The sequence below is a fragment of the Patella vulgata genome, chromosome 4, assembly GCF_932274485.2.
Source record: "Patella vulgata chromosome 4, xgPatVulg1.2, whole genome shotgun sequence".
NCBI classification, from domain to species: domain Eukaryota; kingdom Metazoa; phylum Mollusca; class Gastropoda; family Patellidae; genus Patella; species Patella vulgata.
In genome coordinates, this window is record NC_065882.2 from 73,228,893 (window position 1) to 73,373,071 (window position 144,179).

At 35.6% G+C, this 144,179-nt stretch overlaps 1 protein-coding gene across 5 annotated transcripts; it reads right to left on the minus strand.

The window, feature by feature from the left end:
- Window positions 1-436: 436 nt before the first annotated feature.
- Window positions 437-71,496, minus strand: LOC126819771 (erbin). 5 transcript variants are annotated; one of them, XM_050547986.2, is made up of 23 exons: window positions 71,381-71,496; window positions 45,656-45,722; window positions 31,394-31,575; window positions 27,457-27,574; window positions 23,566-23,644; window positions 20,510-20,599; window positions 19,811-19,931; window positions 19,008-19,082; window positions 18,221-18,365; window positions 17,584-17,656; window positions 16,513-16,642; window positions 15,231-15,416; window positions 14,890-14,989; window positions 13,915-14,021; window positions 12,614-12,754; window positions 10,013-10,102; window positions 7,923-8,043; window positions 5,768-6,669; window positions 4,773-5,289; window positions 4,183-4,349; window positions 3,126-3,218; window positions 2,187-2,261; window positions 437-1,557 (listed from the first exon to the last, which is right to left on the minus strand). In XM_050547986.2, exons 3-23 carry the CDS (start codon window positions 31,565-31,567, stop codon window positions 1,444-1,446), a joined length of 3,618 nt encoding a protein of 1,205 aa, XP_050403943.2. In that variant the 5' UTR covers window positions 31,568-31,575; window positions 45,656-45,722; window positions 71,381-71,496; the 3' UTR covers window positions 437-1,443. The 5 variants fall into 5 exon arrangements, with proteins under 5 accessions (XP_050403943.2, XP_050403944.2, XP_050403946.2 ...); XM_050547987.2 differs by lacking the exon at window positions 71,381-71,496 and adding an exon at window positions 53,334-53,475; XM_050547989.2 differs by lacking the exon at window positions 12,614-12,754.
- Between the last annotated feature and the right edge of the window lie 72,683 nt (window positions 71,497-144,179).

The window sequence follows — 144,179 nt, forward strand, 5'->3', positions numbered from 1 at the left end:
GCACTACGGCCTATTATTACATCGAATTCCAATTTTACGTGCAAGCCAATGTGTACACAGGACCTCGGTTTTATATCCCATCCGATTGACTAGACAGTGTTTGTTGTCAGGCCCGAATCTCAAAAAGGAATATTGGTCCAATTCCAATCAATATTTACACAGATATGAATTGAAAAATCCCAAATGTCCGTCTTGGGTAAAATCTAATTGATTGGCCAGCTATCTTTAATCCAAGTGAATCCAACCAGGGAGATTATCTACCGTTCATATTTTTGTTTTGTTTTCTTAATTAAATGTTAAATAATCAATCTGAGTACATATTAGCATGGATTAGATATTATTCGAAAAATGCACAATCACGATCTAAATGATATTACTTCGACATTTTCAGGTATAATTACAGTGGTTTAAAATATAAGAGCAATAAAACAATAAGGAATGACTTCAAAATTTATTCTCCAATCTCAATTCAACAACAATTTCATTTGAAAACACACAGAACAGATTGAAAAATAGTAAAGATAACTTCATTATTGATTGCAACTAGAATATGTTGAAAAACTTCATAAAAAGCATAAACTTAAAATAAGGCCAAATGTAAAAAAAAAATCTGGTTCACACAATCCTGCCCCCCACACAAATAAATACGCCATGATTCCCAAAATGTCATTACACATACTGTTTTTTGTGAATAGGTAACTTAACACAAACATTACATTTCTTTATAGGTTACCTTAACATTCGGTTCAATTTTATAGGTTACCTTAACCACACGGTTCAATTTTAATTCAATAAGTTGCTTTAGCGTAAGGTTCTTTAGTAGCGGAAGAAAATCAGAGGACCTAAAAAAAAAACCCATGATGTCACGTACAGGCTTGGGCACGAAACCACGCCACTTGACTCAATGACAGCTTTTATGATCTACAGTGCATGCATTAGATCGCTCGACCATCCAACCTTCCCTGCCCGCAGTATCTGAGAACCATAATATTTTTTTATGTGGCCTAGGATAAACATCCACCCAATCTCTCACTGTTTTTATTATAATTATGGCACATGCTATATCAATCTTTAGACAAATCATTGATGAGAAGTTATTAAAGTTGTCTCCCTTGTGACAGCCTTGAAATGATCAACTGACTAGCCTGTGATAATATTTTAAAATGAAAGTAGAAGCCAGACCTGTGATAGCCACAGCACAGAAAATCAGTAAAGTATGAATTAATAAATATATTTCTGTATGATTCTGTTTTATAATGATCTATTTGTTATGCACGAGTGGTTTTACAGGATCAACAGTTTTAGATGGTTGCTTGATGTACACTTTAACTCTATGACCAACACAGAAATATTTGGTCGATTCCAAGAAGAGGTGGGGAAATATCGGTGGACTCCTGCGTAAATCGACAGTTATCACAGGTCTGTAGAAGCACATGATATTAATTAAACTAAATTAACTTTCTGTATTCTCTCCACTAATAAACAGACAGTTGTATTATTTTTAAGGTATGAAACAGCTCTATTATGATCTATACTCGTAAAATCTGTTCCATTCACCTGAAAGTACAGATAAAAATACAGGTGAATATGGATGTAATACAGGTTAAAAACCAGGCGAAAATAGAGATGACAATACAGGTAAAATATATGTGAAATACATATTAAAATAGGGATACAATACAGGTAAAATACAAGTTAAAAACCAGGCAAAAATACAGGTAACAATCCAGGTGAAAATACAAGTCAAGGAACATAATTCAACCAAATGAAATCAATTCAACACACTTGGGAGTGAATACAATAAAGGGAGCAAAAGAGGTGAAGGTTGCAAAGGGTAAACAAACTCAAGACCTTGCTCCAAAAGGGCTTGATGAAAGGGGATCTGATCATTGTTACAGGATAAATATATGTGTCTACTTTTTCAATATTTAGGATTTCCTGCATCGGACAATATGTAATTCATGGTTTAATCAAGCTGGTGAACTGTCCCAGCCATGGAGGAGAGAGAGGAAAATGGGCTTGAACGTCCACTCAACACAAACTAGATCATTTCAGGACTAACACATGGTTAATTTTATTACAACAATTTGCTTGCAAGTGGGGATTTTTAGCAGTGGTAGGAAGCTGGAGAACCCTGAGAAAACCCACCAGGTGAGCTATGGTAGAACTAAATCATTAAACCTTACCTTTAATATTTTATCACCTCTGCGTAACGTATGTTTTGCGGGACCATTAGATTGAACTTTAGTAACAAAAATACCCTGTAAAATACAGTAATTAATTACAGCACAACAAAACATCTAATCTATTAAAGTATCTAAACATCATTTTGAGGAATAACAGGATCCCTTGCACACTATAATATAGTAAAAGTTGAATCTCTAAAAGTATTTGTGTTCTCCATTCTATACTAATACCATATCCCCAGCACCAAAAAGACAAACAAAAGAAATGGACGGTGTACAATGTAATTTATAAATGACTAGTAAGATGAAATATGAATTTAGCAATATATCTATTGAAATATATACATTTAAGAATAAAAAAGAATATTTCTTATCTGGAAAGCGATTGCTGCTAAAAAAGCTTATATCATTTGAATTTATTTTCCCATTCCATTCATCTTTTGTCAGAGAGAGAGAGAGAGAGAGAGAGAGAGAGAGAGAGAGAAAGTTCCCATTCCATTCATCTTTTGTCAAGGAGAGAGAGAGAGAGATGGAGTTTAACCTCCACTTGACACAAACTAGGTCATTTCAGGACTAACACATGGTTCAATTTTATTTCAGTAATTCGCTTGTGCGTAGGTTTTTTTTTTATCAGTGGGAGGAAACCGGAGGACCCTGAGATACCCACGAGGTTGGACAGACGATCCTACTCCTTGTCACGTACAACCAGGGAATCGAAACCACACCAGTTGACTCAATGACAGACCTTATGCTACAGCGTGCACATGCTAACCATTCGGCCATCCAACCCAAGTCTAATATAAAACGTAGATAAATAGAGTAATGGGTTAAATATTATCGGCACATCTAATTTCCATCTAAGCATTTGCTATACATCTATACATCATCTGAATTTGTAGAAGTATTAGGATAATACACCATGTGCCAAAGGCTACTTACCATATCATCTGGACGGAATGGGTTACCATGGGAATCACTACCTCCAGCAATACTAAATCCTAAACCAGGGTTTTTACTAATTTGTACCTGAAACTGGAAAATAAAAATCGACATTTAAGTTTTAAGTTTTAAGTTTTTCATACCTGGTTTTATGACAAAATTACAACTTGAAAACTAATCAATCTGGCAATATTAATGTTGCCTGCCCCTAAATCCTAAGAAGATTTAAACCAATTAATCAATGATACTGATCCTCTTTGGAAACAAGATTACAAATTAGATGACTTTTGGTGATTTAAACGATTTTTACAAATTTTTAAACAAAGATTTGATACTGAATAAATGTGAAAGAAATCCTTGATATTTTGATTTTGTTGACTTAATTAAATGATCAATTTATATCTTAGCTTCTATTAAAGATACATTCCCGCGTACAAACTGGACTATATTTGGACTAAAAACATATTCAAACTAATTAATTTATCATAATTTTGCTTCAAAACCTTCTCAAAATATTGCAATTGCCAAGGAATACCCTTACTATAAAAAAATCGACCAAAAGAGGTCATGTTTGTGTCACGTGACTTACTTCTCTCGGTACTTAGCAACGGGGGCGAAGTCAGAGGAGAATTCATTGCATTCACAAGACAATGTTGTCTTTAATCGCTGACTATTTATTACAAATATCGAAGCCTAATTAAATTCTCGGATTATCCACTGCCCAAGTTTTTTTTCCGTGGTTTTTAACTCAAAAAACTGTTGTAAATCTAACTATTCATAAAGTTTATCAACATGTACATCAAGCGCTCAATCTCCGCGTGCGACCTTTGACGTCACACGTGCAGACAATCCTAATCATCGGGCTGTCGATTAAGGAAACCCTTACAGTTTTGTCCTGTATGCGCTCCATGAGTGTTTTTCAGGGCATCCTGTATTTTTCTAGTAAGATTGGATATTTCTACTTTCCATATATATCAAAATTGCCATACTTTTCTGGGAACCTATCTTTAAGCTGTGAGACTTTATTTGATTTTATGAAATGCTAAAAACAACATACCACATCTTTTGTATCGATACTCGAGTCATCAACATACATAATCTTGTTATATGAAGCACCTGTTGATTCAGTGGGAGTTGTTTCCCTTGAATGAAGATATTCTCTAGATGAAGAACTATTTCTACTAACTGTAGCATGTGACTGGGGTGATGGGGAACTGTTTAAACCTGAAATATTTAAAATATATTAATACAAAAGCAATACACAAATTTCTTAACCATGTGAATAACTCACATTGGAAAGGGAATTGTGTTTAAAGTCTTCTTCTTCACAAACCAGCCTATGGCGAAAAATATAGTGCTCAGGGGGCTAAGAGAAGGTGTTGCAGTGACACACTTTGCATCACTTTTTTAGTGTTTTTGAGTCCCTGTTGAGTTTCAACGCGGTTTTGAATTCTATTGGCAGATAATCATATTGCTCAATCAGTGTCGAGCATATACCGTGGGTAAAATATATACAAATTGATTCTACCAAGTTGCACAAAGCCCCATGTCTCCCTTGGACCACCTTAAAGATAAAAATATAGCGTTTCTGTGCCCCACGGGATCTTGTTCCGTGGTCACATCACCCCTAATAGAGCCAGTAATTACCTGAGTATTTATTCGAAAATTCACCAACTCTTTCGTACGTATGATGTCCGTGGCCGTAACCACTATCAGTTGAACTTGATACCTGGGAGGACGGATCACTTTTAAACATGGCTATATCGTCATAACGACTCATCACCGATCCGATTGCCGACCCATTCTGATCATAAACACCGGAGAACGGATGACTATCACTAGTTTCTAGAGTTTGTGATCGCGATCTTTCTCTAGGTGACGGCTGTAAATCACGGTCTATCATTTCTCTCGATCCGCTACGCCTCGTCCGTGGAAGAGTTGATATGCCCAGTTCTCCAACGCCACATCTTGGATCAACACTGGGATCCGACAGTCTTTTCTGTAAACTGTGATCTGAAACTCGATCAGAGCTGCCAGCTCTCGAAGAGCTTTGACTTCTCGGTGAATCCAGATGATCTCTTTCACTAACAGATGGTGATCTATAGTATGGCGGAGCTGGCTGGTATGCTGGAGGATGTGAAGCACTTTCTATGCTCTGACTAGACTGAAATACACAAAACATTGGATAAATAATCAAATATCCCTGTTGAGATTACACAACAAGTTGGGTCTCATATATTTCTGCTGTATTGGGGGGTGGGGGGTTGAATGATTAGCATGTGCGCGCTGTATCATAAAGTCTGTAATTGAGTCAACTGGTGTGGTTTCAATTCCCCGGTTGTATGTGAGAAGGGGTCTTTAGCAGTGGGAGAAAAAAACGGAGGAACAGGCGACCCTACTCCTTCTCACATACAACCAGGGAAGTAAGTATTTGGCCTGCATGTGTTTTGAGGTAAGATACACAATGTCTATGCAATCCTGAGCTCCTTATCCAATTGCATGCACAAAATCGCGTATTCTGCCAGGAATTTTTGAATATTTTCTGATGGAAACACACCTAACAATCCCATGTCTGGAAAATCCTGGTAATGCAACTGCCTATTTCAAACTGATATTGGATTATATTACTTATATACACTTACATAATTTAATTTAGGATTAGATGCTGCCCTGGCCATATTCTCTTCCAGCACAGTATAAAGTTCTCTCTTCCAATCTTTAGCATTATTATTTTCTTCGCTGCTAGATATAGAGAGGCGGCCATCTTGTGCTGGATCTGCACAAACAGGCGTGCTCTGATCAATGAATCGACTTCGTTGAAATAAACTTGGGGAGGGACTAGGCAAAACGGTAATTGAGTTCACTTCGCGACTTACTGATAGATCACCTTTTGACAGAGACACATTGCGATTCGGATCGGAAATACTCTCGGTTCGTGGATTTTCCTGATACTGATTCCCATGGTTGCCAAGATTTTGAATATATTCATAGTTTTTGGCACTACCATAATCAGATCTTCGTTGGGTATTACTAGCACTACTTGGGAAATCACTGCGAAGTTCTTGTGATCGTTCGTGAAGATCATACGGCACACTATGAGCTCCAAACTGTTGCGATAGCGAGATATGTTTGTAGGCTGCGTTACGAGTTTGACTGACATAAGCATCTAAATCACTTGTGTAACCATTATCTCTTTTAGCTTTCTGTTGATTGGACGAATGATGCGTAGAATGAGGTAAAGTTTTGGTATTCATGTCGTACACATTGGCCCTATCGTCGTTTAAATACTGTTTACGGAATCTCACAACATCCTGATCACTACGGTAACCGGTATCAGAATCGTACTCGCGCATCCTACGATTGTGATGACCTTTATGATGATGATGGAACACCAATTGTTTATAGTTCAAGGCATCAACCTTCCATTTAGCGGAATCGTAATCTGGTTTAGTGCCAGCAACATTGTTCGTTTCTATCACAGATGTGGGTATATCAGGATTAGAACCTGGACGTCTACTTCTGTTAGATGGATGTTCACCCAGACCTGTAAGAAAATATCGAAACTAAACAAATGGCAGCCATGTTAATACTGGGTATTAGGATGTAACATGCTATTTCTCTGCACCTGATGGGCTAACGAAGACGGTAAACCGAAAGAAAGAGGAGAGAGAGAGAGAAATGGGGTTTAACGTCTACTCGACACAAAGTAAGTCATTTTGGGACTAACATATGGTTCAATTTTATTTCAATAATTTGCTTGCGCGTAGGGGTCTTTAGCAGTGGGAGGAAACCAGAAGACCCGGAAAAAACCATGAGGTTGGACAGGCGACCCTACTAATTGTCACGTACAACCGGCAAAAGAAAGAGAGATTATCGTTCTTGTCAGTACAATACTTTGAGACTTACATATGCTATATGCACCAAATCAGGGTTCCTGCGGCTTCGTCAAACATTTTTTCAAGGATATTCAAGGATAAATATACGTCAAATTCAAGGATTTTCAAGGACATTTTTTAGCCTAAAGTTACAATTTTTCATCTTAAAAATAACCAAAACATTACCAACTATCGTTATAATCTCATTTAAAAGGAATTGAAGACATTTGGAACAAAATTAAGGATCTCAACTGAAATTCAGGGATATTTTCCTATTTCCGCGAAATTCAAGGATATTCAAGACCTTGAAAATGAAATTTAAAATTTAAGGATATTCAAGGATTTTCAAGGACCGCGGGAACCCTGCAAATTTTAGACTGAGAATTTTGCCCCGACAGCCGTGTTTCCCGCTATATATGGTACGTTGTAGTCGCATGGTAAGGCTACTGGACTCTTGACATAGGATTTGTCGAGTCTGGGTCCACACATTGGTGTGTTGTGTTGTATATAAACAGACCCATGACAGTTGAAAATGGATGAAGACTAGTTGGAGACAACCATGTCCCGGCAATATTATGCTCGTATGTGACCATAGAAACACAAATAACTGTATGATAGTCTTTCATTTCTAAAGGATTTTTTACTTGGACTACAGTCTTTTACGTGAAAGCCAAAGCGTACACAAGATCACAGATTACATCCAAATAATTAAAAAAGCCATTTCATCATATTGTGCATTGAACACAAGACCTCAGATCATATCTAAAAAATTAAAGTAGTTAAAAGCCATTTCTTCATATTAATATATACCCTACCTTTCTTGTGTATTCTACCCTCATTGTGCATTGTACACAAGACCTCAGATCACATCTAAATAATTAAAATAGTAAAAGTCATTTCATCATATTAATATATAGTGTACCTTTCTTATGCATTCTACCCTCTAAACCATGGCGCTTTGGTTTTGGTGATTTTAAAACACTTTCCTCCGCTTCATTTTTTTCATGATAATGTATCCTAGCTTTGTCTTTCATAAACTTCTCCTAAAAATAAAAACAATTTTAAAAACACTACTACCGAAACGGGAGTTAATTTTAGCTTTTGATTTAAACAGTATTTATTTAACATATGATTACATACTATATACAATACATAATTATTTATTTGGATTGTGAAACAAGCTTAAAAGCTTATATTAATCCGTCGCCAATTTTAACTTTTAACACAGTCCTGTTCAGATTGTTGCTTGTGAATTATTACATGAGCAAACAGACAGTGTGGTATATATATATAGTTCTATACAAATGTTCACATTATTATTGTTATCTATTATTATCAGAATATTGATTCCTTGATGCCACAACTGTATCACTGGGATCCAAATCTTGCCAGCACTGTTCCGGATTCCTCCCTCAATCATTCGTTCGTTCGTTCCTGGAATTTTACGCCCACTTCCACCCAGGGTGATATCGTAGACAGTGTTTTCTAAGAAACTTACCAGATATCGTAGGGTGATATCGTAGACAAGTGTTTCCTAAGAAATTTGCCAGAGGAAGCCACAAAATAGGCTTGATCCAGTTTATTTGGAATTGACACAATGTCTTTGCAAGGAAGTGCCCAAGGTATATTTCATCGAAAGGAGAGACTCCCGGAGAGATTCCTCCATCCATTTACTGTACTTATATAGTAAGGAGTTTTAACTTTTTCTCAGACTTGGAGTTCATTAATATACCCAAATCTTAATACTATTGTTGTAATTGAAATGAAATGGAGTTTAACGTCCTACTGTTCTGCTGCGACTGGGCTAATGAAGACGGTCATACAGTGTGCGATGAGCGAAATTTTGCATGGACAGTGGCGCTACGGCCTACTCTTATATGGAATTCCAACTGCCAAGAGATCTTTAATGTGCAGTCGTGCACGCCAATGCGTACATGGGATCTCGGTTTTCCATCCCATCCAAACAACTAGACAGCTGTCCTTGTCAGGCTCTCCGTCCTTCACCACTGACAAGGGGATATCACGACTGAAAATACCAACCCCAGACCTCCAGGCTAGCAAGCCAGCGTCTTACTTAGTTAGCCATCATGGCTCCCTGTGGTCATTGTCATGAGTTTATATGCACTATTACAAATATTACAAACCATTACTGTATGAGAGAGAGAGAGAGAGAGAAATGGGGTTTAACGTCCACTCGACACAAACTAGGTCATTTCGGGACTAACACATGGTTCAATTTTATTTCAATAATTCACTTGCACATAGGGGTCTTTAGCAGTGGGAGGGATCCAGAGAAAACCCATGAGGTTGGACAGGCGACCCTACTCCTTGTCACGTACAACCGGGGAATCGAAACCACGCCAGTTGACTCAATGACAGGCTTTATGGTACAACGCGCACATGCTAACCATTCAGCCATCCAAACCCCCTCATTACTGTATGATTTTGGATAATAACTAGCCAAGAGGCCTAGGGGGTTAAACCCGGTGTTGACTGGGAAAGTGTCTACCTTTGAAAGAGAAAAGGACAAAAAAAACAAAAAAAACACTAATGCATGCATCTTTTTCGACAACTGAATCAAAATAAAAACCTTCATCCTCTTCATGATTAGAGATATAATTTAATTAAAGTTACAATTTCATATTTTCTAAGAAAGTCAAAACATAATTATTTCTATGTCTTTTATGTATTATACGATCATGGGTGTCATTCTCACACTTAAAACTCATTTACACAGGAAATAATAACACAATTACCTCCCTCGTTTTATATTCTCCACCATGGAGTAGTTATCTTCAAACGTTGGAATTTGAAGATGAAAATGATATTTTTGCCAATTACTCAACTGGCAATAGTGAATTTTAGGATTAATAGGATTATTCTTTAACAAGGTAGGACTGTTTATAGATACCATCTTTTTTCAGGCTTTATTTTAATAAATTTTAAAAATATAACTTAAAAATATGAAATTGCAACTTTAATTTACAATACTGGTTCTCTAAATGAGCCTACCTTATCATATCGATACAATCTATGAGTTTCACGGAGAGATGGTGAAACAGGTTTATTTTCTCGGCCAAGAATCGGTGAATTAGTAGAACCCTGCCAACAAATTACATTAATTCAACATGTTAGAACATAAAAACAAAACAAAACAATTTTTTTTAACTTGTCAGCTTTATGTATTCCTACGCAAATATATCTATTCGGAATCGTCGCAAAACTGTGCTGTACTTACATGTGGGCCGTTCAGACAATTATTATCAAATCGGGGAAGTATTCTATACACCGACAAGTTTAACTATATTGAACTCATTGGTTAAAGGATATCACTTTGCCAGGTAAATAACTTACTATATCCATCCCCAAAGCTAGCCGAAGTCAGGTATTTTTAAAGATGACCTGTTCAGAATCGTAAATATTTATTTTCATAAAATGAATGGATTGATGTCAGAATTTTCAATGAATGGTTAAATTTGAACTTCTGGATCAACGTCTAGTTGGCCTTCTTTCTTTTTTTTATCAACCTAATATCATTCTTAAATTTTTACGTATGGTTTAATTTTAATATTTTAGACAAAATTTAAAATTTCAAAACCCAACAAACTCTCAATTAGTATGTCTTAAGGCATTACATGCAAATAAGTCAGTAGTCTTAATTGGTCCAGACTATACTGTCTGCACTTTAACTACAACAAAAAACAGTCTGGACAAAATTTAGTTTACTGTGTAAGGGTCATATGGAGATTCCAGTATAGCTTACCACGAATATTTGTATCAGACAGGAATGGTCGAAGCAAATGTATCCGTAATTCATGCATTGTATTTTTTTTTAATGATTGGCGGAAAACAATAAATAGAAATGCATGATGCATAGGTTATTAGATTTGAATTTTAATAAATTATTGGAAAACAAAAAAGCTGACAACTTAATAAAAATTAATTAACAAGTCAATCATGTTAGTTCCAAACCCACAACAAAAACAAAACACCCTCCAGTGGCTCCACCCACCCTCCAGTGACTCCTCCCATCTGTTTACCCTAGACCACTCCCTCTTTCCACATCTATAAATAGCCCCGTTATACACCGGCCATTTCCATACAAAAATTTCATCTATTGAAAGTTTGGGTTAGGGTTATACTAGAATCCTCCACAGAAAGCACAGGCTGTGAGTTTATTTTACTTGCACTCATTGGGAATGGAACTCATGACGGCGCATCCAATTGGCGATTCTAGCCTCTACCCCTGAGCTTTTGCATAAATCCTGGTTACCAACCTCTACCCCTTACAGTGTCTAACACGACCTCCCCTGGAAATAACTTTGACATACACAACAAGGATTAAATTAGTATAAAACAAACTAATATCTGTCAACATCCATCCGTTAATAAACCCAATCAGCTATGTTTTAGTCTTCAATATGCATAGATTTCACAATTCACACCACGGGTCTCGACATTTTACGAATCAAACCTTGCCCGGTGCTAATCAATTTGCTACAAGGTAGCCAACTTGATTCGCACAAATGCTAATCAAAGATTACTTTTTTAACTGTAAAATGTTGTTGACAGTTTTTATAATTCATACACAGCTAATCAAAACTGGACATTGCTAATGAATTTCGAAAAACTATCGAGACCCCTGATTCACACACACAAAAAGCTTGTTGTGTTATTAAATGATGATAAACGAATGATGCCACCACCGTTTACTAAATACGAAGAGCAGTCCTCTTTAACAGGTCTCTTTTACTGGCTCTCTTTTAGAAAAGGTAGAGTTGAAACCATTTAGCAAATATTGTTGACGCAAAAGGTTTGCGGTCCATGAAAAAATAGGAGGAATATTTATATATTCTGTAATGTGAGCTCCCAAAAATTTTGCAAGAAAATGATCCGTAAATTAGGCTCAAAATAAGTTTGACGTCAACTCGACATAAAGTAGGTCATTTCTCAATATGATTAAAATACAGATCTATATTTCGTTTCTTTTTTTTTATACTTTTGATGGCCTACATTACATGAAGATCTGACCAGTTATACTGGAAGATCACGTCAGGAGTCGTATGAGCGGCTTTTGACCCTATGGCGTTAAATATTGATTAATCAATCAGCGTTGATGTGTCTAGTGGTTTACCCACAGTTTCGTGCATCTAACGCCAAGAAGTTGCCGTATCAGATGGTTTCATTGACTAATCCAGCACGCCATCCAGAACGCAGGTTATATAACAACTCTTCCAGATCCTAGTGTAGTACAGACAAATATAACGAAATTTTGAACAATAAAAAACTAACTTGTTTACGCGCATGAGTCTATAGTAGTGTGAAGAGTCTGAGGGACACTGAGAAAGTCAAGCAACCTTCTGCCTTATCATGTGCTAGTCGGGGATTGAAAACTTTGCCGACTGACTAACTGACAGACCTTTTGATCTGCCACACAACCCTATCAGCCACCATATCCCTAGCACTTCTAAGAGAAAGCTCATGAAAAGAGACCATAGTATATATTCTTAATAAATGTATGTTTAATTAATCAGAAACTCCTTTCACCAAAATACACATATGTTTAATTAATCAGCAGCCCCTATCACCAAAAATCTAAATCCTTTTCTTTACCTCTGGTTCATATCCGTAATTTTCTCTGCCTTCGTAATGATCCTTATCAGACTTGGTTTGACGTTGCATGAGATTACGAGCGTGTCTCGCCTTTTCTCGTAAATCTTTTGGGTACGGTGTTGGACAGCGAACTAATCGCTCCTATATATTGGTGAATTATCAACAATGTTAGGTGAATAAATTAAAAAATGTGCAAAAATTCAAAACAAAAGCTGATTTGCATGTAGAATAAGAACAGTCGATTGAAATGGAGTGAAATGGGGTTAAAGGTTCTATTATTCCTTCTTTTTTATCGAGTTGTGGCTCATTGCGTAAGATACCCTAGAGGTCCCGTGTTCGATCCCTGTGTTGGCAGAGACAGTTTTACTGAATAAAACAGAGTGGGGAGTAAATTTACTTTCAAAATGCTATCAATGATAAACAGGAATAAACAAGTTGAGAAAACCCGATTTAAAAGATCACAAATTTAAAATTTGGATACAAAACAATGAAAAAAACAAAAGGAGGGGAAAAAACCCCCAAAAATTAAAAAAACAAAAAAACAAAAACTGTTTACGTAAATTGTTTTAGTTGAGACTTTTAGTGAAAATATTTGATTGAAAAACATGCAAATCAAATTGTGTTTCAAATAATGTTAGACTCGATCAACTACAATGAAAACAATGTTAGAATAATCAAAACCTTCTAAAATCATTCCACTTAAAAAATATAATATTAGTTAAAGGCTTGATGCGTTATTGACCGATATAGGAATCCCTTGCAATATTGTGAAAGTTTAATCTCTCATAGGAATATCAATCCAAAAATGTTTCAACTTTTACAAAGTTATGATATCTTAAAATTTCATCGATCTATGCAGCTTGGTATAAAAAGACACTATCATCTTTTATTGGTAGCGAAGAAACCTGTCTGGCCTAGTCTAAATCCAATTAAATAAAGTCCGGGAGATTTTCTTGAGTTGGTATTTTGATTTCTTAATTAAATAATAATGATCAGTCTGAGTAGATATTTAGAGTGGATGGAGCCTCAAGAAATTTGATATTTTTGCAAATATGCAAATAAAGCATCAAGCCTTTAATTTGTGTTATCAAATCATTTTCATATGGGTTAAAATATAACTTGAAATAAAAAAAATGTGGAAATATTAGTGAATCGTGCCATTATTTTACACTAAATTTGGATTTTTAATGAAATTAAACTTAATAAGTGCCTTGAATTCTCAAATATATTATTTGATAAAGTAAGCTATGTAGAATTTTTTGATCAATAAAATTTTCTTTCATAATGGCTGAACGACTTACATTTTCAGGTACATCGTCACCGAATTCAAAATGTATCTTTTGACGTCGTCTTCGTTCTTCCTCCCAGATTGAAGGATGAAAACTGTCTGTATCACCATCTCTTTCATCTAAAATCAAAATCAAAATGGAATGAAATGAAATGTGTTGTATGAAGGAAAATTTTGTCCGGACAGCAACATTTCCACTTACTTTTGATCAAATTGCAAATGTCGAGGATACTTTTGACTGCTATAACAACCACCATTTTTTGCCTGGCCACAGCCAAATTATTACGTCTTTCGGGAAAAATCAAAAATTCTCTGTAACTAATGTGTACAGAAATGATTTCAGTACTTGGGCTTGTTCAATTGTTTATGAGAGTACTACGTTATCCAAATCTTCAACCCTACCCGTTTTTCTCATTTCTCAAGTTCTATCAATCAGACTTGGTGTGATTCTCTGCAAACACCGAAATTTCAGTATTTATTACAATATATGAAACAGAACCCTATTACTCACCAATTATACCAGAAATACTAGGATATAAATAATAACACTTTACTGTATTTAAATGATATCACAAAGGCTATAGAGAGAGAGAGAGAGAGAGAGAGAAAAATGGCTCCACTCGACACAAAGTAGGTCATTTCAGGACTAACAAACGGTTCAATTTTATTTCAATAATTTGCTTGCGCGTTGGGGTCTTTAGCTGTGGGAGGAAACTGGGTCATTTCGGAACTAACAAACGGTTCAATTTTATTTCAATAATTTGCTTGCGCGTTGGGGTCTTTAGATGTGTGACGAAACTGGAGAACTGGAGGACTCGGAAAAAACCCATGAGGTTGGACAGGTGACCCTACTCCTTGTCACATACAACTGGTAAATCGAAACCACGTCAGCTGACTCAATGACAGATCTAATGATACAACGCGCATGCGCTAACCATTCGGCCATCCACCCCCACACCCCCTGTAGCCATAAACATTTTATATTTACCCTGATAGTTTCCTGGTTGTTGTGGCAGAAGATAACACGTTAATATTTTACGTCCTGTTTCTGCTTCATGTTCTGATTGTAGAGGTATTAACGGCTTCGTCTACAAATACAAAAATAAAAATAATGTCTTAAATTAAAATTCTGCAGTAATATTTGACAAAAGATGAATGGAATGGGAAAATAAATTCAAATGATATAGGCTTTATTTGCCATCAATTGTTTTCCAGATATCACATATAAGATCAAGTGACGGATCTGTGGGCTAGCCGTAGGTGGGCATACAAAAAATGTGAGTTACTGGAAAATTGTTTTATATGAGCTGAAAAGGCATCATATCTCACCTGATTCTCAGTTAACCATAAAGCCTGCAGTTCTTTTAATTTGACCACAGAGAATGGAAGATATTTCAGGGAATTATCACTGAGATTGAGCACTCGTAATTTTGGAATTCGTCCAAGTTCGTCAGGAATATAAGTTAATTTATTTCCACGTAGTGACAAAACTGTTAAACCATTACAACTTCCGAGCTGAAAAAAATAAAAATAAAACTTTAATCGACATAACACTTTCATCATTTTATGATTAACATTCAGGTTTTTTTTCTATAGGGAGAGGGAGAATTGGGGTTTACGTCCACTCGATACAAACTAGGTCATTTCGGGACTAACACATGGTTCAATTTTATTTCAATAAGTCGCTTGCACATTGGGGGCTTTAGCAGTGGGAGGAAACCGAAGAAATCCCACGAGGTTGGACAGGCGACCCTACTCCTTTGTCACGTACAGACGGGGAATCGAAACCACGCCAGTTGACTCAATGACAAACCTTATGATATAGCGCACACATGCTAATCATTCGGCCATCCACCCCCCCCCCCTTTTTTTCTATGCTATCAAGGAGAATTTTGCTAGGACAGCAATATATCAGCCTATTCTTTAGTCAATCTCAAGGGTTCTTTTATGTTTATATTGGTTGACAATGTCTTTCATTCAATAAGAATGACCAGACATACTTCCTTTGAGAGACTGCATGACAAGAAGAAACCAACTTATAAACCGGGATATAATAGTTAAAAGAGTCCAGTGCTGATGATTTGACAACAACTGGCCCCAAGTTCACCAACCATTCTCAGAATTTACTCAACTTTCAATCACTGTTTACGAGAAGTATCTTTGTTTCAAAAAAACAAACTTTGTATTTGATACATTAAAACAACGAAATCTTTATAAAGGGCTATATTTTAATTAAAATAAGGTGAACAATTTCAATTAAATTCTTAATTTAAGTCTGAGAATGCTTTGTGAACTCAGAGAGAGAGAAATGGGGTTTAACGTCCACTCGACACAAACTAGGTCATTTCGGGACTAACATATGGTTTAATTTTATTTACATAATTCGCTTGTGCGTAGGGGTCTTTAGCAGTGGGAGGAAACCGGAGGACCCGGAGAAAACCCACGAGGCTGGATTGTGAACTCGGGACCTGGTCCATAACATCCATGACAGAAGAGTAACAAAACTAGCAGATCATTGTGAACTCATACGGAGAACCCCCAGAGGTTGCACTGCATATCAATCAGAGAAAATGCAAAGTTCTACTTGAATAATTTCAACGCCACAACTCACCTCTGGTGGAAGAACTTCAATCAGATTTTCATCAGCATAAAAAGTTCTCAGATTTCTCAGAAATCCAATACTTGCAGGCAACAACTCGAGATCATTGGTACTGACATTTAGTTCTGATAGCGATGTTAATCTAAAACAAGATACACAGAGTATTATAAAAAACAAAGTTTACAGTAAACGTTTATCACCCGAATTGAATGACCTAACATTTGACGTCCACAAAAGATAAAAGACAACACTTGACGTTGGAATAAATCTGAAATTTCTGGATTCTGATTGATTAAAAGGTGAGCACCACAAAACTAAAACAAAATTTGTTTTAAAGATAGACAATATAGAAAATTTTTATGTGAAATTAACTGTTGTGGTGAAATGAAATGTGGTTTAACGCCTTAGTGTTCTGCTCCTATACTGGACTAATGAAGATAGGCATACACGCCATACAGTGTGCTGTGAGGGAAATTTTGCCCTGGCAGCGGCACTATCGCCTACTTTTATATCAAAATCCAACTGCCAGGGGATCCTTTATGTGCATTCCAATATATACACGGGACCTCGGTTTTTCGTTTCATCCATAGGACTAGACAGCTGTCCTTGTCAGGCCCTCTGTTCTGCACCACTGACAATGGGAAACCATGTCGGAAAATTATGATGAACTTTCTCGGCCAATGCAGGGATCGAACACCTGACCTCCAGGCTAGCGAGCCAGCGTCTTAACCACCTAGTCACTGTGGCTCTCAAACTGTTGAGGTAAGGCCTCAAATCGTTTTATAGCTTAGCTGCTCATTAAGTCCAGCTATGGTTGTAAAACATTAGGTTAGTCAAATACTGCAAGTGTAATATAATTAATGTTAGAATCTAAATGCAATCCGTGACATGCAGTCCCAAAATAAGGGATGTGTTTCAAAAAGGACATCAAAGTTTTGTGCATGTTCCGGTATTGAGTATTTCATTGTTCTGTGTAATATATCATGTTTCGACAATCATGTACGATGCCGAAAGTGACAGATTTCACTGTACAGTCAAATACTGCAAGTATAAACTAATTAATCTAAAAGTTGAAATATTTACCCTCCAATAGATTTAGGTAAACTGGTCAGGTGATTATCATCTATTTTAAGTGTCGTTAAATTATTCAGATTACCTGAAATAAAAATAATTCTCATATAATTCATTCTTTATGAAGGATTTTATACACTGAAATTTATGTGAACAATTTGGTTTGTTGTTGTTATCATCTACATCTACTATGTATATTTGCATTCCAACTTTTATGTTTTCTTTTACAATCTTTAGAGAGAGAGAGAGAGAGAGAGAGAGAGAGAGATGGGGTTTAACCTCCACTCCTCTAGGTAATGTCAGGACGCACCTCTTGTTCAATTTTATTTCAATAATTCGCTTGCGTGTAGGGGTCTTTAGCAGTGGGAGGAAACCGGAGGACCCGGAGAAAACCCGAGAGGGTGGACAGGCGACCCTACTCCTTGCCACATACAACTGGGGAAGCGAAACCACGCCAGTTGACTCAATGAAAAACCTTATGATACAGCGCACATGTCAATCTTTTACGAGTACATGGGACATTGATTTTTCGTTTTCTTGCTTGCCAGGCCATCTGTCCTACACCACTGACAAGGGGAAACCACAATGTAAAACCAGGATCGATCCCAGGACCTCCTGGAAAATTCAGAATAAAAGAAAACCATCTTACCTAGAGATTCTGGGAGTTCTTGTATTCTATTGGCTGTCAGGTGAATATCAGCCAATGAAACACAGCCTTCTATTTCAGTAGGGACGGAATGAATTTTATTTTTTGAAGCATCTAAAAACATCAGTTCTTTCAGATTACCAATTCCCTAGAATAATATATATCAATTAATTAAATAAAATTACATACATCAAATAAATAAATAAATGAAATATCATTCCTTCTATTTTTTTCAGTGTCAACAAATAATTAAAGAGTTCTTGATCAAGTTGCATAACAATGCTGTAAACATCAAAACCTTTTTTTTAAACAGCCACAGATGGTTAGATCAACTACCCCCATAAGTGTCTTTTGTTTAAACAGCCATAGATTTTTCATTCAACTTCTGTAGGTGTCTGTTTATGCAAAATAAAATAAAATGAAATGGGGTTTAATGTCCTACTGCATACGCTATACAGTGTGCTATATGGGGAAACTATGCTGGGACAGTGGCAATACGGCCGACTCTTATAGTCAAGTTTCAATTGTTAAATGTTCTTGTACGTGCACACCAATGTGTAGACGGAACCTCTGCTTTTCATCACATCTATTCGACCAGATGCTGTCCCTGCCAGTCCCTCAGTCCTGCACCACTGACAAGGGGAACCATCCTGGGAAACTTTCTCGATCAACACTGAGATCAACCACTGCGGCTCCGTCTTTTAAAGCAATAAAACAATCATTTTGAGAATGGATAAATAACAACTAGCAATTCTAGTAATTGTTGAGGTTTAATAAAGAATAAACTTACACAGGGTATAACCTTAATTTGGTTTGTATCACACCATAACTCAGATAATTTCACAAGATTACCAATACATTCAGGCTAAAACAATACAAAAAAAAACATGTTCAGATAATTTCATAAGATAACCGATACATTCTGGTTAAAAAACACGTTCAGATAATTTCATAAGATTACAAATACATTTGAGGGATTTTGAAACCCTTTGAACCTAACTTATTGTAAAAGTTCAATCTTTAAAATGAATAACTTTACAAAATGGTTCCATTTACAAAGATATTTCTCAACCTTCAACATCCTCTTCAGACAATATAAACAGAAAGTAAAGAAGAAAAAACACTTTAAAACTCACTTTGGTAAAAATGGCTTTTAATTAATGAGCACCGCCACAAGAACAAGAATATTACCAAATTAAATGAAATGGGGTTTAACGTAATACTTTTCTGCTCCAACTGGGCTAATGAAGATGGGCGTATGCCATACAGTGTGCTATGAGGGAAATCTTTCCAACTAGCTTATTCGCTGAACCATTGCGGCTCCCAGCATATTAATAATAATAATAATGTACATTTGTAGAGTGTCAAATCCATCCAAAAGCATGCTCAAAATGCAATGAGACAATAGTTATATACACTGTGAACAGAATGTCTACCGGTAATTCTCATAGCATTCCCGAAATAAGTGAGTTTTCAGCTGTGATTTAAATATAGTCCAAGTTTCACTGTTTTGAATTTTCATAGGTAAATCATTCCACAATATTACCAAGAGTATTGAAAAAGTTCTTAAGATAAAACAGCATTTTCACTTACCAGTTCTGTAAATTCATTATTACCAATATCTAACCTCTCTAGTTCAACCAGACGACCGAATGATTGGGGTAAAGTTTTCAAATGGTTCTCTCGAATTTCAAATATTCTCAACTTCGTTAACCTAAAACAAAAATATATTGTGAACCATACATGCAATGGCCTACTCTTATATCGAATTCCAACTGTCAAGGGATCTTTTATGTGCACGCCAATATGTACACAGGACCTTGGTTTTTCGTCCCATGCGAACGATTAGACAGCTGTCGTTGTCAGGCCCTCCATCCTGCATCACTGACAAGGGGAAACCACTCCGAAAAATCTGGATGAACTTTCTCGGCCAATGCAGGGATCAAACACACGACCTCCAGTCAGGGCAAAGGAAGACTGAGCTATGAGGGACATAATATAAGATGACTTCAAATGTCAAGGGTGCTTTTACATACAAGCCAATGTGTCCCATCCGAACAACTACCAACCTACACAAACGATCTTTACCAAACTTATGTGTTATATCAAACCTATAATCTAGTCGTGCATATGGTATATGTCAAGGTCACAGTCAAATGTCGATTCATTGTAATTTTCGAGAAAAATTCTTAATTCTCTGTTACTAAGGTGTAAGATTTTGTGGCGGGTGATAAATGCTACAGCATTTAACCATTGCAGCTTGTTTTAAAATTTGATTGGATAATATCCTACCTGCCGAAACTACCAGGTAAATAATCTAAGAATGTATCATTCAGGAAAAGATGCGTCAGATTCTGTAGTTGCGTAAATCCATCTGGTAATCTACAAAATATAATAAAATATTTTTTTATAAGAAATGAGAGAGAGAGAGAGAGAAATGGGGTTTAACATCCATTCGACACAAACAAGGTCAATTCGGGGCTAACATATGGTTGAATTCTTTTATTTCAATAATTCGTGTTGGGGTCTTTAGCAGTGGGAGGAAACCGGAGGACTCGGAGAAAAACCACGAGGTTAGACAGGCGACCCTACCCTTTGTCACGTACAACCGGGGAATAAAAAAAACGCCAGTTCACTCAATGATAAACTATGGTTTAGATGGATTGTCCCTTAAATTGTTTAGAAGTGCATTCGAACCATAATTAAATAGTTTGTCCCTTCAAACTTAATTTCATGAGAAGCACCATTGAATCATGATTAAGACAAGATTCTTTTTCTTATGCTGGTTTTGAACAAACTCTCAATTCTCATGGCCCAACCACATTCCTAGTCAAAAAATATCTATGTCTAAATTGACATGGTGTAAACAGCCCTAATTCATTTTATTACATCACATTTGCATAAAAACTTGGACAGAACAAGGTCAGTTTACACAATCGATTAATCACCTAAAAAAAAAACACCATTTTTATTTTAAAGTTCACTTGTACCATGCATGTAAACATGGTAAGAAAAAGAATTTTATTAACTTCCTGTGACATGTCAAGAAATCATCCAGACAATTGGTTTTGTTCAGGCTTCCACCCAATTAATTAAATACAACTATTTAGGCCACATCAAGTTGATTGTCTGCTCTTTGAGGATTTGATAAATAAATAGCCACTTGAATCACATGAAATTTTAAACTTAAAGGAGGTAAATCGCTTTCCTTTGGAACCTAGAAATGGACACAAATGGGTCGTAACGCATATAACAATGTAATATGAAAGTATATAAACTGATTTACATTCAATTGTTTCTGTTTTTACTGTAATTTCTAATTAGTTATGTTCGGCGAAATATGCGAAGAGTCCGAATTGAAAGGCAGTCTTTGGCGTCTGGTTATTCCAGTCTACACTGGTAGTATTTTCCCCTGTGGGATAAGTTAGCCTCGTTCAATACAAATGGCACTTGAAAGCATTCTGCCACGCGATTCGTGTGCCAATTGTAAAATTCTATCAGAAGACCATCTTTTCACGGTAAGTTAACAACATCAATGTTGATTTAAATTGACCAATAAGTCGTGTTTGCAATGTCGAAGACTGTGGATGATATTGAGTTAAAAATTTTGAACTAAAAGCTTTTGAACAGTGCAACCCAGTACTTTTAAATTAGTCTTTTTTCTGCAGAAAGAAAATCTAAATTTTAGCAGGTGCTCCCAAAGAACAGAAAATCCAACAGTTGTGACCTCAAGTCAAGGAGTTTTATATCCAAGCATTTCAACATTATGTATGGCCGACATATTCTATTGCATTGTAATAAATCATAATTAATTACTGTCATTTTCTTTCAAAATAAAAATTATCAATTGTATTTTTAAATCATAAATAATATACTATCAATTTTATAAGAACCCAAAATTATTAGCAAACATTGGCAAATAAATTAATTTTATCAAATTATTTACAGGACTGGAAACATTAAACATTGATGATACATTTTAACACCAATCAAATTACTGTATGTGAACTCGGACATAGAATCTTGATAAAGAGGTTCAAGCGAAAAATTCTCTTAATCCATTTTATTCTTCAAATTTTCAAATAAAACGCTATTTATGGATAAAAATTACACATATTTTCTTACACTGCGACGACGTTTCAAAAAGATTTTAGAAATCGTTATCAAGCATAGTAACACAATTATTAAATGCCATTCACTTAGTCTGTATGACAGCATCAGTGAGATAATCCACTAAGTCTACAGTACAAAATTTCTAATCCTACCAGCGTGAAGGGCATAGTCTTATCTGGGTAGTCTAAATCCATCTGAATGTAAACCGTGGTTTATTTTCTTTATAAAATGGGATATATGTAGATATAATATATATGCGATACATACATGTGGTTACATGTATATAGGATACATGTGGATATATTATATATGGGATACATGTGGATATATAGGATACATGTGGATATATGGGAGACATGTGGATATATGGGAGACATGTGGATATATGGGAGACATGTGGATATATGGGATACATGTGGATATATGGGATACATGTGGATATATGTAGATATGTGGGATACATGTGGATATATGTAGATATGTGAGGATATATGGGATACATTGGGATATATGGGATACATGTGGATATATGTATAAATGTGAGGATATATGGGATACACTGGGATATATGGGATATATCTGGGATATATGGGGTAAATGTGGATATATTAGATACATTTATATGTAGAAATATAGGATATATGGGAACCATCTAAATGTAGATATAATGGATATATGGGATAATGTATAGGATATATGAGATACATGTATATGAGATATATAGGGAGAGAGAGAGAGAGAGAGAGAAATGGGGTTTAACGTCCACTCGACACAAACTAGGTCATTGCGGGACTAACATATGGTTTAATTTTATTTCAATAATTCGCTTGCGCATAGGGGTCTTTAGCAGTGGGAGGAAACCGGAGGACACAGAGAAAACCCACGAGGTTGGACAGGCGACCCTATTCCTTGTCAATGACTCAATGACAGACTTCATGATACAGCGCGCGCACGCTAACCATTCAGCCATCCAACCCCCCGGGATATATAGGATATATGGGATAATGTATAGGATATATGAGATACATGTATATGGGATATATAGGATATATGGGATAATGGATATATAGAATATATCATATATCATCTTCAATAGAAGGCTTGATCTCGCCTTAACTACGTACATCTTATCAAGCTAGATATTGTAAAACTCGCGGTCGTTGCTTAAGGAACATAAGGATATATGGGATATATAGGATATATGGGATATATAAACATTGTGTGGTTGTACTTACTTTCCAAGAGGATTAACACTGGCATCGATTACAGATAATAATTTACATTGTTTTATTGTATCTGGTACATCTATTATACCTGAAATAATATAAATAACATACATTACAACCTACTTTTATACACGCACCCACCATGTTGACAATCACAGACATGAGAAAATTTTACCTGGACAGTGGAGTTCGAGTTCGCACCTACTCTTCATCAAATTCCAACTGTCACAATTTTTTTTTTATAAGTACGCCAAAAAGTACACGAAATAAATTGGGGTTTAACGTCCTACTGTTCAGCTCCTATACTGTGCTAATGAAGACGGGCATACGCCATACAGTGTGCTATGACGGAAATTTTGCCCGGGCAGCGGCACTATCGCCTACTCTTATATCGAATTCCAACTGCCAAGGGATCTTTTACGTGCATTCTAATGTATACACAGGACCTCGGTTTTCTGTCTCATCCGAAGGACTAGACAGCTGTCCTTGTCAGGCCCTCCGTCCTGCATCACTGACAAGGGGAAACCACCCCGGAAAATCTGGATGAACTTTCTCGGCCAATGCTGGGATAGAAAACCCGACATCTAGGCTAGCGACCCAGCGTCTTACCCACTTAGTCACCATGATCCCCCAAAAAGTACACATGTGAACATGTGTTTTTCGACTAGACATGTATTCCTTGCCAGGTCACCATCTGGATTGTTCATAACAAACTGACAGGAAATTTCCACGGACTGGTCCAAGGCCCATCAGTTGAAAATAAATTAATGATAATATGTGCTGATGTATTCAGCGACACACGCCCTCAGTTAACAAAAAATATTTCATTTTATTAAATAACTACTATTAAGCTTCTTTCTTCAATTTATTTATAATTTCTTTTATCAATTGAGCTACCATGTACATTAGGTCTAAATTCAGGTGAAAAGAAAAACAAATTTGAACACAGATAACCCCTAATTATACATACAAACAGGTTATAAAAAAATTATTTTTATTATACAAACAACCCATCAAGATTGTCTGATAAGAAATCAAATTGATTTTCACAAAAGTTCAAGTGCCCTGACCTCTCGTAACTCTCTTCACTGACAAACTACACAATAATCCAGGAAATTATCTACCACAGTGACTATATACTGGGAGTTACCTTGTGGGTCACAAAAATATTTGAAAAGATATGAAACTTCAAAGTTATATACTGTACATATCACAGGTGAAAATAGAGTCATTATTGTTTATTTATTTACTTTTTTTTAACAGGTGGTTGTGGTCGAGTGATATAACGCTTGTATTTTAGATCATAAGGTTTGTCATCGAGTCAAGTAGGGCGGTTTCAATCCCAAACTTGTACATGACAAGGATTAGGGGTACCTACCCAACTTTATGGGTTATCTCCCTGTTTCCTCCACTTTTCTCCCACTGCTAAAGACCATATTTTAATAATAAACTCTCTCTCCTAACAGGTGGTATTATAATACAGCTAATAAGCTATAACTATATAATACAGTCACAGAGAAAGTCAAAATATCTGATGTAAACCTTATTTAAAAGAAAGACTGTTTTATCATTCATATCAAACTATCCCCCTTTTGTGGTTGTCAAGATGTGATCAGTGAAACATTTTAATCAGTAACCAGTGAAACATATTAATCAGTGAAATATGAGGGTAGATTTAAGGGAGAATTTTGTTAACTCTATTAAATTCGGTAACTGATCGATCAATTTGAACACAGCCACGTTATGCTGACACAACTTAATGCTAAGACAGCTATTCTAACACAGACTAAAAGTGTGAACACAGCTTTAGAAAATGTACTAATATAATTGCTGTGAAGGATATAAATTTATATCTTATATCTGATCGATATTTAATACTCTGTTTGTACGATTTTCAGAGCTACATGTATTAACAGAGTCTTTAAATGTGTGAACATGGCTTAAGAAAATGTACTAAAATAACTGCAGTGAGGATATAAACAAATGCATATGTCTGTATCTTATCTGATCTATATTTAATACTACCCATGCACAAGGGTATTAACGGATATTTACTATGTAATCTGCCTATAAACCACAAATAAACGTCAACAGTAGGTGGTAATACTAACATAATTAACGCATTATGATTCTTTAACGCAGGTACTAGATACATGTATAAGCTTACTTTATCTATATTAGGAATTGTCTTGTCCAAAGCTAGCCATCAAATTTTAATCCCAATAAAATTGGATTAATGCATCAGTTCTTCTTATCTACTACAAACATGTACGTTTCACAATCAGTGGACTGATCATGAATAAACATTACAACTCTAAGACTAATCTATATCAAGAATTGTCTTGTCGAAACCTATCCATTAAATTTCAAATCAAATAGGATTATTCGTAATAGGTGAGATTAACGCATGTCTTCTTCTTATCTACAACATTTGATAATTGGATCAGGGATCATGAATAAATATTATTGTCTTTCGGATTCTTAATCTAATCTAGTTGAAACCTATCCATTAAATTTTAAATCAAAAAAGATTATTTGTAATATAAGGGATTAATGCATATATTCTTCTGATCTGCTACATTCAACAATCATGAATTCATGGATTCATGAATAAACATTATAAACGACTCCCAGTGCTTTAAAATAACAGTGTTTAAGATCACATCAAAACTTGGCTTTTGAGGCTGTTTGATGGTCATTAATATTACTGTCCCATCTTCATTAGACTGGTTTAAACACTTAACTTGATAATTTTCATACTATTTTTCAGTATATTGGGTGATGTTGGAATAGCTATTCCGGTAATTAATGCCACTGGGTGTCATTTGAATTTTTCGCAAAAATTAACTATTTGGCCACCTACCCCGCCCCCACCCAGGATTCCATTGGATTAAAAAGAGGGCCATGAAATGTTTCAATGCAGTATTCAATTACGTGTGGATATTATTGGGATAAAGGCCTTTAGTAGTTGAGGGTGGGGTGGGGGTGGGGAGGAGAACAGTGAATAAGAATGTACTGAATATACAACTGGCACAGACAACAGCCCTCATAATCGACATTACATGCATCAGACCACTTGGCCATCCAACTACTATCAATATATAACAGCTACATGTATGATCTGGTTTTCAAAACTTCTTTAACTAAGGTGATATCCATTAATATGATTTTTTTTTTTTTTTTAAAAATAAAGAGTGGTAATGGCTCTTTAATTAAGATGATTCCCTTTAAAATCATAGAAAAAAAAAATAAATAAATAAAAAACCCTCTTTATTAGCCTATTCGGTGCAGATCATGAGTAAGACTTTAAACCCCATTTCATTTTATATAAAAAAAATAAAAATATGGGTGGTGACAAGATAAAGTAAACAAAAATTTCAATTTAAAACTATTTGTTTAGTAAAATGGTGACCTGAGAAGTTATTCTCAACTACTGGGTATTTGCCTACAAAGAAATCACTTGAATGTTTAAGAGCTGTAATGAAAACTTGGTTAGCAAATCTAGCTAACTTCTTGAAGGACGGATAATCATGTATTTATGTCGAGATGGCTCTTCTCCAATCCCCAGTGTACACTGTTATTCAATCTTCTTTACATGTTTTAGAAACACATTGTTTTGACTTACATGTGCTAAATGGATGACATGTTTTGACTTGCTAAAAGACATTGTTTTGACTTACATGTACTGAAAGACATTATTTTGACTTACTAAAAGACATTGTTTTGACTTAATGAAAGACATTGTTTTGACTTACTTTAAAGCATTGCTTTGACTTACTAAAAGACATTGTTTCGATTTACATGTACTATAAAACATTGTTTTGACTTAATAAAAAAAACATTGTTTTGACTTAATAAAAAACATTGTTTTGACTTAATAAAAACATTGTTTTGACTTACCGTTTTTGCTAAAATTTAATTCTTCTAGATTAATAAGACTAGATATAGCTGGTGGAATGTTGATGATTTCATTATCACTGATACTTAACTTTCTGATACCATGACAATAAAATAACTCCTGAAATAATAAAAAAAACATACAAATAATAATAATAATCAATCATAATAACACAACTTTATGCATTTACACTTTCTTATTTTATTACATGTGAAATGTGCTACAGCCTACAAAGGGATCTTTGATGTGCACGACTGCACGCCAATGTGTACACAGGGCCTTGGTTTTTTTTTACCCATCCGAACGAATATACATTGTCCTTTGCCAGCCCCCCTGTCCTGCACCACTGACAAGGGGGGAAACACACCAACAAAATCTGGATGAACTTTGTTGACCAACACCAGGATCGAACACAGGACCTACATGTTAGGGAGCCAACATCTTACTCACTGAACCACTGCAGCTAACTTTATTACATGCAATGCTCTCATAGTCTTACAGATAATTTTATCAAGCAATGAAATTCATTAAAAATAATATTTAAAAAAAAAAAAAAAAAGATAAATTGGTGTCGAAAAAATAATAAGTCTGAATTTGTATGCGAGATTATCATTGACAATGCCTTATATCTTGCCTGGGTATTACTTTAAATAAAACTGTTTAAGAATTCTCAACATTATAGCACAAAGGACATAAATCGCTAAATAAAAACATCAATAAAAACACTTTTATCTGGATTTTTACACAAAGAAATCGTTTGAGAGAACATGTTTAACTGTTCTTCAGGATTTTTGAATAAAATAAAAGAAAACAAAAGGCTTGTTTTAAGGAAAAGTTTCTACTGGTACCATTAGTAAATGTTCGATAAAAACATATGGTAGTTGGCTTAATTAATTTGTTTTTTTAGCAACAAACTCAATCAATTATTAATTAATTCCACATCCTAATCAATCAATACATGTATTCATGTATACACAAGAAGAGGGGAGAGAGAGACGGCGAGAAAAGGTCACTTCAGGACAAACATGGTACAATTTTATTTCAATAATTCGCTTTCACATAGTGGTCTTTAGCAGTGGGAGAAAACCGGTGTACCCATAGAAAACCAACGAGGTTGGGCAGCTGATCTTAAAAGTAGCGGGGAATTAAGATGATGATGGCAACTACAGGGTTAATGTCCATCTCCACCTTTGTAATTTCGGAGACATGTGTCTCCGTAGAAACATGACAAAAAAAGTCGAGAAAAAATAAAGTCACTAATTTTTATTTGCATTATATTATTGAGGATTAATCAATACTAAAATGTATTCACTGATTTGATTATTTAAATTTTACGTTAAACTTAAAAATCCAAGGTAGATAATCTCCTGGCTCGGATTGAACTAGATTAAAAAGAGGCTCATCAAAAGATCTCAACAAAGATTATAGGAGAGCTAGCTCATTTTGACCATACAAGTACATGTATCCTATTTATATATGTATCGCCTGCAGATACTGAATGGAATTGAACCAATTTTTGACTAACATTCACTTTAGAGATTCTACTTTCACAATATTGTAGTATGAAATGAAATGAAATGGGGTTTAACTGGGCTAATAAAGACGGGCATACACCATACAGTGTTCTATGAGGGCCTACTCTTATATCAAATTCCAACTGCCAAGGAATCTTTTACGTGCATGCCAATGTGTACTGGACAGCTGTCCTTGTTATTGTAGCATGCATAAGATTCAAGGTACAATGTACTTCAAAAGGTGAAAGTGAACTAACAAGGAACCAATTTAAACATTTAAACAAGTTTTTGAGCCCTGGTGTTTTTAATCAAGCTAAGACAAAAATAAAAAAAACATAAAAAAAGACGTTTGATAGGATACAGACCACAACAAGCTAATTGAGGAGAAAAGCTTTTTATTTCATGTCGGCTATGTTTACGGTGTTTTAATTGCCGAGTTCGACACCAAGTGAGATATTTTAATCAGCCACCCATTGAGTGATGTCGTGTTTTACAACTTTACGGCATGTATCTTTTACATCCCTAACGTAAATGGCAGACGACCCACCAGTGCAAATAACAAGAGAGTTTTCTTGAACTTCGATCAATCCAATGAACAAGATAAGATGAAATGGGGTTTAAAGTCCTACTGTTCTGCTCCGACTGGGCTAATGAATATGGGAACAGTCTGGGTTAAATCGGAGGAAGGACATTAAAAAGATGGCTGATTGACATGATAACCTGTGTGCACTACATAAAATAAAAATTAATGGGATGTACCACCAACACCCTATAGAAATGAAATAAAATGGGGTTTAACAGAACTTCACATCTTAAAAATTCATGGGGAGATAAAAAAAGTTCTCTTGGTATAGGAACAAATTGAAAATCACTCTTCTTGAATTAAGATCGGGACATGACACATGTAATCGTATGTAATGCTATTTATTCTTATGTTTCTTTTATATTTCGAAAGATGCATCAATGTGATTTAAATATTGTGTGATCGCGATTGACATAGGAAGTAAATATGAAGTAAACATGAATATCCCCTGCCGAGGCCGAGCGATGATGTACAGCAATTTCCAACATTTTTTGTGGAAATAAAATATGCAGTTGGGGAATATGATTACAGGGAAACAAGGATTGCAATAATATACACGTCTAGATTGGGATTTATGTGAGCAAGAGCGCACCTCAAACATGAAGGCCTAGTTTAATGTCCTACTTTTCAGCACCAACTGGAATAATAAAGATGGGCATATGCCGTGCAGTGTGCTAAGAGAGAAAATTGCTTTGACAGTGGTGCTATGACCTATTCTTATTTGAAATTTCAACTGTAAAGGGCTCTTTTACGTGGACGCCAAGATGTACACGGTACCTTGGTTTTTCATACACATACCATCCAAACGACTAGACGCCACTGTCCTGCACCACTGACAAGGGGAAACCGTGCTGGAAAATCCTACGAAACTATCTTGGCCACCACCTGGAGAGAACCCGAGACCTGGTTAGGTATTATGTGAAGGGCTTGGTAAGATTTGAGGAGTTAAAGCGAGATTTTCCAGGTGTGGTTTCTTCATGTAAGTGGTGCAGGATGGAAAGCCGAGCGGGGAGCCAGGTGGCTCAGTGAGTAAGACATTGGAAGGATCTTCCAGGTTAGCCAAGAAAGTACCTCAGGATATTCCAGGTGTGGTTTCTCCATGTCAGTGGTGCAGGATGGAGCACCCAGCAGGGAGCCAGGTGGCTCAGTGAGTAAGACATTGGAAGGATCTTCCAGGTTAGCCAAGAAAATACCTCAGGATATTCCAGGTGTGGTAGACAGGTGGCTCAGTGAGTAAGGCATTGAAAGGATCATCAAGTTGTGGTTTCTCATTGTCATTGGTGCAAGATAGAGCACCCAGCAGGGAATCAGGTGACTCAGTGAGTAAGACAATGAAAGGATTATCTGAGAACCAGAATATTTTTTTGTATGGCCTTATATTTTTACAGATTCGTTTGTTATCCAAGCCAAGTGTATCTAGAACCCGAGCCAGCTCTCTTTCCTATTTAGAATCCAAATTCTTTTTATTTACATCTAGAGAGAGCATTCTTAAACTTTTGGTCTAAGAATTAGTATACAATACAGAGTGCTAATCACATAACTAGGGTGATTTAAGGATATCTAGGAAGCAGTAGTTTCGAACAGTTTGGTCTGTCCAGAGATATGCCAGTATGAAGTATTTGTATATCACATTTCTTTAATTTATTTTCAAGAAATGGTGGTCCTTAATATTCTACAGAGAGAAAGAGAGAGTTTAACCTCCACTCCACACAAACTAGGTTATTTCGGGACTAACACATTGTTCAGTTTTATTTCAATAATTCGTTTGCTCATACTGGGGTCTTTAGCAGTTAGTAGTGGGAGGAAACCAATATTTATAAGTTCATATGTTATTTTACTCACCCTGGGCAAATCTCGAATCTGATTTGAATCTGTCAGAAGTTCTTCTAAAGTTCTTTCAAAATTAAAAACTTCGCTCGGAACGTCTGCTAGACTACAATGTCTGTAATCTAATGTGGTGATGTCGTCCTCTATCTGGGGTTTAAGACAGGGACACTTCCGCACAAAATCAACCATTTTATTACCTGAAAAATACATGTAGTTAATGAATAAAGTTAATGAAATCAAATGAAATGGGGTTTAACTTCCTAATGTTCTGTTTCAATTAGGCTGGACGGGCATGCACCATAGTGTGCTATGAGGGGAATTTTTACCCGGACAGCAACGATATGGTCTACTCTTAATTTCAAATTCTAAATGCTAATGTCTCTACTGCACCACTGATTTTCTGTCCCATCCAAACAACTATTCATTGTCCCTTGACAGGTAGTGTGTCCTGCACAACTGACAAGTGGGATACCACGTTGGTAAATTCTGATGAACTTTCTCATCCAACACTGGAATCAAACCAGAACCAGTATGTAATAATTTGGTCACTTCTGATGAACAATCTTACATCAATTCATAAATATTGTAAACAACACATTTTATATCCAAAAACTTTTAATATTAAAACTTTAATCATTTCTTTCGTAGATAATGATAAATTGTTTTTTAATCAGAGATAAATCAAAACTAAACATCAAAGATACTATCTGCTATAATTGTATGAATTTGATGTATTGTGATCTATTTATCATCGTATATCAACATTTGTTATCTTCTGCTTAATACAATCATATCATTCATAAAAAAATATTGTGTCTTAAAATCTCAACTAATCAAATTGCTTATCTCTACTTAACCTTTGCAGAATAATATGCACGGTCAATTACATTTTAAATATATTTTATTGCAACTATATAAGCCTCAAATTTTATCGACAAAGAACCAGAACAATGAAGAAAAAATAACTTTTGATTCTTTAACGTCTAAATACGTTAGAAGGCCAATAGTAGTTGATTGTCTTTATTACAAATTAACAAAGTAAGGGTTGAAAGGTGTTCTACAAATAATAAATGAGTTATTTTTCTGAGGCTCACTAATATTCTAAGACAGGAAAAAATGACATCATAAATCAATAGAAAGTAATGGAAATAATCGTAACTTACATAAGTCAATAGAAAGTAATGGAAATAATCATAACTTACATAAGTCAATAGAAAGTAATGGAAATAATCATAACTTACATAAGTCAATAGAAAGTAATGGAAATAATCATAACTTACATAAGTCAATAGAAAGTAATGGAAATAATCATAACTTACATAAGTCAATAGAAAGTAATGGAAACTGTTTAAAAATAATCATAACTTACATAAGGATTGGTCCATTCGAATCATTTCTGGACTAATATGTGTTTGTATCTACAGGAATACTTTTAACTATTAATGCATTTAGATTGAAAGCTATATATTTGTCTTTTAATCCAGAATATTCTGCTCAGGTGTTACAGATTTTAGCTCTGTATGATCCATAAGTGCTCAGGTGTTAACAGATTTTAGCTCTGTGTGTTCCATAACTGTGCAGATAATCCTAAAGTATTCTCCAAAATCATTGTTAGCAAGGGTCTTTCGTGGATATACGCATAGTTACACATCACATACTTTAATGTTAATATTGTGCTTAAAAAAACTACTCATATGTTAGAGCTTTTCCCTCTATATGTTCAATTACTGCTGAAATAATCTTGAAGTCTTCTCCAAACAGTAATTGCAGGAAGACCGCACTACACACAAACAAAATCGATAAGACAAGCTTGCGGACAAGACACAAACTACACAGACATTGCAAGCAATAGACAACAAATATAAAGTCTGTGGATATACACTATGCGTAGTTGCACATATGCTAACATAGGTATAATTATTTGAGATTATCTACGAATACAAGAGGCGTATTGATACGTTGGTGCCAGGATTAACCAAGAAAGAAGATAGGCGTAGTGATATGTCAAGTATAAAGTGATGTTTGAAGCCTGGAGACTATGAGATTTAATCGCTTTATAGGTGACTATATTTAATGATAGTATATCTGTTTCACCAGATTGAATACTTGATAGCGCGAATATACTAATTCATTGATAATACAGGATTACGGTGACACAATTTAATCAAAATATATAACGATAACATCGTAGATTCAACACAATAATCAACCCACAAAAATAAGTTGCCAGGGAATGAAACATATACCGCATAGCTGCTAAGTCGGCTGAGCATTCCAAAGGTGCGAATAGTTGACAACGATTTAATACAAAGTCAATTCAGTACAAATTTCCTGTATTCAAAATTAGTGTTTTATTATTTACAAGCACATTATTTTGTTGACTAGAAAAAAAAAATCCACAAAAATAATACATTAATTTTTTTTCCCTTTAAACCTTTGCAAAAAAATTCTGATTGGCTTCTAGGCCTGTGCCCCCTCAAAACAATAAGCAACAGAGATTTTAATCAGACATGAAATTCAAAATGGTTGATAATTGAAAATGGTGTCAAGCTCTAATTACATGAAAGAGAGCGAGAGAGAAATCGGGTTTAACATCCACTTGACACAAATTAGGTCATTTCGGTACAAATATATTGTACCATTTCATTTCAATGAATCTTTAGCAGTGGGAGGAAACCAGAGGACCCAGAGAAAAGCCACCCGGTTGGGATAGGCTACCCTACTCCTTTTCACATACATGTATAAGTGTGGGATCGAAACAACACCTATTGATTCGATGATATATCTTATCATTTGAAGAGCCCACGTTAGACCATTCGGCCACCCAAACCCACCAGAAGCCATCAATTTTAGGAAAAAGTGGTATAAAATAACATACGAGTAATATCTTTAAAACATTCACCATAAGAGCCATTGAATGGCGAGGATTCACAATATGTCCTTTTTTCGAGTGGTATTATTATTAATTTCTCAAACATTTTTAGAAATAGAGTAGTATTTGTGTAAAATGGTTTGCATTAAATTGAACAGAAGACTAAGAAACTTTTGAAGTAATTTTTATAACATTCACCATAGGATCTATTCAATAGTGAGGATTCACATATTTGGGAGGAATTATTAATAATTTATTCAAAGACATCTCTCATCTAATAACTTATACATATATTTTTCAATTCTTTTCCTTTCTCTGTCAACACCCAGGTAGGTAAACAAACAATCAAAACGATCAAACACAAGAACTGAATAAGAGCACATGGTCTGGATGTTTATAGGCTTAGCTTAATGACCCATATATAAAATCCCTTAATACAACAAAATTATTAAAAAGACCCTCGAACCGAGTCAACACATGGTTGTGTATATATTTTATTAACAACCCACAGTCATCCTTTCTTTGAACGATAGATCAGTTGTAATCAGCCATTGTTACGACGATGTTCAAATATTTACGTTAAAATGACACAAGACCTATATAATAATCAATGTACTGTACAAACATGAGGTAACTTTACGTTGATATCTATTATAAAGAAAGGTCATCTTGTAAGATGGATCAATTTGTAAAGAGGGTAAAAAAAAGAGCTTTATAAATTTCCAACTACGGTCGTTTTGTAAAGAGAGAGAGAGAGAGAAATTGGGTTTAACATCCACTCGACACAAACTAGGCCATTTCGGGACTAACATATGGTTTAATTTTATTTCAATAATTCACTTGCGCGTAGGGGTTTTTAGCAGTGGGAGGAAACTGGAGGACTTAGGGAAAACCCACGAGGTTGGACAGACGACCCTACTCCTTGTCACGTACAATCGGGGATTTGAAACCACGACAGTTGACTCAATGACAGGCCTTATGATACAGCGCGCACTTGCTAACCCTTCGGCCATCCACCCCCCTTTGTTTTGTAAAAAAAAGTTGTATAATGGTGGTGTTAGTGGTGCAGGAAGAGGGTTGATAACGACAGCTGCATAGTCATTCGGATGGGATGAAAAACTGAGGTCCTGTGTACACATTGGCGTGCACATAATAGATCCCTTGGCAGTTGGTATTTGATACAAGAGTTGGCCCTAGCCCCGCAGTCCGAGCAAAATTTCCCTCATAGCACACTGAATGATGTATTCGCATCTTCATTAGCCCAGTCGGAGCAGAACAGTAGGACAGTAAACCCCACTCCTTTTCATTTTTTCATTTTGTTTAGTACATCTAAAATTATTATTTTCAGGTCTGCATGTTGGATTTGAGACCATCTACATATCATACAAGAACATTAAATCAACAGCTTGAATTAAACGTTTCGTTAGAGAAATACCGAACATGTAACTCAGTTTTGAAGATACATGAAGAAAAGCCTTTAAGCTTTAAAAGAACACTTTAAAGACTAGGTGAATTTGTCGGAAATGTTCTGGCCCCGCGCCAATGTTTACCCAGACCTTAAATTCGAAATAACATCACGTTGACGGCAACAAGTTGTTGTCTGATGAAGGCATTTGAAAACAAATCATTCCGCCAGTGTTAACATAGACGACATTTGTCCACCATTTGTATCTCAGATTTACTTTCTCAAATAGACTTTTCATGATTAACTAAGCAGTACAATTTACTAGAATATACTACAGCAAACAAAACATCAAAAATCTTTACGAATGTCACGTTTCTTCTAGTTCTGTTATTCTATGCCAGCCAGAATATTTTGTCAATTATTAATTAGCTTTAAATCATTGTTTATTTATTCAAGCTTTTAATCCTACTAAATGTTGAATACGTATATCAATTCAGAATTTCTAACAAAGAGAGAGAAATGAGGTTTAACATCCACTCTGATGTATATTGTTTGGAAGATCTGTCAATGGGCATTAAACAACCAGAACATGATCAAGTTTTTGATAAATAAAAAAAAAAAGCATCTAATTTATAGATTTGATAGTATAAACGCATGTGTTTGAACTTAGAGAGAGAAAGAGAAATGGGGTTTACTGTCCACTCGACACAAACTAGGTCATTTCGGGACTAACATATGGTTCAATTTTATTTCAATAATTTGCTTGCGCATAGGGGTCTTTAACAGTGGGAGGAAACCAGAGGACCCGGAGAAACCCCACGAGGTTGGACAGGCGACCCTACTCCTTGTCACGTACAACCAGGGAATCGAAACCACGCCAGTTGACTCAATGACAGACCGTATAATACAGCACGCACGTGCAAACAATTCGGCCATTCAACCCCCCCTCCCCCCCCCCCGTTTGAATTTAGAATCACAAATGACATGGTTTAGACAATGAATACATTCACAGCAAGCCAAGGAAATAAACTAATCATTTGGTCAAAAACCAGGGCTTGGATATACATATCTTGTTTACCTCATATTAAACATACATTATGCAAGAGCTAAATCTGCCTATTGCAGGTCTTTCTTTAACTCTGAAATGTCATTTAAATTATTAATTAGACATTAATTAACTATCCAGACAATAATCAACTCCCGATCACATTGGATACTCGAGATTTTAACTAGATTAGAACGGTTCGCCTTATAAAGAATATAATTTTAAAATGGGAAAGCGAGGTTAAGTCTTGAATATACCAGTGCCCTAGCTGGTTACCACAATGCACACATCTTGACAAAACTACAAATACTGATAACTTGGCTCAGAATGTAGTAATCAGAAGGAAGTTTTCAATATTTTCATTTTACATTATTTATTTTTGAGCTACATTATTTATTTTTGAGCTACTATAACAAAAAAGGTCAGCTCTTTATCAAAATCTTACATAATGTTTCTTTAACTAGATATTTTGTTAGCATTATTCCAATTTTTTAAAAAAATCTTTAAGTGTATTTACACATAAAAACTAGCAATTTAAGGCAGGTATAATAAACAAGAAATAAACCTAAGGTCAGCTTTTAATGACCAGCTGACAGGATCTCTACAAAGCTTAATGGAGTGATAGATTTCTGTAACTAGAGTCTCAATCAAATTCTTATTTGCTTGTTAAACTGGTCAGCCCACTGACTGGACAACAGCTTGACCAGTCCACTAACTGTAAGTCACGCGCCATTGACAAACATCAAAGGGTGTATACATACTAAGTATGTAGTTACTACCAGGCTTTGAACACAGTAATGAATGGTTTAAATGATACAATGTAAAAGACAGAATATTTTTTCTGTATGTTATTTATTATTGCTGGGTTGTTTGATACACGGGTGTTATACACATGTAGATCACATTTCAAACTATGAAGAAAGAGCTAGATTTCTTCAGATTATCTCTAATCAGACTGTAAAGAAATATTGTCAAGTAAAGAGTCTAATAAAATGAGCCTCTTTTTTTATGTTATGGGGATATTTGTGTATCTTATTTTTATGTAATGAGAGAAGTCTTGTACTATGAAGAAGGGGCTGGACTTATTCAAATTATCTGTAAAGAATTATTGTCAAAAAAACAGTCTAATAAAATGAGCCCCTTTTTATGTTATGGGAATATTCATGTATTTTAAATTTATGCAATGAGAAAGTCTTGTACTACATGTACAAGCCACTTTTATGTTATGGGAATATTTATGTTCTGGGAAAAGTACCTAAAATCTATGTATGAGAAAAGTCTTGTACTATAGGAGCTTTTACGGGTTTCCCTTTTGACGTCATTTTCGGTCATGCGCAGACCCTGGCCTTATTCGTAGACTGAAACCCATAGGCCAGTGTGTGTTTTTTTGTGAACATACCGTCGTACAGCAAGCTTCTTTTACATAAAATGGAACTGAACACCATTTCTATATATGTGTAAGCTTTACCGACCGATGCCAGAAAGCGATTTTACAAAAACTTCGATATAGGAAACATACGGCAAGTTTACAATACCCGTAATTGGCCGTTTGCAATTGAGGAAACAAGTGGATGACTGATCCGTGCTCATGGCCCGAACTAGAATTAGGTCAAGTTTATTACGCATTTTACGGTCCAACAGATGTTATATATTAATTACGGGACTATTAACACAAAAGATTTAAATGGTCTATCCTATTTACATTCAACTGCCGACTGGACAGTTCTTTGCGAGGTTGATATATCGTCTGCTGTAGCACTGCATGCTACCCTACTCGACACGAAACAATTTGAAAATAATTCCAGCTAATAATACTATAAATAGTATGCAATATGCAAATAAGATTGTTTATGCGTATTGTTAGTCAATAGCTATTGTAAATTTCCCCGCGTTTAGACGGCTCTAACCAATGATAAAATAGTTTGGTGCACGGGGTAAAACTTTAGCCATTTTTAGAAATTTTCCTCTTGATGGGATATGAATAACGGAAAGAATAAAACGAAGATCAAGTTGAATCTGTGAACATTTTTTAAAACCGTTTTTTTCCGTTAATTGTAACCACATAAATCGTCTTGACTCAGCTTTTGGCACTCAGTGAAATTTTAATTCAATCAGTTTATCTTGCCGCAACCAAGAAGAAGAACGATACATTTGTGTCCATTTTATCAATTTCTAATTCAGTATTTGGTTCAGAGAACAACTGTTGAATGAAAATAATATGTAACTGGACTCGGTGCATTCTATACAGCGTGATTATTATTTGTTCTCTTTTCTTAGATGTGCTACGGTCGTGCTTAAATTTTAATATCGTCTTGAATAATTCGTTCGTGGAACCGCAGGTCAACATCTCTAACCCATTCTATTATTTACTCTTATAATGCTCTATTTCATGGCATTTTACAAGCAAACAGATGTTATCTATTTATTGTTTGCAGTAAAATTAAAACAAAACATATAAATCGGCTTCATACAGCAATGCATCTTTGTAATGCTTTTGCGTACTGCAGTCAACTGGACCGTGTGCGAGCTTGACATATATCGTCTGCTACAACGCAGTATATCGTCAATAAAACGAAACAAAAATAATTTAGACACGATTTGAAATTGGTAATTTATTACGAATGCTACACGCAACTTACAACAAGAGTGGCATTCAAGAATACTTTTTGTATAAAGAGAAAAAGAGGAAAAAACCCATTTTCCCTAGCATTTACCATGTTAAGACCCGTGTTGAAAAAGGCCAGGCTAAAAATAGACACCGGAAATACGTCACACGTAAAAGCTCCTATATAAAGAAGGGGCTGGACTTCTTCAGATTATCTGTAAGGGAATTTTGTCAAGAAAAGAGTCTAACAAAAGCAGCTCCTTTTTTATGTTATGGGAATATTTGTGTTATGGGAAAAGTACCTATGTAATGGGAAAAGTACCAATGTAATGAGAAAAGTCTTGTACTATGAAGAAAGAGCTAGATTTCTTCAGATTATCTGTAAAGAAATTTTGTGAAGAAAAGAGTCTAACAAAAGCAGTCCCTTTTTATGTCACAGGAATATTTAAGTTCAAACTATGAAGCAAGAGCTGGACTTCTTCAGACTATCAGTAAAAAAATTTTGTCAAGAAAAGCGTCTAACAAAACCAGCCCCTTTTTTATGCAATGGGAATATTTATGTTATCAGAAAAGCACCCTTTTTTTTATGTTATATGAATATTTGTCTTATGGGAATATGTATTTATGTTACAGAAAAATTTATCTTATGGAAATATTTATGTTATGGGAAAAATACTTTAAATTCATGTCATGGGAAAAATTAGGCACAATTAATCCTTTTGGTGCCTGTTAATTTTTTGGGCACTGTTTTGTTTTATTTTATTTATCAGTGTTTTTAATGATCCTTTTGGTGCCTGTTAATTTTTTGGGCACTGTTTTGTTTTATTTTATTTATCAGTGTTTTTAATGATATTTTCAAACATATTAGGTACTTAGTTTAAATAAAATTCATTCAATAAACTGAACCGGAGTGAACAACAGGTAAAGGGCTATAAAGATCTCTCCAAAATTAAAAAATACCTGTAGTTAAATCTTATATATCTACAATTATAAAGAATGGTGGAGATACATGTATAGACAGTGATCGAGTTACAAACATATTTACATTTCTTGGAATATAATGTTAAGACATATTACATTTTCATGTTAAATTAGGAAATAAAACTGAAATAACTTTTGGATTGCATAAATATATTTTTAGATTATCAATTTCAAATATTTAGAATATTTAGGATTGCAATATACATGTAAAATTAGACCTAAAATATTTTGATATTGTCTGCGATATGACATCAGTGGAAGCGGATGTTAAATAAAACTATATCACACACAACATTTTAATGATGTATATTTTGTAGAATTGTTCTTGAGGTACCAGTTCATTATAGTACACAAACAACTGTGTGGTCAAACTAAAAACAAAATTTCCAGGCCAGTTATTGACCTTTAAGCTGCTTTCAGGTAGTTTAATAATATACATGTACCGTCTTCATTAGCCCAGTAGGCCTATAGGAGCAAAACAGTAGGATGTTAAACCCTATTTCCTTTAATTTTATACAATTACATGTATGGTAGATGGTCAAGTATCACAAAAACCACACTTGACCACAGAAACCAAACAAAATAGATTTGAATAAGTCATGTCCATTTATCATAACAATACACACATATCTTATTCTCTTCACAAATCTACTTGTCGTGGGGACAATTACTGAAGATTATCAATAAAACAGAATACAAAGTATGTCCACAATAGATGACGGGATACAAATCTGGGCAAATTGCCCAGCACGACCTATAGACTGATATTTCTGATTCACTACACATGAATAATCGTGAATACTCTATCTTGCTGGGAAATCCGTTAAATCCCAACTATTCTCTTATTTGTTCATATTTAATTCTCTCAATTTACACGCCGACATTTAAATTAGTTTTATTGCTACGAATCGGTGAATCACGTACGATACACGTTATTATCACTGACTATAAATATTTGTAAATCTTATTACGTGGGTATATAAAATTTATTAAGATACGTTTTTAATATCAAATAACATAAATATTTCTACACTTTATTTAATGTTCGTAAAATTACATAACACCTGTAAATCTTATTAACAAAAAAACACTTTTTCTATATCATATGACATCATCAATTCTACACCTATTTTCATCTACGTAAAAATACAAAACACTTGTAAATCTTATTACTAAAAAACACTTGTTTTATATCATATGACATCATCATTTCTACACCTTATTTCATCTACGTAAAAATACCATACATTTATGAATGATAATAGCGAGCAATTAATCTGTTCAATCAAAAATCAACATTAAAAAAACTATTATTATCATATAAACATTATTATTCTAGGATTCCACTATTCCACTATCTTATCATATATTGAGGTCATTCGTAGCAATCGTGTTGATCACATCGAAACATCCCAGATCGTGGGACAATCCTATCGAACCTAGCATTACATATATGGATACAAATATTTCTATGCCTTATTTCAAGTACATAAAAATACAAACCAGTTGTAAGTAAATAATTATAGTGAGCAATCAATTCGTACATTCTACCAAAAAATAAACATTAGGTACATGTATGAATATAAAATTCATTATATTTATATAAACATTATTATATACAATTACCTATAGGCCTACTTACATGTATATAAATATTTCTTTATCAGAACATATTACAGTTTGTACGTACAGATTTAGATTTTATTAGGATATTTATTCATTACCAGGATATTGTAATATCTATAATGTATATGACTGCCATTGGTTTGTTCGTCTGTTTGGGTCATTTCGGGACTAACATATGCTTCAATTTTATTTCAATAATTCGCTTGTGCATAGGGGTCTTTAGCAGTGGGAGGACACCGGAGGACCAAGAGAAAACCCACGAGGTTGGACAGGCAACCTTACTCCTTGTAATATACAACCAAGGAATCGAAACCACCCCAGTTGACTCAATGACAGCTCTGATCAGAGGCTGAAATTTCAAATATAAGGTTTGATGAAGCTAGGAGCTACACGGGCCTGGAGGTGTTGCACCACCACCTTTGATTTCAGAGCTATAATAAATAATACATGTACATGTACAATTGTAAAATTTATCAGGAATTTGATCGATGATACTATAATATATGGATAACTTCAGCGAATTCCACCTGTCAACAGTTTTTTTTTTATTAATAGTAATACACCAATGTTTATATTTTTACAACCTCAGTCAGAAGCTGATTTCAATTTTAGTTCTCTAGGTCAAGGGCGAAGAATTTTGCCCCAACAGCAGCATTTCTGCCTTCTCAAAGATTCTTTTACACCTACATGTTTGGCCAATGTGTACACCAGTTGAAAGAGATCACCGTTCAGAAGTTGATTTGACAATCACTTATAGTTCTTTAAGGCAAGTTTTATTTTCAGATACGATTTAAATAAATTTTTTTAAAAGTCATTAACCGTGTTTGCACTGCAATTAACGAGTCCCTGTCGACATTTAAATATACAATAGACAACGCACGTCTGACTGGATGTCTTTAAAACCAAAATTCACACAGAAAAATACATTCAACAATTATAAAGTAAACTACATGTACACTCAACTAGGCATATCAAATTCAGATATAATCATAAAAGATATTCTACATGTATAATCAGCCATTAAATTCGTCAAAGCATGACTCAAGAAAAAAATATTTCTCATAAAACCAACAATAGTTATGGTGGTTATGTAGTGTGTACGATGGACTCAAATCAAACATGTAATGTAATCATATACCATATGTACAAGCATGTCTTATAAAAGATTTCAAGGAGAGAAAGATTAAAGAGAGAATGAATAAATTAAAAAGTTGATATGCTTTGAAGATTTTTTGTGGAGGGTTAAAATATAATATGTTCATATGAAGGTTCAGAAATTTTTGTGTTGCAACGCTCAAAGCCGATCGTAGAATGGTGGGATTTATATTTATGTGTAAATTCTACTGAGAACACATGGTTCGATTAGAGATTCATCATTCCCCGTATTATAGTTTGCAAGGGATTCCTATTGCAGTAATATTACACATTGATATCTATTTTTAATTTGAAACCAGCGGCTGCCAGGCAGGATATGCCCACATTTTGCAAGCGATGGATAGAGAACAAGCTAAAAAAAAGTGATTTTTTGTACAATCCAGGGCCATAATTCAGGAAGTTACAATCCGATATGTGTGAATATCAACAGGAACCAAGATCTTCAAGTTTCATAAAAATTGGATCAAAATTGTATCCTCTAGAGGGTCCACAACCTTGATAAACCATATATTTACACTATTTGCATACGAGGGGTGGCCATTTTGTCCGGCAGTTTTGGTCTGAATTTCATGAAATTTGAACTCGAGCATCATTACGGTGTTACGGTGATATTTATAAATCAGATAATAATTGTGATCTACTGTATAGAGGGGCCACAAGTTAAAAATGCGATTTTTCGTACAATAAGGGTCCATAATTCAGGAAGTTACTATCCGATATTCGCAAATATCGAAAGGAACCAAGATCTTTGGGTTATAAACATCCATTTCAAGTTTCATCAAAATCACATAGAAATTGTGACCTCCAGAGTGTCCACAAGCTAAAAACGTGATTTTTCGTACAATCAGGGGCCGTAATCCATGAAGTTTCGATCCGATAACGAAAGGAAAACCTATATTTCAAGTTTCGTCAAAATCGGATAAGAATTGTGACCTGTAGAGTGTTCACAAACAATTTGTGGACGGACAGAGGTGACGACAATATACGTCCACATGAAAATGTGGGCGTATAAAAACAGGATCAGTGTTTTAATTATAACATGTCAGGTCATTTAATTTACTTACATGAAGTTTGGAAAATAAGTAGGGTTACGGTTGGAATTGGCATAGGACAGTTACTACTAAAAGTAGGTCTCAAGTAGGTTATAAGATTGATCAGTAATCATGTCAACTGTTGATAGTAAGGAAGTTACACAATCTTATAGCTAAATGATGTGTGGTATAATTAATTCTCTAGTCCGTGCTTTATTATCCAGGTAATTAAGGTGAGTCCATTGTTTATTATCCAGGTGATCAAGTGGGTACGTGGTTTATCAAGGAAGAGCCATCTTCAAGATCAGAAGGTCAATGAGTATATTTGTAATCCTAGCAAGGTGCTTTCATACCTGTGATAAGTTTTAATGACTTGAGGTCCTCCTTTAATGACTTTATGACCCCATGTGAATCAAACAAAAGCATATCTAAAGCCTGATTGACACAGAAATGAATCAAAAGCTGTGTATTGCAGCCCATAATCATACTGCAATACAGGTGCAAGACAATTCGTCCTTGGACAACTTGTCCCCAGACAATTCATCCCTAGGACTATTTATACCCCACCAATTTTTCCCCGCTAATTTGTCTGTGGATAATTCTTCCAGGGATAAATTATCCTGGAACGCATTGTCCTAGAGCCCTGCAACACATTCATTGCAATACGTGCATTGCAATACAACTGGGTGAAATAAACAATAATCATACATGTACATGTATTTCAAATATTACGAGAATCATGGAGGGGCAACAGAAACACCCCCTTTCTAAAGTTGCAGAGGCTGGACACGCAGGTAGATCTGTCTAGCTGCTGAATCAAAAGTTAATTAAAGAACAGATAATTTAAAAATCAACGTTCAACTGTAGTACCACACAGATTTTTAAGTTCGAATAGAAAGGTGATTTATTCATCAATTTAATGATTTTTGAGTCGATATGTTAATTGTTAAAGGACAGTGAAATAAAATGAAATGAAATGAGGTTTAATGTCCTACTGTTCTGCTCCTATACAGGGCTAATGAAGATGGGCATACGCCATACAGTGTGCTATGAAGGAAATTTTGCACAGCCTACTCTTATATCGAATTCCAACTGTCAAGGGATCTTTTACGTGCATGCCAATGTGTACATGGGACCTCGGTTTTCTGTCCCATCCGAAGGACTAGACAGCTGTCTAGCTTCTTACCCACTTAGCCGCCATGACCCCTTGTTAAGGAAGAGTCGCAAAATTTCAACACTAGCATGCAAAGGAGTATCCTGTTGATAAATCTTGACGGCCCCACCCATCTGCACCGACAGAGTAAGATAAAGTTGACATCTTTCTGGTCTTGATTCAACCCACGCACCCAGTTCCGCGGGCTATTCGTTTTGATTTGCAGAACAGTAGGACGTTAAACCCCATTTCATTTCATTTCATTTCGGTTTCGATTTTTGAAATGGTCCATAAGACTAATATAGTGCTAGCAGAAGTAGTTGGTGGTTTAAAGTCTACTTCCACAGTGGTTGATATTGCAGACAAAATATTGTGGCTTTGATAAATATATTAAATGGACTCACCTGCTGATTCGTAATAAAATCAATCATGGCATTCAAATAACACACTACAATATCTCACATAAAACATCTGAAATTACAATAAAAAAAAAACACCATCAAAATAATGAAATTAACAGAAAACAGGAATTCTGAAAATAAATAAATAAATATAATAGGAAACTAAGCATTACATGTATATATTTAGGCCTCATCAATCTGAATGTTTGCTCATAAAGAGTAAGTTAAATTCTCTTTGAAAAAAATAATATAAATAAAAATAAAACATGTACTGGTAGGTACTCAAATGTTTAAAGTTTAAACATATTATATATTTAGGCCTCACCAATCTGAATGTTTGCTCATAAAGAGTAAGTTAAATTCTCTTTGAAAAAAATAATATAAATAAAAATAATACTGGTAGGTACTCAATTAATGTTTAAAGTTTAAACATATTATACATTATGCAAGAGCTAAATTTGCCTATTGCGGGCCTTTCTTTAGACCTAAAATGTTATATAAATAAACTATCAAATAGTCATTTATTAACATGACAAGACCATAATCAACTCTCAATGCCATCAGATACATGTATCTCCCATATTAAGTACATGTAGATTAGAATGGTTCAGCCATATTTTGATTTAATTTAAAAATGGAGAAACAAGGCTTAGCTTCAAACAACCAGTTAGGTGGTAACATCAGTGCACACATCTTGTCAAACCTTCAAAGGCTAACATCTTCACTCGCAATAGAAGAATTTGAAAGAAATTTTCAATATACTCATCCTGCATTATCTATTTTCAAACTATTACAGCAAGAATGGCTGGCTCTTTATCTAAATCTTACACAATGTATCTCTAAGTTTTGAAATTTAAACAAAACATTATTCACAAGTGGCTAATTCTTTATCAAGATTCCAAAGAACTATATAAAATGAAGTTGGTTTTGCCTAAGGGTAAGTTAAATAACGCCATGAATAAATAAAGATAGAAACTTAGAATATAATACCGGACTATTTACACATAAGTGAAATAACATCCCTGTAAAATAAATTCTGAGTTAAGAATAAGTAGACGCATCTGTCTAAAGTATCAATTTTTTTGACATAATACAAGAATGCATCGTCTGTGGATGTCGTTAATCAATCATTGGGCTTTCTGTCAAATTGGCCGACTTGTTTCTAATGTTACAACACAAAACTTATGCAATATACTAATAAAGAGCAGACTGTTACAAGTACAGTATATGTACGCTTAAAACTTCAAACATATCGAAACTTCAAACATTCATAACTTCACACAGAACAAAGTAATTTGATTGAAATTTTCAATATATTCATTTCTCATTATCTATTTTTGAACTACATGTATTATAGCAAGAACTTCCAGTTCTGTATTTAAATTGTACACAATACATCTTTGAATGTTTGGTGTGGAGTATTTTTCAAGGTGCATGTACATGTATGTACATGTATATACATATAAGTCAATACTTTTTTGGTCGGAAGTAAAGCCTTTGTCTCATATTTCACATAGACATACATGTGCTAACTGTTTGATGTGATAACTACATGTAGATGCTTTTTGATGTGATGCAATAATAATCCTTTGACCCATCGTCATGTTGTTTGATGTGGTGTATTAACACTTTGACCTCGGCTTTTGTTCCATCCAAATGACTAGACACTGTTTAATGTGATGAATTAACCCTTTGACCATCAAGTCACTGAATGTCTCATAGCCTTTTCAAACCAAAGAGAGAGAGATAGAGAGAAAGAGAGAGAAATGGGGTTTAACATCCACTCCACACAAACTAGTTCTTAACAGGACTAACATATGGTTCAATTTGATTCCAATAATTTGCTTGCATGTAAGAGTTTTTAGCAGTGGGAGGAAATCGAAGGACCCGGAGAAAACCCATGAGATTGGACAGATGACCCTACATCTTTTCACATAAAAGCAGTCTTAATGGCAAACCTTCTGATTTCACCCGCACACGTTAAACCACTAGACCACCCCCCAGGACGTAAACAAGTTATCTTCATCTTTTTTGTCCCATCCAAACGAATGTCCCTCCATTTACATATATATATATATATATATATATATAAATCATTCTTTGAGGAATTCACATTTACAAATAAAAAAACCTCTTCTGTTTATGTTGAAACAACACAGATCTGTGCTTACTCTTTCAAGAACACTTGATACCACTCCTCATTTTATGAATTCTTGGGCTTCAATGTTTAATCTGTCTAGAACATCTGATACCACTACTCATTTAAAGTTTACTCATTTATAAAGACTTTTGTTGTATTTTCCACATTCAGAAACACAATCTATTTCAGCTGTACAGCGAAGAACCATCAGCTTTCAAATAATTCATGAAATGAAATGGATAACTTTCTTTTCTGTTCCGACTGGGCTAATAATGAAGGATACACATGTACCCCGCCCTCACCACCCCACCTATACATGAACAAACACTCCAAGCTTAATTGTGCAAAAAGGGAGGCCATTAAACTACTCTTTATTCAGTCATTCCATGTTTTATCACCAGTATGTTTGTCATATTTTTTAATTAATTCATTTTTATCATTCTTCATCTATAATCTATAAATCAAGAAAAAGTGTTAACAAAATTTTTTCCTTTTCAATATTCTCAAATAGATAAATTTTACAGCTTTCCACACCTAGGGGTAAAGTCGTAAAACCAACCTGAGGGGCTGTGTAAATTAAATTCACTATTGTCTTGAAAGAGAGTCTTTCTTACTTGAATTCACTTTTGTTATTCAAGAGGGTGTCTGTTACTTAAATTCACTGTTTGGCTTTAAAGAGAGTATTTCTTATGTAAATTGACTGTTTGGCTTCAAAGAAAGTATCACTTACATAAATTTACTGTTGTCTTTAAGTTGCCAAATTGCAGGGTTCTTTTCCTAAGCTTTATGTCGACTGCCCGTGAATGGACAGAAACTCTGCCTTTTTTGAAGATCAAGCCCATCCCCCAAGAACAAGATTATTGATTCCATACTAAGGAACCTATTCCTTGTTTTCAAATTATAAAACAAATTTGATAAATATATTCAAAAAGTTTTGTTTATGACAGAGGGTGGGTGGTTGAGTCCAATCACAGAGGTCTGTCATTTTAGATCATAAGGTCTTGTAATTGAGTCAAGTGGTATGGTTTCGATTCCCTGCTTGAACATGACAAGGAGTAGGATCTCCTGTCCAACCTCGTGGGTTTTCTCTAGGTCCTCCAGTTTCCCCCCACTGCTATACACCCCTACGTTTAAGTGAATTACTGAAATAAAAGTATACCATACATTAGTCCTGAAATGATCTTGTTTGCATTAAGTGGATGTTAAACCCCCACTTCTCTAAATTGCTCTCACCCCTCCCCCGTTTTATGACAATAAATTTATCAACTGCTCACTTTAAAGGTTTTTTGTTCAAGTGGTATGTAAATAAATACAGTAATAAAAAGTTTTGTAGCGTGGGTCACAATGCGTAATCTAACAAATTCATCAGATATGAAGCCAAGTTTTTTTTTTTACTACAGACACCTTTTACAACATTCTTCAATAACAATTACCACATTCTTCTTTCTCATCATATATCAGTTTAAACGTGGACATAAAACTTAAAACCTTTACAATATCACACAAAAGGGGCTGTATTAATAACCAAAATGAGCGTCTGGTCAAAGTTCTACTCAGTATATGTATCCACCATCTTTGTTATTTGAATAAGCTTTTTATGTACGAACTGAAAAAAAATATCATAAGCGACATATGACACCAACGTTAAATTTTATTTGAAAAAAACATGATATAATATTCATGTTTTTTACACCTAGTTATTAGAAAAAAACCCAGAAATTTTTAAGGTGTTAACAAGTGAATTTATCGTCACCTGTATAAGGAAGAAGAATTGATCAATTTTCTACTGAGTATATGTATCCACTATCTTTGTCATTTAAATAATAAGCTTTTTATGTACGAACTGAAAAAATATATCATAAACGACATATGACACCAACGTTAAATTTTATTTGAAAAAAAACATGATAAAATATTCATGTATATTACACCTAGTTATTAGAAGAAAAACAGTAGAAATTTTTAAGGTGTTAATAAGTGAATTTGTCGTCACCTGTGTAAGGAAAAAGAAATTTCATTGAATTATATCTATGTTATATCGTGTGTTGATATTCAATGTTTGAACCTTGGGTTTATTTCAACACAAACCATTCATTCATTTCAACACAGATCTCTAAATCTTTACCATAATCAGATTGAACTTTTTCTGTATAAATTCTTTAACATTGAACTTCTAAACCTTTATTATGGCTTTATAATAAACTATAAAGGTGTTTTTTATCAATGGATATTATATCAATTTACATGTATATCGTATGCCTTCTAAGATTTACATATATTTGTACGAGTATTTAATCCATGCGCTTTTGTTTGGCTTGAATAAATGTTTAAAACTGTCTTGCCTGGCAAAGAATATACATGTACACAAATGTAGGCCGAATACACATGTAATTGTCTATTTCAAATTGAATACACATGTAATTGTTTATTTCTAATCAAATACACATGTAATTGTTTATTTCTAATTGAATACACATGTAATTGTTTATTTCTAATTGAATACACATGTAATTGTTTATTTCTAATCGAATACACATGTAATTGTTTATTTCTAATTGAATACACATGTAATTGTTTATTTCTAATTGAATGCAATTGTGTATTTCAATTAAAATGTAATTTTGTATTTCTATAAGAATGTAATTATTTGTTTCAATTACCATACATGTAATTTTTTTTTTTTATTTCTAATACGTAACTTTCTGTTTCTAATTTTGTCAAATACCGATAATAACTAATCATCTGGTAAGAGGCTAATCAAAGTTGCTTTCCACGGTGAACGACCGATATGTCAACATTTTTTCCAGCTGAACCTGCCGAAAAATTTATTCAGAAAACAGCACAACTGTGAGTTATGTTTATATTTGCTAACTAACTGGTCTGTTTGTCAAACATCAGCCAATACAAAATGTTTTTTTTAAAAAATGACTGACTGGTTAGCTGGAAGAAATAAAGTTTCTCCTAAATTTTCTTTCAGAATAGAATCCATGTTTTTAATGGTGAAGAGGGTGAGATTATTTAGAATTCCTGGTTGTCATTTGAAGGCTTTTTGGATCCATTGCAAACTACATAATAATTGTGAAAGTCGCAAAGGGAGAGAGAGAGAGAGAGAGAGAGAGAGAGAGAGAAAAGTAGGGTTTAACATCCACTCGACACAAACTAGGTCATTTTGGGACCAACATATGGTACAATTTTATTTTAAAAATTGGCTTGCGCGTAGGGGTCTGTAGCAGTGGGAGGAAACGGGAGGACCCGGAGAAAACCCACGAGGTTGGACAGGTGACCCGACCCTACTCCTTGTCACATACAACTAGGGAATCTAAACCACGCCAGTTGACTCAATGACAGACCTTATGATGCAGCACACACGCTATAACCATACCGCCATCCAACCTCCCAGTCGCAAAGGAATATGAGTATATTTTAAAGTCAAGGCTGGACTTCACAATGTCAGTTTATTACAAAATATAGATCTGATACAGTACATTCATTGGCTCAGATTCAATCAGATTAAACGGAGGCCCATCAAACGATTTTCCCCAACACTTATAGGTGATGCTGGCTTGTTTATGAAAGTTTCAATTCATCATACATACATACACGTATCTTTGTAGATACTGAATGAAAGTGAATTTTTTTCAGATTGTTATGAATTTGGTGAATCAACTTTAACAACGATATCTAGTGTTGGGTACAATGTATTGTCACTGCAGTCACGATTTGATACGTATTGCGATTCAGTTGCTACAATATTGCTACAACAGAATAAATGAATAACTGATAATTTTATTCCTGCCAATGTCAAAGAAATAAACTTGTTTATAGAGGTGGATCAAAATAAGGACCAAGAGTGTTTGTGTACCTATAGATAATGTGTGTCATGGATAATTAAGAGTGATAGGTTATTTACTGAAGCAACAAAAAAAACAAACCTAAAAAAAGAATAGCGATACATCGATTCAGTGTCTGGCAGTTCACTACACGCATCGTGAAAAGGTGCATCGTGATACATCGATTCAACGATATATCTTGACAGCACTAACAATGTACATGTAGTTTTCAAGGGATTAACAATTAATCCAATGACAATCAGTGATTTTAAGTCTTCCCCTCAATATCAAAAATCCAAGATAATTTGCTATCAAATCAACTAAAGGATTGAGAGATGATTTCTTACAGCAGATCACAAACAAATTTCTCAAACTCAAATATTTGATGTGAAAATAAGGGATTTGCCTGGCTTGTTTAATTTATGATCAATGAGGGGGTGATTACCTGAAGAGGGTGAGGCCTAACAAATTTAATTTTCAGGTCTTCAGGACCTTGATAAATAAATAGCCATTTGAATCACATGAAAGATGTTTAGTTTAAAATTTCAAAACTTGGAACTAGGCCACCACAATGCCACCAGGTACTTTTGGTTTTGTAAATTTGTCTTTCCCCGAAGAGAGAGAGACAGAGAGAGAGAGAAAGAAATGGGGTTTAACGTCCACTCGACACAAATCAGGTCATTTCGGGACTAACATATGGTTCAATTTTTTACTTCAATAATTCGCTTGCGCATAGGGGTCTTTAGCAGTGGGAGGAAACCGGAGGACCCGCAGAAAAAAGCCACGAGGTTGGACAGGTGACCCTACTCCTTGTCACATTCAACAGGGGAATCGAAACCACGTCAGTTGACTCAATGACAGACCTTATGATAAAATGCGCACACACTAACCATTCCTCCATCCCACCCATTCGTTCGTTCGTTTCTAGTGTTTTACGTCCTAGACAAAAATCCAACCCCTCTATAAAGGGCCTTTATAACTATCTTTAGATGTAGATGTAATAACGAATAATGTTATTGTAATTATATCCATAACCACCCCCCAAGTAATAAGAAGCTTTTCATACATGTAGGTGTTCCCGAAAAACAGAAAATCAAGTTGGTGTGGCCTGACTACCTGAAGTGGGGTGTGTATAATGATAAATAGCTGTATTTACAATAATTACTGGACAGGTCCTATATCAACCTTATCTCTTATCAATCAACCAGATTAATTAGCTAATATACACTTAAGATACCACTCAAAACATAACAGATATAGTAAACCAGAGAGTGGCAGAGAGAGATAAATTAAAATAAAATACAGGCTTGCTCCAACCCCACTATTTGGCACCAGAGAGAGAGAGATTTCAGAAATGAAATGAGGTTTAAGGTCCTACTGTTCTGTTCCTATACTGGGCTAATGAAGACGAGCATACGCCATACAGTGAGCTAGACCTATGAAGGAAATTTTGCCCTTGCAGCAGCACTATGGCTTGCTCTTATATCAAATTCCAATTGCCAAGGGATCTTTTACATGCACTAGGAAATGAAAACTGCCCAACACTTTACAGACATAACAACCAAGAAAGACAGAACCAGGCTTCAATGTTTACTTAAAACAACCTCATTTACATGACAATATCTCATTTTTCATGGCTTAATCCATGATAAAATGTACTCAGATTGATTATTTAACATTTAATTAAGATAACAAAACCAAAAGTACCTACCCTAACCCTTGTGTTCCGTGTCTAACTCGGCCTGTGTAAAGTTCTAATCTCCCCAGCTACATGTAACTTGAAAACAGACTTTTGCAATTCTTTTGATCAAGCAGGTCTCGTAGTTGCCAACTCAGAATACATGCATTTCGAGCATACAGTACAGAGTTCTGATACAAAAACAAAATGTCCCCATTTAAAAATAATCATTAGTGCATTTGAAAAGCTGATTTTTAATTACAAATTTTTGAATTTTTTGTTTCGCAACATCTGCATTCAATTATAGATGTACAAATATGAACTCATTAAAATAAAATCATGACTTAATTAGAAGTTGAGGTCGTGTATTTATCTTTCTTTTTTTTTTTCAATTTGTCATTAAAAGGATAAATCATAAAGAAAACTGCACAGATAGGGAGATATTAAAATATCGGGGAGCTGCGGTGGTTCAGTGAGTAAGACATTGGCTAGCTAACCTGGAGGTCTATGTTTGATCCAGTGTTGGCTGAGAAAGTTCATTAGGATTTTCTGGTGTGGTTCCCCCTTGTCAGTAGTGCAGAACAGAGGGCCTGACAAAGGACAATATATAGTCGTTCGGATGGGATGAAAAACCGAGGTCCTATGTCCACATTGGCGTGCATGTAAAAGATCCCTTGGCAGTCAGAATTTGAAATAAAAGTAGGATCACTGCATATATCCATCTTTATTAAACTCCATTTGTTAAAAGACCATGAGACGAAAGTTATTATGTACATATATATATATATGTATGTCCTGTGACCTTTTATATAATTCAAAGATGCATATTGTAAGATTTAAATAAAGAGCTGGTCGTTATAACTATAATAGTTCAAAAATAGAAAATGAAAGATTAATATATTGAAAATTACAGTCAAATTATGTTATTCTGAGCAAACTGTGAAGTCTTTTTTTATAAACAATATTTATATTCCGTTTGTCTGAATAGGATTAGGGAACAGGCTTAGCCTATGTAAAACCCCACTTGCTGAAGTTTGAAGTCTTAACTATATAGTCTTGGTTGTCAAGTACTTGTATGTCCTGTGGCCATTGCTACGCTAATAAAACAAAGTCTCCATTATTCATTTTTGACGTAAATTTTTAAATGGTGATCATGTTTCAATGATCCATTAAAAATCATGGCCATCCGACTGTCTAGAGAGTTAATTACGGCTCTGAAATATGAATAAATGTCTAATTAATAATTTATATAACATTTGAGGCAAAAAGAAAGACCTGCAATAGACAGAGATTTAGCTGACATCAAATAACAAATAACAAATACCAAGATATCTGTTTGAATAGACAGAATATCCAAATATTTGTGTGAGCACAACACATCTTTTTAAAAAAAAAAAAAAAAATAATCAAATAGCCGACAAAAAAGACATGTAGGACTTTAATTAGCAGAAAGATGTGCAACATGTGTAACAAATCTGTTAAAATTCCGCTGACATTTTCAACATAGATTTTGGTCTCCATGTGTAACATGTCTGACAATACTGACTAAGACATCTGTACATAAAAACAAAACATGTGGCATGTATTAACACATGCACAACCAGTACATCAAACAGATCCTTATAACTGCAGTTACCAATCATATTTCAGCAATTTTAAATGTTTTCTGGATAATCAAATATTACATGTATATTACACTGTACATGTATATCATTGATACTCAAGAACACTGAATAGAAAATGTACCACTTAAAAAAGCTGTTTTACAGCTGTGTGATTTTCTGTTCAAAAGGAAAATGTGGCACAATGATTATGGAACTGGTCCAGTATCAAACTACTATTACAAGTCCAACTTCAACAACTTTGAAATTCTCAAGTTTACATGTAACTATCTCGTGGATAATGGATAATTATATGCTACATGTATTACTTATATTATCAATAAACAAAAAAACACTGACTAGAATTTTTCCAGTGAAAAATCTTTTATTTATAGCTGTGTTTGGCTCACCAACTATGATTCATGAAGTATTGGGTTAAACCCTGGTGTTGTTCAAGAAAGTTTCTCATGATTTTCCTAACAGGTTTCCCAGCACAAAGGGTCTTTAGCAGTGGAAGGAAACTGCACGACCCAGAGAAAACCCACAAGCGGGGAATCAAAACCTCGCCACTTGACTCAATGATGGGATGGAAAACCAAGGTCCAGTGTACACATTGGCATGCACATTAAAGAACCCCTCATACAAAACCAATCCAATGTGGTGATTCCTTTCTTGCTATTGTAGCCATTAATGTATAATATACAATATACATGTCACACATGGTCATAGATCACTATCAAAAACAAACTTTCTTTGATCAGATCAAAAAGTCACCAGTACTCAAATTGAGTTTCAGAACAATCTTTACTTCTGTCAACATATTCAGATTCTAATGCTGTCAACATCCCCTTGCTACTGTAGTCATTACTATATAACACATGGTCAAAAACTTTCTTTGATAAGGTCACAATGTTGAAATATTTGTAAGAAAAGAAAGAGAAATGGTATCAAATATCATATAGTTAAATGTAAATGAATGTTTCCAGAAATTATTCCTGACACAAAATTCTTGTGAGTAAAATGGTATCAGATACTGGGTATCATAGTTGTAAATGACTATATCCAGTAATTATTAATGACAGTTGATGAAGCCTATGAAGGTCATTTTATGGTCTCTGGCTGGATTTTGCCAAATCCTGGGTTGTGTGTATGAAATATAATGCAATTGGGTTTAACGTCCTATTTTTCTACACCGAATGGAAATGAAATGAAATGAAATAGGGTTTAACGTCCTACTGTTCTGCTCCGAACTGGGCTAATGAAGAGGGGCATATGCCATATAATGTGCTATTAGGGAAATTTTGCTCGGACAGCGGCACTACGGCCTACTCTTATATCGAATTCCAACTGCCGGTTTTTCGTCCCATCCGAACGACTAGACAGCTGTCCTTGTCAGGCCCTCCATCCTGCATCATTGACAAGGGAGAACCACGCCAGCCTTTTACCGACTTAGCCACCGTGATCCCCTCTACACCGAATGGGTTAAAGGAGATGAGTGTATGCTTTATATAATATAGTGGGATAAGAAACATTTCAACCCCCTCAGTGACGCTACAGGCTGCTATTATTTTGAAATTCGAACTGTCAAGGGTTCTTTAACGTGCATGCTAACTTGTACACAGGACCTCAGTTTTTTGTCCCATCCAAAAAACTAGATGCTGTCCTTGTCAGGCCCTTCATCCTGTACTAATGACAAAGGGAAACCTTGCTGAAAGTTGTGTATAGGACAGTTCATTGCTACATGTAAATGTACACCGTACATGTTCTTGTATGAGCGGAATTCTGAAACACAATCAAAACAGGATTTAGTGTCCTTGATGAACTAACGATAAAATCTCACCAAACCAAAAACATCTTCACAGATACAATGTACCTGAATGAAAGATTTCTACATATGAAGTGAAATTCTAAATATAGGCTATAAACTGGGATTAATGCCCGCAATGAACTTCTTAAAAACAAAATGTACCTAATTTGATAATCCCTTCATTGATGCGAAGCAAAAGGACATCTAAACATTGCGAAAATAAGATAAAACTCAACAACTTCGTCTTAGTGTGACACCAGATAAGCTGTACCTGCCTGTCCTTAAAATCTTCACCTTTGACCTTTAAGGTTATCAAGCCCTAGTGAATCAAGAGGGAGGTGTTTATACTTGTTTTTAAGTAGAGACGAATTACCCATGTCATCCATTTTTGTACCCGTTAAAACCACTTAAAAGACATACCCCTATATTGTAAGAAATTCATCATATAAATAACATTTGGATTAAATGGGTTTGGTATATTTCTACATTCTACCATCAACAATAGCTATTATAGAACATGTACCGTAATACCATACATGTATTTGTTATCTATTTGTAAATTATTTCATTCAATTCTTACATAATACCCCAAAATTGATTAATTTCATGAAATAACACCACACAGACATATAGGGTTAATTAGAAATACCAAGATCCACGTACATGTATATCTAATAATTACATTCACATTTAAATCAATCATCAATAAGGGTGTACGGAATTGGTACTTATATTTTTATTTGAACAATTTCTTGCAAATCAGCCCCAATTAAACTGCAAAGTTCCCATACGTCCATGCAATAAACAAATCAATTTATTTGACTGTAAGATCAATAAACAAATCAATTTATTTTACTGTAAGATCAATAAACAGATATCAAAGTGACAATGAAAACAAGATCTGGACATTAATACCATTTTTTTTATAAAACCAAATTTGTGAAAGCGTCTAACAGGAGTTAAATCTTTATTCTTTGGAACCTTAAATGTTTGATGATTTAGTTGAGCCGTCCAGATTGAATAACATTTGTTTGCAACTTGGTTAGTCCTAATAATATCGGTAGTTTGGCTTGACATTTCACTTCCGAACTGACGTTTTAAAGTTCATCATATTGCCTCATTACAAGAGAAACTAATTTTAAGATGTTCATTATATTTGATATCAGAAATCCATACTATTCTCACGGTAACATCATAACATTGACCAATATTAAACTCTTAATTCATGTTTTGAATGTCGAAGATTATGGTTAATATTGAATTAGAGATTTAGCTACTATAAGCCGTGTCAAATTACCCCTATTTTTGGCTGTTCATCAACTGTAAAGAGCCTAATATACACATCGAGATTGTTCTTATCATGTCATTCCCTGTTCAAATATAATCATCATATATTCTATTATCCAGGTAGCCAATGACAACTTTCTATATTTACCTTCCTAATTATATTTACTATATATTATAATAAACCTTTGAAAAAATACAATCTGTATTGATTCAATAATAATTGTTCATCCATTGCCTTAATCTACGAAGGCTCAATTAGAAAGACCCTGGCTAGCTAACATGGAGGTCCTTTTTCGAACCTAGTGTTGGCTGATAAAGTTCCTCAGGTTTTTCTGGCACTGGTTCTCCTTGTCAGGACGGAGGAACTGGCCAGAAACAAAGTCTAGTCATTCAGGGTGGACGAAAAAACCAATGTTCCATGTACATTCAGTTGCTGTGGCGACAATATCTTTCTCATAGAACACTGTATGCATATGCATGTGTTCATTAGACTGCATGGAATATACCCACGTTCATTAGCCCTTTTTACCCCATTTCATTCATACCTTAATCTACATTATACATATTTCTATATTACATTTTATTAGAGTAACATCTGATCATAGAGAGAGAGAGAGAGAGAGAGAGAGACAGAAGGTTTAACGACCACTCGACACAAACTAGGTCATTTCGGGACTAACACATGGTTCAATTTTATTTCAATAATCGCATGTGCGTAGGGGTCTTTAGTAGTGGGAGGAAATCGGAGTACCTGGAGAAAACTCACGAGGTTGGACAGGTAATCCTACTCCTTGTCGAAACCCTACCAGTTGGCTCAATGACAGACCTTATGATACAGCGCGCACATGATAACCATTCGGCCATCCAACCTCCTCATATGTAGGCCTACATGTTATATGTTAATTTCCCAAGCAGTTTAACAAATCTGTGGTGGACAGTGATTTTCCCAAATGGCGATGAAAATGTTGAGCAGAACTTTTAAAGCTGTGGTTTAAATTGTATTCCACGTTATTTTAATTAACCCCAGGTTCGACTAAAACTGGAGCTGTATGTAACTGTTTAATACCTGAACATGTAATTTAAACTTGATGTCATTTCTAAATTGTAAAAAATTTCAAGTAATTCTTTCACAAAATGTATTCATAATACACAAACCAGCAGGAGGGGAGACTTGTCAACAGGAGTATTACGAAATCCTCAACCACTGGCACAAAATCATGTTGATACACACCATTGTACATGTGACACTATTCCGAAGTAACAAAATTTGCAGTAACAAAAACATGATGCAAACTATAATTAGCAGGTGGCGCCAACGCTTAAATGTATTCAGGTAATTTACAAGCGTGAAAACGTACAGCGGGAATCCAGCGCATAACTCCAGGGCAAATTGCGGGACATTATACATATACCCGTACCCGTGCTTCCAGTAGAAAGATTTATCATTTAACATTTGTTATTTCTTCCAACCACCTGCCAATTTCATCTATCATCATCTCATAAAAAATCATAAAGAATCTGAAAAATCTTAAATTTTATTGCCTTTCTTAACCCAGAAAATCATTAAGCAGGAAGAAATATTATATGGGGGGGATTTACCAGTTGAGAGAGCAAATTGAAATTTGTATTTCTTGTTTCTGCCCGACAGAGCTGGTCTGTCCAATATTCCGCTACAGTGAGTCGTATCGGGCATCCTGCTGTTTCCGCTACTGTTATTTATAAATAGGGGGATTAAAGCCGTTATCTTTGCAAACAGAAAATAGAATAAGTAAATGTTAAACCATAGTATAGATGTTACAAGTGAAATTTGAAGCTCATTATTTTCATATTGAAGAAAAGTTTAACAGGCAAGAAACCGTAACATTGAGTGGAAAATGACCCTGAACATCTCGGCAGAGCTTTGTTACAATCCTAGTCGGTGTATCGGTAGATTAGATCATTTAATCCCCCCACACCCCAAAATTAATTTTACCCATAGAATGAGTTTGAGGAATTTATTAGTATCTAATCAGTCACATGGAATCATAGATGTTGACAAACATAACCAGACGAACACATTTGATGGAAATAGACTTTGTGAATATAATCAAGACATTTTACTATTCTCAAGTTGTAATAGTGCAATTACTCAAGCCTCGAAATAAGGCACTTGTCACATGGACAATGTCAGACACAGATTCAGGGTTTGTCAGGCACATCTTGTCCAGCACTGTCATTTGGCCAGCATTGATATGTCTTTTTTATTGATATTATTAATACATGTCCAGCACTAAGTTGAAAATGTCAGGTACTATTTCATTAGTGCTTGACATTTTGTCAGGTACTTCTAAAACCGTTATTTCCAGGCCTGCAATTACTTTGTGGTCATGTTTTAATATTACAATTACATGTACTTGTTTCTAAATTTTCTTTATTCTGTGATTTTGGACAGCACTGTGAGTTATACATGTACATGCAAGTCAAGAAATAAAGCATCTCTTACTGACATTGTCAGCCACAGTTGTTGCCTGGCACTGATTTGTCTTTTTTCAGTTTTTTTATTAAATATACAATATGCAAGAGCTAAATCTGCCTATTGCAGGTCTTTCTTTAGGCCTGAAATGTTATCTAAATCATTAATTAGACATTAATTAAAGATACATTATGGGAGATTTTTATAGAGAGTTGGCCATTCTTGCTATAACAGTTCAAAAGTAGATGATGAAAGAAGAATATATTGAAAAATTCAGTCAAATTACTTTATTCTGAACATAGTTATCATCGTTGTAATATTTGCCTAGAAATGGTAGCGAAATGTGTCTTCACCTTCGCCGATTATCTCGATTATCAAGTAAAGTTTTCAGTGGCATACGGAAACGCTTTACAGCGGCCCCGCTAAGTACACTCTATCATTTAGCCTCGATCTAACTGACGTATTTTCATCAGGTTACCCCTTATTTGATTTAATCAATCAGTGAAATCCTATTTAAATCCGAGCTGTAGCCGAGCCATCCGTGGGTCTACAGAGTTGATTTTGGTCTTGCTGTTTAAATAAAGATCTAATTTATAATTTCTATAACATCTGAAGCCTAAATTAAGACTTGAAATAATCAGATTTAGCTCTTGCATAATGCATGTTTAACAAAACAAGATCGTAATCGACTCTCAATGACATCGAATACTCGAGCTTTCAACTGGATTAAAACGGTTCGCCATTTAAAAATTTAATTTATAAATGGGAAAGCGAGGCTAAGTCCCGATTATACCAGTGCTTTGGTTACAACTGTGCACACATCCTGTCAAAACTACAAACAATGATAACTTGGCTGAAAATGAAGTAATTTTAATGAAGTTTTCAATATTTTCTTTTTTTATCATCTATTTTTTAATTATGTCTCTGTGTAAATAAAATTTAGTATATCAGGCACATGTACAACTTCAATAATGTCAGACATTTTTTGTCACAAAACACTTACATGTACAATGAAAAACATTATTTTAGGGCGCATCATATGTATAGTGCCATAAACACACATTGTAAGTGAAATTTGCTTATACCCTGGACACCTGGTCGTTTGACCAGAACTAATGTTTACAAATATAATCCGAGTTCAATGAAGTGTAACGATCTTATCGACAGCTTGAGGCACGTTACATACCCCTTAGTTAATACATCTTTTGTAAGTAAGCGTAAATAAGGTGTAAAAGTTAGCGTTAGTTTATCTTAGGGATTACTCTTCCTTACACTTAGTCGCGGAATTTGAGTTCAGTCTGTTTTAAGATAGGTTGACATTAATTAGATGTAAGATTGGATATACTTGAGTAGAAAATCTTTAAGTTGGAACAAGTTCAATTCAACTGTTTCTGATGTAATTCTATTAAAGATAACGATGCACATTGGCATTTTTCACTCAAATATCAAATTTCTTAGGGCTTAATTCACGCTTATACATGTATGTACTCAGATTGATTATTTAACATTTAAACATGCATTATGCAAGATCTAAATCTGCCAATTGCAGGTCTTTCTTTAAGCCTAAAATATTATCTAAATTATTAATTAGATATTAATAATCTTATCCATGTCATAATCGACCCTCGATGCCATCGCTAACCTGCGATATTTACTGGTTTTGAAAACATTTTGTGATGGATGATGTACCGTCAAAATGGATAATCACATACACAGACATGTACATGTTCCTTTGTAACATTTAGCAGCTGATGTGGGGATTAACTTAATCTCAAATGACTGCTGCATGTTACATTATATAATCGGATATGTGTTCCAGTAATACATGTATGATACACGTAATTTCATGTAATCGAGATTCATGTCATCAAGATTTAAAATGACGTCTTTCTTCTAGACGTAGGATTTTAAGAAAGGGTGATCAAGATTTAAAGTGACATCTTTTAACTGAAGTGTTTTGTTTTTTCCGATATCCGAATAGGGCGTTAATTGATTTGTGTTTGTAATGACTTCCTACATAATCTTGTTTCAGCCGTATGATTTTGTAAGTGATGTCTTTTAATTGAAGTGTTTGGGTTTTTCGATCACCTAACAGGGCATTAATTGATTGGTGTTTGTAATGTCTTAAAGGACCTGTGTAACATTTGAACAGTGGGACTTTAAACCCTTATTTCATTTTCTATAACATTTAACAGTCAATGGAGATTAAGATAATCCCCATTGACTTCCCGAATGTTATAGAAAACTTTCTCAAGATACACTTGCTACAGCTGTTTGGTTTTTAAAAAAGGGTCATCAAGATTTAAAATTGACGTTTTCTAATTGAAGTGTTTTGGAGGGGTGATATCCTAACAAGGCATTAATTGATTTTTAAGATGTTAAACAAACCTGATTTTGTTTCATTTTATTTAATATGAGGATCCCTAAAACATTTAGGAAGTGAATTGGAGATTATAATAATTCCCATTGACTTCCAAAATATTTTTGAATAAACAGTTACCAAGAGATGTCTTTTAATTCAAGTGGGTTTTTTTTTTTCAATATCCTAATAAGGAGTTAATTGATTTATATTTAAAATGTCTTAAAGATGCCTTATGTAAGATTTCGATAAACAGCAAAGTTATGAGTGTTGGGAGCAGGGTTCTTAATCCATTTTGAAACGAACTGGCCAGAATTGGGTCAAATGAGGTCTGGGTAGGATTAAGATCCCTGGTTTGGAGATGTACATGTAGATTGATTACTGTCATAGCAAAGGTACTGGACAAACAAGACTAAGTTTTGATTATCCACTTTATCATTAAATTTTTAAACCTTGCAGGTGTTCTAATCCATTCAAATCTCTATTATTGGCTTGTCATGTAATGTGAATAAATTTTTTAATAATATAATTTACATAATATTTGAAGCCCAAAATCCTGCAATAGGTCGATTTAGCCCTAACATAATGATGGATCTTTAAAAGCCTTAACAAACCCCATCTTATTCTAGTTAATATGTGATTGAAGGCCTACCTGTCAAAAGACACCTATATGATGTGTACTATAATAATGGATGGGATATTAATGAAGTCATTTATATTCATGTCTTTATCTGACAGGATTTTTTTGATGATATCTTCACCCTTCAGCTAGAAACCAACCTTTCATTTGAATCGTGCACCGAAGATAAATATTCTATTAAGCGATACAATGCTTTTATCTGATTCTTCTTTCACGTATCTGATCTGATTATTTCCGCGATTTATTGGATCAATTTGTCCAGTTTTTTCATCGAAAATTATTTGGCGTTTCATTGATCTTCATACAATTCATTTAATTTATAGCTAATAAAATCGATCCAAATATTGATACTTATCTTCTTGTTCTTCTTAGAGGCTTCTAAGGCTCAAGTAGTACATGTACATGTATCAAATGACCACTCAGTTCCAAAATGTCCGCGTTGACGCCAAGTTGGTACCAGGTCCATATAGTACTAACTTACTTGTTTAAACATAGCAGAACTGCGGCTGTTTTGGACTGAGACAGGTAACTTGTTCCAATCCCTAGACATTTATTTTCTTTATGAAAGCCTCTGATTTGAATTCCTCAAAACCCTTGCAAACTACAATATTGTGGACCTCGAAACCTTTGCAAACTACAATATTGTGGACCTTGAATCCCTTGCAAACTACAATATTGTGGACCTCGAAACCCTTGCAAACTACAATATTGTGGACCTTGAATCCCTTGCAAACTACAATATTTTGAAAGTTCCCCTAAATATGATATCAGTTCAAAAATGATTAAATTCCATTCAGTATCAGTATAATTTACAAAGATAAAATGATTTAAATTTTTTTGCAATCTGAAACATTTTCTGTAGACAATAAAATTATGAGCAAGCAAAAACACCTACATGATGTACATCTATAAGTATATGTTCAAATCTTTTTTTAATCCAAGAGAATACACATCAGGGGATTATCCTTTTCTTAATAGAAAGTTAACTACTAGGTAATCAATTTACATGTAAGTATATTTTACTGAGGATTAAGCTGTGAAAAATTAAATATCATTTTGTTAAGGGTGCATTATGGAAGATTTGATAATGGGCTGACAGTCTTGCTATAATAGTTAAATATGTTGAAAATTTCAGTCAAATTACTTCACTCTGAGCTGAGATATCGTCTTTGCAATAACACTGTAGCCTCGATTGTCATTGCTATCATTGTTACGATAATAAAAAAAAGTTTCGATTATCCATTTTTACAGTAAATCATCTACCGCCGTTGAACCGCAGATTGGATTTAAATCTGTTAAAAATCTAGACTATACAATGGCATCAAGAGTTGATTATGGTCTTGGTAAGTTAATTAATGTCTAATTAATAAATTATATAACATTTATGGCCTAAAGAAAGACTTGCAATAGGCAGATTTAGCTCTTGCATAATGTGTGTTTAATTGAAAGTTAACTACGGGTTATCCATTTACTTACAAGTATATATTGTATATTATTGAGGATTTTAATAAGCCGTAAAAAATTAAATATTGTCCAAATAATGCCAATGATGACCACCAACTTTAAACCTATCTATTGGTATATACATGTAGATGAGGTACATTGACTTACAAATTGTATAGCCTTCAAAAAGATGGACTACGAGTCTACACTAATCACACCTCAAAATGTTTCACTTCGTATTTCACACTGTATTGAGAAACGTCAATATTAACATTACTTGCATGTCCGAACTATGATTGGCCCCGGTCACATTTACTTTTGGACGATTTGAGAAGCAAGCAAATTTACCTTGTTTTTAACCCGACTGTTAATTTGTATCTTAAGTAGACATTTTACGATGTTTAATATTGGTCCAAGGATTAAGGACGACCACCACAGGGGATAAATTAGACAATTTGATGTCATCTATAATATTGATGTTCAACACCTCATTAAAACTTGGTGTGGAAGTAGAAAAAATGGTTGTTTACATGTACTTTAACAGTAAGTGCAGGAGGACCACACTACACACAAAACAAAACCGACAAGACAAACCTGTGGGCAAGAGAGAGAGAGAGAGAAATGGGGTTTAACGACCAGTCAACACAAACTAGGTCATTTCGGGACTAACATATGTATTAATTTTTTTATTTCAATAATCCACTTGCTCGTAGGGGTCTTTTTAGCAGTGGGATGAAAGTATATATAGAGGACCCGGAGAAAACCCACAAGGTTGGAAAGGTGACCCTACTTGTTGTCACATACAACCGGGGATTCAAAACCACGCCAGTTGACTCAATGACAGGCCTTATGATACAGCACGAACATGCTAACCATTCAGCCATCCCCCCCCCCCCCTACCTGTGGACAAGACAAACTACACAGACATTGCAAGAAATAAACAAGAAATACTAAAATAAACTGAAAGAAATGGGGTTTAATGTCTCTGCACCATCTGAGCTATGAAAGACAGGCATACACGTAAGCCATACAGTGTACTATGGCTCACTATTACATGTATTTCGAATTGACTTTTCACTGCTTAATCTGTGCTAAAATGTGCTCAAATTACTTATCTAATATTTAATTAAGAAAACAAAATAAAAAAATAAGTAGTGCATTCATGTAATCATATCCTACATAATGTACATGTATCATCTGCAGTGGAGGCCGAATGTTGGGAAATTTTTTAATTCATCATATCTTTGTAAATACGGAACAGAATTGAACCATTTTTGACTGAAATTCCTTGTGCAATATTGTAGTTTGCAAGTGATTCAAATTTCCATCATAGCACACTACATGTACATGGCATTTGGGCTGATTTCATTATCACTTCTTCATTAAGCCATTTGCTGCAGAAAAGTAGGACGTTAAACCCCATTTCATTTTACTTCATTTCCTAGCAGTAGCCTACAACACGTGCTTTGACTTTTATCACAAAAAACATCCTGAATGAACTTGATCAGACAATGACATCCTCCTACAGCACTACACCATGTGATATTAATTTACCAGATGGCTATATAATATTAAAAGCAGCACTTCCTCTCAACATCATCTGATTTATTTTTAATTTAATTAGTAAAACAGAAAATAAATAAATAATTCCAAGAAAAAAAAAACAGATTTTAAAATAGATTAGACAGTGCATGTATGTCATTAAAAGAGAAAATGTTAGACAAAGAAATCATAGAATAAAAAAATAAATTTTAGAAATGGGGCCAAGAAACAGAAAATTAAATAAATAGTTCTAAGAGAGAGAGGGAAAAATAGATTTAAAAGTTAATAGAATGTACATGTATTTCGTTAGATGGGAAACAGACAAAGAAATCTTGGAAAATAAACTGAGAATATAAAAAATAAATTTTAGAAATGGGTCTGGGAAACAGAGAAGAAATGAATAGTTCTAAGAAGGAGAAGAAAAAATCTTACCAGTCATTAAACTATTTAATTACAGGGGGAAATGTTGCACACAGGAATTTTAGAAATTGAACCAAGAATAAAAAAAGAAATTTTAGAATTGGGGCTGAGAATGTAAGTACAGTAGGCCTACAAAACAAATGGGGCTGAGAATATAAGTACAAGTAGGCCTACATGTACATCTATGTGTATATAATACATGTGTCATGTGTTTCATCCTTGGGGTTTTCCATGGACCAAATAATAGTGTCCCTGATTTGTCATCTTGGTTTCTAATATTCTGTTGGTGTGTTCTGCTTTTTATTATGCAGAATAACCATAAAATTTGTATTTAAATTAAACCATATTATACAAAGGAGCTTATCCTGAATCAGTTTCAAGGTTGTGAAAAACTTTTAGTAGTATCCTACATGTAACATAACCTGTCCCCTAGATCATTTGTTAGGACTAACATAGGGTTCAATTTTTTTTCAATAAATCCCTTATGCATAGGGGTCGTTAGCAGTGGAAGGAAACGGGAGGACCCGGGAAAAACTCACGAGGTTGGACAGGCGACCCTACTCCTTGTTAGTACAAGCTGGGAATCAAAACCACGGCCACTTTACTCAATGACAGACCGTATATTATCCAACGCGCACATGTTACTCATTCGGACTCCCAACCTCCCGTCAAGCTGGTGGAAAAAAGTTTAGTTTAAGCATACCTACATAGTAACATATAAAAACCTGTTAGTAACATTCTAGTCTTCATATTATAAAATAAAATAAAATAGACCCAGTTACTACTATCAATTTCAACATTTACAATAAATATCAAATTTCACGCCATTATATGATATAACTAGTTGTGTACGTCTTGTCCACGAGTTTGTCATTTAGTTTTTTTTTTAGTTGATGTGTTGTGCGACTCTTCTGATCTTCATAGTAGATAAGCGTTAAAGTAATATTTAAAGGGACTATCCTGATTTGAACAGAGCCTCAAAAATAAAAGTCCGAGTATGTATGAAATTTAAGTGCAAAAATATAGTAGAAGGGTGTATTTAGCTTGTCTCAAAATTTCAGCCCAAAATATTGAGTCGTTTGGACATGAACGTCAAAACTGCTTATCCGGACACGTAATCCTTTTAAGATTTTGGGTCGATTTTTTTGTTGGGTGACCTGATAATTGATTCCCGTTCCTTTAGAGGTCTATACAGTGATTGACCCATGTGCTGTACTTGATAACGAAAGGTAAATTTCACCTACACATTATTTTTATAAAATAAAAGTCTGGTTTTATCCAGACACCGTATAATACCGGTTGGGACACCGGTCTCCATTTCCAGATGAAGACTGACGGATTTAAGTTGTTTGAAAACGTATCATATATATTGAGTTAGTTGCCTGGCTTGAGGTAGGGGATTTTAACAAAAAATTAAGCAGTTTTATTCTCCAAAATATTATCGGGATTGGCCCTTTAAATAAAACTTGAATAAAAGGAAGCCTTTGCTTATGTATATATTATATCATAAAATAAAATAGTTCCACTCCTATAAATTTCAACGATGACAATAATATCAAATTACACGCCATTACAAGATACAGCTACATAGTTCTAAATATTTAGTTGTGTAAATCTTGTCCAAGGGGTTTGTCTTTTAGGTTTCTCTTTGTTTATTTTGTTGTTCAGTTCTTTTACACTTACTACATGTATGTAGATTTCAGATAGATGTAAAGATAATATTTAAATTGAACTTTATTACCAGGTGGTGGGAGACTTTCCTAAGAAGTTTCAAGTTTTTAGTTTAAACATACAAACTTGTTTTACCAACATTCTAATTTCAATATATGTCTTTATTATACATTATAATTAGCGATGCTAAACGCCGCTAGGAGCGCTGGCTGTACTATTTACAGACATCACAAAAAGTTGACCGAGAAAAGTATACGTCGTGTTACGCCTTGTCATGAATATTCAAAGTGTCAAACATTGACCACGTGATGTTTACCATCGAGAAAAATAGATGAACTTGCTGTCGAGTAGGATTTTGAGAAGCTGAGGTAAGATTTTCTGATATTTTTCATGAATTGAAAATTTGAAGTTGAGAGAAATTTTCGAAAAAGGCCCTCGACGCTCAAGATTTTGGTATATTTGGAAAGCCCAATTCATTAACTACTTAGTTTGACCATTTGTTAAGTCCGTATCCCCCGTAGGAATTCGTAAAATGGCTGAAATTGAACCATGTGGAATTAAAGGGAGGTAACTCGTGGTTGATCAGGGTTCAGACCATAATTACCCCCCCCCCCCCCCCCACAGACTTCAGTGTAAAAAAAATGATGTTAGATTTGGACAGGTTTTTTTTATTATATTGAATGTTACTAAAGCTACCAACCAAACTTTAGCCAGACATTTCACTAACAAAGGATAAAAATTGTGAATGTTGTTGACCACCTTGGATTTTTTTTTTCAGGAACTGTAGCTGAAGAAGTAAGCTACATAATATATACTCATCCAAATCCAAACATAGCCAAAGGCGATCCCTGATATTACTTGGTACAACATAAAATAGACAAATGATGATGATATATAGGCCTACTCATACAATTTGCATGAGGACTATAAAAAGGGGGGCTTGAAACTGACTGTTTCTCAGCATTCTCAAGAAAGTCCATAATTATTATAAATTTGGTATGAATCATAGAAGTTAGTTTAATTTATTGTTTGAAATCAGTGTTAGTAATCTTATTTTTGTTATTTCAATATTTGTGATAATATTTATTTTATTTTTAACATTTTCTACCTGAAAGAAGTGGCCTGATGCGTCAAATGTTTTTGTTTATTTTGAAAAATATCGCATATGAATAATGTGATTATTTTATATTGTTATTATTGTTTGTTTTTGTAAGATACATGTATTAGAAATCTTATATTTGTTGATAAATGTGATAATGGTTTCTTTTTTTTTATCATTTATTTTAAACCGGTGGGTGAACATTTTTAATTTCATATTAAATAGTAACAGATATGAATTTTGATCTTATTGTGATTTTGTTTTTAATATTTTTATATTTTTATGACATAGATAATGTCTCGGCAAGATGTATCACCATCTGAATGTTTATATTGTTTTTATTTTCATGGGATAATGTCTCAACAAGAAAGCTAGACTTCTACCACTGATATTATAATATAGTATATCGTAATGCACATGTATCACAAATTAATTTTTTTAATACTCTTTCATGTAGATCATATCTTACTTTTTATAAGCTTACCTTTTAATTTGGACTCTTTTAAGATATTCAAATGTTTTAATTATGTCTATTAATTATGTCTGTTTTTATTTGAAATTGTAGTGATGTTGATCACAAAAATATAGCTGTTATATAAATCATAGTTTAATTGTTAATTTTCATTCCTGAAACAAACAATTTCAAATTGATGTACATGGCAGCTTCTAAACAACTAAAGCAGTTGGCGTGGCAAAGGCGGCAAATCTGCCAAAAGCTTACAGGTTTATTTCTCATTTTGCCACACACTTTCATGATTTTTAAAAATATCCACAGTATACGTTAGTATAAACGGTTTATAATTGTTGTATGACTGTGAATGGCCAGTGGTCAATGGCCTCGGAACCAGTAGGTGCCCAATTACATACATAAACTTGTTTCTCTTCGACATTGACATCATACAGTCAAAAATTGTGATTTAAGGTGTTGTCATGCAAAAAATAAATAACAGAACAGACTGAAAACACTTTTATGTGTGCTTATTCATTAAAAAATAAGCCTCTGTATTAATGTCAAAGCGCTACAATTTAAGTACACACAAATTTGAAAAAAATTTTGCTGTGATTTGTGCGAAATCGGCACGGATCCCAACTTTGAACCTCTGTAACATAAAAAGTATATACTAGAATATTATAGCGACAATTTGGCTTTATTAAGTACATCTAGATCTTTAATTAGTGCAATTTTCATAGACCTATCTTGTATAGTTACTGAGATATTGGCTTCGGTCACTTTTTTGCGGTTTTTTAAAAAAGCCGTTTTTTAGCGCCTCTGGTTTGCCTTCTTTAAAACGCTATAACTTTTTTAATTTTCAATATTTTTTCGAAATTTTTTCAGATTATTCATTCTAGATAGTTCACAATTGCAGTATCGTTGTCATTTTTGAGTCAATGGTTGTATCTGAAAACCCGTTGGCAATGCTATTATAATAAAACGTATAAAAAATGTAACAGTAACAACCCCTCAAGGTTTTCAATAAATATCTAATTTCACGCGATGAGATACAGCTTGTTCTAAATATTTAGTGTGTTGTGTCATTTTGTAGTTAATAGTCTCCTTAAACTATTAGACAAGTTAAAATGTAATTGATATCGTCGCCCGCACGTCTCTCCATACCCCATTCCCATAATAAACTTTACTCAACAAATACACTGTGTAACTTATAACTACCGACATCTATACACGAGGCCTGTAAAACTAAACAGGTAACTTCTCAATTAAAATATGATCGTTATTTTTTAGAAGATCGATAAATCATACCTGAATTCACATCCTATTTTCCAAATTAAAACAAGTATTCCAGTTACGAGCAGCTAAATGTCCGAAGTAAACAGTTCGAGAGCTTTTCAAACACGTACAGCGTCAGCGCCATTACTCATGAAATCACGTGACATTTTCTGTCGGCGGCTTTGTGTTGTTTAGGTTTTACCTGTCGGTGACGAGAAAGATCAATCGGAAATAACTTGACCCGTCTCATTTAAATAACAATTAGAGAAGATAGTTTAGTGGAATACAAATATTGGAGTCTGTAACAAAGTTAGTCGTTTATTAGATTAATATATCGATTGACTGATACATTATTAAACTTTTTCTGTTTAGTGTCATAATATAGGCCCTATATACTGTTGATCTACCGTCTCTAGTCTCTATCGACATGGGGAGTCACGGTGGCTCAGTGAGTAAATGGGTCCGGGGTCGATCCAGGTGTTGACCGAGAAAGGTTCCCCTGGATTTTCAGCGTGGTTTCTCACTTAGCAGTGATGCAGGACGGAGATTCAGCAGCAGGGCGGAGAGTCTGCATGGCAAGGAGCATCATCTAGTCATTCGGATGGGACGAAAATCCGAGATCCTATATAAACCATGTAGGATTTTAAAAGTGGGGGTGCAGCAGAGTGGTGGGGCGCCAAAATAATGCCCAAGTTACCCATTGGCATGTGGGCGCCCTTAAAAAAAGACCTACTGATCAGTGCCTTTAGAGCATCACTGTGGGATCATAATCAAGTGTATTATTTTATAATTGAAAGGTTGTCAAATTTTTTTTTTTGGGGGGGGGGGGGCGCCATATTTTTCTGGGGGTGCAATGTACCCCCTGCACCCCCGCTAGATACGACCCTGACCCTGACGTAACAGTAGTGCGTTTAATCTCATTTCATTCCACACCCTGGCCTGCACGTAAAAGAACCCTTGACAATCGGAATTTAATTGCTGTAGTGTAGGAGCAAAATAATCCCAATAGCACATGATGTATAGCCGTTTGGAGCAGAAAAGTAGGACGTTAAACCCCATTTCATTCATTCATTTATTCTATATCGACATGAAACGAAATCGCTGAAAGAGTTTTATGGCATGCAATTAGTATGAAAAGTTGTTTTTAAAACAAAGCTAGATTAAGACTATTTACTTACCTACATGTACTTATTTGTACCATATCTATAGGGAAATATTAGTAAATCGGTGCGTGAAACTTACGTGTCACTAGCGTGTGATCGGCACCGTAAAAGATCGTAATGAAATGAAATAGGGTTTAACGTCCTACTATTCTGCTCCCAACTGGGCTAATGAAGACGGGCATACGCCATACAGTGTGCTATGAGGGAAGATCGTGACAAGTACTGTGTCCGTAATGTTTACAAAACTTTCACCCGGTTTCTTGCGGCCAATCTACGAGCTACCAAACCCTGTGATCTGTGCGTGTCCAAGATAAGATAAGATAAGATTTTATTGTATCATTGCATCCACTAAGGACAGCCTACACAGATTAAACAAAAGTTGATCTTACAATTATAACATTACATCTGGGGTGATCATTTATGGTTGTGAGCTAGGCTTAAAATAATGGAATTATGCTTTGTCCATATCATATATTACTTGAAATTGTACATATATTATTATATACCCTACCACAAGAATACCAATGGATATAAACCTATTTGTCTTGTTTTTATATCTTATGCCTTTAAATATTGTACAATATTTTGAAATAAACACTGTTTAAACCACACGGGTATAAAACAGTATATAACCTGGTGTATCAATTCGGCTAAATGGACATTCCAATCCAGGTTTACTGCCGTCTTTAGAAAAAAGTATGAATCGAAAAGGTGAACAGGAAATAATAATTACAAAATAAAAACAACATGGAAGATAAGGAAATGGGAATATAATTAGATAAAGGTCAACTGCATTCCGGCTATTTAAAATTAGACTATGCTTTCGTTTCTTTTTGCCCGGAGATAATGGCGCTATAGCTTACTAACCCGTAGCTACGTTCTGGGTGCGATCCGGCGTTCCTCGCGTGTCAGTAGTGGTGCAGGACGGCGTGCTTGGCAAGGAACAATATTCTGTCGTTTGGAAGGAACGAAAATCCGAAGTCCCGTGGTGATTTTCAGTTTGCCGTAAACGTATTCCGAAATATCTTCCCCCCAAGGCCCCGTGATAGATATTTTTTTTATAAAAGTCGACGTCATCGGGGGCCTTGGAAATATCAAATACTACTAACTGCCTGAAATAACCCTATCCCCCAAAACTTGTAGCAATTCTCAATCTTAAAAGATTCGTATTTTGATTGAACGGTAAAGCAAACTGACCGCTTGACTAGACGAGTTCTCTCCCCTGGTGCACAAGCTGCACAGAGATTAATCTCCATGAGTGAAACCACATGGTTTCGAAAACTTCACCCGAGACGTGTTCAAAGGGCTATAAATCTGCTGATTTTTACTGGGCATTGGTGGTGGTGGTCGTGGTGGTGGTTGGGGGTGTCTAGAGTGTTGCGCCTTGAGATCTTGTTGGCCGGTTACCTCTGGCAAGCGGTCATGATTTAGATCCTTGGTGTGAACGTATGTGGCTTGGAGATATAGGGGCGCCTTCTCAACCACGCGGGCTTACTCCGGGTACTCAAGTTTCCTCCTTGCGCGTGCGCTAAGATAATAAAAATGAAAATATGGAAGTGGACGTTAAACACCAAGAACAACAACAACAACTAGGCATTGTTTCAATCTTCTATACCTTACAGTAAAAATAGATTTCCCTTAGAAGAGTTATCCCCCCTGACGCATTGCACAAATATCTCACTTTACTTTAACTGAACATTTAATGCAAAACATATTACAATTGTGCAAATATAAAACACAAAATCGGGACAAGCTGGATTAGGGTGGCTGGCGACTCTGTCTTTGCCCTCGGGGTAACCCTTTACCATGGACTATGCCTTTATCAAGTACCCTTGGGGGTCCAAATATAAATCCCATCTTTCGTTTCCTCTAAATTGTTAGTAATTCCTAAAACAATTCAATTCTAATCTTCGTCTAAAACAACTTCGTGGTTTCCAGCGAGTTACGCCAAACTGAGGTCATGGGATGGTAAATCGAGGTCACATGTACATGTTGACGTGAACATTAAATACCCATTGACAATTAAAATTCGAAGTAAGAGTAGGTCGTAGCCCGGTCATAATTTCTCTCGGCCATAGCACTCTGTAGTGCATATGTCCGTCTTCATAGGCCTGTGTGGTGCGCTAAAATATGACGTTAAACCCCATGCGCAACATGATAAATCAATTTTCGACTGTAATAAAACAGGTTCCATGTGAAAAGAGGTTTCATGTGAAAAGAGGTTCCATGTGAAAACAGGAAACCCAAATAAGATAGGCTTAACTCGAGGCCTATGTATGTTACAAGGAACGAAGCCACATCGGAAGCAATTGAATTAGCTGTGCGTAGTAACGAATGTTGGACGCTGGGAAAGGTGAGCTTGGTCGTTCCAGAACATTTCGCACCACTTCTTATGAGAGATCCACATAGCTAACAAAAAAATAACAAAAAATCAAGAAAACATTGGTGAAAAAGTTGTAGATTTTTTATATAAAAATAGATGAATTAATATTGCACTAAAATATATTATAGCTAAAAATAATATCCATGGAATTATAATTTATAAAAAATAAAATAAAATAGAAAAAAATAAAGCTCAATGTAAAATTGATATTTCTATTGGTGTCTCCTTCAACACCTTCTCTGGAAGACGGAGATTGCCTCCCTTTGAAACATCAATTGCCCCCTGTATAAAGTCTGAGGATCTATGTTTTCACAGGACACGCCCACTATACCCAATTTACCAACATTGACTCCACATAATCTTGTTGGCATGACCCCGAAGTGTTCTCTAGTGACAGTTCATCGCCGAGGGCGCGAAGACCGCGACATTCTGGATGGCCTGCTCCAGAAAATTTGGAAGAAATGGAAGGCTGTAGATGCCATTTCTAACCATTCCGGACCAGTCGCCTCCCAAATCCAGTCTGAGCAGGAAGGGATGGGGTCTGTATTAATATAATCTTCTATTTTCTAGATCTACTGAAGAATTTTCTTATTCTTCTGAAAAACGACGAGATTCTATTTTTACTCGATGACGTAGATGGAACATCAACTGACAGCTCAATAACAGAAATTACATCCGTTGAATCGTTCCAGCCAGGAACATCGGAATCACCGAAACTTGTTCGTACTGCCACCGAATCTGAACCGGTTATAGTTTTGTCCGATTCGGCAGAACAATTACTTCTTGTGTCCGGATCCGACTGTTCCACGCCGGGGTTCTTTAGTTGCCTTGTTGCGGCTTCTGTGATTCTTTTCATCAAATCGAATGTTGCAATTTCCAACCGAATTTTCCGCTGACGCATGCGTCGAAGCCTCGTTTCCGCATGAGCATAATCAGCTATCAAATTACAAACCGGTGGTCGTAACGATTCCTCGATTTCTTCAGCGGCTAACTTTTCTGTCCAACTTTCCCACCATTTTTTCAGTTCCGCCAATAGCGTTCTGTGCTTTAAGAACTCAACTTTGATATCTTTCAGTCGTTGGTCCGCTTCTGTTTGGGCTTCTTTCAGATGATCCAAATATCTAAAAATAAAATCAAACAATACCAAAATGAGTCATTAGCCCAGACGTGCGCGACGCTGTGTGTATGTTATTGTATCGTATTACTTAACAGCTTCTCGTGACAAGCGGGAGCCTGTCTCCAAATATCCCGAGATTCTTTTTGGCCCACAAAGGCGTTTGGTCGAAAAATAGTATCCCCATTTTATAGAGTGCGGTGCATCAACCGCCCTCCAAATGCGCTTATGGTTATTGTATTGAAAAAGCATGTATGTTAGGCCTACTGTAGCAATTATGAGGAAAATGCGCCTAGTCGTAAGCATGGGACGAAATGTTATTACAGAAATCTATGATCAGCTGACTAATTTCTTTGTGTATAATTATTTATCAACAGGTGTTTCTCGTTTAAATTGTCAAATTGTATAAGATGGCTACCGAGAAATCTAATTTCTAAATTAATTTCTATTTCATTTATAATTTGCCAATTTCAATATTTCAATATGAAAAATTTATTGGCAATACTTACTGAGCTTGGAAAGTTATTTTCTCTCTAAGGGAGATAACTCTGTGATTTTTACTGTAATCTTCATAACGTTCTCTATCGAACAAACCAATACCTTAAATAATTTATAAAGCAAAATATATAGTTTAAAAGTGTTGTATCTTAAATGCAGAGGGACCGCATCACAAACAAACAATATTGTCCTATACGGACAGGACCTAATATACAGAGACACCTCTAAAAACAAACGCCCATATCAGATCGTATAGCCACTGTCCAGACAAAATTTCTCTCACAGAACACAGTATGGCGCATACCCGTCAGTGCAGAAAAGTTGAAAGTTAACCCCATTTCATTTCATGGCTATTGTCCTTAATGTTCTCGACATGATGGCCCAACCCCCTCTGTGAATGAAATGGCGTTTAATATAATAAATATTATCGAAATTCACTAAAATGGCGTGGTAACAGAAAGGCGAAACATTCTAATTGATATTTTGAATCAGTTTAGTTTGTTTAGTTACATTTAGCCGTGAAATAAGTCACCTGCACTCAAAATATCGTCCACAAACTGAGGCAATGCCAGGCACAATTCCTCCGAGGCCTGCCATTTTGTTCGGCTGTATGTCAGGTACAACTTTGTTACTGTTAGTTAATTCTTATTTCCCAATCTGATTAAAACACAGATCCTATTTAGCCTTGGAATAAGCCATGTCAATCAAAATGTCATTTACAAATTCAGGCAATGCCAGGCACAATTTCTCTGAGGCCTGCTATTTCGAGAAGAACGTGTTCGGCTTTATGTCTGGCACAACATTAACCGTGTTTGACATTTTGTTACTGCTAGGTAAAACGCAAATCGTTATTCCCAATCTGACTAAAACAGAGACCCGGTTTACATCTCGTGACCTTGAGGAAATCTGCAGGTGGCCTTAATATTTAGATCTAAGCCACCGCACCCGCATGGCGTACGCCCATTTTCACTAGCCCAGTCGGTGCAGAAAAGTGGGAAGTTGAATAAACCCTATTTCATTTCATATTTTACCTGGTCTTTCAGGCGATCCAATTTCTATATCGTCTGCTTCATTAAACATCTTTGATTTGATTAAGATATATATTCTACAAAATAGCAAATAAAATCCTCCATAAAAATTTATAATATCAAGTTTATAGAATAAGTAGTCTGAAATTAAACTTATATCAATAGTATAAATATTTATAAACACCCTCAATGACAAATTCAATAACAACGGTGTAAACGATCCATGAAAAGCTCCGTCAACGATTCTATGCAATCTGTAATGGTTAAAACATGCATATAAATAGAAATTTACCAAAATAATCCTATAAAACCAAAAAACACGTCCTTTGCACTGGATGGAGTCAAAGAATAATGCTTTGACGTCATAGAGAAATGACGTTAAGCGTATAAATCGGAATTTTCCGATGTAATTCCCGGTAATTTCCGTCGCTTTCCAAATCCCCATTGCTTTCTGGATATCAATTAATAGCTAGTCTATTATCAGCTTCATTTTAAAATGAAATGAAATGGAGTTTAACGTCCTACTGTTCTGCTCCGACTGGGTTAATGAAGACGGCCATACGCATTGCAGAGTGCTATGATGGAAATTTTGCGCGGAAAGCGGCGCTACGGCCTACTCTTATATCGAATTCCAACTGCCAAGGGATCTTTTACGTGCACACCAATGTATACAAGGGGTCTCGGTTTTTTGTCCCACCCGAACGACTAGACAGCTGTCCTTGTCAGGCGTGGTTCCCCCTTGCCAGTGATGCAGGATGGGGGGCTTGCCAAGGACAGCTGTTCGGCATCTCTAGCTCGATTCCTTCACACGTCCAACAACAAATTACGACAGATTGACGTTTCACAGTTGATGTACTGCACATTAAGTTGAAAACATGCTTTTAAAGGGCTAACACTCAATGCTGCACGTGAATATTGGGTTTTTCATGTGCATCTCATGCAATTTTTTTGTGCACACGGGCCTATATTTTTTGCGTTTGGGAGCATTGTGTGAAACAATAGTTCATAGTATTGCATATTATACATACAAAACCACCTAGTAATATTTGGGGGAAAAAAGTGATGCGTTTTCCATGGCGCTCAGTACATATATATATATATATATATATATATATATATATATATATATATATATGCAAAGTGGATATGTTTGATATAATATTTATTTTGTATTGTCATCATTGTGTTCCATATATTCCTGTCTCCTCCTTAACTGTATGCTTTTTTCTGTTCGTAATAATTTTATATTGTTAACGATTGTAAATATGGATCTAGAACTGTCAAGCTTGATGTAGGCTATAGTAACCTGTGACGGTTTCCCATAAAAACTGTGTTCTGTTAAATAAAAGGGTGTTGATAAGAAAATTTGTTCGCAAACTGATGGGTAAGTCCACAATAAATAAATACTTTAATTTTAACAAGCACACACCTGAGACATTATCGACAATGCGGAAGTAATTTAAAATGGCTGTTTCACACACCCCACCACCGTCAAAAACAGAACAAAACAAACATTGTAGAATATAATATCGCAGACGCAAATGACTGCCATTCAATTTGAATTGTTCGCGTATTTCACCAAACATAATAAACATGCATTATACATTAGCTAAATCTGTCAGTTGCAGGTATTTCATTAGTTATATGATCTATTAATTAGACATGTATTAACATGACAAGACCATAATCAACCCTCGATGACATCTGAGGGGTCTGATTTTACACAAATTTAAATCTGATCTGCTGTTCAACAATGTTTGGTGATTATCCAGCCTTTCAAAATGACGCTTAACAATTGATTAGACAACAAATTCAAAATTGGACATATTACTTTACATGCTTAACAATTGGTTAGAATATACAATAAAACAAATTCAAAATTGGGCATGTTACTTTATACTCATATTAGATTAATAATATGTGCTTTCCGAGCCAATTTCGTCTATTCAAAAGAATAGAGCTGATCACCCTTTAAACAGTTCACTCATTGAACTATGTCTGGAATTACTTCCTTAAATCGAATAATGAGTAAAAGGAAGTTTATTCTCCTTCAATTTTAAAATTTCGTTGTTGTACTGATAACTTTGCCATACTTTCAAGTGCATAATTATATTACTGACATCAACATTATTGTACCCCGCCTTTCGAAGAAAGTAGGGAACTATTAAAATGGGCCTGTTTGTCTGTCTGTTCATCAAGCCATTTGGGACACAATAACTCTTCTTCTAGTTGAGGGGGATCACGTGGCTAAGTGGGTAAGACGCTGGCTCGCTAGCCTGGAGGTTGGGTGTTCGATCCCTGCATTGGCAGAGAAAGTTCATCCAGATTTTCCAACATGGTTTCCCCTTGTCAGTGATGAGGATGGAGGACCTGACAATAACAGCTGTCTAGTCGTTCGGATGGGACCAAAAACCGAGGTCCCGTGTACACATTGACGTCCACGTAAAAGATCCCTTGGCAGATGGAATTCGATATAAGAGTAGGCCGTAGTGCCGCTGCCCGGGCAAAATTTCCCTCATTGCACACTGTATAGCGTATGCCCGTCTTCATTAGCCCAGTTTAGGAGCAGAACAGTAGGACGTTAAACCCAATTTCATTTCATTTTATTTCATTTCTTCTAGTTGGTGTAGGTGTTGATTATGTGAATGGCTTTTGTGCAGTGAAACTCATAGAAATGGTGTTAGAAAGAAAAATAATCCCAGACAAGACAATTTAATCAAATCCACTCAAACGTCATTATGTGACCTAAAAGTTGACCTTTGACACCTTTGAGCCACTCTTAAGCAAGGTTTGTTCAACTTATGTCGCTCTTAAGTGATATTTTTGATTTCCTGACTTAGTTAGCTAGCTTTTAGGCTTTGTTTCAGTTAATTACGGTCATTCGTTAGTGACCTTTGACCTTTGTCACCTTTGAACGAGTCTTAAGCAAGGTTTGTTCAACTTTTGTCGCTCTTAAGTGATATTTTTGGTTTCATGACTTGGTTAGCTAGCTTTTAGGCTTTATTTCAGTTATGGACTCTAAATTTTAATTACGGTCACTAATTAGTGCTAATTAATTAAGCTCTTAAGCTATTTCACACAAATACATGCAAATCTCTACATCGCAGTCTTGTAAAAATATTATTTCTATATTTCAGACTTCATGGCACTCACCTGAATATAATGAACACAATTCAGCTGCTTGAAAATTAATCTTGAGCTATACTGCTTGATATGACATTAAATCTTGATCAAAGGCTATGTCTTGATAATAGATTGACGTCACAATTAGATGACGTATTTATTAACCTCGGTAACCTCCGTAATACGCCTAGTTATAATCGGGAAATGAAATGGAGTTGAACGAACTACTTTTCTTTACCTACTGGGCTAATGAAGACGGGGTTACATTCTGATAAAGCCGACGGTATTTTCAGAATGCTTGAAATATATTAGAATATGACGTGCTCTGCAAAGTGAGCACATGCCAATGTGCTATTTTGTTTGTCAGGTATCTGCCGTGCACCACTGAAGAGGGGCAACTAGGCTACGTGAAGGGTGGTGGACCTCGGTTTTTTTTTTATCCCATCCAAACGACTATCCATATCCTCTATTTTTTGGGGTTCTGCACCACCGACAAGGGGAAACGAGGTTGTTTTTAGTGACCTTCACCCCCCCCCCCCACACACACACACCTCTCTCTCTCTTTTTCTCTCCCTCTCTCGTTAACAATAATAATAACACACTGATCAGAAGTGAATATTCGCTAGGCCGCTACAATCACTGATAAGGATGACATCAATGCGACTTAATGAGTCTCAAATATTAACTTTTTTCCACCAAAAATTAAATTCTAAAATATTTTTTTGATGTATTAGAAAAATAAATAAAGACGTTTGACGTATTTGTAGGTAAAAATTATTTTCTATTTAGTGTAAATGGGTATTTAAATGACTAAAAGGCAGCATTCTGCCCGAAGCAGTAATGTCTTATGTAAACAATGCACGCGCCATTCAGCCAATGATTGACGCCGCGTGCTGTGACGGCACGTGTTAAAGGCAGTCATCTTTTACAGAGATATTAAAAGACTCGTAATTCTCTGTGAAACAGATTGTAATAATAAAAGTCAACCCAACCCAGCAGTTTAAATGGAGGAGATTGTTAAATTACTGTCGTATTGATTTTATGACAGTATTTGATTGGTTATTTTCCGGTCTATAAACGACCAATGAAAGACTCTATTCTCAGCTCACACATGACAAATGCGGAACTGGGTTTAAACAATATTTGTCTTCCCTAGTATTTATCCAATTATCCAATCCGGGTTTAATGTCGCCTCGACACTGTAAGGTAACCTTGATTTCTAAAGTAACGTGTGGTAGTTTTGGAAACGTTTTGCCCGGACATTGGATTATCCGCCCACTTAAAGATAGCCACGCAAAGCGTGAAAATACGCCCACACGGCATCCCTGTCTCGACTGCAGCTTATACGAAATCTAATCCATTAAGAGTATCTAGATAATATTTTGTTCAGATTAAAACCGTTACTTCTGGTAGATTTTAACACATAACAGAAAATTCGATTAACCGAACAACAAAACACCCAGTCAGTGGCGTTGTCAACACCTGAAAGTAGTGTGTTTGTATGCAGGTGCACATGTTGAAGAAATAACTTTGTTTAAATTGTAGTATTTGCATCACTCCAGAACAGGCGCCCTTTGACTCTAATACTGAACCAAAATAAGATTCTATATTCGCGACCACCACTTTAAATATCCTTTTCCCTTTTCGACGAATTTTCAGAAATGTGGGATAGGGGCGATCTGGGGCGGACTTATTTTTATTTACACGTATTCTGTTGATTTTGCATGAGGAACAAGATCCCGCCCGGGCCCCATAAAAACAATATTTATATTTGTGTGCGGGGGAGGGGGGAGTGGCAGCCCCTCCCAGTGCTAACGGGTAATATTGGGCTGTGTGGAACATGCTAGAGTCAATTTGTAGCATATCTGACCACGGTATGTGTTTGACACTGGTTGGGCATTATGATTTTGATTATAATGTTGAAAACGGCATTGAAACCACGTGATTTTCTGCCATTTCCGAGGGGCGCAAAAACTCATGGGGGCGCAAAAACTCAAAACCATGAGGAAAAGCGTCCCTTTCACTTAGCCCCTGATTCTATTACACGGGAGCCACTGGGCGGGAGCTCAGTAAGTAAGACATTAGCTCACTAACCAAGAGGTCTGGGGCTGGCAGTGGTGTAAGACGGAGGGCATGGCAAGGAACAAAGTCTGGCCATGCAGGTGGTATATTAAATCCGAGGTCCCGTGAACACCTTTGTTTAGTTTAGTTTAAACATATTTTATTGACAAATATCAAAAGGATTGAGCACAAGTTTCAAAAACTTAGAAAAGCCCTTTCCATACATATAAATGATAGATAAAATTTAATACAAACAAGATTGCGAAATAGTATATAGACTAATAAATAATTTATAAGTAATATAAGTAAAGTCAGATGAATTATATCGCAAAGCTCTATATAAAATAAGTGAAGAGGTGATAAAGAGAATATAAAATTATATTTAAAACATTGAAAAATAAAGTTTAATAAATGGGATATAAATGAACTGTTCCATGTATTTTTAAAAAAAAAAAAAAAAAAAAAAAAAAATTGTTAAAAAAAAATTTGTTATCCACCAAATAAAGCTATAGCTAATAATTTAATCTTAGATGTAACTACTAACAATAACTTTTATTTAAATCGTTTTGAAAGTTTGATATATTTGTGAACTTCAAGGAAAAGGTTTGTATTCATCTCAATTGACAATTCTGAATTGCCGCACAATAGGATATCTATATTTATCACAGAATAATTTGACAATGTATTTAATAGTTTGGCACGAATTACATCATATAAGTGACATTGCAGGAAATAATGTTCGGCATTTTCTATAAATTTGCCACAAGAACATGTGGGATCATTCACAACGTTTATTTTATACAAATCATTTTGCAACGAACTACACCCATGCCGTATTCTAGTGTGAATAATATTTTCATGTCTATTACCTTTACAGTAGTAGATTGGCGCTTTATGTATTAAGGAACGTAATTTTTGTTTGTATAGATATTTGAAGGATTTAATGTTGGTTGATTGCTTCATGGGGTCCTCTAATAATTCCCAATCTCGAATTGTTGTGGGGAAGTACGAAGTTTGGTGTAATGTTGTTCTACAATAAGGATATCTATATTCGCTAATGTTTCTTAAATTGTATTTTTGTGGTGTTTGTTGATAATATTCTAGAATGTCATATAAGTATGCTGGGTTTCTCTGATTTTTAATTTGAAAAAATGTAGTTAGTCGCTTTTGTGTACGTCTGTCTGACAATTTATTCCATCCGGTTTCAAAACAAAGCGCTTCACGAGAACAAGTTTTAGTTAGTCCAGTGACAATCCTGGCAGCTTCTAGCTGTACCTTTTCAAGTTTTTCGGTATTGGAAACGTTACACCCATCCCACACTTCACATGCGTATTCCAATTTTGGCCTTATGAATATCAAATATACGTTATTAAGAGTTTGTCTATTAAAGGTGAATTTTAGTTTACGCAAAATATTTAATAATTTTGAGGTGGACGAGATAATAGTTTCTATATGGATGGTCCATTTGGCGTCATTTGAAAGGGTAATGCCCAAGTGTTTGTGAAATTTAACCACTTCAAGTGCTTGATTATCGAATATCAGACTCGGATAATTTTCTGTTTTTTTGGAGCTAAATAAAATAGCTTTTGTTTTATTTGGATTAAAGTTTATAAGCCATTTATTCGCCCAAATGTTGAGATTTGTCAGATCGTAGTTTAGGGACTGTTCTATCTCTGAAACTGACTGTTTGCTACACCCAAGTGCCGTGTCGTCTGCAAATAATCTAGCCACATTATGGAGTACATCTTGTACATCATTGATGTAAGTCAAAAACAAAAAGGGCCCCAAAACTGATCCCTGGGGAACTCCTGATTGAAGAGTAATTTCTGATGACACAGAGCCATTTACGAATACCCGTTGAGTCCGGTCTTGGACATAACTTGACAGCCACGTAATTAGCATGCCTGAAACCCCATATTGACTTAATTTGTGTATCAAACCAGGTAAATATACGCGGTCAAACGCTTTAGATATATCGCAAAAAACATAGCAGGAATATAGTTGCTTATCTATTGCAGATGAGATATCATGATACACTTCTAAAAGTTGATGAACAGTAGAGTAGTTCGGTCGAAACCCTGATTGGTATTTGTACAAGAGATTGTTTTCATGAAAGTAGTTAAACAGGTGTTTGAAAACCACCTTTTCTAATAATTTACTCAAAGTACTTAATAGGCTTATAGGTCGGTAGTTTGAAACTAGAGAGCTGTCTCCTTTTTTATAGAAAGGTAGGACATTTGCTTTTTTCCAAATTGTTGGAAAAACGCCTGATTCTAGTGATTTATTAAAGATATATTTTAATGGTACACATAATGTGTGCACATAAAAGTATCCTTGACCGTTGGAATTCAGTAGGTGTCCGGACAAAATGTCCTCATAGCAAACTGCGAGACGTAGTCCGTCTTCATTACAGCCCTATCGATGCAGAAAAGTAGGACGTTGAACCCCATTTCATTTCATTCTATTAGAGAGAGGGAGAGAGAGAGAGAGAGAGAGAGAGAGAGAGAGAGAGAGAGATATTAACTTCCACACAAACTAGGTCATTTCGGGTCTAACACCTGGTTCAATTTTATTTCAATAATTCGCTTGCGCGCCGGGGTCTTTAGCAGTGGAAGGAAACCGGAGGACCCGGAGAAAACCCACAAGGTTGGAAAGGCGACCCTACTCCTTGTCACGTACAAATGAGGAATCGAAACCACGCCAGTTGACTCAAAGGCAGACCATATGACACAGCGCGCACGTGCTAACCCCCCCCCCCCTATTCTAAAATAGCTTTTCGAGTTTTGTCACTTAACACTTTTAATGTTTAATTACATTAGCAGGGTAGTATTTTTACAGTTTCTTTTGTTGTTCCACAGTCAGAGGAAGTCGTAATTGACAAGACAATTCTAAAATAAACCGACTAATGTTCTGCAAGGATTGTTTGAACCGCGGTTGACTGTATTTAATACCGAGCAGTTATTTATAGAAAGTCAATTTATTTCTTATTAGACCTGGGCCTAACTTGTTTAAAACCGAAATTGGTTATTTCCCCTAAAGACAACAGGGGGTTGTTTTTAGCCTAATGATTTGTCTGGAACTCGGGCATTTTAATTCCACACGTGCATGACAAGTACCTCTATATTATGTGACAGGCATCCGTGGGATATATCTCTGATACAGAGCATCTTATTTGATAAATCAAACTTTGATTGTTGTGACAGAAGGTTTACAAGTTGTGCTGTAAAACAATCATATTTCTTGACAAGTAAGTTCAATTTATTTTTCTATCAGTTAGCTTATTATTGTGACGTATAAATTGGCATCACTTTTAGGGTTGTTTGTCGAAAGGTGGAGCCAAGGTGGCCAAGGGAGTAAGGCACTGGTCCATTAACCATTAGCTCCCGATTGGGTTCCGTTGTTGGCCGAGAAAATTTCTCGGAATTTTCCAGCGTGTTTATCTTGTCAGTGGTGAATGTCTGAAGGACAGGGGCTGGTAAGGAATTGTACCATGATATGTTACCGTGATATGACGGTAATTAGAGGTGGGGGGATACGGGGCGGGGGCTATAGAGCCCTCTTTAATCGTTAAGTTATGAGAAAAGTAGAACATTAAACCCTATTTTAGTTCATTTGGTAGCAAGAAATAATGCCGCGGTGGTCACGTGGCTTGGATACTAGACTCAGAACTTGATGGTTCCGGGCCGAGAAGAACCATCGGGAATTTTCAAAGCCGGTCCCCAATTGTCCACGGATGGCACATTAGCGATCGCCGAAGTTGTTTCAAACTCGTTAAACCTGGTCTGTCATTAAGGTGTTAATTATCTAGTTTATAGCATGACTGAAAGTTATAATGATCAGGTGATGCCAGACTTTTCACCCCTGACATTACTGTCGAAAATGATTCATTAAATCACTATCAAGGGCGAATCCATGGCGGTGGATCAGTGGGCCAGCCCCCCCCCCCCCACACACACACACACACTTCCAAAATTTAAAAGTAATTAAAAGAATATGTTACAAAAGTCGGTCATTTTGAATTGTAAATGACGGTAAGTATATAATAGCCATTGAGGCCACAATTCCAAAATATTCCGACAAGCTCCGCTCGGGGTATAGAAAATATTTTCTTTTTTTGTTTCACAAAACATTCTCAGGATTAAGTTAAGAATTTACTCAAAATTATTGTTCCCATTTTAACTAAAATTTAGCCGTTTATAAAACTTTTGTTGTTTTAATCTATCAAATATATCAGTAAGAAACTATGTGCAAAGTTTTCTGTTTCTTGATCAAGATTCAAAGATATTTATCATAATTTCTCATAAGTGATTGAAAGTTGAGTTAATTCTTCTGAAAATACTTTGTGAAACCGGAGACTTATCTTATACAACACATGTGAAGAAACGGATATCGGGGGTTTACTGGGGTTATCCCCTCACCTTCAACTTCTAGATCCTTTTAGGAATTGAATTGGTATTTAATTAAAGTCGATAGGCTTATGTAGACATGTCGGGAAAATCGTAATTTGTTGGAAAAATTTGTTGAATTATTTAGCTTCGAGGTTTGTTTTTTTTATTTTTTTTATTTTTTAAAGCATTTCGGAGAAGGTAAGAGAAAACTGATCAAGCTCATGTTTTCTTTTATGTTGTATTATAATTACACCTGGCATATTTTCTTTGAAAATGAAACGAAATGAAATGAAATGGAGTTTAACGTCCTACTGTTCTGCTCCGACTGGTCTAAAAAAAAAGACGGGCACAGGCCATATACATGTAGTGTGCTGTGAATTTCAACTATCAAGGGATCTTTTACGTGCACGCCAATGTGTTTTTCGGACCATCCGAACGACTAGACAGCTGTCCTTATCATGCCCTCCATCTTGCACCACTGACACGGGGAAGCCACTATTTTCTTTGAAGACGGTGTTCAGATCACGTAAACAGTGAAAATATTTTATGGCCTGTCGTTTTATGATGGATTGTAAGAATTTTAGTATGAAACTGGATATGGAATATAATATGACTGGTTAAAATACGTAGAAATATAACTGACATAACGCAACGGAGGAAGGAAAGAATGAGATTACATTGTAGTGTAAAAATCAGAAAACTGAAACGAAACGAAATTGTAATCTAGGTTTAGATGTAGTCTCGGACAACCAGAAACGTCTGGTCTTCAACGTACATGTCAGTTGTTCACATTTGACGAAATGTACTGAATAATCAACCACAAACAGTGTTACTAAATGACTATAAAAAGTTTATATAAATATGACCTGCGCTGGATCTGAAAGTCTAAATAAAAAAATGCTGAAATAGGTGTGATAAACAGGATGTCAAGAGTAAATGACAAATTTGACAGAGATATAATAAATGGAAGGGGGTTTTAACGTCCTACTTCGAGAAGACGGACATACGTTGCAGGGTGGATCCGGGAATTTTTTTCAAGAGGGGTTTGCCAGGTTCCTGTTAAGGAAATTTGACAGTTGACAATGCTTGATGCCATCATCGTCTCCAAATTACGTAGGCGTACATACGCACTGAGCTTTTTAAAGACACATTTCCAACATCCCGTTTGACGTCAATTTTTATTATGAATTTAAGTAGCTAAGTCTCTAACTCAGTATTATAAAAAATCTTCGACATTTAAAACACGATTTATTTGTCAATTCAAATCAACATTGATGTTGTGATCTTACAGGGAAATGATGGGCTTCTGATATCAAATATTCAAGACAAAATAAACATTTTACCATAATGCCTTTCAGCGCCATTTGGAACAAGGGACTCAAAGAACGCAGCTAGACATATTCCACAAATCATGTCAAATGGTGACGCTATATTCTTATCGGTGTAGACTAGAATAACCAGACGCTAGAGATTGCCATTGCATTGAGACTTCTGGCGTATTTCGTGGAACATAACTGATTTGAAATAAGAATAAAAACAGAAACGATTGAATGTAAATAAGTTTATATACATTCCTAGGTCCCAGATATTAGCGATTTAGCTCCTTTAATAGCATCACATTGTGGTTCAATTTCTTTAATTGTAATAACACATATGTCAGTATCATTATCTCGCTTTGAAAGCCCGTCCCATCCCAACATCTGATGATAAAGGATAAATCACACGACCGTGACACCTTTCTCATAAAAGTGTTGTTTTAAAAACAAATTTCTGTAGCTGAGCATGGTGCGTCCTCTACCGCACAATTGGTTTCGTTCTGTATTTACAAAGATATGATGATTTCGGCATCCTCGCAGACGATAAGAACAAGCCAGCGCCACACATTAGAGACTTTTGGCAAGCGCAATTTCCTGGTCCGTATCGCGTATCCGTATGGATTTTGCGTGTGACGTCATCAATGTCTGTGTATTTCTCATACGTGATACAGCACATGGATACGGCAGCACGTATGGAACGGCTTTCATACGGAAATGGTCCGTATAACACTGTCGTCTTTTTACCGTCTTTTTTGCTACTTTTAGAACACGAAGGTGTATATTTGATGTGATTTTAACAGTGATAACGACTGGAATTTAATCATTATTTTTGATGGGTTTTTCTCGGAATTTATATATTTTTCCCGCCTGTCTGCATACTGGTTGATCTACGGGCTAAACTTTCTGAAATGATACATTAGTGAAACCAAAAATTGCTAAAATCTGCCAAAACTCTAAAACTACATTGACGCAACGTATCACGTATACGATACGGATACTGAACTGATAGCTGAACTTTAACTTTCATCGACAATATCCTATTTCATTCATATTCATATCCTCGTAAGTAAGTAAAGTATGGTATTTCCATTTATACACGCCTGATTCATTGTAATTATTGGGATTTTTTTAAAACTCGGTTTTATAAGAAAATAGTGAAAAAAGGATTGACAACATAAGTGTATGTAGTGGCTAAAAAGCTAATGTTTATTCTAGGGTAATGAAGCTCAGTCCGGTTTCTTCAAATTATTAGTTTCGATGCTGGAAATAGCCGAATAATTGAACGTTTTGTCTGTGGCACCAAGCTTCCAGCACGTTAATCGTGATTCCTGGTCAGTCACGTGTTATCCCTTCAATCATAAAACGGCGGGAAAAAGCGGTGACGCGAGAATGAGTTATCGTAATATGTCAAAGTTTATGTAGCCTATAAGAAGACCTCACATATATTCTAGGTCGGAGATTGTGTTGTTGTTTTGGGATGTGAATAAACTTAGTGCGATCTTCAACGTTATATAGTGACAGCCAATTTGTGTTTAATTGTGGAGTAATTATAGCGTTGTATTCCTGATCTTTATTTCCGCTGTGTGTCTGCTAGTGTCAGGTTCTCGTTCGAAGCAGGTAATGTAGATTGCACGCTGAAGTCTGTTGTCCCCTTGTGGTACCGTATATCGTCAACATTAGTTTTAATCTCCTTTTATCTAAAATATTGTGTAACTATGCAATCGTAGTAAACTACCCATACATAGTAAGTAAGTAAGTAAGTAAGTAATAGACTTGTAAATAATTGTTATCTAGTTCAGGAGTTAACCATACATTATGCAATAGGCTAGCTAAATCTGCCAATCACCGATCTTTCTTTAGGCCTGTAGTAATGTTATCTAAATAATTATAAACCTATAACGGTAAATCTCTTTGATCTGTGGGGTATATTCTATGCCCGGAATAACTTGTGGGAAGGCTTTGAATATATACAGGGGAATTTGGGGTTATTCGTCTGAATTAGGTAGAATCAGGACTTTCAGTTTTAAGTTCCTATTTAATTGGACAAGTTTAGAGACTTGTATTAATTTTGAACTTGGGGGCCCTCTGATCATGGCTCCACGCTGGGGCTGCTTCAGGGGTGATCAGTATTTTAAAAACTGCTGCATATATATTGTTCAGTAGGTAATGAAAGCATTTAAAAGACACTAAAAACTGATCAAGAGTAACAACTACTAACACACACAGTTCAAGCTTTAGGGTCCCAAAAATGTATGCCCTCCACTCATCTTGTTGCTTTGTTGAATCATATCAGTCTGCTTCTGGTAGCTTACTGTTTTTAAATTGTTTCAATGGCATTTAGTAATTAAACTCGAATATTCAGGTCACAATTCTATATATACCATTTATCCTGGATGTTGTTATTAGCATTAAAACTTTTATAATTACATTACCTTAAAGATACATTATGGGAGATTAGATAAAGAGCTGGCAGTTCTCACAATAATGGTTAAAAACTAGATAATGTAAAGGGAATTTGTTGAAAATTTCAGTCAAATTGATCCACTCTGAACCGAGATTTTAGCAATTGGATTTTCAACCTAGCCTCGATCACCATTACTAAAGTCAGTACGATAAAAAACATAGTCATCGATTATCCTTTTCATGATTAAATTATGAATGGAACAGCAAATCAGAACCTAATCCAATAAACATCGCAGGCTAGCGATGACATCGAGAGTTGATTATGGTCTGGATAAGTTAATTAATGTCTAATTAATAATTTAGATAACGTTTCAGGCCTAAAGAAAGACTTGTAATAGGCAGATTTAGCTCTTACATAATGTATGTTTAATTAAGTTAGTACTTATAGAAGGGTGTCTCTGGTTGGTCAGCATTAACCAAGTATTGTTGTGTACATGTATATATTGTTATATTTTCCTATTTTGTCATTGCTTGATAAAGACTAGAGAAGCCTAGTTGGAACGTCGCTCAGTAATAAATAGCATTAATTGTATTCCATAGAATTGTGACCTGTACCTTACTATTTTAATTTACAAAATAGTATATATGTATATTCGTTTTTATAATATTATTTAAGTAATTTTATTTTTATGCCCCCCGTAGGCGTTTTTAGGCAATAAAAGTTATCTTTAATAAGGTGTTATGGCAGGTGTAGATAGTATACAATATTATACATGTAGTTCTCATGCAGCCAACTGGATCAATTGAGCTCTGCAACAGTAGTGTACAGGGTGGACAGAGGGGGCAATGGTCAGGGCATTTGTTTCACGGAGGCATCCAAACAAAGAGGGGAATTAAATTAAGTATTTTTTTTAAAATCAACGCTGTTAAATTTGTTGTACTAGCTGATCTATTTAATTGTATAAAAAGTTTATTTGATCTCTTTTCGCTGAGAAAATTTATCAGGATTTTTTGGCCTGGCTTCCCATTGTCAGTTGTGTAGGATGGAGGGCCTGACAAGGCAGCTGTCTAGTCATATGGATGGTATAAAAAAATTGAGGTCCCTTGTACACATTGGCGTGCATGTAAAAGGTCCTTTCACAGTTGGATTTGGATATAAGAGTAGGCCTTAGTGCCGCTGCCAGGCAAACTCCCCTCATAGCACATTATATGGCGCATGCTTGTCTTCATTACCCCAGTTGGAGCAGAACAGTAGGACGTTAAACAGTTAAACCCTATTTCATTTTATTTCCTTTCTCACATTTCTCAGTACTGGGCCCAATACTTGAGTCTTGTGGGCATACAATCAAGAAGTTAGCCCCGAGCACCGAGCATGACCAAGTCTCAGCACACCACAGCTTGGCACCCAAGAGAGCCCTGCGCTTGGGTACTCGAGCTTGTCAAATAAAACTGTAGTCGAGCATGAGAAGATTTTTAAAGAAAAGTCATTTTTGTAAATCATTTCACTAAAACAGAACCTGGCTGTGAACATGGATGTCTGTTTAAAATCTTCTCATTTGGGGCCTGTCCTGACAAAAAAACTGCTTAAAATGAGTAAAAAATAAACGAGATATAAACAACAAATATAACATGATTTATACTAATAATAGACTGTTGGGTTTTCTGAGAAGCACTGAAGCAGATAGTTATATATAGACAGTGTATTCACAGGAGACATCTATTCTCGGCTGTTGATAAATGGCTTTTATAGAAAAACTGTGAACAACATAGATGTAATGGAATTTAGTATTTGAACTAGAAATACACAGGACATAGTCTCGGTCGCCCAGAACCTTCTAGTCTTCAATGTACGGAATGTCTGGGACCGTTGCCAATATTTAACGAAAAGTTCCATTGCCCATGCGTAACCGGGAGGTTTTTTTTTATGGGGTGGATAATCCAGTACATTTGGCCAAGTCAAAAAAAAATAAGAGTGTTGGATTTTGAACTAGCAATGCAATCAAATAGATTTTCTCAAATGACAATTTTAAATTAATTTCATTGCAGTTAACATCTTGTTTTAGGACTAGTTACCTCCCTTAGACTTTGTTTATGATAATGTAAAAGACCTGATAATCTAGCCAATGACCTATTATTTTCTCAAATGTTGACAATACATCCTGACTAATGAATATGGGCAATCGGGCATTCACCGTAGAGTGTGCTATGAGGGAAATTTTGCATGGACACTGGCGCTACAGCCTACTCTTATTCCGAATTCCAACAGTCAAGGGTTCTTTTATACCCACACAAGTGTGTACACGGGACTGGACACTGTCCTATCAGGTCCTCCATCCTGCACCACTGACATGGAGAAACCATACTGGAAAATCCTGAAGAACTCTCTCGGCCAAAACCTCCTGCTTAGCGAGTCATTGCAAACATGACTTATTGGTCAATTTAAATCAACATTAAATCTTCTAGTATCCAATATTTAAGACACAATAAGAATTTTAAACTTGACACAAGAATTGCATGCCAGAATGCTTTTGACTGCCATTTGTAATGGAGTGACTAGATGAACAAGGCTAAACATATTCCACAAGGGAAGACTACCGGAGTAGACTGGAATAACCAGATGCCAAATTTGCACTTTTCGCGTATTTCAACGAACATAAGAGAGATTCTTCGGGTAATAGCTTCATAGTTCCAATAAGCACATATCTTTAATGCAGTCTAATAAAATTTAATTACTGTCAGAACCCATGCTTCAGTTGTCATTTAATAAGTGACTTTTCACACCAACCATCTTGTGTCTGTTTATATGTTTTGGGGTTGTGTTCTATAGGGCAGAGAGCAATAATATATTTTTTAAAAATCAATTTGGAAAGCTTTTGAAATCAGACGATAATTTGTAAATGAAATTACAATTTAATTTAATATTTTATTTTGTATTTTACTTATTGTCTCGATATATAACAAACAAATATACGATTTGTTATTCATACAAAATTGATTTTTTCATCATGAAAAAATAACATATTTAGAATATTAAAATCTCTGAAGAACAAATTAATATTTCAAATTTCTCTTTTACTTCTATTCATCAGGGTGTTTTTGCAAGAATATATACATAAATTATGATGTTTCTTTTCTTCTTCCGATTTTTAGAAAAAGTGTGAATAACTTTATTAAACATGGAGTCTACATACAGTGACAGTCATATCTACCGAGGAAAACCCAAACGATTTATGCGTTTGGCATCGCTTGATGAAATACAGCGGGTTGTATCTCAGAATTCGTTACGACGTGAATCAGACAGCGCCATCATGGAAGATGTAAGTTATATTTTTTAATACTCTATGAGTGGGTTGAAATCCTTACACGGCATTTAGTGGGTTAATAGTTACATTAAATACTGATTTTATTATTTGAATAATTTAAGTCATTATTCAAATATTTTGATTCAATTAAAGGGTGTATAGCTGTATTCTTTGGAACCTTAAAATAGATGAAAATGATTTTTTAGAATTTTATGTTTGGACGTGAACAGTCCACATTCAACAAGTCATTTATATCTACTTATTCCATTCTACACATTTTTAAAATAAAATAATTTAAATTTGGTCATATTGGGACTAACACATGGTTTGATTTTATTTCGTTAATAATTTGCTTGTGCGTAGGGGTCTTTAGCAGTTGGATTAAACCGATGAGGATGGACAGGCCACCCACTCCTTTATGATCTAAACCATTCTATTCAGCCACCCAACACTACTCTTAAATATAAGTAAATGAAATGAAATGGGTTTTAACGTCCTACTGTTCTGCTCCGACTGGGCTAATGAAGACAGGGATTACTATACATTATGCTATGAGAGATATTTTGCTCTGGCAGCGGCATTATGGCCTACTGCCAAAGGATATTTTACTTGCATGCCAATGTGTACACGAGACCTCAGTTTTTTGTTAAACCCAAACGACTAGAGTATTGTGTTGACGAGACATTCAATTTGATCAAATTCACTGATAATATGTTTTCTCTTTGGAAAAGTCCGTCTCCATTAGCCCTCTGGAAAGAAATTTGAATGGAAATGATAAATAATGTTGTGAAAAACACTACAATATGTTGATAAATGTTGTGATATTTGGAAGCGTATTATCGACTAATAATATTGATTCTAAATTCCGTTAATGGCACCTGGTCTCTGTCAAATTTTTTGTAGTCGTAAACATGGAATAATCGTATTTATTAATTCTATGACAGATTGTGTGACATATCTGATATTGTATATTACAGACAGAAACTATGATGGAGTACTCTGTAAAAAATAGGGGGGTTGGATGGCTGAATGGTTAGCGTGCGCGCGCTGTATCATAAAGCCTGTCATTGAGTCGACTGGCGTGGTTTCGAATCCCCGGTTGTAAGTGACAAGGAGTAGGGTCGCCTGTCCAACCTCGTGGGTTTTCTCCGGGTCCTCCCGTTTCCTCCCACTGCTAAAGACCCCTACGCGCAAGCGAATTATTGAAATAAAATTAAACCATATGTTAGTCCCGAAATGACCTAGTTTGTGTCGAGTGGAAGTTAAACCCCATTTCACTCTCTCTCTGTGTAAAAAATACAGAGAGAGAGAGAGTGAAATGGGGTTTAACGGCCACTCAACGCAAATTAGTTCATTTCGGGAATAACATATGGTTCAGTTTTATTTCAATAATTCACTTGCGCATAGTGGTGTTTAGCAGTGGGAGGAAACCGGAGGACCTGGAGAAAACCCACGAGGTTGGACAGGCGATCCTATTCCTTGTCACTTAAAACCAGGGAAATGAAAGTAGTAAAATACATCAATGTTATTACTGTCCAGTGGCGGAGAGATAGAAAGATGGTGGTTTAATGTCCACTCAACACAAACTATTTCAGGACTAACATACATGGTTGGCAGGCAACCCTTCTCCTAGTCACGTATAAACTTGAGATCAAAACGATGCCACTTGACTCAATGACTGACCTTATAATCTACCCCGCCCCTCCTTGATCATATGAACAAATACAACCATATTTTAGTCTCAAATTGACCAAAGTATTGTGTTGACAAGCTCCTATCCATGAGTCAATGACACACCTTATAATTTACCACGCCCTCCTCGATCATATGAACAAATATAACCTTAAGTCAGTCTGATTAAAATACAGATCTATGTTTCGTTTCCTTTTTTATACTTTCGATGGCCTGCACTACATGAAGATCTGACCGGTTGTAGTGAAGGGCGTGTCAGGGGTTGTATCAGCAGGTTTTGTCCGTGTGACATCACACATTTGATATAACCAATCAGCGTTGATGTTTCTAGTGGGATGCTCACAGTTCCGTGCACTGCACGCCATGAACTCGATGTAACAGGCCATTTCATTGGATAATTCCTCACATAAACCATAACACTGGTTACATAATAACTTTTCCAGATCCTAGTGTAGTAAAGATTAAACAAAATATTATCTGTGTTTTAATCAGACTGAACCATATGTTAGTCTCAAAATGACCAAATTATTGTGTTCACAAGATTTTAAACGTCAAATCCCCTGTCCATGAAATCATATAAAAAAAACAATCTTATACAATACTAGCGAGTAACCTGGCGCTACCCGGGTTGTGTCTGTAACTCCAAAACCAAAAGTGGTAGGCCAACTAGCGAGTAACCCGGCGCTGCCCGGGTTGTGCCTGTAACTCCGAAACCGAAAATGGTAGGCCAACGTCACCTAGTCTATGTTACTTCGATCAGAGCTACCCCTGTGTAAACTCAGCCCTTGTGTAGCCGCCAACCTTAAACAGACAGACAGTAAATGAAATGAAATGAAATGGAGTTTAACGTCCTACTGTTCTGCTCCTAACCTGGGCTAATGAAGACGGGCATACGCCATACAGTGTGCTATGAGGGAAATTTTGCCCGGACAGCGGCACTACGGCCTACTCTTATATCGAATTCCAACTGCCAAGGGATCTTTTACGTGCACGCCAATGTGTACACGGGACCTCGGTTTTTCGTCCCATCCGAACGACTAGACAGCTTTCCTTGTCAGCCCCTCCGTCCTGCATCACTGACAAGGGAGAAAACAGACAGACAAACAAACAACAGTCATAAATATTAGTATAGATTATAACATATTTAAAATAACAAATAGACCCACTTAATTAAAGAAGGTTGATAATACCTCGTTAAATAAATAAAGTGAACGAGTTAATAGTCCTAATGACACAGTGTTTGATTTATATATCAACTATTACTGTCATATTTTATATTCATGATAAATGGTGTACATTTGTTTCTGGATTACAATCTATGGTTGATAGCATTGATAGTAGAATAAAATACAGAATTATTTTATGTATTTTATTAACAAGGAAAAACTGTGATCTAAAGGGTGTCCTGGTGGTGGGGGGTGGCGGCATGGTTAGCACATGCGCGGTATCATAAGGTCTGTCATTGAGTCAACTGGCGTTGTTTTGATTCGCCGGTTGTACGTGACATGGAGTGAGGCCACCTGTACAACCTCGTGGGTTTCCTCCCACTGCTAAATACCCCTACGTGTAAGCAAATTATTGAAATAAAATTGAACCATATGTTAGTCCCGAAATGACCTAGTTTATGTCAAGTGGACGTTAAACTCTCTCTCTCTCTCTCTCTCTCTCTTCATGGTTCATGTTCGCCTATCAACGAATACAAGTGAAATTTATGCATGTGATGAAGACATTAGTAAAGATACATATATATATATATATAATATAGAGTAGATCTGCTCTATCTTATCTATTCAGACCCGCATATTGTTTGTATAATATACAATACTGGTATTTCATCTGTCTGGGTCCCTTTGTTTACCCGACAATTTTATTTTTCAAATTTATTCACCATATATTTTTTCCGCCCCCCAAAAAATTTCTTTTAGTTATTTTTCAGTAATTTTTAGTATATATTAACTTTCAATATAAATATGTTGAAGAAGGATGTTCAATTTTTCACTTATGACCCATGGCGTGATATGATCTGATAGTAACTGACTTTCGATAACCCTAAGAATATAAAGTATACGCATTTATAAACTGTAACGACAGACCTGGCTTCATTATTAACGGTATCAGCAACTACAGTAAGAAAAAGCCGAGTCTGATTAATAGACAAAAGATAGCCCTATTATTGAAATGGAATGAAATGAAATGGGGTTTAACGTCCTACTGTTCTGGGCTAATGAAGATGGGCATACGCCATACAGTGTGCTATGAGGGGGAATTTTGCCCGCATAGCGGCACTACGGCCTACTCTTATATCGAATTCCAACTGTCAAGGGATCTTTTACGTGCACGCCAATGTGTACACAGGACCTCGGTTTTTTGTCTCATCCGAATGACTAGACAGCTGTCCTTGTCAGGCCCTCCATCCTGCATCACTGACAAGGGGGAACCACGCAGGGAAATCTGAATGAACTTTCTCGGCCAATGCAGGGATCGAACACCCGACCTCCAGGCTAGCGAGCCAGCGTCTTACCCACTTAGCCAGCGAGATCCCCCCCTATTATTGACATCTAATTAATTTATAACTGACTCAGCCAAGCGCAGGGGAGTTGGATGGTCGATTGGTTATTTCAATAATTCGCTTGCGTGTAGGGGTCTTTAGCAGTGGGAGGAAACCGGAGGACCCGGAGAAAACCCACGAGGTTGGACAGGCGACCCTACTCCTTGTCATGTACAACCGGGGATTCGAAACCACGCCAGTCGACTCAATGACAGACATTATGATACAGCGCGCGCACGCTAATCATTCAGCCATCCACCCCCCCTCTCTCTCAGCCGAGCGCACGCAATAGACTATAACAGATGCACAGCGTGGAAATCAAAGCTTTGTGTCAAGAAAGATTTATCGCCACTGGTAAAAAAAGGTACTCCATACAGAAAAAAGTTATTACCCAAAATTTCACCAGATTGAATGCTTTATCACCAAAATTGTATTTTTATTGCAATTGGAGGAAATTGTGATTGAGGACGTGAGCGTTGATCACTAAAATTGTGTTTTATAATCCATTTGGTACAGACAATAGCCCCTTATCCCACCCTTCGAAATAGCAGTACAAGAAATTCATATGCATTATTTAAATTAGTGACACGAAGAATCCTATTGAATTTCAGCAATTTCTGTTTATTACTTCTAGCGTTATGGCCCTTGTTTGACTTTGTTCAACCTTGTTAATGCCTGATTGATGAAAGTTATCATCCGATATGTATGTATTAATGTCAGCCGACAATATGTATAAACTAGTATAAACTAATCATAGATGTCACATATTGTAAGAGTTATAACAGCCCAAATCAATATATTATCTGTTAACTTGTAAATCAGTATATCCGTTAATTTGTGTCTGCGATATCACTTCGGTGGAAGCAGACGTTAAATAAAGCCATTTCACACACACACACGTGGTTATAATAAATAATCGAAAACTAAAGTAGAAATCTCGCGAGACGCATGAAATTACCAGAGATGTAAACGTGACAATTATCACGTTAACTTATAAATCAATATATCCGTTAATTTGTCTGCGATATCACTTCGGTGGAAGCGGACGTTACATAAAGCTATTTTACACAAACACCCACACGTGGTTATAATACAATAATTGAAAACTTAAGTAGAAATCTCGCGAGCCACGTGAAACTACAAGAGATGTAAACGTGACAATTATCACGTCGGAGAAAAGATTCTATTTTGATGGCATATTCTCGGGTATATGATAATATTTAATGGGGTTTATGTTTAAAAAAAAAAAGAAATAAAAAAACTGAGAAATGTTGACAAATATTTTGTTTGGAATAGTGTACATGTAAGTAGTTAATTGTTTTACACGATAGCGCATGCGAGTGCTATTATTTAGCAGATGATGTCACTGGCTCGGTATCGTGGAGCTACGGTCGCTGCCAAAGCATTTTCGGGATGTCCTTTTTTTTTTACCTCCTTCCGTATAGAAGTCAAAACGTAGTATAAGACGAATGCCGGACTTCTGCTGAAAAAGAATCGACTTTTCCCCGATAAGTATGGTAATTTTGGAGGTGATTTTGAGCAAATGTACGGGTCTACAGTATTCAGCATGCTTTCATTCAATTGTAATACGACAACACGTAATTTTGTAGGAATATTACTTGAATACTGTACGGAAATTAAATATGAAAAATAACAAGGCGCACTTTTTTTTATTACGTACGAAATTGAATATTTTGTTGCTACATGATTTTTAATTGTGGTCTGAAACCACCTGCTTAAATAATGATAACAGTTATGTCCCTTTATTTTCGGTAAAAATGTCTGACAAGAAAGATTTTGAAATCCCATCACTGATCCAGATACATTTTGGTCAATTATTAACTTGACCGGCATATTTCTGTGTATTGGAACCCATGCCCTGAACCTAATTTGCCTCGACTGAGTTGGATTAAAAGTTGTTTAACATCCTGTTGTTCTGCTCCGACTGGGCTAATGAAGACAGACCATTTGGTTGGAAGATGGTCGTAATAAAGGGAGACGACTTACATTAACCAGCAAATGACCAACTCACATTTATTACCTAAGCTTTATGGTATAGAGATGTAATCCCTATAATTTCTCTATGACAAGGATTAGTCTGTCTGCAGGGTTAATGTCTACTGAATTAATGTCGATAAACAAATTGAGGCTATCTATGACTGCACGCCTACACAACAGCTGTCTCTTATATGGTGACTGTAAAGATGCAGGGTTGGCAAATAAGTGCATGTATGTGACTGTGATATGGGGAGAGAGAGAGAGAGAAAGAGGGAGAGAGGGGGCACATTTGAACAGAGAGATGGGGGGGGAGAGAAAGGGAGTGAGTGAAAGAGAGGGGGGTGAGAGTGAGAGAGTAGGGGGAGGGGGGTATATTGGGACTAACCTTGTGGTACATCTTTATTTCAATAATCTGAGGATCCAGAGAAAACCCATGTGGTTACACAGGTGACCCTACTCCTTATCATGTATACACACTAGAATTCGAAATATCACTGCTTGACTCACATACAGACCTTATGATCTAAAGTGTGGGTGTTTGACCACTAGGCTGGCTAACTCTGCAGAAACTGGGAATAAGATTCACGTCGAGTGGATGTTAAAACACTCTCTCTCTCCAATCAAATATAACACAACTCAATTAAAATGGTTGCCATTGCAGATCTGAAATTGAGTCACGTGGCGTGGTTTCGATTCCCCCTCTTGAATACCCCTACATGCAAGTGAATTATAGAAATAAAATAGAACCATATATTAGTACCGAAATAACCTAGTTTGTGTTGAGTGGACATCAAGAGAAAGAGAGAAATGGGGTTTAATGTCCACTCAACACAAACTAGGTCATTTCGGGACTAACATATGGTTCAATTTTATTTCAATATTTCACTTGCGCATAGGGATCATCAGCAGTAGGAGGAAACGGGAGGACTCCTTGTTACGTACAACCTGGAATCGAAACCACGCCAGTTGACTCAATGAGAGTGGATGTCAAACCCAATTTCTCTCTGTCATTTTATTTTTCAATAAAACATAATTTACTGAGTTTGTATAAATGATGCCATTGAACTGGACAGGATATCTTTAGTTAAAACAAAACTAATTCGATTTTTATATGCCCACATTGGCTAAAGTTAATATCCGATTGACTTTAAATTTATACACAGTATTTAAGGTCTTGTGAAGCCCAGCGATTTTCAATGATTTCCGATAATTACTACCAGAGTTATGACCTTTGATCACTTTGAAAAATCTTGTGGATGCTCTAGAAACCAAAGTTATCATCCAGTTGACTTTAGATTGATAAACAGAGTTCAAGGTCTTGAGACGAACAAGTATATTGATTTTCAATGAATTTTGGCAACTTGAACAGCTAAATCCATGATATTAAATGTTTTGTATACTAAACGTTAGCATGGGGCAGAACTAAAAACCAAGCAATTTCTTATAGTTTTGGGATAATTACTTAATGAGTTATTACTCTTAATCAGATTTGAGTGTATTATAAATGTTTCATTACCAACAATAGAAAAAATATGCGACAACTCTTGTTGACTGCTCGGATGACTTAGCTGCTGTGGGTGTATGTTTCGTTGCCTGGCAACCTATTTTTAGTTTTCTTTGGGTTTTGATCAATAAATAACCTACTCAATTCATGTGGGTGATTTTTTGTTTAAATTTCAAAACTCAAACTTTTTGGAAGTAAATGCTTTTGAGAAGAACAACGAAAATACTTTTTGTTTTTAAATTTGTTTTTTCTTCAGGAATTTTTAATGGTTATTCCTGATGGACAGAAATTCAAATAGGTGTGACCTAAAACCAAAATAAAACAAAATTTTTCATTTCTGGGTTTTACTAGGTATTCCTGAAGAGTAGAAATTCAAAATCCATAATTTTCTCTTCATCCATTATTTGTGGTTTCGATTCACCGGTTGTATGTGACATGGAGTAGGATCACCTGTCCATCCTCCGGTTTCCTCCCACTGCTAAAGATCCCTACATGCAAGCGGATTAATGAAAAAAAATTGAACCATATGTCAGTCCCGAAATAACCTTGTTTGTGTCGAGTGGAGGTTAAACCCTCTCTCTCTTTCTCTCTCTCTCTCTTCTCTTATCCATAATGAACCAAAAGCCAAAACAATAAAAACTCTGTCCTTTCTGCATAGAGAAATCTCTGACTTTAACTTCATCCATATTTAATGAACTGCAAATGACATATATTTAAATAAAGCAAAAAAAAAAAACCCAACAAAACACCTCCACATTCTGTGTTGTGAAATTCAAGACATTAGCTTCCTCTTCATTTTTTTGTGTAATGTTTTCTTGAAATACATTTATAAATATAGAAAACTAAACTGGATGTAATAAGCTGGAAGAAACCGTTGTAATCCACTCTTGTCACCTCAAGATAAAAACAGATTTTCTATAATATGTGTATCCCATTTTCTCACACGACAATATACTATGTCTTTATAAAGGGATTGGTGGAAGTCAAAGACTTCGCTTGTCTATAAATAGTCAATGTCACCTTCACAAATGAATAAGTGGCGTAGCTTGGGTTTCGCAAGGGGTTGAGGGGGTGAGATAGCACCAAGTCTGAATCTACACTGTAACCTTGGTATCATTTAATCTTGTGTATCTAGCACTAATTTCTTTCACATATGTTTAATATCAAATCTTTGTTTAAAAATTTGTAAAAATCATTTAAAGTAGCTAAGTCTCTAACTCAATATCATCCAAAATCTTCGACATTGAAAACACAATTTATTTGTCGGTTTAAATCAACATTGATGTTGTGATCTTACCAGGAAAAGATGGCCTTCTGATATCCAATATTTAAGACAAAATAAACATTTTACAATTGGTACCATAATGCGTTTCAGCGCTATTTGTAATAAGGGACTCGAAAAACGAGGCTAGGCATATTTCACAAGTCATGTCAAACGGTGACGCTATATTCTTATCTGGAGAGCGTGCCCAATAAATACTATCGGCGTAGACTGGAATAACCAGAAGCTAGAGATTGAAATTCGATCGAGAATACTGGCGTATGTCGCCGAACCTAACTGATTACTGATTAGAAATTACAGTAAAAACAGAAGCGATTGAATGTAAATCAATTTATATACATTCATATTACATTACTGTATGCGTTCCGAGTAGTTCCGACCCATTTGTGTCAATTTCTAGGTCCCAAAAATTAGCGACTTAGCTCCTTTAAAATCGCCCCAAATCATCTAATTTTTACTTGTGTCCAGTTTAAAGCTGACCATTCAATTTTGATAAAGAGTGTCCAATTTACCAGCTTTTAATGTCGAGGGCCTTAAGATCTAGGGGGTCTCTGGCCAAAGTATAAGATATTTTTGACACTGTCATATGTTTAAACATCTTCAGCTGTGTTCACTTTCATCTTCCTCTGGTTGTGAGAGGGTGGGGGGGGGTAGGTATCATTAGTGGAATAGCCTAGGGTCACTCTTCATCTAAATCAGAAACTCTCTGGAAATAATGCTGACAAAATGTACCTGACAAAATATTGGATGTTAATGAACTGCACATGACATTTTGTACCGTTATTATAAATATTAAGAAAAACTCTGAAGAAAATACAAATCCGTGCCAGACAAAATTACAGGCACCACAAGGAGTGGCCCAATACCGTTTCTCACCCAAAACTTCAAACTCAATACACCATTTTCATTTTCTGCTAGTTTAAACATGCATTATGCCTACATCAGGTCTTTCTTTAGGCCTGAGGTGTTATCTAAATTATTAATTAGACATGACAGGACTATAATAGACTCTCGATGCCATCTTATTTGTTCGATTTTATTGAAATTTAATCCGATCTGCTGTTCAACATTTGTTGATGATTAAACACAAAAGTGGATTATCAAGACTTTTCTTAATTTTCGTGACAGCGCTAACAATGACAATCGAGGCTACAGTGATTTTAAAATAATTTTTTTTTGGCTTAGATTGAAACAATTTGACTGAAATTTTCATCATTTTCCCTTTACATCATCCAGTTTAAATCTATTATAATGAGAATTAAGATGCAAATTACCAGAGTCATAATACAATAGTCTGGAGGCTCAGCACAGGGGGGTTGTCCATTAAATGGGCACAAAACCAGACCCAACCTCCAAGGTCACTAAGACTAAAGGTGAATTTAGCAAGTTTACATTTTTATTGAAAGTGTGATTACTTTCGATCATTTCCAGCTGCTTTTCATAATAGTGCAAATGAACTCCTTTGACCCCGAATATCTCGAAAACGCCCCAACGACAGACTGATACCACTCGACATTGTATTCTACGCAAAATTTTACGCTAGAAAAGCTGGGACCAGTTTTGTGCCCATTTGATGGACCCCCACCCCCCGAACTGAGCCTCCGGTCTACAAGTGCCTCTTTGAGTAAGGTAAAATTCTAATCGTATTTATATCATAGATTAAACAAAATGTCGAGTGTCTATCACAATCGGGTGGAGGCATACTATAAATTAATCCTGGATCGTGTTAAAGAGTAATACTAACCAATTGTCTTGGATTAATGATTAATTAGTTGATTGATAATTGCCAAGGACATATAGAAAGCTTAACTCAAGTCATTATTTACTCCTAATGATTAATCCAAGCAGTGGTTATCTGATGTTTCGTTTGTCTTAAAAATTAATAAATGGAAATTAGTATGCCGTCTTGTAATGCAGTTCGATTCCGTTTCACATCTGTCATACATACAAAGACTAAATAAACATTTTCAATTTTATTAAATGGAAGCAGAATAAATACTCAACGAAATTCTCGAAGTATACTTAGTGTTTATGACTAAAATCGTCTATTTAAAACTTAAAATGTCAGTCAACTAGCTTAAGTGTCTGTTCTCAAGGGCTAACTGAGTGTCTATCACAATCGGGTGGAGGCATACTATAAATTAATCCTGGATCGTGTTAAAGAGTAATACTAACCAATTGTCACGGATTAATGATTAATTAGTTGATTGATAATTGCCAAGGACATATAGAAAGCTTAACTCAAGTCATTATTTTCTCCTAATGATTAATCCAAGCAGTGGTTATTTGATGTTTCGTTTTGTCTTAAAAATTAATAAATGGAAATAATCAAAATAGCCGACAATTATTTTCGAAGATAATTAAATATTTTGATAGTTGAATTCTGTTTACTGTGGCATCATACGGCATTAAGAATACACAAGCGTGCCTCATCAGATATTATTATTATCACCATTGGTCGGAAATGTAAGAACAAGTAGAATAGCGACGATTCTCAAGTGAAAAAACTGTCCGCCATTTGCTTCATCACCGCTGCAAAATTGCTCTAAGGTAAACGATGAGTATAATTGTAAGCATGACGTAAAATTAAAATTGAAATTTATATAATTCTATCAGGGATTCTGGTTTGTTTAGAGTACCTGAAAAAAACAAGGGGCATAAATTTATGGAAAATTGGCAATCCTTGGAAGAGATTTGACGTGTAAATACTGAAAATGTATTGTGCAAAACTTGCAATGAATTTTTGTAATTAAAATAGATACAAGTATGGCATGACTGTACTTACAGGCCTGGTATGGAAAATGAATTATTTAAAATGAGTTGCATGATTGAAGGAATTTGCACCATTTCACATCTTAGTTATCCCGTGATTAAACGGATAATCATGTAACATTAAATGTCAGTTAATTCTGTATGGTCGGTTATTATATACTAAGCAGCAAAAGAAAAGTCAGGCTGGTATTTTACTCTGAATAGACGCATTGCATAAAACTTGCCAAATGTTTTTATTGTATATTTCTAACCACATCTCCAACTTTACCTGAGCAATAAGGCTCCTTCCCAAACACAGAATTGAACCCAGGAAATGTTCTCAAAAATGCAACCTGACTTCTGAGATGGTAATGTGTTCTCCATGATTTTCATGTAACTCATGCTGCACGTGCTGTTCACTGGGACCAGCCCTATAAAATGCACCCCCGTACCTGGTTGAATCATTCACACTACAACATCAGCAGCATGCCACGACTCACGACAGCTCAGAGGAACCAGGCGTTTGGAAGACTCGACGCTGGACACACTGCCCAAGCCATTGCCAATCACTTCCAGGTCAATGTTCGGACCATCTACAGACTTCAGCAACACCTTCGAGCCATTAACACAACGGTTGAACGCCCACGAACAGGTAGACCAAGGGTTACCACAAGGCCACAAGACCGTTATGTTGTGCGACAGCATGTGCAGAATCCCTTTACACAGGCATATGAGGCAGCACGTCAGACAGTGGGAACACACGGAAGACCCATCAGTACCGATACAGTGCGCCAACGTCTCACCAGAGAGAACATCCATTGCCGTAGAACTTACCGTGGACCGATCCTCAAATAGTGATTGGACATTTGATTAGGAGCATGCCACAACGAATTGCTGAATGTCTGAGGATTGGTGGAGCAATTACTCATTATTAAGACAAAAATCAAAAACGTCCATTTTCACTTTTGACAGTGTATCTCTTTGTGAGTAAAATGGGTCCGTCAGATAAGCCGCCCATATGAACTGTTTATGTTCATGTGTAGGCAATTGGCCAATTATTAAAAAAGACTGGTTACCTCTAATAAACACAGCAGTGCATTTTTGCAGTTTTGTATTGTTTCTGAATATCCCCTACTTTTTTTGAAGAGTATATATATAAGACCTTACATACTCACAGTTTCAAACTTCAAGATTAGTGTATGCAGAGAACCTTTGTATTAAGGCCACATCCATTTGAATTTATGTTCTTCAGGAATACCTAGTAAAAATTCTACTTCCAATTTCTTCAGGAAAAAAATAATTTAAAAACCAGAAGTACTCAGTTGTTCTTATCAAAAGCTTTTACTTCCAAAAAGGTTGAGTTTCGAAATTTGAACAAAAAATCCCACAGATGAATTAAGTAGGTTATTTATTGATTAAGATCCCCAAAGAACTAAAAAAAAATTCATTTGTTGAGCCTAAAAGCCATTTGTTTTCCCCATCCCAATAATGACTAAAACATACCACGGCATCTTGTCAGTGTTGAAATGTCATTTATTAAAAAATTCTCTAAATGAATTCTAAAATATAATCTTTAAATGGCATTCAGCAACTGGATAGAGAAACAATAAAAACACATACTTATGGAAAACAGCTACTAGTGTATTTTAAGGCGACGTTTCGCAGAGTATTCTCTCAAATTGATATGTTTACAGGTCACAATTTTATGAAATATAATACTGCTTATTACTGAGCGACGTTTCGACTAGGCTTCTCTAGTCATTATCAAGCAATGATAAAATATGAAAATATAACAAGATAATATATACATGTACACAACAATACTTAGTTAATGCTGACCAACATGCTGAGACCCCCTAATTACGTGTACCTAATTTAATTAAGGATTATAAAGTTTAATGCTAATAACAACATTCAATAAGACCAATTTACCTGAAAATTAACACAAGTTGATTAATGGCTAACTTGTTATGGAGTATATACAATGTTGATAATGTTGAGAGAATACTCTTCGAAACATCGCCTTAAAATACACTAGTAACTGTTTTCCATCAAAAATATAGACAAAAGTCATATATATGATAAATAAAAACATACACATATACCTGAATTTCCAATGACAATAAAATAACTAAAATATTTTTAATTGATCGGTCTAAATAATCTGCCCGAAATCCGCCAATCTGTGATGTATTCACAGTCTGGGATATCAACCCCAACAAATAGCAATTTGCTAATTGGAGTAAACTGCTAAGTGGGATCTAATAGATATTGAATGCTGATCTAGTATTCAAAACAAGATTATTACAGTTTCAAACTTCAAGGTTATTGTAAGTTCATCTTGTTCACTGCCTGTGAAATCACTAAAACGTTTGTGTTTTTTCATTGATACTGTGTACATTATGATGGTTTTTTTGTTCGTACTGTGTACATTGTGAGGTTTTTTGTTGGTGCTGGTGATACTGTGTACATTGTGATGTTTTTTGTTCATACTGTGTACATTGTGAGTTTTTTTGTTGGTGCAGGTGATACTGTGTACATTGTGATGTTTTTGTGGAAAGGGTTGTTTAATAATTGTAGATCAGAATGTGTCTGAGCTCTGCAAGTTAAGGATTTCGATTGCCAGGGTTATATTTAAAGAGTAGGCTCGCCCGTCTAACAGGTGAGTATGACACTGGCCTCATAACCAGGAGATCCAAGGTGGTTTTTAGGACCTCCAGTTCCTGATGGCTTGGACAGTATGACGCGGGGTCAATAACCAAACCAGGATGTTCCAAGTGTTTGTCGAGAAAATTCTCCAGGAATTCTCAGCACAGGTGACCCTTTAATGTTGGTGGTGCAGGACAGAAAATCGTAAGGTCCAATGTATACCACTGGCAGGAGGTTAAGGATGTGTACCACTGGCAGGACGTTAAGGATGTATACCACTGGCAGGATGTTAATGATGTGTACCACTGGCAGGATGTTGAGGATGTATACCACTGGCAGGACGTTGAGGATGTATACCACTGGCAGGATGTTGAGGATGTATACCACTGGCAGTATATTAAGGATGTATACCACTGGCAGGACGTTAAGGATGTATACCACTGGCAGGATGTTGATGATGTGTACCACTGGCAGGATGTTGAGGATGTATACCACTGGCAGGATGTTGAGGATGTATACCACTGGCAGGATGTTAATGATGTGTACCACTGGCAGGATGTTGAGGATGTATACCACTGGCAGGATGTTGAGGATGTATACCACTGGCAGGATGTTAATGATGTGTACCACTAGCAGGATGTTGAGGATGTATACCACTGGCAGGATGTTGAGGATGTATACCACTGGCAGGACGTTAAGGATCCTGTAACATTTGGAAATCGAAATAAGAGTGGGCCGTACCACGGCTTTTAGGGACAAAATTTACTCAATATGTACTGTGCGTCTGTCTTCATTAGCCCCATTGCTTCAGAAAAGTAAAATGTTAAAATAAATTCCATCGCATTTGATTTCTGTTATTTGCTCAAATTATGGGTTTCATTTCCAGACTTGTTTGTGACAAGGAGTAGGGTTTGTTGCCTATCATCTTTAAAATATCTGGGTATCCCCCACTGCTGAAGACCTTTTGGTGTAAGTTATCAGAATTTAATATACCATTTGAGTCCCAAAATGACCTACCTTCTGTTGAAACTTGTTTATTTTTTCATATTTTCATTAATATTTAAGTAACATTTCAAAATGTGTGCCTTTCCCTCCCCTCCTATTTTGGAAACCCAGAATACAAGATAGATTTAGTGACTATTAGCTATATTTTAGTCCCAAAACAACCTAGTAAAATTACCTTGTAAATACATATCTATTCAAATATGTCATTGTTGGCGATATAACTTTGATGGAAATGGTTGTTAAATAAAGTTATTTCACACACAAACCTAGATTGTCTGAAATGGAGTTAAGACTCCTTCCTCTCTCAGGAGGGAGGCCTTTTTTCATTTTTTTTTTTACAATTTTACTGTATGTATCTGTTAGTTATATGCATGCCTGGAAAGAAGACACATGACGCAAACCATGACACAACTTTTTATTATAATATTGGGGGTTAGATGGCCGAATGTTTAGCACGTGCGTGTTGTATCATCAGGTCTGTCATTAAGTCAACTGGCGTATGGTCACCTGTCCAACCTCATGAGTTTTCTCTGGGTCCTCCGGTTTCCTCCCACTGCTAAAGACCCCTACGCGCAAGCAAATTATTGAAACAAAATTAAACCATATGTTAGTTCTGAAATGACCCATTTTTTTGTCAAGTGGACATTGAACCCCCTCTCTCTCTTCTCTCTCTCTCTCCTCTCTCTCTCTCTCTCTCTCTCTCTCTCTCTCTCTCATAATATATATGTTGTGTGATTTATTGTGTTTGAAAATGTCTGTGACAGGTGCCATATGTCCAGGCTTGTATATATATATATATTGTGTGATAATTTGTACTTGACAAAGTCTGTGACAGGTGCCTTATGTATGCCAGGGTTAGTTATACCATGCTATTAGAAACACTACGCATCAAAAACATTTTTTTGAAATCTGGGCCTTTGTTTCGAGATAACTGATTGCCTTTAAAAAACGAGAAGAATTGCGAGAATTTCTAATGGAAATCAATTTTCACCATCTTGCAAAGAAGAGTCGAAAGTTCAGATAGGATTAATGTAAGAGAATGGGATTAAGCGTCAATCTATGCTGGAATGGGTTTAGCTTTACGTTGGTATGAAAGATAATTAATAGGTCAGTAAAATGTAACTGGGATTGATATTATTAGTTCTCCCCGATAATAAAATAATTTGCGGAGTATTGGAACTACTTTTAAAGCATTGATTAACACCTAACGAAGTAACCAGATCTTTGATCTGTTACATTGTCACAAGAATTAGAAATTGGTTGAATTCTAGCGAGAAGTCTAGTTATTGCTGTTGATATTAGGAGTGGAGTTGATATGTACTTTATTTTCAATTTATCCATTTGTGTTTACCCTGTGTCTCTGACACGATCCGGATTATCAGCCAGTTGATTAATTATAGTATCCCATCATGTGATTGATACTCAATAATGGTTAATCCAGGATAAATACGATTAGAATTTTAAGATTTTTTTTCCACCAGTTCTCTAAAAGAATCGCCAGTACCGCAAAACATTATCGCCATAATCAAATTTTAATCGCCACTTTGATATTTTTATCTCAATTTGCGACTTTAGTGACTGACAGTGTGAGCCCTGCAAATAGATCTTTTTGCCATGATACATTCTGGTTAATAATGAACTTAAGGTGTGATTGGTGTCATGCATATGACTGGTAGTATATGCTTACTAATTGTCACTGTGATTGGGTTATTGACAGAGTGAGAGAGATGGGGTTTAACATCCACTAAGGGTCTATATTGAGAGAAAGGAACTTGAAGTTGGGCAGACGACCCTATTCTTGCTACACAGAAATATGGGAATGTACTCCTGACATTTTTCTATGACAGATTTTGTGGTCTGTAGACCTTAGGCCAAACCTGTTAATTGTTTTTAATTTTTAGCTTAAGATAAATAAATCGTTACTGTAAACAATTCTTTATTAATATTTTAAAAAAATACTGATTAAAACTTTTGTTAGAAGAGAAAGCGATGGACCTTCCAGTTCTAATCGAGTCAGGTTTTTTTCCTCCAGAAAAATAAACTATATATCTGTTTGAAATAATTTATATGGACTATTTCTGCAACTTGTTAAAAAAATATTGAAATAAGTAAATTCAAATTAACTGCATTAGAAATAAGCATCTGGAAAATATTTCTCTTGTTAATTGCGTCTGATTTTCAGAAGAAAAAAATAAAATAAACGAAAACAAATGTCTTGATTAAATGGTGAGAGACGTGAATGACGATCATGTTTGAGTTTTGCTGGAAGACATGTTTTACATTTAGTATTTCTCGCATTCCATGGATCTGTAACAAAAATAAACCAGAAGAAATTCAGCTGGAGGGATTATATCGGACATATTTAACATCAGAGGCAAGAAATGACGTTTGGCTAGTCAAGAGTTAATGATGTTGCTTGTCAAATGAACTGAAGAAAGGAAAAAGGCCTAATTAATGTAATTTTCCTCAGAAAATTTGCTGAAAATTTGAGCTTCAAGTCGCTATACAACTTCAACTTTTGGAACTTTTTTGACAGTTAACGATCGTCGTATGAAATTGAGGATAATGAATTTCTGAATTCTGTCATCCAATACCAAAAGTGGGGTGACAACGAGTTCATGTATTGATTGTTGATTGGACGAGACAACAAAACAAATGGATTGATTTGTTGAAATGATTTCAGGTTTGTGAATTTTTGTTTTGCTGCAATTACTAAAAGAATTGCAATTTCTATCGTCAAATATCAAAGTGGAGTGACAACATTTTCATGAATTGATTGTTGATTGGAAAGGACAACACAACAAATGGATAGATTTATTCAAATGATTTCAGGTTGATGAGAGATTTCAAAAAAGAATTACAATTTCAGTTTTACATGAGAGATTTTAGTGCCAACAGATCCAGATTTTTATTTTATATAGCCTACTTTTATAAAAAGGCATTAATAATTGTGTTGTGAAATCTTGAGGAACAACTAGAAGTAGGTGGATACTTAATCTGGAATACAAGTGGTTTGGGCGAAACAAATAACTGATATTATCATGATGAATTCTAAATGTCTAAATTTACTTTCTGTCGTCTGCTGTGTTCAATTTGTGATGATATTGGAATGGAATAGCGGTTTGCGTTGTTTAATAGTGACATGTTGTACTGTTGTATAGTTTAACGGCAAGCTATCAATGAAAGGGGCTGAAACATTAGACTAAGTACAAATAGAGGTAATTTTTAATCAATATCTTAAGTTCCGGAGTTTTATTGGTGCTTGGTTTTTTTTCTATGTTTTGTTTCGATTGAACGATGGGTAAATTTCAACATTAGGTAACTGGTATGTATTGTTCAGGTTAGCTTTTGTCATCTTAAAATTCATTTCCAGGTGCCATTTGTCATATTATTAGACTTTGTTTCTTTATAATTTATTTTGGGGTTGAGGTAGTTGAGTTGTAGAGCACTGGACTCTCCAGTAGGATAGAGAGAGTGAAAAATAGGGATTAATGTCAATTCAACACAGGTCATTTCAAGACTAACATATGGTTTGATTTGATTTGATTTAAATTCGCTTGCATGTAGGGTCTTTAACTGTGGGAGGAAACTGGAGGACCTGGGGAAAACCCATGAAGTTCAACAGACGACCAGACTCGTTTGTCACATCTAAGTTAGAAATCAAAACCACATTACTTGACTCAACGACAGTAGGATGTCCTGGGTTGCAATCACAGCATGGAGGGAGGAACTGCAGTGGCTCAGTGAGTAAGGGGCTGGTTCATTAACCAGGAGGTCTGGGGGTTTGATCCCGAAGTTGGCCAAGACAGTTACCAGGACTTTTCCAGGGTGGTTTCCCATTCTCCACGGTGCAGGATGGAGAGCCTAACAAGGACAGCTTCTAGTCGATTTAGATGGGACAAAAAAACGAGGTCCCATTTACCTTGTTGGTAGGCATGTAAAAGAACCCTTGGTAATTAGAATTCACTGAAATACTGTATACCTGTATTTATTAGTTGGAATGGTGCAGAAAGATGTTAAACTCCATTTCATTTCAAAACCTGGGGAAATAAAAGAAGTTTGAACGACAGGAGCTTCTTTTCCATATTTTATTTTAATGAAAGTCATGTATTATGCATTGAGAAATCTGTCCCCTACTGTGAAAGTTTTTAAACAGCAAATTGTTAATTATACTTGTGCATTACACATTCAGATATAAATGACTTGTATATATAACCATTAACTTAGTTTTCCAGCCTTGCGCAGGTGAGTGTCTGATACAGCTTTGAATTTGAGTTACGAAATGAAAATGGGGTTTAGCGTCCTACTATTCTGCACTGATTGGACTAATGGAGACGGAATATGCCATATAGTGTGCTATGGGGAAATTTTTGTGTTTTTGTGCCCCTTCGCAAATGGCAAAAAATCATGCGGGTTTCAGTGCGGTTTTCAACATTATAATCATAATCATAATGCTTAAAAAGGCATTTTGGGAGATGAGATAAAGAGTTGACTGTTTTCGCTATAATATTTAAACCAGCGGCTGCCAGGCAGGGTTCGCCCACATTTTGCAAGAGATGGATAGAGAACAAGCTAAAAACAAAAATGATTTGTTATATAATCAGGGACCATAATCCAGAAAGTTATGGTCTGAATTGAGCAAATATCAACATGCTCTGAGATTTTTGGAATATAAAGATATGTTTTAAGTTTCATCAAAATCGGATAAAAATTGTGACCTCTAGAGGTTCCATAACCTTTATATTACATACTTATACACAATTTGCGTACAAAGATCGGCCATTTTGTCAGGCAGTTGCATTTAGATTTTCCCGAAATTCGAATTCAACCTTCATTATGGTGGAATGGTGATATATCTAAACGGTTTTTAAAATCGAAAAAAAAAATTGTGACCTCTAGAGAACCAACAAGCTAAAAATGCGATTTTTCGACCAATCAGGGGCCATAAACCAGGAAGTTACATTCGGATATGTGTGATTATCAAAGGGAACCAAGATCTTTATGATAAAAACATATTTAAAGTTTTATCCAAAGCGGATAAAAACTGTGGCCTCTAGATATACCGCGATATTCCATATTTTTACACTATTTGCGTACAAGGGGCGGCCATTATGTCCATCAGTTTTAATCCGATTTTCATGAAATTCGAGCTCAACCATCATTAGTGTATAACTGTGTCATATATTCACATGTTTTTTTATACGCCCACATTTTCATGTGGACGTATTATGCCGTTGCCCCTGTCCGTCCGGACGTCCGTCCGTCTTTCTGTCCGTCCGTCAGTCCACAATTTGTTTGTGGACACTCTACAGGTCACAATTCTTATCCGATTTTAACGAAACTTGAAATATAGGTGTATCTCCAAAAGATCTCGGCTGCTTTCGATATTGGCGTGTATCGGATCAAAACTTCATGGATTATGGCCCCTGTTTGTACGAAAAATCACATTTTTGGCTTGTGGACCCTATAGAGGTCACAATTTTTATCCGATTTTGTTGAATCTTGAAATGTAAGTTTATAACCCAAAGATCTCAGTTCCTTTCGATATTCGCGCATATCGGACCGTAACTTCCTGAATTATGGTCCCTGATTGTACGAAAAATTGCGTTTTTAGCTTGTGGACCCTATAGAAGTCATAATTTTTATCCGATTTAAAAAACCGTATTATTATATCACCGTTACACCATAAGGATGACTGAGTTCGAATTTCGAAAAAAAAATCGGCCTAAAATTGACAGACAAAATGGCCGCCGTTCGTTCTCAAGTAGCGTAAAAATATGGTATATCAAGGTTGTGGACCCTATAGAGGTCACAATTTTTATCCGATTTTGTTGAAACTTGAAATGTAAGTTTATAACACAAAGATCTTAGTTCCTGTATATATTCGCGCATATTGAATTGTAATTTCCTGAATTATGGCCCTTGATAGTAGGAAAAATCACTTTCTTGTTAGCTTGTTCTCTATCCATCTCTCGAAAATGTGGGCGTATCCTGCCTGGCAGCCGCTGGTTTTTAAATCAAATAAAAATTGTGACCTCTATAGGGACCACAATCTCAAAACACGATTTTTCGTACAATCAAGGGTCATAATTCAGGAAGTTACGATTCGAAAGGGACCAAGATCTTTGGGTAATAAACATGCATTTCAAGTTTCATCAAAATCGGATCAAAATTTTGACCTCTGGGTTTGGGTGGTCGCATTTTCTTATGCATGCACTTTTGATAATAAGGTCTGTCATTGGGTCAAATGGCAACGTTTCGATTCCCAGCTTATATGTGACAAGGAATATGGTCACCTGTCCAACTGTGGGTTTTCTCTGGGTCTTCTGGTTTCCTCCTACTGCTAAAGACCCCTATTCGCAATAAAATTATTGAACAAAATTGAACCATATGTTAATCCTAAACCCAAGTCCTGTGTACATAATGGCATACATATAAAAGAACACTTGACTTGAAATAATTCTGCTGTCCTCTTAATTCAACTTCCCCCTTGTCAGGACAGAGGGCCTGTTAAGGGACAATGTAAAGTCATTCAGATGGGATGAAAAACCGAGGTCCTGTGTACACTGGCATGCACCTAAAAGAACCATTGGCAGTTTAAATTTGATATAATAATAGGCCATAGCACCGTTGTCTGTGCAAAATTTCCCTCATAGCACACTGTATAGCATATGCTCGTCTTCATTAACCCAATCGGAGCAGACAAGTTGGACATTAAACGGTCAATCTTGATTATATTTTGAAGAATAAAACTGCTTAATTTTGTGTGAAATACCCTTTATAAACCTCTACCTGTTTTGACCTCTAAAGAAACGGTAATAGATTATCAGGTCACCCACTCAAAAAATTGACCCGAAATCTTAAAAGGCTTATAAGTGTCCTTATAAGCGGTATTGACGTTCATGTCCAAATGACTCAATATTTTGAACTAAAATTTTTAGACAAGGTAAATACACCATTCTTCTATATTTTTACACAGACTTTTATTTCTGAGACTCTGTTAAAATCGGGATGGTTCCTTTAAATCCCATTTCATTTCTCAACCTTCAAACCACACATAATTGTAAGAATTGTACTGCTGACTACATGTAAAACACAATTTGTAAACTAATGACATAAATTTGTAAGAAATATATTCATGTGGGTGCTGTAAAAATGTCATTATTTTATCATTAGCTAAAGTTGAATTTTGATACAAGTTATTTTTTCGACTCCCATTGTTCAAGCTCATACTATCAAGTTTTGCTGAATCAGCTTCCGTTGTGATTTTTGTACGGCAAGATTTCATATTTTGCTTGTACCATATAGGGAGGTTGGATGGCTGAATGGTGAGTGTGTGCATGCTGCATCAGAAGGTCTGTCATTGAGTCAACTGGTGTGGTTTTGATTTCCCGGTTGTATGTGAATAGGAGTAGGGTCGCCTGTCCAACCTCGTGGGTTTTCTCCCACTGCTAAAGACCCCTATGCGCAAGCGAATTATTAAAATAAAATTGAGTCATATGTTAGTCCCAAAATTACCTAGTTTATGTCGAGTTGATGTTAAACCCCATTTCTCTCTCTCACTTGTACCATACATGTACATTTCATGATATATATATATGTCCAGGAAACACACTGACCAGAGTCCAGCATCTAAATGGTCATATGAAATCAAATTCAAAACATGATTTTTATTATAATATTAAGAATTCATAGAACATAGAACAATATTTATGTGCACTGAAGAAGGATAAAAGGAGTGCTCTCAGTAAATTCAGACTTAGTGCACATAAGCTGGAAGTTGAAAAGGGAAGATACAGTACACCTGGCCTTTATTCCTCATTATGAGATATTATGTAAAAAGCTGTATTCTGCAATTTGTAGAAGATGAGAAACATGTATTGTTATATTGCTGTTTTATGATGATTTGTGACAACAATATCTCTCTCCATTTATCAAACCTCATACTGATTCAATTCAACTTATTATACTAATGAATAAAGAATAATCAAGAGTCTACAGAAAATGTTAGAAGCTTTGAAATGAAATGAAATGGGGTTTAACACGTCCTACTGTTCTGCTCCTGTACTGGGCTAATGAAGACAGGCATACGCCATACAGTCTGCTATGAGGGAAATAAGGCCCTCTGTCCTGCACCACTGACATGGGGAAACCGATGAATTTGGAAGCTTTGTATTGAATGCCTTCAATAAAGGAAGAATACACAAATATAGCCTTGTAAGGTGATATGTTGCAATAAATATTGACGATTACATCAACGTTTACATCAACCACTCAGGTTTCGAAAACTAATGTTATTTTGTTAGAATTCAAATCAGATATTATAATTTTACTTCCAAACTCATGCTTGTGTAGTTGTGAATAAGCTATTAATGTATATTATGTAAATCTATTTTTCAATGCTTGTACCACACATTTCATATAAATCTGTTTTTCGGTGCTTGTACCACAATTTTCATATAAATCTGGTTTACAGTGCTAATATGACACATCTTCATATTTACCGATAATATAGATCTGTTTTTCAGATTTGTTATTTGTATACAATTGTTCTGTTATGATTTAAGGTGTCATATTAATCTGTTTCTTAGTGTCTGTACCACACAATTTGTATAGCATTATTCACATATTTAAAGTCTATGGGTGTGATTTCAGCAATATAGAAATCTCCTGCTTTAACTAGAATATAGTGACAATTGAATTTCTAATAGGGAGAGAGAGAGAGAAATGGGGTCTAACGTCCACTCGACATAAACTAGGTCATTTCAGGACTAACATATGGTTCAATTTTTTTATTTCAATAATTCGCCTGCGCATAGGGGTCTTTAGCAGTGGGAGGAAACCAGAGAACCTGGAGAAAACCCACGAGGTTGGACAGGCGACCCTACTCCTTATCACCAGGAATCGAAACCATGCCAGTTGACTCAATAACAGACCTTATGATACAGCGTGTACATGCTAACCATTCGGCCATCCAAACCCCCCTTTTTCTAATAGGAATATAGGTCCAAAAATGGTTCAAAATACTGCCATCTTTATGTTTTATGATATCTAATTGCTTTGCCTTTTTTGATCCGATTGAATCCACCCCGGGATATTATCCTTCGTTGATATTTTGATTTTGTTCAATGTTAAATAATCAATCTGAGTACATATTAGCGTGGATTAAGCCGTGAGAAATTTGATATTTTCGAAAAAATGCAAATCACAGTGTAGCCAGTATAATAATATCTTGTGGCATTATTGATGATCGATTGAATTGGTCGTTTTTGTTGATTGGTCTTTTATATCTTTCCTCCAACTATATCTGTCTTCCATCTTTCCTCCAACTATATCTGTCTTCCAACTATCCGTCTCTGAACTGCCTGTCTCCAAACTATATATATCCCAACTATCTGCCTTCCAACTGTCTGTCTCCGATTTATCTGTCTTCTAAACTACCAACTATCTTTGTCTACCAACTACTTGTCTCTTAACCATTGGGTTCCCAAATGTCAGTTTCTAAACTGTCACCAAAATAACTATCTCCGAACTGTCATCTCCAAACTGTCTCCCAACTATCTATCTACAAACTATCTACTTCCTAATTGTCATCTCCAAACTGTCTCCCAAATATCTGTCTCCAAACTGTCAGTCCCCAAACTATCTATCTACAAACTGTCTCCAAGCAATCTATCTCCCAACTGCTGTCAGTCTTCCAACTATCTATCTCCAAACTGTCAGTTTCCAAACTGTCTCCCAGCTATCTATCTCTCAACTATCGATCTCCCAACTGTCCGTTTTCAAACTGTCTCCTAACTATCTATCCCAGCTAGCAATCTCCCAACTATCTATCTCCAAACTATCTCCCAACTGGACCTGTCCCCCAACTGTATCTGTCCCACAACTGTCTGACTCCTAACTTTCTGTCTCCAGACTATCTTCAAAATATCTATCTCACTACTTTATATCTGCTATTTGGATTTATGTAAATATGAATCCCGGAAGAGCTTAGAAATTAGTGAATGATATTGTCTGTTAAATTAACAAGATATCCCCAGAACTCCAATTTTTTTCGGGTAGCATTCATTTTTATACGCTGACACGCAGTTATCACCATCATTATTGTGATAGAACCTACAGATTTTAACAGATTTCTTTCAAATTTGGTGTGAACCATTGGTGTCATGGGCGGATGAACACTGTCGATATTCAGCATTTTGTGACCTTCAGTTCAGGAGTTACCTCCACTTTCAGTTTTGGAGATATGTGTCCGAAAAAAGCTTAATTGTGAACACGATAGATATTAGATTTTCTTATTAAAGGGTCCTTGTTTAAGCAGGGGAAGTTCGGTGGCCGAATAGTTTAATCTGTGCACTTAAGATGATAAGGTCTGTCATTGAGTCAAAAGGCATGGTTTTGATTCCCCGCTTGTACGTGACAAGGAGTAGGCTCGCCTGTCAAACCTCATAGGTTTTCACCGGGTCTTCCACTTTCCTCCCACTGCTAAATAGAATTTAATCTCAAAATGATCTAGTTTGTGTCGTGTGGAAATTAAACCCAATTTTTTCTCTATCGTTGTTTAAAAAAGAAAGCCACGATGGCACAGTGAGTAAGGCGCTGGTTGACTAATTAGGAAATCCCAGGGAACAATCCTGATGCAGGTCGCGAAAGTTCCTCTGGATTTTCATTCCTTGTCAGCAGTGCAGTTGGACTAAACAAATCAACCGTTTGACTTGTAGCAGGGATGTAAGTGTTGTGGTTTTACCCTGTATTATACAGTTGTCCGTCAGGATAACCGGGACTACTTCCACCTTTCTACTGAGTCCCGTACAACCTGCCGGACTTAATATATATATTGCCGTTTTTCTGTGGATATACAGTTCAGATTATGCTTTAGTCTTGAAATAGATAACATTGATATTATTGTGGATACGGCCTTGTTAGACTTTATAGAAATACCATCGATAACTACATAAATGTGGTGTGCTGTCTGACTGTATATATGTGTTGTACAAAATTTAAAGGGGTGGGGGCGAATTGTTAATGCAGGTCTATCGTTGAGTCATGTGGCGTGGTTTCGATTCACCGCTTGTACATGACAACCTCGTGGGTTGTATGTGACAAGGAGTAGGGTCGCCTGTCCAACCTTGTGGATTTTCTCCGGGTCCTCCTGTTTCCTTCCACCACTGCTAAAGACTCTAACATGTAAGTTATAAAAATAAAATTGAACCATATGTTAATCCTGAAATGATTTAGTTTGTGTCAAGTGGACATTAAACCCCATTTCTCTCTCTCTCTCTAAAGTTTAAAGATATTTCCATTTTGTTAGTCAATAATGTTATCTTTCTAAAGGATATTCCTACTTTTAGAAATGGTTCAGAACAAAATGTCGATGTACGACAAAGTATTGAAAAAAGAAGAAGAAACTCTTCCTTTAAATATGAAGAAATATCTGTTCCATCTACTCCATTATCAAGTCTTTTAATAAACGTTGCAGAAGCTACTCACACACGCACACACACACATATAATTTTTTAAAAATCACACACACAAAAAGTAAACAATGAATCGAAATGTCAAAAGGAGTTACAGAATCTTGTAAAAAATAAATCAAAATACATTAAGAGAATTTGCTAGTTATTTTTTCTCCTATTGTATACAAGGTGACTTCGTCTCATCAGTTCATATTCCCAACAAACAGCTAATTAAATGTTAAAAGTCAAATAACCTCCCGAGGTAGGGATGTAAAAATTACAATAGATGTCTCTGAACAATTTTCATATTTTATCCACTAGATTTTTCCCTCAAGGTTTTTATTTTTACGAGCAGACTAAATCCTGCTGCGAGGCAAGTTAGGATTTTATTCTTCGTTTTCAGACATTGGCTGACATAAAATAACTGTTCAGACTGAAGATAATTTAGGTTTTTGAAAATGTCTTGTTTGATATCGTCAACTAATGGGTTATCATCGGCCATTACCCAGTAGCTGACTTTGTTACGAAGACAGTGATTGTCACTGGGGCGTTGATTAGATAAATGGAGATTAATGGTCATAACTTGTTTGGTGTTTTTTATCACACGTGGGCCGTAAATACACAATTACACTGTACTCACGACCAGTTATTTTATGAGCAATGGAAATTGGATTGCATGACTGTTCGTTATAAATAATACACACACCTGCAATTATCAAAGTATTTTAGAAAATAAAGAAATCAAAAGTTGCCCTCATACATGAAGGAGTCGTTATAAATGATTGTTATTTGTTTGTATAGAAATATATCAATTGTCTTTGAGGCTAAATTCCATCTCTTCCATCGTCATGACGACCAAACATGGAATAACCATCATAATCATTTTGTCCAATTATATCAGAACCAAACACACCTGCTTTTAAACAGGTTAAAGTATAACGCAACGAAGAAAAAAAACCTGATGATATTTTAATGTTCGTTCCACCTTTTTTGGGTTTAGCATTTCGATTTGATATTTTTCTCGGTATATGATCCGAAGTATCCTGACTATGTTAAGTTCTGTCTATTGTTTGTCTTGAAGTTGTCCTGATTTCTTTTGTTAGGAATTCTTAGAAGCTATTACACTTGGGACTTGTAGCAGGGATATAAAATATCTGGTGTACTGTGTGACTGTTCTTATATCTGGACCTACCTAGATTGTTCTATCTGGTGTGACTTTGTATATCTGGGGACACTAGGTATATCTGGGGACACCTAACTAGATTATTATTATGTCCAGTATGACTTTGTATATCGGAGACGCCTGTTTTGTTCTGGCTTGTGTGATTGTTTGTATATCTGGAGACGCCAAGATAGTTCTATCCTGTGTAACTGTTCGTATATCTGAGGACACCTGGATTGTTATGTCCAGTGTGACTGTTTGTATATCTGGGGACACCTGCATTTTTATGTCCTGTGTGTGACTGTTCGTATATCTGAGGACACCTGGATTGTTATGTTCGGTGTGACTTCGTATATCTGGAGACACCTTTGTTCTGGCTTGTGTGACTGTTCGTATATCTGGGGATGCCTCGATTGTTATATCTGGTTTGACTTTGTATATCTGGGGACACTAGGATTGTTCTGGCTTGTGTGACTGTATATCTGGACCTACCTAGATTGTTCAGTCCTGTGTTGTCTTAAAGTAGCTAAGTCCGTAACTCAATATCATCCAAAATCTTCGACATTGAAAACACGATTTTTTTTGCAATTTAAATCAGCATTGGTGTTGTGATCTTACCTGGAAAAGACGGGCTTCTGATATCCAATATTTAAGACAAAATAAACATTTTACCATTGGTACACGAATCGTGTACCATAATGCGTTTCAGCGCCATTTGTAACAAGGTGCTCAAAGAATGAGGCGAGACATATTCCACAAGTCATGTCAAACGGTGATATCATATTTCTATTTGGAGAGCATGCGCAATAAATAATATCGGTGTTGACTGGAATAACCAGACGCTATAGAAACTGACTTGCGATTGAGACTTCTGGCGTATTTCGCTGAACATAACTGATGACAATGCACAGTAAAACGGAGACAATTGAATCTAAAACAGTTTATATAAATTCATATTACATTATTATATGTGCTGCGACCCATTTGTGCCAATTTCTAGGTCCAAAATATTTTAGCGATTTAGCTCCTTTAAGTTTTAAATGTACTTCCTACTAACTTGGTCATTAGGGACCTGTGTATTTATCATGTTTAAATATACTTCTTAATGACCTTATCGTGGGGAATACCCTTTGATTGTCCTGTCCTGTTTCACATGAGTCTAACTATTATTATGTGTGTTACTGACCTTATCGTGGGGAATACCCTTTGATTGTCCTGACCTGTTTCACATGAGTCTAACTATTATTATGTGTGTTACTGACCTTATCGTGGGGAATACCCTTTGATTGTCCTGTCCTGTTTCACATAAGTTTAACTATTATTATGCGCGTTACTGACCTTATTGTGGGGAATTTCCTTTAATTGTTCTGTCCTGTGTTATTATGAGTTTAACTATATACTCCTTACTGACGTTATTGTGGGGAATTCCCTTTAATTGTTTTGTCCTATATACTATATACTCCTTACTGACTTGATTGTGAGGAGAATTCCCTCTAACTGTTCTATCCTGTGTCATCATGAGTTAATGAGTTAAACTATTACTATATACTCCTTACTGACATGATTGTGAGGGGAATTCCCTTTAATTGTTTTGTCCTGTGTTATCATGAGATAAACTATTACTATATACTCCTTACTGACATGATTGTGGGGAATTCCCATTGATTGTTCTGTCCTGTGTTATCATGAGATAAATTATTACTATATACTCCTTACTGACATGATTGTGGGGAATTCCCATTGATTGTTCTGTCCTGTGTTATCATGGGTTTAACTATTACTATATACTCTTTACTGACTTGATTGTGAGGGGAATTCCCATTGATTGTTCTGTCCTGTGTTATCATGAGATAAATTATTACTATATACTCCTTACTGACTTGATTGTGGGGAGAATTCCCTCTAACTGTTCTATCCTGTGTTATCATGAGTTAATGAAGTAAACCATTACTATATACTACTTACTGACATGATTGTGAGGGGAATTCCCTTAAATTGTTTTGTCCAGTGTTATCATGAGATAAACTATTACTATATACTCCTTACTGACTTGATTGTGAGGGGAATTCCCTTTAATTGTTCTGTCCTGTGTTATCATGAGATAAACTATTACTATATACTCCTTACTGACATGATTGTGGGGAATTCTCATTGATTGTTCTGTCCTGTGTTATCATGGGTTTAACTATTACTATATACTCCTTACTGACTTGATTCTGAGGGGAATTCCCTTTAATTGTTCTGTCCTATGTTATCATGAGATAAATTATTACTATATACTCCTTGCTGACATGATTGTGTGGGGAATTCCCTTTGATTGTTCTGTCCTGTGTTATCATGAGATAAACTATTACTATATACTCCTTACTGACTTGATTGTGGGGAATTTCCCTTGACTTATGCGGTAGAGCTGTATGATTTCTATGCCGTGGGTCACAGGTTCATTCCTGTCACTCACAGATTCCTTGGCAGTCTAAATTCCAGGTAAATATGTGGTGTATTGAGTGACTGAAATCTTAGGACTCCTAGATTATTCTGTCTTGTGTCATCACTAGTTAAGGTATTTATAAACTTCTTTGGGGAATTCCAACAGGAGCATCCTGTTGCAGAACTGAAATGAATATTGACTAAAAGATTTTGTTGATTCATATTTTGCGGTCAGCTATACACTAGAGAAATTATGACATGAAATAAACCTGCAGAGCTGATGAAGACTGACTGTCACCATGCAGTGTGCTGTGTTGATATTTTACCCAGATACCAGTGGAACTGACTACTCCTATTTTGAATTTAAGATGCCAAGAGATCTGTCATGTGCAGTACCAATTTGTACACAAGCAATCCATTTTTCGTCCCATTTTAGTAACTAGATAGTTTTTGTTGCCTAGCTCCCGAGAAAATAGGAGGTATGAGGTGTTGGATGACATTGATAAATGGCAATGTTTTGTTATTGTTTTTAGGCATACAGTTATTTAGAAGCGGAGACTAATGCTTGGAGATTAGTTGGTGAGCGCCGTTATTGGACAACATCTGCTGAAGATATGGCCAATATAAAAAGACCCTGCCAATTGTTTGTACCTCGGATATCAGTTACACCGGTAGGATTACGCAAAAGTTTCAGGTAAGTGTTTTTATGATATATTTGTTAGTTTCAGCTACATCAACATCCTTCCAATTACATAACTCACCAATAAAGCAAAGGTTTCTCATTCTAATTACATGACACAATAACCCACCCATCCATAAAGCAAACATTTCCCATTCTAATTACATGACACAATAACCCAACCATCCATAAAGCAAACATTTTCCATTCTAATTACATAACTCAATGAACCACTCGTAAAGCAAAGGCTTTGCATTCTAATTACCTGACACCAATAACCCACCTGAAAAGATAAGGTCTGGTATTCTAATTACATGACACAATGATTTACTCATTAAGCAAATGTTTGCCATAATAATTAATTCCAATGACACGATTAATAATTCACCTATAAATCAATGGTTTGGTTTTTTATTTACATGACACAATAATACCACCAAATTCTTATACAGCATTTAGTAATTGAACATATAATATAAAAATACAAATTTATATGGAAAAGAATCACTGATTTTATTTCACACAGACAAGAGGAACTTGTTGAAACATAGTGTGAAATAAAATCAGTGATTGTTTTCCATATAAATCTGTGTTTTTATAATAATACAACCATACAGCAAATGTTTGTCATTTTAACATTACACAATAATGTACCCAATACTACCCATCCATAAAGCGAAGGTTTGGCATTCTTATTATAAAGGTTTGATATTCTAATTACATGACACAGAATCACATTTATAAAGTAAAGGTTTGGCATTCTGTATTTACATGACACAATAACCCAACCATAAAGCAAAGGTTTGGTATTCTAATTACATTGACTTGAGTGGACCTTAAAACTCATTTCTCTTTCCTAAGTCCCAAACTGACATAGTTGAGTTGAGTGAACTTTAAAACACATTTCTCTCTCTCTCAAACTCGGATCATTTGCATCTGATCTGATAGTTTTCACTGATAGAAGTCTGCCTCCATTAACACCACAGAAAAAGTAGAGTTACTTCCCCTCAAATATACAGAATATAATGTAAAGGTTTCTTTACAGTATTAAGATCAGAAGCGTGCTGGGGCGTCCGAAGCAAGGTAGACAGATCAAAATTAGGGCACTTTGGGTGGGGGTTCAGGGGCACATGCTAGAATCGATTTAAGCAATGACATACCATACACGAGGGATTGTGATTAAGTCCTGAAGGTCGGAACATGAACAATCAAGAATTAAACGAGTAAAGAAAAACAAGCATCAGGAGGGACATTTATTTCTTACAAAGGCTACCTGCCAAGTTTCATTCGAAGCTGTTGGCTAATGAGGGAGGAGTAGCATTTAAACATGCATTATGCAAGAGCAAAATCTGCTTATTACAAGTCTTTCCTTAGGCCTGAAATGTTATCTAAATTATCAATTAGACATTAAAGTATCCAGACCATAATAAACTCTCGATGTCAAGGCTAGCCTTCGATGTTGGCTGGATTAGATTCCTATATGCCGCTAACGGCCATTGATAATTAAATCAAAAAAAGTGGATAATCGAGACTATGCTGTTTATATTAATGATTTTAGTAATGATGACCGATACTATGCAAAAATTTCACCCGCTTATTTCTCGGCTCATAGTGGATTAATTTGACTGAAATTTTCAGCAAATTACCTTTACACTATCTACTTTTTAACTACTATTATAGTGAAAACTGCCATCTCTTTATCTTATCTCCCATAATGTATCTTTAAGAGTAAACTGTCACAAGAACAAGAAAATGATCAAGATGTACACAACGATCGGGCCCCGGTGTAAAAAGTTTTCTTTAAGCCTGACGAAGGAAGCTACTGATGACAGAATAAATATCAATAGTGTTTGTGGTAACGGTTAGCTAGTGTTGGTCAAGCAGAACCTCCTAGTCTTCAACGTACGGAGGGTCTGGGTCTGTTGTCAACATTTGACAAAAAGTTCCATTGCCCATACGGAACCAAGAGCTTTTTTTCTAATGTGATTGATTATCCAGTAAATTTTGACAGTCAAGCAACAGGACGAATTAGGATTAATTAATTTCATGGGTATCGACATTTTGTTTAAGGGCTAGTTACCTCCTTTAGACTTTGTTCATGATATTGTAAAAGACTGGATAATTTAGCCAATGACCTATTATTCTCAAATGATAACAACCCATCCAGACTAATATTCGTAGAGACTAATGCTTAGCTTACTGGCCTTGAATATGCTAACACCTAAAATCTTTCCTGTCGCCCATGTTGCAATTTCAGATTCTTTTTTTTTTTCATTTCCTAAATTCATTTAGCGAAATAAATGATACAAAGAAAGATTAATTGATTCTGAATATTATGGAAATATTAATCCGACTGTGGGCTCTAATCTGGAAGCCATCAGTGGAAATCAGGATCCAAGCATCATCAACCATTTCTGGCTTCTTTTGTTTTTTGCATTTATGAGGGCAGGGTTGCCTACCCTGCCTACCCACCCAGCACACCTCTGATTAAGATAGAAGTCTTTGTATAAATTGATACAAATAAATTATAAGTTTGCTATGAGGAAAATTTTGCCCAGACAGCGGCACAAAGACCTACTCTTATTTTGCATTCCATGTGTCAAGAGTTCTTTTATGTGCACGGGGGGTTGGATGGCTGAATGGTTAGCACGTGCGCGCTGTATCATAAAGTCTGTCATTGAGTCAACTGGTGTGGTTTCGATTCCCCAGTTGTACGTGACAAGGAGTAAGGTCACCTGTTCAACCTCGTGGGTCATCTCCAGGTCCTCCGGTTTCCTCCCACTGCTAAAGACCCCTATGTGCAAGCGAATAATGGAAATAAAATTGAACCATATGTTAGTCCCGAAATGACCTAGTTTGTGTCGAGTGGACATTAAACCCCATTTCTCTCTCTCTTTTTTTTATGTGCACATCTATACTCCCTTGACAGGCTGTCCATCCTGCATCTCTCCTACAAGGGGGAACCATGCCAGAAAATCCCAAAGAACTTTCTCGGCCAACACGGGACCTCAAGTTTAGTGACTCAGATTTTTGCTCACAGAGTCACACAGCTTCCTTAAATTGATACAAAGAGGTACTACAGAAATTCATATGTTGTCATGTTGTTTGTGACAGGTATAAGCCATGTGCCAGGATGTGCTTACTCTCTCTAGAACACCAGATAGCATTTGAGGAGTTCACAAAGCTGCTAACCTTGATTTCCCACTCTATAATAATCTCCTACATCATTGTTGAAAAGTAAGAATGGAGCACTTGGGGCCACAGTGGTCGAGTGATAGGACCACTGGAATCTTCTGGGTTTTAATCCTGGCATAGGTCCTTAGTGATTTCAGGGTTCTCCGCGTTTGAGTGGTATGGCGCTAGAATCTCTAGGGTTCGAAACGCAGCAGGTGCTGACAAGGAAAGTGTACCATGTAGCTTGGATGGGTCAAACAACCGACATTAATCTGTATACTTATTTATCTGCACTTAAAAGAGAGGGGTTGGGTGGTCTAGTGGTTTAACACTTGCTTGTGAATCCATAATGTGTGACATTGAGTCAGGTGGTGTGGTTTCAATTCCCTGCTGGAGTTGAGCTGCCTGTCTGACATCATAGATTTTCTCTGGGTCTTCTGGTTTCCTCCCACTGCTATAGACCTCTGCATGCAAGAAAATTTTTGACATGAAATTGAAATATATGTCCCGAATGACCTAGTTTGTGTCAAGTGGATGTTGAAGTGGTGAAACATTGAAAGCAGCGTGAACTGTAGATGTCTATGTATGATCAAAATGTCAATATCTGCTTTTCATACATGAATCATACGTCTTTTATTTTTAAAAGATTTGTGAACTTTCAAGGATGTTATTCTATTAATCAAGGGAAAATTACGTGTCAATTAAGAAAAAAACGATGCCAGAAATCTGATTTCTGATTTTAAGAAGAAAAAATGATTCCTGATTGTGTTTATTTCAGATTTTTCTATGTTAAAAGGTTTAAAGAATGTTAGATCATTAACGTAATAGGAAGCAATATTCTAATGAATGGTTTCTTTTATCATGGAATAAAAAGGCAATAGAATATTATAGGTCTTCTTGTTAAAGAGAAGATAACTCCAGAATGATTGTACTGTTGGTGGTGCATATGAACTAGAGGAGAGAGAAAGATGGGGTTTTACATAAAAGAGAGAGAGAGAGAGAGAGATGGGGTTTTAACATCCTGCCTTTCTGCCCCAATCAGTCTAATAAAGAGGGCTTATGCTATGCAATGTCCTATGAGGGAAGTTTGTAACAAAGTACTCTATAACTTTCATCAAATTAAACGATCATTTAGGTACTTAGAACTTTATGACCTCAGCTGGTTTTTGATAATATATGATATTGACTTTTCAACTCGGTATAAACTTCTGTTAAGGCACGAACTGGCTATGATCTAATTAAACATGTAATTAATCCCATATGTCATTTACAAACTATGTATGATCTGTGCACAAGCTCACCATGACTTCAAAGGAATACACTGGTCAGTAATCATACCATGATCTCATAATGACTTCAAAGGAAATACACAGTGCTATTGGGGCTATATAACGAGACGCAGATACGAAACAGGTGGGGAGGGGAGAGACACAGAGACTGGCGTATGGACTCACCCAAGTTCAGCCAGTGCCTTGGCAGAGGGGCAGAATGGTTTATTTAATATAGTTATATGTGTTCCTGACGTAGTCTAGATCCTGATGTAGTCTAGTTTAAGTTCCTGTATTGTTTTGTGTGTGGATGTGTTTTATTCTGTTCAGATGTAAAATAAACCATATATTTACGAAACTGATATCTGTTATCACTCAAATAATGTTACACGTTTTGTCTGGACACTGATGTTTGCACCTACTCTAATCGAGGTTTCTTTTACTTGAACGCCAACGTGTCTATGGGACCTGTTTATAATGGACAGAAATTGTATCAATAGCTGTAAGGTGTGCTTTCATTCTGTGCTTATTATAAAGGTTTAATATTCTAATTACATGACACAGAATCACATTTATAAAGTAAAGGTTTGGCATTCTGTATTTACATGACACAATAACCCAACCATAAAGCAAAGGTTTGGTATTCTAATTACATTGACTTGAGTGGACCTTAAAACTCATTTCTCTTTCCTAAGTCCCAAAATGACATAGTTGAGTTGAGTGGATCTTAAAACACATTTCTCTCTCTCTCAAACTCGGATCATTTGCATCTGATCTGATAGTTTTCACTGATAGAAGTCTGCCTCCATTAACACCACAGAAAAAGTAGAGTTACTTCCCCTCAAATATACAGAATATAATGTAAAGGTTTCTTTACAGTATTAAGATCAGAAGCGTGCTGGGGCGTCCGAAGCAAGGTAGACAGATCAAAATTAGGGCACTTTGGGTGGGGGTTCAGGGGCACATGCTAGAATCGATTTAAGCAATGACATACCATACACGAGGGATTGCGATTAAGTCCTGAAGGTTGGAACATGAACAATCAAGAATTAAACGAGTAAAGAAAAACAAGCTTCAGGAGGGACATTTATTTCTTACAAAGGCTACCTGCCAAGTTTCATTCAAATCTGTTGGCTAATGAGGGAGGAGTAGCATTTAAACATGCATTATGCAAGAGCAAAATCTGCTTATTACAAGTCTTTCCTTAGGCCTGAAATGTTATCTAAATTATCAATTAGACATTAATTAACGTATCCAGACCATAATAAACTCACGATGTCAAGGCTAGCCTTCGATGTTGGCTGGATTAGATTCCTATATGCCGCTAACGGCCGTTGATAATTAAATCAAAAAAAGTGGATAATCGAGACTATGCTGTTTATATTAATGATTTTAGTAATGATGACCGAGAGACTATGCAAAAATTTTACCCGCTTCTTTCTCGGCTCATAGTGGATTAATTTGACTGAAATTTTCAGCAAATTACCTTTACACTATCTACTTTTTAACTACTATTATAGTGAGAACTGCCATCTCTTTATCTTATCTCCCATAATGTATCTTTAAGAGTAAACTGTCACAAGAACAAGAAAATGATCAAGATGTACACAACGATCGGGCCCCGGTGTAAAAAGTTTTCTTTAAAGGGACAATAACACTCTTGCTGGCTTGAAAGCTCCAGAAAATAAATAATATCTCTATCTAAGTACTAGATGTTTAAGTGTCCTACCTGTTGTGTAAATTATCCATTACATCCTATTTTACTTGTCCAGAGGGTTCGAAAATATTTTTAAATCAAAGTTTCATTTGAAAAGGTTTACGTTAGACGTTTCAAACCATTATGTTGAATTTTTCAAAATTTTTAAATAAGGTGTGTTAAGATGAAATTTGTATCATCAATTAATTGAAATATTCTAAAATAGTACAATTTGTTGACCAGAATAAAGATTGGGACATATTATTCAGTTACAACAAGAGTGGTATTGAGCCTTTAAGCCTGACGAAGGAAGCTACTGATGACAGAATAAATATCAATAGGGTTTGTGGTAACGGTTAGCTAGGGTCGGTCAAGCATAACCTCCTAGTCTTCAACATACGGAGAGTCTGGGTCTGTTGTCAACATTTGACAAAAAGTTCCATTGCCCATGCGGAACCAAGGGTTTTTTTTCTAATGTGATTGATTATCCAGTAAATTTCGACAATCAAGCAACAGGACAAATTAGGATTAAATAATTTCATGGGTATCGACATCTTGTTTAAGGGCTAGTTATCTCCTTAAGACTTTGTTCATGATATTGTAAAAGACTGGATAATCTAGCCAATGACCTATTATTCTCAAATGATAGCAACCCATCCAGACTAATATGCGTAGAGACTAATGCTTAGCTTACCGGCCTTGAATATGCTAACACCTAAAATCATTGCCGTCGCCCATGTTGCAATTTCAGATTCTTTTTTTTTTTTCATTTCCTAAATTCATTTAGCGAAATAAATGATACAAAGAAAGATTAATTGATTCTGAATATTATGGAAATATTAATCCGACTGTGGGCTCTAATCTGGAAGCCATCAGTGGAAATCAGGATCCAAGCATCATCAACCATTTCTGGCTTCTTTTGTTTTTTGCATTTATGAGGGCAGGGTTGCCTACCCTGCCTACCCTGCCTACCCACCCAGCACACCTCTGATGAAGATAGAAGTCTTTGTATAAATTGATACAAATAAATTATAAGTTTGCTATGAGGAAAATTTTGCCCAGACAGCGGCACAAAGACCTACTCTTATTTTGCATTCCATGTGTCAAGAGTTCTTTTATGTGCACGGGGGGTTGGATGGCTGAATGGTTAGCACGTGCGCGCTGTATCATAAAGTCTGTCATTGAGTCAACTGGTGTGGTTTCGATTCCCCAGTTGTACGTGACAAGGAGTAAGGTCACCTGTTCAACCTCGTGGGTCATCTCCAGGTCCTCCGGTTTCCTCCCACTGCTAAAGACCCCTATGCGCAAGCGAATTTATGGAAATAAAACTGAACCATATGTTAGTCCCGAAATGACCTAGTTTGTGTCGAGTGGACATTAAACCCCATTTCTCTATCTCTTTTTTTATGTGCACATCTATACTCCCTTGACAGGCTCTCCATACTGCATCTCTCCTACAAGGGGGAACCATGCCAGAAAATCCCAAAGAACTTTCTCGGCCAACTCGGGACCTCAAGTTTAGTGACTCAGATTTTTGCTCACAGAGTCACACAGCTTCCTTAAATTGATACAAAGAGGTACTACAGAAATTCATATGTTGTCATGTTGTTTGTGACAGGTATAAGGCATGTGCCAGGATGTGCTTACTCTCTCTAGAACACCAGATAGCATTTGAGGAGTTCACAAAGCTGCTAATTAACCTTGATTTCCCACTCTATAATAATCTCCTACATCATTGTTGAAAAGTAAGAATGGAGCACTTGGGGCCACAGTGGTCGAGTGATAGGACCACTGGAATCTTCTGGGTTTTAATCCTGGCATAGGTCCTTAGTGATTTCAGGGTTCTCCGCGTTTGAGTGGTATGGCGCTAGAATCTCTAGGGTTCGAAACGCAGCAGGTGCTGACAAGGAAAGTGTACCATGTAGCTTGGATGGGTCAAACAACCGACATTAATCTGTATACTTATTTATCTGCACTTAAAAGAGAGTGGTTGGGTGGTCTAGTGGTTTAACACTTGCTTGTGAATCCATAATGTGTGACATTGAGTCAGGTCGTGTGGTTTCGATTCCCTGCTGGAGTTGAGCTGCCTGTCTGACATCATAGATTTTCTCTGGGTCTTCTGGTTTCCTCCCACTGCTATAGACCTCTGCAGGCAAGAAAATTTTTGACATGAAATTGAAATATATGTCCCGGAATGACCTAGTTTGTGTCAAGTGGATGTTAAAGTGGTGAAACATTGAAAGCAGCGTGAACTGTAGATGTCTATGTATGATCAAAATGTCAATATCTGCTTTTTATACAGGAAACATACGTCTTTTATTTTTAAAAGATTTATGAACTTCCAAGGATGTTATTCTATTAATCAAGGGAAAATTACGTGATTCAAAAAGGTTTCTTTGGATCAAAATGGAAATGAAGTTACCCGATTCATTTAGTTTATAATATATTTGTCAATTAAGAAAAAAACGATGCCAGAAATCTGATTTCTGATTTTAAGAAGAAAAAATGATTCCTGATTGTGTTTATTTCAGATTTTTCTATGCTAAAAGGTTTAAAGAATGTTAGATCAGTAACGTAATAGGAAGCAATATTCTAATGAATGGTTTCTTTTATCATGAAATAAAAAGGCAATAGAATATTATAGGTCTTCTTGTTAAAGAGAAGATAACTCCAGAATGATTGTACTGTTGGTGGTGCATATGAACTAGAGGAGAGAGAAAGATGGGGTTTTACATAAAAGAGAGAGAGAGAGAGAGAGAGAGAGAGAGATGGGGTTTTAACATCCTGCCTTTCTGCCCCAATCAGTCTAATAAAGAGGGCTTATGCTATGCAATGTCCTATGAGGGAAGTTTGTAACAAAGTACTCTATAACTTTCATCAAATTAAACGATCATTTAGGTACTTAGAACTTTATGACCTCAGCTGGTTTTTGATAATATATGATATTGACTTTTCAACTCGGTATAAACTTCTGTTAAGGCACGAACTGGCTATGATCTAATTAAACATGTAATTAATCCCATATGTCATTTACAAACCATGTATGATCTGTGCACAAGCTCAATATGACTTCAAAGGAATACACACTGGTCAGTAATCATACCATGATCTCATAATGACTTCAAAGGAAATACACAGTGCTATTGGGGCTATATAACGAGACGCAGATACGAAACAGGTGGGGAGGGGAGAGACACAGAGACTGGCGTATGGACTCACCCGAGTTCAGCCAGTGCCTTGGCAGAGGGGCAGAATGGTTTATTTAATATAGTTATATGTGTTCCTGACGTAGTCTAGTTCCCGATGTAGTCTAGTTTAAGTTCCTGTATTGTTTTGTGTGTGGATGTGTTTTATTCTGTTCAGATGTAAAATAAACCATATATTTACGAAACTGATATCTGTTATCACTCAAATAATGTTACACGTTTTGTCTGGACACTGATGTTTGCACCTACTCTAATCGAGGTTTCTTTTACTTGAACGCCAACGTGTCTATGGGACCTATTTATAATGGACAGAAATTGTATCAATAGCTGTAAGGTGTGCTTTCATTCACACAACACTATACAGATAAAGTAGGATTTACAAAGGTTTTAAGCAAGTGATTACTTCCCATAAAACGTCACGCCCGTCACAATTTCGATACAATCAAAATCAATGATTTCTTGTTAATTGAATTAATGTCACGGAAGTTCAGCAGTAAATAAGATAAAGAGGTGGTGATACTGTAAAATGATATTTATGACATCTTGGGAAGGACTATTTTATTAGCTGTTAATGGTGAGGCGTAATCATTACAAATTGATCAAGGGATTAAACATGATAGATCTCTCTGTAGTATCTGTGAAACTAGGATGTTGGCATTAAGAGTCAGTGTATGGTATCCGTATGTAATGATTGGTGCATGCAGCATCATTCGCATTTTTCGAATAATATTTAGAATTTTGTGGCTTAGTCCAATTTAACATGTACTCATATTGATTTTTCAACATTTAATCAAACAAACATTATGCAAGAGCTAAATCTGCCTATTGCATGTCTTTCCTTAGGCCTGAAATGTTATCTAAATTATTAATTAGACATTAATTAACTTATCCAGATCATAATTAACTCTCAATGGCATCGCTAGCCTGCGATTTTTATGGGATTATGTTCCGATTTTGCTGTTCGACTTTCATTCATAATTTAATTATTAAATGGATAATCAAGACTATGTTTTATATCCTACCGACTTTAGTAATGATGATCGAGGCTAGACTGAAAATTCAATCGCTAAAATCTTGGTTCAAAGTGGATCAATTTGACTGAAATTTTCAGCAAATTCCCTTTACATTATCTAGTTTTTAACTATTATAATGAGAACTGCCAGCTCTTTATTTAATCTCCGATAATGTATCTTTAAGTCAACAAAATCAAATATCAATGGTAGACAATCTTCTTGCTTTGATTCATTCAGATTAAAAACAGGCTCATCAAAACATTTTAGTGACGCCAGCTTGTGTTGACTATATCATATCTTTCGTCTGCAGTGAATGCCAATTATTGACAAATTTTGTAAATACTGAATGGAACGGAACCATTTTTGGAATATTTCTTTTAAAGATTCAGTGTTCAAAACAGGGCTTCCACTTCAAAATTTTCACTGCCAGTCATTTTTGATATCATATTTGATAACGCACGAAACCTTTGCAAAGTAAATTCATATTTCATGTTTTTTATTCATGGTAGGGTATTGTGAATTCATGTGTCTATACCACCTTGTCAGCATGGTGTACACAATGAAATATTAGTAAGGCTTATTTTGGCTATTCAAATAATTGAAATAGCTCAATTGGCCAAAGAAAAATCATTCCAGTAGCTCATATGTAATTACCACATGCTCTATAGAAAACACACTGACCTGAATAATTTTGAGTTGTAATACAATAACTTCGAAATGAAGATAAATATTTAATTATCCATGGCATATATCTCACATTTATTGGTTTTAGGTCAATGCCAAATGTGAATGCCAAAAGTTATCATCCAATCTCTTTTCTGTTCATATGCATTATTTAGATTAGAAAAAAAAAAAAAGCCTATAGAATTTCAACATTTTCCGTACATGGTCCTTGCTTCACTTTGTTGAACTTTGTGAACGCTCTGACAACAAAAGTTGTCATCTGATCTGTATTAAATTAATATCAGTGTCTGCTAAATGCACCCATTACCTGCAAAATATTAAATATATGACAATCCTTTTCGACTGCTCGGACGATTTAGCTGCTGTGGGTGTATGTTTCATTGCCTGGCAGCCTATATTTTGTACCTTTATCCACATATACGGCAAAGGCTTGACTTCCACAAAAAAGGTGTTTGTTCGTTCCTAGATTCAGTGCCGGACTGGTGGGTCGAACCTGTCAGGTCATTGACCAAGGCCCACACAAGTACCCGCCGAAGGCGTGTCACGAGCGCGGTAAGAGGGGGGTCTTTGGGGCTCTCCCCCCAGAAAAATTTTAAAAATTGACAACCGCAAACTCATTTTCCAAGCATTTCAGACTGAAGCAGTAGAAGGCAAATGTTTGATTTCCTGATACAATTAGATAACAGAATGACCTAAGAGCACTATTATTAGATGAATTTGAGAATTATAGTACACTTCTTTTTTTGTATTGTTTGTCATTTTTTTCCTATCTTTTCTTTCTCCTATCCCATCTCCTGTCCTCTCCTTCCTTCTTTCTTTTCTTTCCTCCCCCTCTCCTTTCTTTCTCTCTTCTTTTTTTCTTTTTCTTTTTTCTTTATAGGCTTAGGCTTAGGTGGACAGGTGGGCCCAGTCCGGCACTGCCTAGAGTTTTACATCCACTTCCACCAAGGGTGTTATCGTAGACAGTGAAAAGGTGTTGACCTAAACTCCCTGAAATAGGTATGGGTACTCGATTGACATCAGATTTCAACCAATCAGAATCCAGTTAATAAAAGATGACTTGTTGGCATCATCTCTTTAAACTTGCATGTGTATTGTACAAGATGACATATTTTGATATTTTGTGTTTATCAGAAGATCTTAATTAAAAGAAATTCAGATTTGCATGTATATTTTTCTTAATACAACACATCAAACATGTTCTGTCAAACCAACAGGAAACCGTATGTCCATTCTATTTCTGCAGTTTCTATCACCATGGCAACAATGTATCCAGTGTCAAAAAGAAACCTTTTATTTAAGGATAAATGAGAGATCTTTGTCTTGCTACTTGTCAAATTGTCAGAAACATTTTCAGTTCTTTTTCAGATGTTTTTGTTTTTGAGTAGGGGGTTGAGTTACCGAATGGTTAGTGTGTGTTCGTTGTATCATAAGGTCTGTCATTGGGTCAGCTGACATGGTTTCAATGGTTGTACGCGACAAGGAGTAGGGTCGCCTGTCCAACCTCATGGGTTTTCTCTGGGTCTTCTGCTGGTTTTCTCCCACTGCAAAAGACCCCTATGCGCAAGCAAATTATTGAAATAAAATTGAACCATATATTAGTCCCGAAATAACCTAATTTGTGTCGAGTGGACATTAAATCCCATTTTTCTCTCTTTCTCTTGTTTTTGAGTCAGAATTACTTTGCTGAGATAGTGTGTAAAGTAAAGTGTTGAACAACTTACCTTATGGACGCTGAAGAGTCATTGGAATTGTCAAGCTGGGCCACAGTGAATTTTACTTGGCAGTTACAAATGAGCATAAATTCTTTTTGAATAACAATATTAAAGCCTCTAATTGTCATATGAGAAAGTTTGAACACCTTTGTTAAAGGATCTAAATCGCTAACATTTGGGACCTATAAATTGACAAAAGTTGGTCGTAACGCATATAATACTGTAATATGAATGTATATAAACTGATTTACATTCAATGGTTTCCATTTTTACTCCAATTTCAAATCAATTATGTTCGGCGAAATAAGCCAGCAGTCTCAATCGAGTGCAAATTTCTAGCATCTGGTTATTCCAGTCTACATACGCCATTTGATTTGTTGCAATGTGTCTAGCCTCGTCCCTCGAGTCTCTTGTTACAACTGGGGTTGAAGCGCATTATGGTACACGATTCGTGTACCAATGGTAAAATGTTTATTTTGTCTTACATATTGGATATCAAAAGCCCATCTTTTCCCGGTAAGATCACAACATCAATGTTGATTTAATTTGACAAATAAATCGTGTTTTCAATGTTGAAGATTTTGGATGATATTGAGTTAGAGACTTAGCTACTTTAACTACAATATTGGGAAAGTTGAATCTCTAAAAGGAATTTCAGTCCAAAAATGGTTCCAGTCCATTCAGATATCCACTGATCGAAATTCATTTTGGCCAAAATGCCCCCAAATTGGTCAATATGTATGTAAATATATTATATTTAATTGACCGTTAGGATTTTATTATGTTAATTATGACAAATCTAGTGCTGTTTTGAATAGACGCTATGGGTGTTTTGACTAAAAGCTATAATTGTTTTGACTAAATTACTGAATTTGAATACGTCTTGAATGGCTATGTAAATATATTATATTTAATTGACCGTTAGGATTTTATTATGTTAATTATGACAAATCTAGTGCTGTTTTGAATAGACGCTATGGCTGTTTTGACTAAAAGCTGTTTTGACTAAAAGCTATAATTGTTTTGACTAAAAGTTATGACGGTTTCGACTAAATTGCTGCATTTGAATATGTCTTGAATGGCTATTTAAGCATTAAAACTGAATCTTTAAATGTTACGGACAGAACATATTTTACTTATTACTAATAGATAAATATTAAAATATAGATTTGAAAGTAAATATAATGAAATAACATGACCTTGACTTCGCTGATATGCAAGCCCTTTGATTTGTGTCGATTGTGTATCAATGAGTGATATAAAATACTTTTTATTAGAAATATGTACAAATATTCATCTGTGCAAAATTTTGGGAAAAAATAACCCTACTCCCAGAAAGTAAATACTTCCCATACGGAACCAATTAAAACCATTTTCTGTTTCCTTTTGGCAATTCCATCCTGCAGCCTACGGACTAGTTTTTATGTTACAAAATTTTACCTGTGCAAGAAATTATGGGACAATCAGTGCCTCTGCCCCCTGTAACCATAGAATCCCAATACGCCCATACGGAAAAACTTCAGACCATTCTCTATTCCCTTGTGGCAATTCCATCCTGCAACCTACAGACTATGTTCTTCGTTAAATTCTGTGATGGAGTTGTTCATATTGTCTTCTCGTTAATTAAAATTAACTGGATTCAAAGAAATTAACTGGATTGCGTGAGCAATATTCCACCGAGCATGGTTGAAGACTTTTTAATTGGCAGTTAATTTAGTCTGTAAGTTGGTTGCTGTGATATATAAGAATTATTACAATTTATCAATAAGTTATACAAATTCCTTATAGATAAATTTCTCTCATCAGACTATAGAAGCCATGAAGTTTTAAATAGCTTTGATAGTTAGTGACCGAATTGAAATGCCATGAAAAAGGGGGTTTAATGTCTTATTTTTCTGCACTGGGTGGTCGAATGGTTTTACACGTGCGTTAGCTCATAAGGTCTGTCATTGAGTTAAGTGGTGTGGTTTCAATTGCCCACCAGTACGTGACAAGGAGTAGGGTCACCTATCCAATCTCTTGGGTTGTCTCCTGTTTCCTCCCACAGCTAAAGAATATACGCACTAATATTTGAAATAAAATTGAACCATATGTTAGTCCCGAAATTAAGTTTGTGATGAGTAGTCATTAAACCCTCCTCCTCTCTCTCTAACTCTCTCTCTCTCTCTCAATAAGTTTCATGTCAATTTTACTTGAATTGGTGGAACCTTACACTATTTTACAAAAAACATTGTCCCCAAGAAGAAGTAGTAGTGCTTGGGGCCCAGTTCCGGTCCAAAAATTAGCTATATGATCTTTTTGATCCCCTGAATATCAGACACCAAGTTTCCCTTGGCAGTTGGAATTTGATATTAGAGTAGGTCATAGCGCTGCTGTCCTGGTAAAATTTCCCTCATAAAACACTGTATGGCATCTTCATTAACTCCGTCAGAGCAGAACAGTAGGACGTTAAACCCCACTTCATTTCTCCTGTGAATAAGATTAGTCAATCGGAATATTTACTTTTTAATTAAAAACACATTACAGTATCAGAGAAATTCTGAAAATAGTTCTAAAAAAAACAAAACAAGAATGTACATTTTTATTTTTGGATAATTATATCGATATGGCAAAAAGAAAAATAGAGATTCTGTTAAAAGAAACAACGTCTTTGATTTAAAGAAAGTGAGACATCAAATATTGATAAAGAATATAGCCTAAAGCATAGATATTTTGATATCTAAATATTGAATGACGACTTTAAAATCTAGTTTCTGATTAAATTTAGATTTTCTTCTTATTAATAAAAACAACCTAATTTTGATAAAAAAAAAAACGAAAGTAAAACACAAAACATTGATAAAGAATTTGGCCTAAAGAGAAGATTGGGTTATAATCTGGTTTGTTTCTGACCAAATATAGATAGATAAACTTTCTACGATTTTGCAAATCTGTCCGCCGGCTGTTCTTAATGTCTGTTACATGTTAACAGTTGTTCTGATGTTATTGATAAAACAGCAATTTTATCCGCAATTTATTTTGTGAATAAGTAATAGTTTGACTTTGGCTGAGAAGGAAGTTATTGTATTGTGTGTCTGAAATATATATCTATTTTGGTTCAATAGAAGTCAAGGGCTTAATATAGTGGTCTTCCGCGTGCGCTTTAGATAATAAGGTCTGTGATTAAAGTCAAGTGGCGTTGTTTCGATACTAAGGTGGGATGTGACAAGCCGAAGGGTCGTCTGACCAAACTTGTGGGTTTTCTCCAAGTCCTCTGATTTTCTCCGACGGAGTGGAGTGAGGCATGTTTAACTATTTCCTAAAATGGAGTTTGATTCATGAAAACAAAATTAAAATATCTAAATGATTTTTGATTTCTTTGATATTTTATATTATAAATGATATGACAGAGTGGTGTAACTGTACGATGTTGCTTGACTGTTTTTATCCAATCAGGAGTCATACTTTTGACATTTCATTAGTTGGTCCCAATCTTTAATTCCTGAGAGTATATTTCACTTGTCCAGCCATAAAATTTGTCAAATTGAGAATTAGGCGTATATTAGTACAGTAAGTATTGTGGCAAAAAAAAAAAATGCTCTACTGTGGTAATACCAATGATGTCAACTCAAAATCATGAGCATTTGGTACTATTTGAGCGATGAAAAGTACCATATTTAGGTAAACTTCTAACAGCCAAAACCTGCTATAGGGTTTTAAAAAATTGAAAATGGTTCTAGGGTTTGACAAAATTCAAAATGGTTCTAGGGTTTGACAAAATTGAAAGTGGTTCTAAATGGTCTTAAAAATGCCATGCTGTCTGTAATACTTTTTTGGAACACGGTAACTCTGCTGCCCTTTATTCCTGCAAGCGGATGTGACTGTTGGTGGATCCTGTGTGAATAAAAGACACCAGATAAGAGAAGCTGTTACAGTAACAACATATAGTTAGACCAATCAACTGAGAGCATTTATATCTTTTACTGTTATGGCTACAGATAAAAACAGAATCGCAAAAAACAATACAGAAAAACAAGAGTTGTTTGAAAACCCCTGATATTCATTGAGGGATCATATTCAACTGTAATGGCTACCAACGGAATCGCGACAAACAATACAGAATATGTAATTGTTGTACGAATCCCCCAGATATTTAGTGAAGGATCATATTTTATCTCTCTAGTATCTGTAATGAAGAGTGAATGATTAATCGTAGTTAGTAAACGTTAAGGTGATTAATCACATGTTAAGCATGTCAGATATTCACATTGTGAAGTTCCGATTTCAGTAGTAAAGGGCGAATAGCTCTGTTCTTTTAAACCTTATAATAGATGAAGGAGGGTTAGATGGCCGAATGGTTAGCACGTGCGCACTGTATCATAAGGCCTGTCATTGAGTCAACTGGCGTGGTTTCGATTCCCCAGTTATACGTGACAAGGAGTAGGGTTGCCTGTCCAACCTTGTGGGTTTTCTCTGGGTCCTCCAGTTTCCTCCCACTGCTAAAGACCCCTACGCGCAAGCGAATTATTGAAATAAAATTGAACAATGTGTTAGTCCCAAAATTACCTAGTTTGTGTCGAGTGGACATTACCCCCCGCCCTCTCTCTCTCTCTCTCTAATAGATGAATATGGGTCTAAAAGCACATATTTATGTGATATGAGTGCATATAAGGTGTTGAAGGGAATTATATGAATATATAGCCCAAGTGTTTACATTGCATAATTCTCATATGACTGTGTAAAGAATTTAACTTTAAAGAAGAAAAAGTAGCTATCCACTGCATGTGCATACCACACACTATCTCTTCCCAAATGTGGGTATATCTTGGTTTGCAACCGTTTAGAGTTCTTTAAACCACTATTTAATTACTATCAGAGAAATTTTATATTTTGCACAGAGTTTTTTTGAAAAAATTAAGAAAGTTATTTCAGGACAAACATGTTTATGTCCTCATTGTCTGCGATATCACTATTATGGAAGCAGACGTTAAGATGCCAACAGACAGACGCAGGTTGGGTGTTAAGGAATTGGATCAGGAAGAGGGTCTAGGATAGAGTTTGGCATGAGGTCTGGTGGATTGATTGATAATTTGATAAAATAAGAAGCTTTCGACGCAGACCACCATTAAATTTCACCGTCTCGGTACCCACAAATTGTAGTTCTTCTATTTATAGCAATTCTCTCTCTGTCTGTTTCTTCCCTTTTGCATGCCCATTTTTGCTGATTTTTTGGTCTAGAATGGACGAAGAGGGTTTGAATTAACATTTTCTGCCAGGTTTTGGTAAATATTCATGATTTTGAGGCGGAAGGATAACAGGGTTATCAGGTCGGCTACGGTGATATGTACGGCAACTAGTTACATGTTTTTAGTATGCTTCTTCAAGTTTGTGTATCTCAAAATTTTGGTGGTCAACCTTATACAAATTTTATTGCAAAGACATGACCATTTGTTCCTCTGTCTGTAGTGAAAAGCATTCAGTCCAACGAAAATTTGGAGAAAAGTTGGAGGTGGGCAAAGAGGCCAGAATTAACATTGAAGTCAATGGGGAAATTAATGGTGGTCTGCCTCCCTTTGAGACAATATTTCTGCTCATTTAGGTACATCCATGTATAGAATTAGGGTGGCTTATGGCCAGAACAGGGTTATTCAACATAATATTCTCTGTCCAGACAGGGAAGAGTCCAAACCCCCTCCCCCTATTGACAAACACCTGGGACCCTGCTCCCAATATTAGTTTTAGAAATTCGTTACTTGATTGATTTAATCAAGACCATTTTTAACGGCTTCTCATTTCAAGCCGTTCAAGTATGGAAAACCATCTTTTGTGCTCTCTGCTCTGGAAGATAATCTTAAAACAAATAACAAACACAAGATAGTCCGTGTGAAATGTCATTTATTAAATGACGACTGAAACATACGTTCTGACAGAAATGAAATATAATTAGATTGCATTAAAGATATTTGATTATTATAAACTATCTAGCAATTAGCCGAAGAATCTCCTTGGGCTGAATCAAAACCCATCAAACTGGCCAGACACAGCTCTAAACGCATCCTGATTGAGCTGTCATGCCCAACATCAGACAAATCACACCAACCAAATTAATAAACGAGCAAAAGGGTTTTTTTTTTTTTACAAAAATCAGAATGGATATAGAATAAT

What these genes read in the sequence shown, in the direction of transcription:
- LOC126819771 (XM_050547986.2), bottom strand. Translation starts at nt 31,567, where the DNA reads ATGGTTGATTTTGTGCGGAAGTGTCCCTGTCTTAAACCCCAGATAGAG. An exon ending in TTACCTAAATCTATTGGAGG is followed by an intron (nt 16,643 to 17,583) that starts GTAAATATTTCA and finishes ATCTTGTTTTAG; the next exon opens with ATTAACATCGCTATCAGAAC. An exon ending in GAGGTGATAAAATATTAAAG is followed by an intron (nt 1,558 to 2,186) that starts GTAAGGTTTAAT and finishes CTGTACTTTCAG; the next exon opens with GTGAATGGAACAGATTTTAC.